Source organism: Lepidothrix coronata, unplaced genomic scaffold (genome assembly GCF_001604755.1).
Source record: "Lepidothrix coronata isolate B3197 unplaced genomic scaffold, Lepidothrix_coronata-1.0 Scaffold12, whole genome shotgun sequence".
Classification (NCBI taxonomy): Eukaryota; Metazoa; Chordata; class Aves; order Passeriformes; family Pipridae; genus Lepidothrix; species Lepidothrix coronata.
The window spans coordinates 9,846,588-9,973,159 of NW_016690192.1; the positions used below are offsets into that span (position 1 = coordinate 9,846,588).

Consider the following 126,572-nt stretch of genomic DNA (forward strand, 5'->3'; position numbering starts at 1 on the left):
TTGGTTGTAGGTCTGTGTCTCTCCCCTTATGAACATTTGTTTGCATCCTTAGTGTTCATTTAGCTAGCAGCTGTATTTTTGCCACCTTCATGGAGTTAAGTCCATGGCTTTTTTGACAGTTACATCCATAAGTCAGTGGGGAGGGAGTAGCATTTACCTGATTTTTTTTTTCTCAGGCAAAGTAATATGCTAAAAAATCAGAAGTTTTTTCAGTATAAGGTGAATATACTGATATTGAATCAGATTGCCATTGAAGCATGGAAAATGCAGCCTGTGCAGCTGGGTACCTGACACATTTGGATATGCCTAATCATGTCTTTGCCTTTCCCTCCCAAAATGATAATGTGTCCTGAGACCATCTCCAAGTAAGAGAGAGAGAATATATGCTGAGGAATTACTGCAGTCATTTACAAACAGTCACACAAATGTAAAAGGTATGTGTGCATGATAATTAAAGATTCAAAAATTAAGCTACTAACTAAGTCTTCAGAAATAATCAGCTATTAAGCTTAAGCGAGCATTTGTGAAGCTCCACAGTATTTTGTTTTTCATTTGTTTTATTTTTTTAATCTCCTCTTGGGATGCCAATTTATTTCAGCTTTTAAATGCTCCAAGACCTTGCATAAGGCATTTCTACCACATTCTCCTACTTGTGCTTTACACCGCCTCAGGCAACTGTACTCTCCATCTCCCCCTGACGGCGCTATTGCCTGATTCGGTGAGTGCCGTGACAGGATTTCAGGTACGGACATCTGCTTTGCAAAGACAGTTAAAAAAAAAAAAAAAAAAAGTCTAAATTAATTAAATACAAAAAATAAGTTAAGCTCTTTGAAGTTTGGTTGTAAACACACCCTTGAGTTCCAGTCTCTGCAGTATGGAGCAATGCCCTGGAAAGCAGGAATGGAAAGCTTATGGGGGGAGCAGTACCAGTTTATCTTTGCTGTGTACAAAGCAAATACACTACCCGAATAGCAAAACACGAAGTGATTTCCTTGTTTTAATTTATGTATTTGAATGCAAAATGTGCATTTTTAGCTTACTTTTTGCTGCTGGGGTGTCTGCCCAGTTTTGGTGCTAATCAGTCCAAGCTGACAAGTAAGCTGGGTTATTAAGATGGATGTTACCATTACAGAAGTTGTATTAAATGGAAAAAGTTAGGAAATGAGAAAAGTCATTTTCTATTGAGAAAGAACTCCCATTGCTTAGTTCTGGAGGAAATAGAAATTCTGTTCATTTTCTTCCCACTTCCAGTCCATGTCAGAATAGTTACCTGGAAGCATGCTCTGCTCCCCTAATTTCCCTTTTGCTGCTCTCTCCGTGTGGGGCACTATAGTCACTACATCGTTTGGGCTGTGTCACTAGACTGGAATTTACTCTCCTTCCCAATCCTCAAGTCATTTTTGTTGTTTAACCTTTTCTTGAATATCTGTTATTTTCTTCAGGTGCCTTGAGTGGCTCTGCTGAGAAGAGTTTTTTCTTAATTTCTTTTAAATAAGTAGGAAAATAAAACACTTGTTATTTTGGATCTGTGCATAAGTTCTGAATAACTTCCTAAGGCATCATGTATTGTCTTCTGGTTTTATTCTATGAACGTGCAACATAACATACTCTACATGATCTTCAAACATAATTGAAGAAATGTTTTCATTATGTAGAATGAATGAGACTTAAAAATCAAATGCATAACTTGCTGATGGCAAGCATTTAAGTGTCTAACAATATTTTCCATTACTAATAATCTGGCAAAATGTTGATTCTATCGGGTTATGTCAGCAAAGAAATAGACAGTGGGTTGCTTGGGGTGTTCCTTTGCTGTTTTCCTTATTTGCAATGAATCACAATTGTCTCCTCTTGCTTCATTTCTGTGTTTTGAGAAATCTATTTAATTCATTGCTTCCAGCTCAGGTCCTTCCCTACCTGACTCCTCATCCTCTGATTTTTTTTCCTGGATTATACCATGATGTCTACCTCCATGAGCTGCTTTGTCCAGTCCTTTCACTCTGGGTGCATTTTCTCTCTTGAGGTTGCAGTCACTGTGCACTGTGTCCTCTATTTAAATCTCTCTGCATGCATAATTTAGCCTTTTGGGGTCTTTGTTTCAGCTGGGTGTTTCTGTTCCATGAAAGGGATGTGTAACTGCATACCCCCATGGGGAGGGGGACTTCTCATGTGCCAGCTTCAGTGACATTTTTGGCTAGCTGTTTACAGGAACGTTTCACTGTGATCATGCCACCAGGTATCCCCAGACTAGTCACTAGAGGTCAACATCATCTTTTACTGGAGCACTAACTACCACATAATTATAGGATAGTCTCTTGCTTGTAGGAGACCATTACTGCAAACGCTTTGAATGTTCATGATGGGATGTTACTGATCCTGCCACTGTCCAAGGTTAAGAGGACAGAAGATGAAAGACAGGGCTTAGTACTTTCTCAGTGTGTGCTTTTTAAAGGTACCCGGAACAAGAAAATAAAAAATCTGAAGGCCTTTGCCTTTCTGTGCCTGAGGCAGCTTTTGGTGAGTGCCTTGGGGAAACAGTGGCAAAGCCAAGAGGGAAGAACAATAAAACCTTTCTGGAGCCATTGCCATATGTCAGCATTGTAGGTCTTCCAGCTAATGTGTGTAGCCAGGGACTCCTGTCAGTACAACATGTGCTTCATCAGCATCATAACACTTGGGGGTTCCTAGGATTTTCAAGACACACAGGTATTATCTTTACATTCCTACTTGGAGATAATTTTTACTGGTTTTAGCTTGGACAAGCATGCAGTCAATCTGAAGTCTCTGACAAACTGTTTCATAATTGGAAGCTGAGAAAACTGAAACCAGGGAAGAAAAGCCTACACTGCAACATTTCATAAGCAGCTGAAGAAATGAAGCCTGGCCTACAGATCAGTGTCCCTGAAGATTTCCTCATACTTGGGCTATTTAAAAGTAACCTCCCTTTTACAGATTTTCTGGTGTTTTAACTTAATCTTTGAGGCTTTCTCTTGGCTGAAACGCTTGCAATTACTATCTTCTTCCCCTAGGTAGCCATTTACCTCTTTTCATGCAACTGGAAGGAATTCTGTTTATCTGAGATTTCTATTCTTTTGTTACATTTGTTTGAAATCTACCAGCACATTCAGTATTTACTAGGAGAATGACGTATAACATCATTACTTTAATGTTTATTCTTTGCCTAATTTCCTGTGGGAATATGATGTAAGTATTCTTCATCCTAAGAAATATGCAGAAACCATATTTGTTACTGTGAATACAATATCCTCTGGGCTAATTCATCCACTCTACATTTAATAAACTTTGAAAGAGGTGAAGAAAGCAACACTTTCAGTGAGAGCAGGGGTCAGTTTCAAGTGTGCATCTATATATACACCAAATCTCCTTTCAGCTTTTAACTTTATCTGCTAGGTCTAAGAGGAACATTGAAGATGGGAGAGAGGAAGGGAAGATGGACCTATCCAAAGGCACAAAACAAGATTGCCTGGGTGACCCTGGGTGTAATTATCAAGGCTTTAACTAGTCAGGGTTTTCATTGTTGCTGTTGCTTCTGTTGGAAACTTCCTCATCATTTCCTGTCTTTCTGGTTCTTCATAATGACATAGTGTTCTTGTCAAATTCCTAGAATTTGAGCCAGTAGTACTGCTTTATTAGTTAGACTGGAAGGAAAACTGAAACAGTAATTTACAATATCTCTTTTTTTTTTTCCTCCCTGTAGGAGTTCTCAATTGCTGTCAAGATACTTGCCAGGAGAGGGAATGCAGACTACACTCTGTTCTGGCTGGGCTGCCATGCATTGCTGTCTCCTTTTCTGCTAATGCAGCTTCACTACTTCTGGGTTATAAGCTAAGGCCCGTGGGCTGTGCCAGGCAGCTCTCCCAGCTCATCTGGACTAGCTCAGGATCTCTGCATCATAGTGCCTTGTGTGGAGAAGTCATACTGTGATGCAGTGAGTAAAGCCCACACCACTGAGATGCTGTGAAGGCAAAATATAGGTGCAGGGCAAAACAATTCTGTTCTTGTGTTCTGTTCAAAGCTGGTGTATCACTTGTTGTAGCCTGACATTGCTGCCTGCTTTCCCAGTGTAAGCCTGGAGGAGCTCTGTCTATCTGGTATCCAGCGCTGTTGTCAGGGCTAAGCTGAAATTCCCTGAATAGCGTGAGCTGGCACAAGCTGATGGTGCTGCTGAGGGAGATGGCTCTGCTGCCCTCTCCTCCCTCCTTCCCCCGCGTGTGTGCAAATATTTCTGCAGCTGTGCAGAAAATGTCTGCACGGGTAAACTGAGCAGGCCTTGGGTGGAGACCCAGGCATGAGCCTGCTCTCTATGGATACTGCCTGTTGTGGTGGATCCATGGCACAGCTCTGAGGTGGTCAGCACCCTTCCTGCAGTGCTCTGGGTGACAGAGGCCAGTGACTGTTTCCAGCTGGCAGTTTGGATCAGCCCTGTTGGTGGCAAGGGAGTTCAGCTGTATGGATACAGGCTGTTCTTTGCAATAAGTAGATGTGAAAAGTAACTATAGTATTATATCACTGTTCTTTAAATTTTGATAAGCTGACCATGTCTAGTTGCTTATTCTTGGATGCACATAAGTGGGTTTTTCATATTTCTGCCTCTCTCTCTTTGCTGGACTAAAAAGTAAATAAGTAACAGAAATATGAAAGCATTTGAAAACCTGTTTCATGAAATGCTATACCTGGTTTTTGTGTTCCATTCAAGCATCTTTGTATATGGTGGAAAGACCACCTGAAATCGGAAGAATGCAGACACTGAACAGTAACTATGATATCACTTGAGTTTGAGACCTGATGTCTTATTAGGAGGTGCAGACTTTACTCACTTACAGCCAAAGCCAGGACCTGAGCTAATCTTGATAAAGCTGAAAAGCAAACACTTCCATGATGGAAACCATACCAGATTTTGCATCTCCAAGAATCCACTTATTTCTAAGTAAGCCTTCCTCCAGCATGTTGGAGCAGAGGCTCTCTGAAAGAAAAGAGCAGAATGCTTTCATTGCATGCAGAGGTCAAACTTTTATACATGCTATATAGTACTTTCCTTTGAAAGTGCTCTGCTTAACCTCTGCTCCAGAGTAGGTTCTAGTCAGCAGCACTGATTTCTTAATGCACATGAATGGTCAGGTTTCCTATTGCTTTTGAGCTCCCAAATACAATGCTCTCCTTTCCCCTCAGAACTGCAAAGTTCACCTCTTTCTATATAATTATTGCCTTTTACCTAGTCATTGCTTTATTCTTGCTAGATGGAAGTATGGGCATGGAGCTCTTAACCTCTCCATTAGCACTGCATTCAAGTTAAAAGTGGATTTGGCTTCGTAAGATAAAATCACGGAGAATTTTATTTTATGCTAAGATAATTTTGCACTGCTTTGTTTCAGGATTTGCTCTTGACATGTAGGCTTCCTGTTAGCCTAGCAAAGGTCTTACAGCATGTCTTGTTTTTTTCATTCTTCTTTTCACAAACTAAAATAGCCTAGTGGTGCCCAGACTGTCAGCATTACCTTTGTTCCTTCTTTATACTTGTATTTTACACAATAATCTCCAGGAAGCAATCCTATTCCTGGAAATTCATCGCATTCCATGCAGTTGTGTGGCCTCACTGATGGTGTTCTTCAGCTGCTTCAAGTGATTCAGTGGAACTTCCATTTGTGTTTGGGATTCCTGGAAGGTTTGTCATATACAATGCTCTAAAAATGCAATACAGCAGATGAAGCTAGGCATATAAAAATGCACAGTTCTGTCTCTTAAATTATTATTAGCCAGTCTAAAGGGGAAGTTTTCTGCTGCATCATTTGAGTCTTAAATGTCTCAAGTGTAAGCAAGAGTCTTTAGCCTCTTGCTGAACAAAGAGTCAATGTACCACATACAGTTCAACCAACAGCTAGACCAAACAGCTTGTTTCATCCCCTTAGGTTTTGCTATAATAAACAATCCTACCTCTAATCTCAGCTGCATGCAGGCATGTTTTAGTATGTAAGCATATGTGTATGTATACGGAAATATACACAGCCTGAATTCTAAATACTTTAGCCTGATAGTTGTTCATATTGATAGAAAGTTCTGGCAATGCAGCCTGGAATGCTTGGACAACTCTGCAAATCACATTCACCAGAAACTCCTACAGTTGTGAGAAGGGAAGATTAGAGCACTTGGACTATCATCCTATACCTGTGTGAATGGCTCAGAGCCAGAGCTTGGAGGACACAAAAGCATTTCTAGAAGACAGACCTTTAAACGTGGAATCACTGACCTAGCTGAATTTGATGTAGTCCCAGTGGAGAGCCAACCAGTGACAACCTAGGAGAGGGGAAAGTAAAAATGAAAATATCAGGTGTGTGTTATGTGTACGATGCCTGAATAGTTGGACTGGCAATTAGTGCAGGCCACAGATCGCTGTTATTTATGCCCCCTCATCACAAAAGACTGTTCCCAGCAGTCTTCCTTAACACTGCAGTGAGATACATGGTCTTTTGGACTGTTCCCTCACTGAAGAGGTGTGAAGTAGCCAGCCAGAGCTGAAATTGTAAACTATCCCTAAGGTTTTTTTGGTGAGATGTTTTTTCCAATAGTTGGATTCAAATTGATTTCCTAGTGAAGTGCAAGGTGCAAATACATGACTGAAAAACAACAGAGGAAAAAAACTCTTTTACCTGTGTGTACTGAAATGGGGGCAAGTCTGAACATAGCAGACATAATTGCCGTGGGGTCAGATACATTCCACACGAAGCGACGAATGAGCACAGTGCAGGATGTGTGCCGACTTCCGCTGTCGGAAGCAGAGCTGGCCTGGATCTGCGTCACGTATAAGCAGCAAAACATGCACCCATTCACCCTCTGCGTGGGCCTGGTGTAATGACACATGGAAATACTGAGAGCTGTCTCCTGCCATTACCCCACTGATCTAAAGGACTCCACCGGTACCAAACTAGAATGATGGTGTGATGTTCATGCCATCCCACCTGCACTGATGGCAGCAGCATGGCCTGTGAGCTGTGCCTGCACACCGGGCAGGAAAGCTTACACCTGGACATGCTTTTACTGCTGACTAGTTCAGTGAGGCTTAGCACTAAAAATCCAAAAATATTATTATTTTTATCTGACTAACTCTTCTGCGTTGAGAGTCCCACAACTCTTAAAGCTACTGAGCTCATAGAGAAGCCACCAAACAATACTTCACATTTTGCTCCTTATCAGCTATGTCTGTATCAGATCATCCCCTTTGCAGGTACATTATGGACTAGCTCATCCCCATCCCCCTGAGGCTTCCTCTCTCCTGCTAAGCAGCACATTTCAGAGAACCATTTAGGTGTGTGGGTTTTTTTCAGTGTTGATCTGTTCCAGCAATTAGCACAAAACATTGTTTAAGTTTAGGCGGCCAAGACTGCTGCTGTATTTTAGTGCTTTCTAATTTTGAGAATCTATTCTAATCCTGACCCTCTCCCAGCTAACAAGCATACCATATGTCTAATTACTCAGGTTCCCATGCAAAATAGGAAATTAAAAATTCCAGATGATTAACAAACATTTCTTTTTGTTTATTTTGAGATGACTGTTCTAAAATACCACAAAAAAACATAGGGACCGCTTTCTCAAACACTTACTTTATCATTTAGCTGTGCAAAAGGGTATTTCCATTAAGAATGTGCTGCTTGTGCTTTTTAGAATATGATTTATGGACACAGGTTTTCTAGCAGTAAAAGATCTGCAGCTAATTGTTTAAAGACAGTGGACAAAAAGGTGGGTAATTCAACAGTGGAATTTCATGGGGGGGGGGACCTAGGGAAAAACATTCCAAGCTGAGGTCTAATGACAGTGAAAGACTTGAATCCTCTTTGAAACATCCAAGCCCAAAGCATGATGCAAAGGGGACCACCAGCGACAGTCTGTTATCTCTTAGCAGGACGTCAGCCAGGGGAGCATGCCATGTAATCAGTGACTCAGTCCAGCACAGCATTGGAGCCAGGATACTGGTCGGGATAGGTCACTGTTCTGGCAAGTATAGACTTCCCTAAAAGTAGAGCTTCTTTGTATTCTATGCATGAATTTGGTTGTGGGCAGACTAACTTGGCGAGGAGCAGAGAGCTGTTGAGAAAACCAAGCGTGATAGAACACCGAACACTTGAATTAAGCCATCTCTCTGTGAGTGCTTGAATGAGGCTAAGAGATGGTGCCCCTGTAGAAGAAAGCCTATTTGTATGTCAGACCAGCTACACAGCATTTCAGTAGAGAACATCAGAGGGGGAAGGCTGGGAGGCAGGACTGGGGCAACCTCAGCTACCATGTGAGGACAGCAAACCTGCTGATTGACTCCTGTCCTAATATCCTGCCCAGAATTGTTTGTCCTTGCTACCACTTGTTTATTCAATCACACCCATAACTGTGCATTGGTAGTAATAAAAGCCTCTGTTGTATTGAAAGTAGCATTTAGTAATTGTAAAGTATTTGCTCTGAGCTCGAGCTGCTGCGCTCCATCCCTCCTGCCTCACATGAGCTACCCCCTCTCATTGCATCACATCTAAAATTAGATAAGATGCCGTATCCCATGAAGCACACGGCTCAGTGGCTCAGAGCTGCCAGAGCCACACCAAGCACAGCTGCGCAGCTTCTCAGTTAGGAAGATGTTTTCAGACAGGTCACTGAAGAAAACCTGATGATGATGATCAGAAGTGTAACAGAGGTAAAGCATCCTTCAAATCCAGGAGCTCCAGTTCAGCCAAAGGTCAGAAAAATGGGAGCTAGTCCTATTTCTTTTGTTATGTCTTTAGCTCTCTGTTTTCTCATCAGTATGTGGGGACAGCTGTCAATATCTTCTCTAGAGAGAACTAGTTGGCCCAAATTCTCCCCTGATGTAATTGCACTGCTTTCATTGTAATCATACCAGAATGTGGCTCCTCTTTATTAGGAACAAGAAAAGAGCTCATGAGATTAAACAACCTTTCAGTGTTTTCCTTCTGATTAAAGCAACTTTTAGTATTTAGAAAATGCTGCAGGCTTAAGAAATGACTATTCTTCACCCTGCTCTGAAGCTTTGCTTCTCCTTCCCAGAGTCAGTCCATAGCATCCATGCAATTTATTTCAAAAGTCTGTATTTCCAGCGTACTGCTATTATTTAAACATCTGGTGCAATTAAAATTTATATTTCAAAAACTAATCTAGGGGAGAGGGGTTAAAACGTAAAGCTAGAGAAAACCAAACTACGGAAAGTGATACATTCTGACAGAAACTTCAAGCAGATAAGAAGCACTAGAGCTGTCAAATCATTCATTTTGGATTTGAGCTGAAGCAAATCACAGAAGCAGTTTTTCGGTGCCTCGTCTGAAAGCAATTTAGCTTTTCTGTGTTAGCAGATTATGCTGTTTTCAACAGTTGTTGGAGAGATGACTGATGAAAAGCATTTTCACTGTGGGTGTGTTTCCAAGTATAGACAGAGCTCTGGCACTCAAACCCTGCGTTTGTTGCCCTGATCTCTCCTGAAGCTGAGGGTAAGTGGTCTGCCAAGCTCTGTGCAAACCATCCCCTCAGACCCAGCTTCAATGCCACTCTTAGGACCCCAGACCTCAGAGTATGGAATGGTTTTGAGTTTTTTCAGGGTGCATCCTCAAATTACGAAGGGATTAGAGACAAAAAAAATAAAGAAACAAAACTGAGCAGGAGTCAGTAGCAGGTGGGAGCTGTATTCTGGCAGGTGCTATGTTGGTGCTGAGTAAGGACTTCAGGATTAGGCATCTTGAACCTGGGTCACACTTGAGATTCAGCCCATGGCTACAGGAACAGAGGATAACTGCAACATAAGCACTGGCAGTGTGATCTGTTCCTGTGTCCAACTCAGTTTGGAGGCTGGTCTATGATACTTTTAACTCAGGTGTAAATCAAACCCTGCTCTTGGTTCTGTTGTAGTGTAAGTACTGCAAGGTAACGCTCAGTAGCAGCAATAACACTTGTAGAATTTGTAAGTTATGAATGACTAAACAGGCCAATTGACACTAAAGCAGATATCTTAAGTTTGTAGTAATGACAATTCTCATGTGACCTATCCCACATTCTTCTGGAGTCAGTGAAAAAGAGGCAACAACAAAATCAAAGGATGTCAAAAACTTGCAGTCAAACAAGTGGTTGAATCCAGTTGCTGTTGTCTACCATTTCAGTAAAGTAAACATCCCAAAATTACTTCAGATTTCACCTGCTTAGATGCTTCTTAAGAAAATAATGCTGAAATTCACAAATAAATTACAGTTTTCTGCAGAGAGCAGAATTTTTCCACTAGAGCAAAGGTGTTTACTATCAAACGTATTTTTGGGCCTTCTTCCACCAGAAGCTCACATACCAGAACTGCACTAAGCCTCCATCCCCAAACCCACCAGCTATAATTATCCATGGACCATATTTCCTACTGCAGTATCAGTGACCTTGCCTGTAATTATTCTTCACAGGGGAAGCTTAGCTCAGTCCTCCAACTCCTGCAGCAACTCTGAACAAAAATAACCCAAAAGTCCACAACAGGAAACGTTAACAATAGCAGGATTACTGGCCACTGTATCACCATAAAATAAACGAGAAACTGAGAGGGAGTTCAAGGAAAAGCAGCACCATGCTTAGGTAACGACTTATGAGAAAAGATTAAATGAGCTAAGCGATGACGAAAGGGTGAAAGGAACGACTGCCTCCAAATGACTGAAAGAAGAAACCATCCAGGACAGGGAGGGATTCTTTAAGCTGCAGCCAGGAGTTAAGAGTAATGGAAAGAAACCAATAAAATGAACACAGCAGTCACCATAACTATTTCTTTAGCTCAAAAAAAAAAAAAAAAGAAACTCAGTGCTTTTATCCATGTGGAAACCTTGCTTATTTATCCTGGTTTATTCTTTAGGCATATCCCAAAAAGCATGAGGCTAACACTTAAAATTACATAATGGTGCCATATTACTGAAATCTTTTAGGTTGGCAGCTCTGAAGGACTGTGAGGGAGCTATGCTGACAGCCCCTTCCAGCTCCTGTCAGACTCAGACCCTCACTTCCTCAGGTGCCTCAGAAAGCCTCGAGGCTTCAGCTGAGAAAAGCAGCTCTGCACAGCAAAGCACTTAAGCAAACACTTTAGGAAAACGATGAGCTGAACTCCCACAGTTATAAATCACATGCACGATTCCCAAATGAGGAACCTGAGTCTGCCCTCAGCAGTCCCTGAAGCAAATGGGTCAGAAAGCATATGAAGTCAGAATTACCCACAGCTATCCCTGGCAGACCTTCGGTTCACATCCCAACCCAGTTAATATTTTTGCAGCAAAACAGCTGTGATGCCTCATGTTGTGTTTGTTTTCATTAACTCCTCCCCAGTGGGCTTATGTATTTGTATTTCCTTGTTTACATACTTGTACTGTCCCTAAGGGGATACACATGCTACCCCTAAGGTTAGAGGCAAGTTATTGGAGGGCAAGTACCTCCATCTGAAGCAGAATTTGTCCTGTCTCTTCGTTCTGCCAGAGATGTAAATCTTTCTGGAAATGTTGGACAAAAGTCTCTTTAAACATGTGGTTTCTTTCAGCAGCAGTTTTCAGACTGTGCTTTTTGAATTGCTGGGCCAGAAGTTTGTGTTTCCAATTGTCACTCTCTGAGACACTTTTCCATTGTTAATGCAATCCCGGGCGCTTTACAGCCTGGTGTCTTTATAGTCGTTCCACGGCCCTGCGTGTTGAGGTCGAGATCTTTCCATCACAATTTCTGCTGTCACCGTCCCGACGCGGCGCGAAGCCGCCCGCGCGCGCGGGGACGGCGACTCGCGGCTCCCTCCCCGCGCCCGGCGCTGCTTCCCGCGGCACCACCCCCGGCCCAGCCTGTCCGTGCCAACGCTCCTCCGCCCGGGGATGCCGCGGGCGCTCCCCGAGGCCGCGGCTCCCGGGCAGCGCTAGCGGCGCCCCCAGGGGAGCGGGCGCGGGCGAAGTGCGACCGTCCCGCCCCCGGGGGCTGCCCGGCCCGGCCAGAGCCCCCCGGCACCGCCGCGTGCGTCAGACCGGAGACGTGGCCCCGCGGCGGCGGGGGCGGAGCGGCGGCGGGCGGAGCGCGACTGCGGGCGGGCGGCCTCTCCGCCCCGCCCGGCCCGGCCCGGCCCTGCCCGCCGCGCTCAGCCCCGCACGGCGCCGCGGGATGTTCGCGCTCCCGCCCGGCCGCCGCCCGTGACCCCGCGCCCCACGCCCGGCCGTGCACCAGGTAAGCGCTGCCGCGCCCCGCTGCCCCTCCCGGGGCGCTGCGCTGCCCGCCCGGGGACGGGGCATCGCTGCGGGGAGGGGGCCCCGGGGGCCGCGCAGGGACGGAGCCGCCCCGCAGGGCTCGGCGCTGCGCCCCTGCGGGGGAAAGAGAAGAGACCGACCCGGCCCGCGGCTGCCGGGACGCCGCTTTGCCCGCGGCGGCATCGGCGGTGCCGCCCCCATCCCCGGGCAGCGCCGGGGGAGCCAAACTTTATCTGGGATCGCCGCCGTCTCCTCCCCCGCGGAGGGGCGCCGGGAAGCGGTCACGGCAGCCCCACTCCCCATGCATCCCACCACATCCCTACTGGGCAGGGCCGCTCCGCTGCCGGGCGGCCCCGGGGGTGCCCCGCGGGGCGGCGGCCCGGGGCCGAGCGGGGCCGGCAAGGGGGCGGTGGCGAAGGGAAACAGTCGCCGTGGAGACGGGCGGCTCGGGGAAAGCCCTTGGCGATATCTTCCCCGAAAACAAGCCCCAGACGAACCCGCGTTACGGGGAGGATGCGAGCAGCGCTGTGAGGAGGCGGTCCGGCCGCGGGGACCGCGGGGGCTGCGCAGCGTCTCCGAGGGCAGAGGGTCCTGGCGGGTCCGGGAGCGGAGCGCAGCCCCGGTGGCACTGCGAGGCTCCGGCGTCCATGGCTCTGTTTGTGAAGAGATTTAAATAAATAAAAAAGTCCTGATTTTAAATCGGCTTGAAATCGGCTCTGCCTTGTCGCGGAGTGATGGGCAGTTTTGTTCATTATTCACGAAATGCGGTTTGTCCAGTTCACTGGAAAGAGTTGACCAAGCAAAATGAGGTTTATGAAAGACCGCTGAATGTATCCTGCCAGTATTTCATGCGGATGAAAGTCTTTAAAAATGAGGAATTTTGTTGCTCAGATAAGAATGTTAGTTATGGCTTGGCTTTTTAATTTTCTTTACTCTTGGAATAACTACTTCCAATTAGGAGAGACTCAGTATTATAAGCACCACTATTTGAAGACTCCCATGTACATGTTACCTCCCACAGAGCACTGTAGGCTCGAATGATGGTGTAAAAGATTGGACAGGCAGAAAGAAGGGTGCTTTGCAAGACAGTTAAGAAAAACATGGCAAAATTGGAAATAATAATAAAAAAATCTCCCTCCCCAATTCAGCTAAGTATATTTCCTCTCTCCCCCCGGCGATATTAGACCTGCTTTTACTTTTCTTTTTGGCATGATGAAAGCAATCAGGAGGGTAGCTCTCACTCCCCTGGGTTCACTCTTCGCCTGGAAAAACCTGTTTTCTCCTGTGGTGCAGATCAGCATGGAAAGCTGGGCTGAGCACAGTTCCGAGTTGATCCCTAATTTTAACCTGGCCTTGGATTCCTGCTGTCTCACAAGTGCCCGTGTCCCAGGGCTGCCAGCAAGGCGCAGCAGCCTGGTGCTTAGCACCTGTGGTTTCTGAATCATTTCCTTTTCCAGTTGCTTTATGAGTTTGCTAAATTTGTGGCAGCTGTGATGCTGTTTTCTTCCACTGTGAATACTAACAGGCCCTGCTAGAGGTTTTACCATAATATAACTTTGTGTGCTTTATTTGTTATTATTTACTCTTGTACGCATTTTTAGAAAGAAGCTTTCTGACGGAAAGCCTAAAAATCTAGTTGCTTTGTATGCCCAGTATTGGAAAAGGCTAGTGCTGGTTTTCAGCAAAAAAACAAAACCACAGACTGCTGAATTCTTCTCACAAGTTCCTTGCCTTGGTGCTTGGTGCTGTCTTGCAGTCAATTCCTGTACCAGTTCAAGCTGATTTCCTGAGGCAGCCTCATCCCACCTCTGGCTTTTGAGATCCACAATACGGAGCTCCAACCAAGAGGGGGGAGGTATCCAGGCTGGGCAGTACCGAAGGTTAAACAATACTCAGGTGGCCTTAGCGCCAGAGTGACAACACAGTGAGACCCAAAATAATGAACTGGGTCAGAGTGCTGGGAGGAGCAGTTCCCCTGATTGTCTGTTGACCTCAGTTGCAACTGGTTGAAGTGGCCCCTATTCACCATCAGAAAAGCACTTCCCAGCCCAAGGCTTTTTGAGCGCTGCGGGAAGTAAAAAAAAAAATTCTATTACCACCCAAACAATTCACAATAACAGGAGCTAGAGTTTAATTTTATAGTTTTTTCCTCTTGGAGAAAATTTATTGAAAAGATGCTGTCCTCATTGTCACAGAGTTGTGAAGGTCAGGGGAGAGGCTATATAGTAAAGAAAACACTGAAAATTAAACAATTGACCTCAGAAGAAAAAAAAACAACCTCAAAATGCTTTAAAACTTTACTTAGTAAAGCAAAGAAGCCATTCTCCTTCCAAAATGACTTGTCAGAAGAATCTTAACAAGTGTTGGATTTCACATGCTCAACATAATGGAAACTTTCCTCTCTTCTTCATCCTTTAGCTGTTTGCCCAGGGATTTTGTGCAACAAAACTCTGATGCAAATTCAAGCAATAGTGCAATGACTTTTGTTGGGGTTTGTGTTTCTAGGATCTCTTTTCCACTAGGAAGATACTAGGTTTGATTCAGCCTCTTAGCCATGTGTGAGTATGCTGTTCGTTCCATTACTTTCATTCATAACACAGGGCAGTCCCATCCCCGGGCAGGCAAAGTGTCTTAGAGCTGTCTTTAAACCTGGCAGACACTGGATCTGCTTTCCTCCACTGTATTCTTTTTACATCTTGGTGCCTGACACAAGTAGCTAATCAGACACAGCATTAACTTTACAACCATATCATCCAGAGAGTTGTAGGTTTGGATGAGGATGAGGCTTGTTTCAGAATTTTTTTCCAATATGGAGGTTGAATACACTGTCTCCTCCTCTCATGAAGAACTGATTTACAATCTTGTGTTTGATCTGCTCAGATCTTTAAAAGGCAGGATGATGCCATGCAGGTGCTTTGCATATTTTCCATTTGTTTGGGAGAATCCTGCCTTAAGATACAGTACATGTTTTTTCTTGGTTTTAAAGTAAAACAAAGGCCTCCCCTGAAGAGCAGGATGGCATGATTCTCCATGGAAATTTGCTAACACTGCTGTTATAGCAAGTGTATAAAGTTCCACTAAATTTGAACTGGAATATGTAAAAACATTTGGTCCTGTACAGTGCTATTAAAAATCCACTTTTCTCTCTGTCAAAGTAAACTTTAACTTTTCCATTGACTTCCGGCTGAGCAGAATCCAGCCTTTTATATCAATTTCAAATCTTGGCTTAACCTATGATCTGCTGAAAATGGAGGTGGCTAGCTCACATCTCCCTGCAATGGCAGTAGTGCACAGTGATTTTGTATTGATGGGAATACTAACTTCAACAAGCCAGCAATAAGACTGCTGAAGTGCTGAGAACATTTCTGATTTTATTTACTCATCACTGAAAGGAAGGTGGGAGTTTGGACTAATTGCTTGCTCTGGAGCACATGGTAAAGCAGAGCACAGGTCAAGCCCTGCCCTGAGCATGCAGCAGTGTAAGATCCTGATACACTTGTGATTTACAGCCGAATGCAACAGCTCAGAAGTGCAGGTTGCTGTCAGCAAGCAGACTGGGTGCTCTGAGCAGGGACCATTAGAGATCTCATTTTCCAGTTGATGTGAATGTTTGATGAGCTGTCTCAGAGCTAGATAGTTTTCACCAGTGTTCACAGACATTATTCTCGGAAAAACCCTTTGTTAAGTGTAATGTGATTAAAAAGAGTATTTGTTCTTTGCAGTCATTTACCCATGATCACATAATTTCAAAGATCTATACACCTGCGTTGTCAGAATCCCCCCCCAGCAACTGCTTTGATCTCACAAAGTTTAGGCTTGATGGAAACAGCCTTTCTTTCTGTTTTATTATGCATCAACAGATTCTTTGGTGGAACGAGGTTAGAGCTAATCCCTCTTTGGTGGTCCATGGCTGGACACTGTCCTGAAAACGTCCAGTACAGAATTTAGTTAGGTAGTTCTGGTTTTCCAGTCTATGATCTTTAAAGGTCATCTTATATGAAGAGCAGTTCTGTTTCTGTAGCTGTTAGTGTTTGAGTATGTGTATGTCACATCCAGTTTATTTACTTGAATTTATCTACGTTAGGCTTTCTTTTTCTTTCAGGAGTATGGGTGAGAACATGAGCTTTATTTTTATTGTCATGAAGGATGGTTTTGGGGGAAGAAAATCCATCAGCTGTTTCAGGCTGAGAATACCTGTATGTTTATCCAGGCGCTTTGGGAGGGAGACGTGTATTATGAGACTGTCATGAAGTTTAGAAAGCTCTTTTGTGTTGCATGCAAGTGGGAGCAGAAAAGATTCTTTATATGAAAAGTCTCACAAATCACAAAAACAGGCATTTCTTTAATATGTTTGGCTCAATCACTGCATAAAATGTTTTTAACTAACTTGTCAGATGGTTGAGCTGCTTAAGACTCAGAATGGAGCTTTTGTGCTTCCTGTCCCAATTAGGAATTAATTTTTAATTATATCAGCTAAACATTTTTTAATATGAGCACTTGTATTAGCCTGAGGTGGTTGACTATTCCTTTGATGAGGAATGGCACTGATTTGTGTAATAATGTCTGTCCTATGATATTTTATGGCATTGTTTCTGTCTTCATTATCTGAGTATGTTAAATACTGGAAAATTGCAGAAAACATGGTATAACTTTGATTAAAACATGATGTGAATTTACTTTTCTCAAACATTTAGACATACTTCAGGAGTACTAAAATATCACTTACTGGATAGTTTCTCGCTCAGTGCTTTGGTTTGCTGTTAGAGGTTTACACTCACGTTAAAACCATTTTGCAGCTCTGGAAAGAGGGCTGGCAGCTTGAGTGATAGCCCTGATAAACTAAGAATGTTACTCCCAGAGATGAAAAATGATTAGTGTTGCCTTTGAAGTAGTCTTTGACATAGAAATGCATGGAGTGTACTTTAGTTTTGGACGAATAGCTCAGCAAAGCCAAATCTCCACACAGGCCCATGTGCTTGGTACGGAAAGAATTCCTCTTGATTTCACTGAGATTTTATCTGGCAGAATCTAGCCCGGAATATTTTTTTATCTTCAGTCCAACCAAGTTGAAGTCAAAGAGCTGCTGACAATAGGAAGTCTTTTTGGTGTGTAATACATGAAAAAGTGCTATGACTCAGTTGGAACAAACAAGAAGGTTATTGTCTGGGATTCGTTGCCAAAGCAGCACTTACTGGATATGTAGGTGGAAATTGCAGTATATATTTTCAAATGCAGTTTATTAAAGGTACTTCCTCTTTATGTCCTTTATGTCTCCTCCTTGTGTCCCTTATGTCTCCTCTGAGTTCTGGATTCAGGTCTTTGAGCTTCCACTGCCACAGCAGATGGTACCAAGGGCAGAGCAGGGGGGATTCACTGCTGCCTCTGAATCCACTACACTCCCTCCTGGCTGTTAGGCAGAGGGGCAGCTGAAACCTAAATACACACTGGATGCTTGCATGTGTGCCTCAGTAACTCAGAGGGAAAAGAGTAGACTAGGTATTCAGCAAGTTTCTGGAAGTTACACCCTTTCCAGTTTCCTCAAGCACTAAATCCTCAGTGATTCGTTGACGTCTTGCCCACGGTTGTGGTCCTGTGGAGCTGGGGCTCTGGGGAAGCTTGGCTGTGGCAGTTGGCATAATGGAGGGCAGTTTTCCAGTAGAGGGGTTGTGACTCTGCTGGAGTTCAGGTGGCAATGAAACCCCGTTGCTACGCTGAGTGGCTGTCAAGCAGCGGACAGTCTGATCATGGCCAGCCTGCTTTCATCATCATTGGGGCATGTGCAGCCCTTGTGAACACTGCATGGGTTGCACAGGTTTTGCAGGACCACCAAATTGTGGGTACTGGAATAATGTCTTCTGTGGGCTAATTGTATTTGGTCTGTTCCCCAGATTGTAAACTAGTACGACTGGGACATGTAATTTTGGTAATGTGTAGTATGAAATCAAATTAACTTCAGTGGCTTCACAGGGAAGTTTTGACATGCTATCAATTTAGACTCAGCCACTGCAGAAAACTGGAAAAAAGCAGCATGTTATGATTTTATAGTACTATTCATTCATATTTCCCACCAAAGGTATTAAAGAAAGTAGATACCTTTCTGTTTTGCAGCTGGAGAATGATGGCATGGCTGGTTGATGTGGCGTGCACAGGCTGTCCATGGCCATGTCCCAGTGGGGACTCCTGACTCACGCTCTGTTGTTCCTCTAGGTCACATTTCCTCACCAGCTCAGCCTCAAGGAGATGAATTTGTTTGAAAATACAGTAAACACATAGACTTTTAAAAATAACTGCTTGGATGAAAATGGTTTGTTTTTAATGTTGTTCCAGTTCCTTAACATGGGATTTATGTTTAGGCAACAGCATCATTTGTTTGTATTTCTTACTTCAGAATGATGGTATTTCTTCCTATGAAAATCTTGGGTGCAGTCAACAGAACAAGAAGTAAGCCATCTTGTTTGAAATAGAGGCAACAGGAGCCAATGTTCAAAGTAGTTTTTCCAGGCAAAAAATGTTTACCTTTTTTAAATTATTTTTTAAATTAAATTTTGTATTGCAGGAAACACCAAAGGCAATAAAGCCTAGCAGGGAAATTGGTCTCCTGAAATGCTTCAAATACAGAGAGAAGTCAGTAGCAGAGGTATTATTGTATGTTACATGGGAACTGACCAAGCACCTACACTTACTAAAATGCTGGGTATTTTGGCCAGTACAACCATATAGCAAGATAATTACCAAAACTGAATGTCAGGGTAGTTCAGAAGTTATTTCACTGCGTGTACAATGTGTGTGAGAATACACAGATAAGGAAGGAACATCAACCTCTTGGGAATTAGGAGTTACTAATTCCAGCCCTTATCATCGTGTTTCCCCCTTAGTCTAATCTCAGTTTCCCAGACCTGGTGTCTTGTCCCTGGGTCCACTTTTAGTCCTCTTCTGGTTAGGTGATGAAGTGAAGCAGGTTTGCTGTCTGTCATCTATAGTGCCAGCATGGGCAGTGCCAGGAACTGTGAGGGGTCCTGGACATATGCTGAAGATGAAGTGTTCAGCTGCTAAGATCAAAGGACAGATGCAAACCCACAGTTTCCAAAGGTTTATAAATTATCCAGCTATAGGCAGCTGTTCACACAGCAGTAAAAACTGCATTCCTGGTACACAGGCCAAATTTTGGGGCCTGGGGGCCTGGGAAGTTTTAAATAAAGAGACCACGAGTTTTGTAGTGTGGACATCCAGTGTTGTTCCCCTAATCTTGTTTCTAGAGTGGTTTGAACAATTGCTGGCTAGATCTTCGTTCAGATTTTGTTTTAAAATTACACAGGTTTTTCTTTATGGTCATTTTGGGGACCCAGTCACACCTAAAAATACAAATTTGGCAAAGATATAATCAACAGAATATATGACTGATGATAGTAGCACCAAGCCATTTTCATGCCAGGTTGTGCCTATCAGCTCTGACTAGAGGAGACTGTGGCCCTAAGCTCTGGGGCTCTGCACTGACCAGTGATTTTGTTTAAATAGTCTATTTGAGAATACATCACCATGAACCTGACTGCAAAACTCCCTCACCCCTGCATATTTACCTATCTCAGTGTGCAGTTCCAAATCAGGTAAAATAGGAATGGAAAATTCTGTGTTTCAGTGCAGCCTCAGGCCCCGTGCTGAGAAGCACTCTAGCTTGATTTCACCTCCTGGCCCGTGACAGCCGAGGCCAAACAGCACAGGACACTTGAAAGGTAACTTCATGGTATTTGTGCAGAGTAACAAATGTTCACAACCAAGGACAGTGGGCTGTGGTGTTCAGGGTGTGCAGTGCCATGTCCTGTGTAAAACAACACCCACTGGCGTGCAGCCCCTGCACATGTGGCCTCAGTACTTGGGCTCTGCTGAGTCCCTGCTGCCAGGTCACAAGTTAGTTGTGTGTTAAATATGTGCTGTACTCTGTTCCTGTAATGAAGATGAATATGCAATAAATCATGTATGGGAACCAACTCAAAGACCTTCCTGTAGTGCTGTTCCCAAAAGGCATTTTATAATTTATCCTAGCATATGCAGTATGTTTAAAACAGCAGGAGGGCAGGGTTTGCCTAGCCTTTTCTCCTTTCAGTAGATCTCTGGTGTAGAAGACCAAGCAGCCCCAGTCTGAATTGGCTCTTGAGGACATTTCAGCCTTGACCCTTCCTGTTGTACTCAACTGGACTGTGATTGTGGTCCTGCAGCCAGCAGCTCAAAGCTCCTCATGCCAAGGGGAAAGTATCTTCCCTGGTGGTGATCAGGGCTGTGTCCATACCATCTGGGGCTTGACTGGACTCTGTGTTGCTCTTGAGATGGTGGTGCTGATCCTAGTGCATCTGAAGAGGATTGATCGGATGTCAGTCCGATGGCTAATAATTTAAACATCTTTTCTAGTCAGCTTTAGAAATCTCACCAACTTTTTGTGCTTCACAGTTGAAACATTGCTATTTCTCTCTCCTCCTCCTATATTCCTCCTCATTTTTCCCTCTGATGTGTAACAGAGAAGCAGTGACTGCTTCTCTGTGACATGAAGGTCAGCAAGGCACGGAGAGAGGCTCTTGGGCTTTGCTGGGCAAGGAGGCCGTAGCCAGGGCATTGTCTGGCTGCTGTACACGGGTGATGCCGAGGGTGGTGGGAGTCTGCCTCAGTGAGGAATGCACGCGGTGAGATGTGCCACAGGTGAGATAAAGGCAGAGCCTCCCAGTTACTCCCTTGTGTTTTGCTCAGTGTGGTTTTTTAATGCCATGTCTCTGCAGTCTATACCTTGAAAGCTGAGGTGGGGCAGAGTGGGAGAGGCACGGTGCTGTTCACCATTGACAGAGCGCTCCCAGCATCGTGTACCCTCTAATTCTGCTGGGGGCTGGTGCCAGTCCACACAGCTACGCTCCATAAAATGAATGAAGTTACTCTTTGAGAATCCACTTAAAAATAGTAACCGTTACCTAGCAATAGCTCAAGCCTGGGGCCTGGAAGGTGCTAGAAACCAGAAGTGGTTTTGTTCACAGTAGTACCACAGGGACACTTCTCTGAGCATTAATGTTTTTGTTTTGTGAAGTGTCTCCCAAGATGCAAGATGAATACAGCTTGATGAGGGGGTGTTTCACCTTTCATGTCCCCAAGTGTTTGCCCTCCTGGCAGAGTCGGCCCTGTCTCTGACTGGGGTCCCTTGTCCCCTGCTGCAAGGCAGGGCACAGAAGCTGGGCGGACACGGAGCCGCGGTGAGCAGCTCACAGTGCCTACCTGCGAAGCGTTAAGCCAAGGCCAGGGTTTGCCCCCGGGGCTTTGCTGGCTGTGCTGTGACAGCACTGCTGAGGAGCCCGGGCAGCGAGCAGTGCCAGCCTGGGCACACTGTGCCGTGGCGGGGCAGGGCCGGGCCCTTGGGTTGCTGTCGCTGGTGGCTGTGGGGCTGTTGGCACAGAGGCCCTGCTGACACAGCGCTGCCCCAGCCCCGCCGCTCGGCCCCTCTGGCACCAGCTCTGCAAAGGCGGTCCCTGCCCAGAAACCCCCCGGGCTCTGCGCCTGAGCACCCTCCGAGCTCCCACTGGGCAGGAAACTCATGAATCGATTTCCTTTCTATTCTGCAGTGCACATCATGTGGATTGCCTGGTGCCTCGTTTTTCTCTTTAGCTGCTCTGGCAAGAGCCGTCATTACTTCTGAGCTGTCCCCACTGCTTTCCTTTATTCCCTCTGATGTAAACCAATCGCTGAGAAGCTGGTTTGCTCCACAGTGCAGCCGTTTCACAATCATCCTTTGACTCCATCTCTTGATTTATTGTCTAATTTTTTTCCAATACTTTTCTCTTTCACTTGGATCTATTTATTCTCCTTAGCTCTTTTAGGTCACGTTAATTTGTTGTGTCTCACTCCTAATTGTTCATGCATTAGCTGCTTCCTACAGGATAGGTTTTCTGATGGAATAGGTATCACACTTGCACCTGCATTCAAATATTTCATCTTATTATGACATATTCATTTTCACTCATCAAGTTTTCTACATTTCATAGAAATTTTAAAATTACAGTAAAAAACCCTACTAATTTCTCTCAGATTTTTTTTGTTTGGGGGGTTTTGTTGGGGGTTTTTTGTTGTTGTTTCAGTGGGGTTTTGATCTGGCAAACTCACAGCTCTTTTCTGCAGCGTTGCTTAACAGCCAGTTCAACTGTTTTTTAATCCAAGTTCCTTTTTTATTTCCTTCTGGTAGCTGAATACCAGATGATTTATCTCATGTACTGTTTTGTTTCCTCTAGAGACTGAGAATTATTAGAAATGCAAGAGGAAAAAAAAATGTTCTGATTTTAATTGGAAAAAAATCCAATATTTAGAACTCTAGTAAAGACGGTTAGAATAATATTTAACAATAAGTCAGACTCCACATTTCATCTACAATGTATTGTGCAATTAAATAACATTTTGAATGTGACTGAACTGAAATTAGTAATGCTGTCTTAGTTTTCATCAGCTGAAATGTTGAGCTCCTTGTCTTCTATCTCCTTGTCACAAAAAGAGATAAGAAACCCCAGTAGATGGTGTGCTGTCCCAGAGATTGCTGTGACTTGGACTGCAGTGTGACTTTTTAGCACCCCTGTTTTGGTTTGCCGATATTGATGATTGACTGAACCACTTTATTTCATGCAGACAGGTTTGCGCGTGATTATAAATGAGTGTGGCAGTGATGCAGCTTTGGGTGCAGCAGTGAGGAAGAGCTGGACTCTGGACATGGCCGGGAGGGATTTTTTAGGATTGCTCTGAGCTATGTGGACCTGCTGTGTCTTTTCTGAGGCCTCAGAGATGCTGCTAATAGATGTCCTTTCAGTCACTGGACAGGCCAGAATGGAAAAGAAGCTAGAGGGAAGTGGGAGACAAATGAAAAGTGATTTGATGTCATTTCGTTCTGTATGCAGATGCCAGCAATGCTGGTAGGCCTAGACTGCTCTGCACTGCTTTCCAGCATTTTCTCTTGACTGTTAGTGCAGCAAGTGAAGCAATAGGGTTACTCCAGTGAGTGCTGGGAAATGGTTGTCCTACTTCTTCACATCCAATTTCTATTTAAAGCTTCTCGTGAATGTCTTTTTTCCCTGAAGCTAAAAAATATCATCTGTCATTAGACATTGTTGGTTTATTTACTGTTATTATGTGCAGTACTATTGCCATCATTCAGTAACATTTGTTTTCTTTCTTTAACAGTAGAGGAAGACATTAGTGGCAGACAGATTTTGATGTTTGGTGTTGAACTGCAAACCTTCTACCCTCAGATAGGTTTTCTAGGATAGATGTAGTTCTTCCTGTGCTTGGCCCATTAATCAGGGTAACAGTATGTGCACTCTACTAAAGAGGAGTCACATTATGCAGGGGATCAGGGCAGCATGTGTTTGTGCTACCAAAAACTATCTACCTTCATCTAAATTCCCCACATATCACTTAGAAGAAATAAAGCAAATATATAATACAACAACGACCCCTAAAAATACATAATAAAACCTATAAGAAAGCAACAGCCAAAATAATTTTTGGTCTTTAAAGTTGTCCCTGGACAGTAATTTGTAAGATAGTTTCCAGTCCCATCTGCTGTCAGGCGCTGCCCCTGTTTCAGTCTTGCCAACTTTCCTAACGCTGTGGCTCAGATCCGCAGCTGCTTAGATGTCTAACCAGCAAGGCCTGGGTCTCCACACGTTTTGGTGCATGTGAGCACTTGTGTTTTCTCAAGAATCTCCACTCTAGGAAACGTAATTTTGTCTTTACCTGACGCTCAAATTGTTTATACTTTTGCAAAAAATCTTACAAATAGGATGTCTAGAGGCTGTGGCAGCAGAATACAAAAGAGCACTCATAAACCATTATTGCAGGGGTGGAAAGAAAGTGTTGTGATTTTAAAGCAATCTGCTGATAGGTATTCTTGGGTGTACTGATGGCATTCCAGTCAGCCAGCTGGCCTCAAAACCCGAGCCAACAGTGATATATGTGTTACAAAACTTTGAGCAGGACTGTTGCATGGCAACTGCTTAGCTAACATTTGTATTAGTGTATTCCTTTGACAATTTTCTAAGTTTTTCAATACTTGATAGAAAAAAAGAAATTTAAAGCTTACCAGCAGCTATTCAGTCACCTGCATTTTATATGGAAATAAAAAAGAGAAGGGTAATTCCTTACTAGTGGCAGTTAAATGCATACAGGAATGGAAGAGAGATCATGCGTGATGTTCTTCAGCTCATGTGCCACTGGGAGCTGCCAGCAGAAGTTCAGCTGGGCATGTACTTAAAGCTACATGAGGCACCTCTAATTTATGGTATCCATTTTTTCCACCACTATTTCGAAAAGAAAAATGAAAGGCAACAAAGATTTGTCCCAGCAGCTACCCCAGCTGTTCTCTGCTGTAGAGGTATATCTTCCCTAATACATCTGCTAACATTTGCAAGACAAGCGCACAAAAAGCAGAATTGTGGCTCCTGGCTGCCTGCCATTTGATAACGAATGCTGCATTCCTCTGCCAGCACTGCAGCAATTCAGGCCTGTTGGCATGGATGCTGCCAAGCCCCTGACCTGGCCATGTGAAGTCAGGCCTGCATTGCCATCCTTTTCATTGATGGTCTATTAATTTGGAGGTACTGTGGAGGACTACCTGCTTTCCTTTTGAGGATTGCCAGTTGTGCAAGAGGTGTGTGCAATTCCCTGTGGCATTGTAGCATGCATTCTGGGGACAGCTTTTAGAAGGGCAGGAGGCTGAGAAATATTCTCCTATCTGACCAAGCAGTGCTTAAAGCAACATGAGAGGGGTGCAAGAGGAGAGGGGGGTAAGGAATAAAGGTTTTTATGCTGCTCACTCAGAGAGCTGCAAACCCAACCTTGATATTTCCCCAGGATATTTACAGATATCACCTTATGCCTTTGGGGACTGCAGTATCTCCAGAGGATCAGCTGGGCAAGAAGAGACACAGCAGTACCTGAGAAGGTGCCAAAGTGAGCATCCTTCCACACACATCCTTACACACCACAGTGTAGTGGTGGTCAGTTATTAATTCTTAGGATGGCTGTACACTTGAGATGAATTGCAGCCATTAGGGCTTGAATCCTTCCCTTCCCAATCCCTGGCTCTGAATGAACTGAATCCTCTAAGTCCCTCAGCAGTGTATCAGCAAGTGTGTGCTTATCACTAAGCATGTGCATGGATGGATGTCATCAAACCAACATTAATGGGTCCCAGTGTGCAGCTGAATCAGGATCATAGACTTCTAATATTACTGTGATATGAAGTGATTGTGGTGGGCATTTATGATGTTAGTTAATGGACAAATTTTGTAAATTGCCCTTGGGAGTATTTTTGTTACATTTCCATGTGAATTTATCTTTCCATTGTAACTTCCTAGGGAGTTTCAGTACTAGTTTGATCTCAGGGATTCAGTTACACAATATGCTGTAGGCTTTAAAATCAGTTGCTTTGCCTGTACATACTCATGTGCTAGCTGATTTTTCAGAGGAGGTGATGATGTAAGCCTAGACATCTGAGGCAAAGATAAAGGCCTTGATCTGCCTGTATTTTGGTTACCTAAAGCAGTTTAGAAACTTGCACTCAAAACACAGTAGATTTAAAATTGCAGTGAGTATGCCGAAAAATATTCCAAAACCTCCTTGAAACCACTATGAATAAAATGGAAGTGAATGAAACATGATAGCTAAAAGGGCCTGTGAAATTTGAGTGCAGGACAAGCACTTCAGCCAGACCTTTCAGATTAAGGCAAATGTGTACAAAGCTGAACATCTCTATCTACAGAATGGGCTGATTTTCAGGGATGCAGAAGGCCTGACCCATGAGAGATGGCTGAGTCAATGCAGAGAAGGAATTGCCTGCCTGCACCAGTCTTCTCCCTTCCTGACAGGAGCTGCACAGGGGCAGCATGAGCTCTTCTGAGGTGGGGTGTCCGGGGGACTGCTTGGACGGTAGCTGGAAACTTTTGTGCCAGCTCCTGGGACTTTCATTTACAGAGGGGGTTTTTTCAAACCTCAGAGAGTACTTGCTCTCACAGCATGAGGGGTACAAGCTGCAGGAGACTGAACTGCAGGAGACTGAGCGCTGGCCTTGCTCTTTTGCAGGACGATGATTCCTGTGACCGAGTTCCGTCAGTTCTCGGAGCAGCAGCCGGCGTTCAGGGTGCTGAAGCCCTGGTGGGATGTGTTCACGGACTATCTCTCTGTCGCCATGCTGATGATCGGTGTGTTTGGGTGCACATTACAGGTAAATCAAACGGGACGGAGGCGTGGTGGGTGCTCAGCAGTGGTGAAAGAACACCACAAATGAGGAAGGACCTTGTAAGGATGGTTTCCCATCCTGTTTGGTCTCTTGGGTTCACCATGAACAAAGAAAAAATTTGCTGGTCTCAGGATTAAAGCTGTTTAGGTAGCAACCTCAAATAACACAGACCAGACTTTTAGCAGCTGTAAATCAAGCAGAACTGCACTAGAGTGAATGGAACCACGCCAGTTAAGATAAGAGCTGTTGGTTGGGCTGGTGCCTAGATCAGTGTTTTCACCACAATTTGGCATAACAAAACATGGTCAACTTAAGTTCTTATTTGTTACCGTTTTGCTGTTTGAAAAATGTAATTTTGTAATTTCTATTTTTCTTTATTTGACAAATGTTAATATTCTTTCTGTCCTTATGCTTTGAAGCATCAGAATTGAAATGAATGTGCTTATTTTGTTAACACCACTCACTGCTGAATTTATATCTCTTCCATCCCAAAACATCTCTGAGGATGCTTACAAGTAAACAATTGACATTACTGTCAATCACTGTTAGTTACGTTTTGCTAAAAAGCCAAAAGCAGAAAAGAAATTAAAAGTACTCTTTGGGATGACTCCACAAAAATATAAAGTTACAAACTGGTTCAAACATGGATCTAACATTTCTTGGCATGACTTTGAAATGGAACTAAAGGGACACATTGACAGAGCTCTTATTTCAGAGGAATTTGCTTTCTTACATGGTCCAGGATTTTTCACATGAAATCAACTGTAGTTTTGCCTGTATTCTCCATTCACAAGTATTTTCAGTTTAAAGATACAATGTTCATGTTTAAAATTCTCTTTATAGGGCTGAGTTTTGCATTCGTTGCTACGTGTTTGCTTAACCACATGAAGTAAATCATCTGTTATTTTTAACTTTACCTGCTTGATTGGATAAAGCACACTGGAAAATAGTGTGTGGAAACACTGAAATAATAGAGGTTTTTTATTTCAACTTATTGCCAGATCCACAAATCCAAGGTGTAAGTAAGAGTGTGTATCACTATAGTGTTTACAGGGAAAGATAAACTACAGGAGTTTTTGATGTGTCAACAGTTACAGCACTGATATTGTTTAAAACACATGTGATCTTATCTCAGCATCTCTGTGCACCAGGGTGGATCATCAAGGAGGATCTGATTTTGGTAGCTCTTGTTGCACACCCTATATTTAGTGCTTTCAACAACTACGATGTCAAAGAATATATCTACACTACACACACATTCTTAGTTGGGCCAATCCCAGTTAATCATTCAAGGCAAGAAACAGAACTCGTTATCACATGGATTAGCACTGTAAATTCAGCCCTATAGAAAGCCTTGCATTGAACTCAGATCTGTTATCCCAAATGACACCAAAGGTGATTGGTCCCATAAGGCACTCTGACCTCCATTTGTCAACATGGATGACCAGCCCAAATTAGAAAATTTGCCTTTTTTTTTTGTTTATAGACAGACTCAAGGACAGAGCTACATTTTTCCCCCCAGGTGTGTAGTCCATCCTACAAAAGTCCCCCATAGAGAGGAATTTTTTACAAGGGCATATAGTGGTAGGACAAGGGGTAATGGCTATTAACTGAAAGAGGGTAGGTTTAGATTAGATACTAGGAAGAAATTCTTCACTGTGAGGGTGTTGAGGCACTGGAACAGGTTAAAGTTCCCAGAGAAGTTGGGGATACCCCATCCCTGGAAGTCTCCAAGGCCAGGTTGGATGGGGCTTTGAGCAGCCCAGTTGAGTGGAAGGTGTCCCTGCCCATGGCAGGGGGGTTGGAACAAGATGATCTTTACGTTCCCTTCCAACCCAGATCATTCTATGATTCTATGAGGGCTCTATTGTATTATGTATTAGAAACTGAATAAAATTTATGTCCATGCACATACAAATGACATCAAAGAACTATCCCTACCTGTCTTTATCAAGACTGAAGTTCCGTAATTGTCCAGCATAGATATGCCCACATTATCCCCTCATCAGCCATATTTTGGTATGATAAGACATTGCCATGTGAGAGTATGACCACATGAATACAGTTGTGCTGCTCTCAAGCCTAAGCTGTCTCAGAACATCGTGTAGCCAGGGTGGATACACGTGGCGATAACAGTCTGTCTCTAGGCAGAGCAATGCAGGAGATCTCTGGTCTTTTCTGGAATCATTACACACACTTGTCCTTTTTCTGGATTGTCTCAATGCGCTCTTATTCAAATTATGGAAAACTAACCGTAGATAAAAAGGGGTGACCTAGTTCTTGGCATATGGAACAAGAGTCTTGTTGGAAATAATAATAGCACAGCCTGTGGGGCCAAGTAGCAGACTGTAGGGAGGAATGCCTGACAGCTGGAGGAACTCCAAGGACAGCTACCCATTGGTGCTGCCACCACTGTTTGTACATCAGTTCAAAAGATACCTTTTTATGTGTTTCAGGTCATGCAAGACAAGATAATATGCCTTCCAAAGCGCCTACAGCCTTGCCAGAACCAATCTAATAGTTCAAATGTGTTTAACACAATCCCAGATACAACCCCCCTTCCACCACTGAAGCCATCCACCCCTCCAGCTACAGTTGAAATGAAAGGACTGAAGACTGATTTGGACCTTCAGCAATACAGCTTTATAAATCAGGTGTGTTATGAACGGGCTCTGCACTGGTATGCCAAGTACTTCCCTTACCTTGTCCTTATACACACACTGGTCTTCATGCTATGTAGTAACTTCTGGTTCAAATTCCCTGGATCAAGCTCCAAAATTGAACACTTCATTTCAATACTTGGGAAATGTTTTGATTCTCCCTGGACAACAAGAGCTTTATCTGAAGTGTCGGGGGAAGACTCTGAAGAGAAAGATAACAGGAAGAACAACATAAACAAGTCTAATACTACTCAGCCAAGCACTGAAGGCACTTTGGTCAAGACACAGTCTTTAAAATCAATCCCTGAGAAGTTAGTTGTGGATAAGGGAACACCTGGGGCATTAGATAAGAAAGAAGGTGAACAGGCCAAAGCACTGTTTGAAAAGGTGAAGAAATTTAGACTGCATGTCGAGGAGGGTGATATACTCTATGTCATGTACGTTCGCCAGACTGTGCTTAAGGTAATTAAATTCCTTATTATTATTGCTTACAACACAGCACTTGTCTCAGAAGTTAATTTTACAGTAGTCTGTAATGTTGATATTGAAGACATGACAGGATACAAGAATTTTTGCTGTAATCACACGATGGCACATCTGTTCTCTAAACTTTCTTACTGCTACCTGTGCTTTGTAAGCATCTATGGCCTCACATGCCTTTATACACTATACTGGTTGTTCTACCGTTCACTGAAAGAATACTCTTTTGAATATGTTCGGCAAGAGACGGGAATTGATGATATCCCAGATGTCAAGAATGACTTCGCTTTTATGCTTCATATGATTGATCAGTATGATCCTCTCTACTCCAAGCGGTTTGCTGTCTTCCTGTCTGAAGTCAGTGAAAATAAGCTGAAACAGCTGAACCTAAACAATGAGTGGACTGCAGATAAACTGCGACAGAGACTACAGACAAACTCCCATAGCCATTTGGAGCTACAGCTTTTCATGCTTTCTGGACTACCAGACACAGTTTTTGAAATCACTGAGCTGCAGTCATTAAAACTTGAAATAATTAATAATGTAATGATACCAGCAACCATTGCACAGCTGGACAATCTCCAGGAGCTCTCATTGCACCAGTGTTCCGTGAAGATCCACAGTGCCGCCTTGGCTTTTCTGAAGGAGAATCTCAAGATCTTGAGCGTCAAGTTTGATGACATCAGAGAGCTTCCACATTGGATGTATGGCCTCAGAAATTTGGAAGAGCTCCATTTAATTGGCTCCCTAAGTCACGATATTTCCAAAAACATTACACTGGAGTCTTTTCGGGAGCTTAAAAGCCTGAAAGTTCTTTACATAAAAAGTAATTTGTCCAAAATCCCACAATCTGCAGTCGATGTTTCAAGCCACCTGCAAAAATTGTGCATCCATAATGATGGCACGAAGTTAGTGATGCTCAACAACTTGAAGAAGATGGTCAATCTGACACAGCTGGAATTGGTTCATTGTGATTTAGAGCGCATACCTCATGCAGTCTTCAGCCTCCTCAGTCTTCAGGAATTGGATCTGAAGGAAAACAACCTCAAATCCATTGAAGAAATAGTAAGTTTTCAACATCTGCGAAAATTGACAATTCTAAAGCTGTGGTACAACAGTATAACGTACATCCCAGAGCATATAAAGAAACTCACTAGTCTAGAGCGGCTTTCCTTCAGCCATAACAAAATAGAGGTTCTTCCGTCCCACCTATTCCTATGCAACAAAATCAGATACTTGGATTTGTCTTACAATGACATTCGCTTTATCCCACCTGAAATAGGAGTTCTGCAGAGTTTACAATACTTTTCCATTACTTGCAACAAAGTGGAGAGCGTGCCAGATGAACTATACTTTTGCAAAAAACTTAAGACTCTGAAAATTGGGAAAAATAACTTGTCAGTCCTTTCACCTAAAATTGGTAATTTGGTATTCCTCTCCTACTTGGATATTAAAGGCAATCACTTTGAAATCCTCCCACCTGAGCTTGGTGAGTGTAGAGCTCTGAAGCGGACTGGTTTCACTGTAGAGGACACCTTGTTTGAAACGTTGCCTTCTGATGTCAGGGAGCAAATGAAAGCTGAATGACTTCTTCTCACTCAGTTTTACAGAAATAACACTTCTACCAAATATGCTCTAGAGAATGCATACTCCGAATATGCATTTAGTTTGTCATTATTTTTTTCTTTTTCAAATCCTTTCTGTACAAACAAATATGGAGTAAGGAGTACATATATTTTTAAATAAATTTTTCTCATATTTTTTCACTGTTTTAAGATATTTTTGTTTTGCCCTGAGAACAAGGGCATCTGTAACTTAATTTTTACTGGTAAAAGTAAATGGGTTTATCTGCTGATTTTTTTTTTTCCTTTTCCTAATCCCACCAGGGAAACTGTGTTTAAGCTGTATGCTTTGGGTTGCATAGTTAGTAATAGATGATTATATTGTCTTCCTGGTTATTGTTAATCCCTTAGGACATGGTCTTCAACAGGTGGTGCTGCAGGTGTTGAATGCCTCGTTTCTTCTTTTCTTCAGTGGCAGTAGAAGGTGTTCAGCATCTAACAAGATCAAATCTGGGTTGACAATCCTTTTTGTATTATTACATGGTTTTCTCAGATGATCAAAGCAAATAGAAAAGGTTCTTTATATATTTTAATAGGTGTGAGGGAGTGTGCAGAACTCCTTCAGAGCCTTTTGGCAAGTTCAGAAACACTGCGCTGAGCTGGAGGCACTGACTATGATTTCCTCTCTGGTGCAGGAAGAGTAAGGTCACAGTTCACAGAGGAATCAGCACCAAAATGACTCATGCTGAAGGTTTTCCAAACAGTGCAAAGGGATGCAGCTGCCTGATTCCTACTAACTTGAATGGAAGGGGTGGAACTAACTCACTGTGTTGGAAACATCAACCCAGCAAGATGAAACACTATCTTGAAAAACCCCATCCTCCCCTAAACACCCAGTCCTGCAAGAGAGAAAGTGCCCTCTGCCCCCCCTCAATTCACTTCTCTACCAGATTGCTTGGCACCTTGCAGGAATGGGATCCAGAAAAAGTGCAATCACGTTTAGTTTGTAAAGCTTCTGACAAGGAAATAGTATCTAATATGCTCCTTAATTGAACTTGGATATCATAAACCCAAGCTCAGCACAGGAACATTTGCAGATTTGCAAAAATGAGATTAAATGAACATATTAACTTCTCACAAGTCTCAGCCTACCCAAGGACAGTGATGAAGGCTACGTTTTCATCTTCCAGATAGTAATTAAACTGGAAATCATACAGTTGGAAGTATGCTTTTTAAAATTATATAATAACCTCTGATGATTATGCATCAAATTGGGAACTTTATCCTCTGAAGCCATGTTCAGCTGTTTATTTAATCCAGCCATTTGATTTCTTTTAGTCAGGTTTGACAGGGATGTGCTGCTTGCAAGCTAATTTAAGCTAGTCAAAAACAACCATATGATAGTAAAATATTTTCCTGGGAGGAGATCTCTTCATCCTATACAACAACACGTATTTGAGTCAGATGCAGGCAGTGCATAAATATTTCACAAGAATATCTAGGAATAAGTACTTGTTTCTCTAGGAGGCAGAGATTCTCTAAATCACAGAGGTTGAGTTGCTGATTGTTTAAAGTTATGTAAAATAATTGACAGTTGTCAGATTGGTTGCTCTTAATGTTTTCTAATTGCCATTGCATGTCTTGAGCTACAGTTAATCTGAGTTCTTGAGCTTGGTACAAAAGCATACTGTTGTTTTAAGAGTCTGACTTAAAAAGATGGGAAGACAAACTACAATGAGAATTTCCTCATTAATCCGGGGTGTGCTGTGCAATCTGGTATGTGGGCTTGCCACAGTACCAAGTCAGACTTACTTTTTGTGCTTGGATATGTTCTGGAGAAGATCCATGTGATTAATCAAAAATGGGTCAGGCATGAAGGAATCAAATCAAGCTTTTTTAAAGGGGTTGGATTTAGTTGGGTTGGAAGACCTATAATTGATGTAGCCATTGGAGAGCTACTCTTACTCGTGTGGAATGCACTTAATGGAACAGCTTGGCAGTATATATATTCTAAATGTATTTCACTTTGATGTAATGGGAGGGAGAGAAACGTTTCATTGCTCATATTAACCTAATTATGTAAACCAAAGTGCTGTTGTCCCTGATGAATGTAAACTGTTCAAAATGTCCAAGTAATTGGTGGAGCTGTATAATTCTCTTACTTACATTTGAAATATGGGATTACATTTAAAGTTTTTTAAAAAGTCTTTATATTCCTAGATGTAGCATTTTAAATCCTTAATTTATTTTGTGTCTAATGTTGTTTCATGTGTAGTTTGTGGTCTGTTTTCTGAATGGAAGTTATGCACACCTCATAACTGAAGGTTGGAGACTTGTTCTATGACATTGTTGTAAATATATCACTTAGGGGATATGGGAGTTTCGTTTATTACTGATTATATTTATACCAGTGCAACCCCTCATGTGGACACAGTTACATGAGTATAAAGTGCCTTGTGCTGGCATATCTTTATTCACTTTGATAGGAATAAACTATACCGGTCTAAGCACTTTCGCACTAATAACTGTATCTTCTCCAAGGATTTGGTCTGCTGAGACAGCTTCCTCAGTCTAACAGCTCACTGCCACAAAAAAGGGGCAGTTCCCTCCTCCTCCCATGTTCCCTTTTCCTGCCAACACATTCCTGCTGCTTCTCCTGTACTTTTACAGGTCTGGTGCTGGTCTGATCCCTCCACAGGACAAATCAACTTTTTAAACCGGCAGAAAACTATACCAGTTTAAAAAAGGGACTAATTTTCTGCTGGATCAGCTCTCCAAAGGATTGGATGGAGACTAGGGTGGGAGTAACAAGGACACAGGATTCTGCAGCTGGAGTCTGGGCAAGGAGAAAGTGGGATAAGTCACTTTGGAGGTGCTAGGTCAGTTCATCATCTTGCCGAGCCGCGTGCTTGGAGAGCTGTGCTGTTGTATCTATAGCAGCATTAGGCAGCTTGGCTTTTGTGAGTAGACAACCCTCAGGCTCGCAGTGAATGATAAAATATCACATTACTGTTAATTTCTTAATGAAACAAACTCAGGTAGCTGCATTGTTGACTTTTCTAAACTTCTTACTGTCTAATCTGGGGAGTATTTTCCAAACCCATATTACAGTATTTTAGAAACGTGTCAGCTGAGAGAAGATTGTTTCCTAATTCTGTATGACATCCAGGAAAATATGTAAAAGTGCCATATTTACTCAGTGAATCATGTACTGCTCATATGTATATTCACATACAATTCATACTAGACTTTTCTGTGACAGATAGTATTTGACTTAGAATGGATGGACATTTTGTGGCTAATACTTTAGGCATGGTTTGTATATATACAAAGAGTTTATATAACTACTTACTTTAATCAGGTGCCTAACAAGAATGACAATTCCAGAATTTAAGCAAAGTGTTTTTTCACTATTGCTCAAAAATAATAAAAATCTTCCTTGGTAATGGAAGCAGAGATGACAAAGATTGCATCAAAAGTAAGAAGACAACCTTAACAGTACATTAAGCCTGAAAAACAAATCTCCTTGGTGAGATGTGCATCTCCCCCTTTGTCAGAATTAGGATGGATATTTGTGCTGACCTCATGCATCCAGCCAGCCCAACAACTTCTGCAAATTCCAATTGGAAAGCGCTTGTTCCAAGTCTCATATCATTTCTGGTACTTCAGTAATTCATGTGCTTAAGTGGTGATGAGTCCTGTAAGAATGCCAAGGAAAAACTTTGAAATTTGACCAAATGGACAAACATCTTAATTCTGTAGCAAGAATCTTAGTATGATAATAGACCTGCATAGTGTTACATTGCAATATAGTACACCCAGAAAAAAATGGAAATAAAATGCTCTTTTGTAATAACAACCATGTCAGACTGCAATGTGATTATTTGTTTGGGAAACATTTTGTTTCTGGGTTACCTAAAGATCAGACTTTGGGTTTGGTCCCTTGGGAGGGAAATCAGGAAAATATGTTTGAAAAAACATCGTTATACTTGACAGGATTTACAGTCACACAGTCTCGCTTCCTGTGCACCTCCTTCCATCCCCTCACTCTGAAAGCCAGCAAAATGGCCAGGAAAGAAGCCATCGCCGCTGGAGCAGCTCCCCCGCTCCGGTCCCTGTGCTCTGCCAGGGCTTGAGGGGGATGCTGGGAGCCCTGCCAGCCTGCAGCCGGGGGTGCGGGGGCTCCTTCCTCCCCCCACTGCATGCCTGCACTGCCAAGGGAAATGATGCTGTTGGTCCTTGCATCTGACATACTCCCCTATAAATCTCCTGATGAGACTTGGAGATCACTCCAAAGGCAACTGGGCTGTCTGCATTTGGTATGGGGCATTTTCCTCATTTCTCTCTTTCTCAAGTTGTGAGCAATAATGTATTTCAATTTTCGGTTTTTATGCTGAGACAGCACTGTCCTGCCAAAATGGAGCAAGAAATACTCCTCTCTGGTCCTTGTCTCAGTGGAGGGACAGGAGACATAAGCATAGCAGGCTGAGTTGGCTTTGCCTTTGGATAAGCCCTGGCAGGGCAGCTCAGCACAGCAGCTCTCTGTAGGTCCAGCTCCACCCATGGGTGCTCGTGCACACCAGGCTCAGAGAGGCTCCTCAGGGTGCGGAGGACCTGCTGGACAAATCTGGGCTGGACCTGCCCTGTTCCTTCTGGGATCAAAAGGACTGGGGTGTCACAGGAGGACATAGCAGATGTGTGGTGGATGGCAATGGCCCCAGAGCTTCCACATAAGGAAGTCCAGACCAGCATGAGAACCTCACTTCCAGTCCTCTGGCTTCAGGCACACGTTTGAAGGAGCTTGTAGTGTCAGAGAAATTGTTTTTATCACTGTCTCGGTACAAATGAGGCTGTGTTGTGACTGGGATATGGCTGATAGCTTTGGCTCGGGCAAGTAAACTGTCAGGCTGCTCATGGTGGTCTGTGGGGTCACGCTGGGTCCTCACACGTGGGCTGTCTGCAGGTGGACAGCCCTCTGAAGGGGAGCTGGTTTTCAGAGCAGGGCTTCCCCCACCTGTCCCAGGCCAAGGAGAGACTGAGTGTGTCCAGAGATTGTGCTTTCAACGATACAAAGAGAGTAACAGTCATGGGTGGTGGGGTTTGGTGGCTTTTGTCCAGGGCCGGATTCCCAAGTACCACTATGGGCAGCACTGGCAAGATGTGTGATCCCAGGGTGTGGAATAAAACACCTATATTGCAGGCAAGCTTGAACCATTTACTATCAAGCATGATTTTGTCAGCCCATACTCTCCTCTACTGCCAGGGCTTGTGAAGATGCACCTAAAGCAGAGGGTATGGGAAACATCCAACAGCATCCTTTATATGGCAAGGTGGCAGTGGCATGGACATCGAGAACAGTAATAGCAAGATGGTGCTTCCTTCAAAACCTGTGTCAATGGGCCAAATGGGACAGGTCTGACCATGTCCCTTTACAGCGCTGCAATACACTAAAGTATATGTACTAAACTATAGTTTATACTAAAGACAGACCCTGAGCTACTTCAGATAACTGAAAGGTCCCCCAGGAACCAGACAGAGGTGTCAAGGGAACTTAGAACTTCCAAATGCACCGAGAGCCCCAGAGCGTACAGAGATTTCAGCTAGGAGTCACTTGCTAGTGCATGTGTTGCTACCAGCCTGGTGTGATGCTCCAGAACATGGCCTGACTTGATTTGTTGTGCTAAAGTAAGAAGGCTACTAATCTGCTTGTTGGAGGAATTTTGTCACATGAATTTTATGGACTGTGGTAAGTAAGTGTTGATATTTTTCTGAATTAAAACTGAATTTAAATATAACCCTTGTCTCTTGCCAGTTGGGGTCATGTGGCACTGTTAGACTGGCTTGTGGAGACTGCCTGCAGTTCTATTTATTTAGTAAAATATTTTGGCAAAGCTCTGGCATCCTGTTTCCTTGCTGTGAGCAGAGAGAAGAAAGTAGTTAAAGCAGTACAGAACTTCAGCACAGCCACAAGGTTACCCTTAGGAGCAAGTAGTCGAGTACAGCTAGTAGCTAGATGAGACTTTTACAAGTTCAGAACAAGTTGCAAACAAAACCACAGGGCAAAGTAATACCCTCAGCAAAGAGTAACTTTGGGAAGCTGAAATAGAGGAGCAAATACAGGCAGGATCAGTGCTGGGGAGATCTGCAACCTCATTTACGCCTGTCTGTCCCTCTCCCCAGGCATGTGATGCTCTGTAGTGCAGGGGTGGAAAGTGAGAGGGACAAGCTCACTGTGGTTGGATATAAGACAGCTGGAAGTAGCAGAGCTGCACCCCTTACCTGTGTTTTGAAGGTGATGCTACCCATAGGGGAGTTTATTTGCCCACTTGACTGCAGCATCTCTATGCTGGATGTGCTGAGTAGAACACTGGCCAGCCTCAAAGGGACAAAATCTATTATTTTCTTTAAATATAAGAAATCTATTGCTACATCCTTTCTGCAAGGTCTCAGTGGGCAAGCTGTGCAATATTGGGAACGCTGACCCATCTCACTGTTGCCACCAGCTCATCAGAACCCATACATGGACCCTGAGCAGGGTAAGACATAGTAAATTAATACCATTACAGTTGTGCTCCTAGCTGGTTAACAATGCTCCTTGAAAACACAGCCTAATGTTTGGGGGGTTTTACCCCTGTTGCTACAATGAGATGAAAAGCTTCTACAAAGCCAAGGACCTGGACATTTTTTTCAAATCGGAGAGCTTATCAGGGGCATGAATTAGTAGAATAGAAGAAAAAGGCTGGTAGAAATGGCTTTGCAAGGCCTGGCACTTTCCCAGTGGAAGAGCAACCAAGTGGTCCTGCTAGTTCAGCTCTGGATTGGCAAAGCAGGTTGTGCTAGTTCCTCCTGCCTGAGCAGCCCTTCCCAGGGGCTTGGCATGGTTGCCCTGATAAACTGCTGGAGGAACTGCTTTGCCTTTGCCAGCAAATATTTCTGCTGAGGTTGTGACAGCAGAGAGGTACTGCTTCCAAACTGCTGATTGTGCCCAGTATCAGAAACCAGCTGCACAAGGTGCTCATCCCAGCCAGCATCCAGGCACTTTGGGCATCAGTGGTCCAGCTCTGCCACAGTACTTGTGCTGTTCACAGCTCCTCCGGAGCTGTGGGACGCTTTTCCTAGTACTGTAATCCACACTCTCCTGGGAGCACCCAAGTACTTGTGGGTGTTTTCTTCAGGGAAGTGAAGCTGGGACCTGGTGAATGACCAACTTGTGCATCAAAAGGAGCTTGAGCTTGCACCCGCTGCAAGTGGAAATTTGCCATAAATTTCACAAAGATAAATGACCTGAAAGGAAAGTCGGTGCTTATCAAGCCTCTGAGGGGGGCAAATATAAGCTTTCAGGTCTAGAAAAAGGTGAGGTGATGAAGCAAAGGGCTACTGCATCCTGTGGGGTGTGACAATATCCAGGGCAGAGAGGGGTGCTGGGGTGCTGCTGGCCCTGATGCTGCAAGGGCTCAGGGGTTATGTTGCTTTTTCAAGAACAGGGCTGCAGTAGGAAGGCAAATCCTTTGTAAGAGAGTAAAGGTTTTTATAGTCATTGAAGAGGGGGCTGTGGCCTACAGAGCGAGGTTCCAGTGAAAAGGTGTTTTGTTGGAACTTGGATTTCTCCCGGGCTTGTGTTGATGCCAGCAGGGCCGGTGCTCTCCCTTGGCAGGAACGGGAAATGGAGGAAGCAGATGTGTTGCCATGGCAATGCAGGGAGCAGCCACCACCGGCACAAGCCTCCTTTTCTGCTGCATTCCCGCCCGCGCTCAGAGCCGCATCAGGGACCGTCTGCCACGAAGGCCATGGCCACCCTCTGACCCCACTGACCCCGGACAAGGGCGGGGCACAGGGTGACTGCAGCACCCTCACCAGCCCACTAGCACCAGGTTTGCCACTCGGACACTTGGGGCTTTCATTAAAAATAAAAAAAGCCTTTGTTTACTTAAACGTCTTTTTTTTTCCAGCTTCGCTGCTCCAATTCCCAGTAGGTAGGCTTCAGGAGTCCTCATTCATAAGGGGGCAGGAGGTAAATCACACTCTCTGGAGGAAGTTACACCTAAATACGAAAAATGTGGCTGCCCAAAATTTACAGATTCCAGACCTGATTATCTCTGTGTCCCAGGTCTTGCAAAATATTTATTGGGGTTTTTTTAACCAGGGGAAAAAAAAAAAAAAGGAAAAGATGCCTTTAGTGGGCCAGTAGGTGACTGAAGTGGTGAGTTTCCCAAAAATGATCTTCCCCTCAGGCTCCTGGGACCCCAAGACTGCAGCACAGGGCACCGAGGGTCCCCATGTGTCATCTCTTCCAGAGAGGGCAACAAGCCCTAAAAAAGCAGGAAGGAGAACATGTGGCAGAGGCAGGTGAGGCCAGTTGAGGTGCTCCCAGTGTCACTGGTAGCTTTTCTCTCCATGCTGCAGGTGTGCTCAGTCCTGCCAGAAACCACAGAATCACAGAATATTCTAAATTGGAAGGGACCCACAAGGATCATCGAGTCCAACTCTTAAGTGAATGGACCCATAAAAGGGATTGAACCCATGACTAACCAGTTCTGTCTGTCTTAGTCTTTGGCCCAGGATATTTTAAACAGGGATTAGAGGAAGAGGAATAATTCCTGATTGAACTAATCAGTAGGCTCCAGGGATAGGATGTTTAGTGGTACAATTAGGTATCTCTTCCTTAGACCCCTCAAGTAGCATAGGCTGCTTACTCCTTCTTCAGCTCCTTTCTGCATCCTTTGGCTGGAGGTGGAAGGTGAACAGTTACAACCATGTGATGCTCAATCCCCAGCAGCTAAAAGGAGGTGAGAAGATCCCTACCTGAATTACTTATGGTCAGATACCACCATCCCTGGATGTTCGAGGCTGCTTGATCCCAGCAATTGAGTGTAACCCTCTATACAGCACAGGCCAGCTGAAAAATTGTTGTCAGGATTTTGGTATGTGCTGAGACACTGTCCAAACAAAAGTGAGCAATGTCTCCCCAAGTCAATCATTAATAATATGTGTGTGGATGTTTTCCCTTGACAGCAGCACAGTCGAGCCTTAGCCTTATCTAAATCTCATTTAACCAGCTTTCCAAGAAAGTTTTAAGAAGTGGCTGGAAAACACATTGAAATGCATCCATTTGAGCTGTAGTTTCATCCAGTGCTTGTTTAGAAGAAGTTATGCCTGAGAGATCTGCCTAATGTATGAGCATGTTTTCCTTACACATTGCCTGCCTTGACATTTTTCTATTGGAGATCACTCAGCTGTTGGGGATCTGTGATAATGATGATTTAGAAACAAGGCCAACTAGGAATTCAGAGTACAAACAAATGGCCCAAAGCTGCCTCCACCCCAAATGTACTTCCATTTTTCACACCCTTTTTCTCTCCAGCATAGAAGGCCCATAACACTCTGTAAGTACATGTTTACAGTCACTTCAGGCCTCCAAGGGCATCGTACATGAGAACATCTCTCATTATATAAGAAATGTTACAAGTTTAGGAGCCTTTAAAGTGAATTCCATTAATGTCATGCTTCTACTAGGCCTGCAGCTCTCTCAGTGGGTTTTGATCCCATCTTTACATGTACCTTGGATGCTTTGGTTGCCTTCCAAGATAGCAAGACTTATTCTCTGTTTTTTAGTTACATGATGTCCCCAAGTACTTTGTTTTCAGGTCTTTAATGTATTATTTGCCGTGGATGTACAGATAATGCAATAGATGCCAGATTTATTACGTCTTCTGGAGATTCTGTGAATTTTTTCCCTATTGCAATCTTCATGAAGAAGTTTGTTTATTCTACAAAACTTCAAAGCATTCAGATTTAAACATTTTGCTTTCCCTTTTATGGCTGTGATTAAGAGAAGTGAGACCTCAGGGTGTGGGCCTCTTCCAGTGTCACTGACAGGCAACAGATATTACAGAGGCCAGCGGAAACCGGGAACACCCCAAACATCTTACAAGGGTGAAGGGCAGGGGCTGAGGCAAGGAGCACACTGAGCAGTGCTGCTGTTGGAGACAGCAGGAGCTGAGAGGCCTCAGCCCTCACACAGCACTGGCTTGTGCGGCAGGGGACGGGTAATGGTTCCTCTCCGGATTATGACCCTTTCTGCGGAGAAAAAGTAGAATTCACTAGAGATTCTTCTGGGGGCAGGGTTGGAGAAGCTTCTCTCTTTCCCTTGCTAATTAACTCACTAAGCACACACTGAGCATGATGCCAGCCATTGCCCCAGGAGAGGGGCTGTCTGGTCCCAAGTGTGGGACACTCAAGCCAGGAGGGCTTCCCAGGACAGCTCCTGCCAGGGCTCAAGCTATGCATGGAAGTCAGAGCTGGTACCCAGCCTCTCACTTGCTGCCCTGCAAACATCCACCCTGTGACTCGCTGCCATCTCCATCTCATCTTTGGCATGGGTGGAGCATTTAAACGAGTTTGTCAAGCTGACAAGAGATGATGTAAAATACTGGGAGATCCTCAAGTGAAATTCACTAATAAAATATCTTGTTAGTGCTTTGCATCTCAGCAAACTTCCCTGAAAATCTTTCTGACGGCTCTGTGTGAGTAATGCAGGGGTGTATGCAGCCAGCAGTGTTTGTAGGGGGGTTTTCCACTTTCCAGGTGACACAGATGCAGATTTGGCCCAGCCGACAGTTGCATATACACCAGATAGTAATTATTCTGACATGCCAAGTCTCTCCAGGGGTTTGCAGCTGAGTGAAGTTCTTGATCAGTGCAGTAAGTAAAGCCAGTAGGTGACACAGCACTGCAGAAGCCCTTGGCAGTGTAGATGCACTCTTTGTCAGCAATGCACCAGTTTGGTTTGCTTGGTTTTGGACTTGCTTCCCCTCCCCTCCTCTTCTGCTATTGAAATCCTGTCTGTGTCCAGCTCTTCACTGCCCCATGGAGCTATGGGGTTGTGGCTGGGTCCCATGGGGTATGAGAGCAGCAGCTGGTGGGGTCAGGGAAAGCAGAATAGGACATTGAATGGCTCCAAGGCAGCTCTTATCCTTGATATCATTCCTCTTTAATTTTTCTCTTTTTCCCCTCCATTTGCTTTGAAAGATTCTTTTGTTCCTTTGCCTCTTTCCCAAAGCTTTTCCCTCTCCTTGTTTCCCTATCACTGAGGGAAAAAAAGTTCCAAAACCAACAACAACAAATTAAATAAATAACCCAGACTTACAGGAAAAGGTCGTCTATTTTTGAACTTCCTCTGCCTAACTTTATTTCTGACTCCTTCATTTCCCAGTGTCTTCTGCCACCCACCTCTGGGCTTGGGCACATTCACAAGCAAGGCTAGAGGGGTGCAGAGTGGGAGCCTGCTGGGACCCTCCCAGGGCATGGTAACCTTGCTACCTCCAGTAAATGTACTTCCCCCAGGGAGTGGGGAAAGGGAGGTTTTTGCTGTTGTTAAAAAGCAAAGGAAGTACCTCAGCTAGCCAGGAAATTCTCTTAGGAGCAGGGTACAAAATCAGTAGCTCAAATTCTCACCAAATCAGAGTACCCAAAAAACTATGCCATAAAAGCAGCTTGATATCACATCACCTTAATGGGAATGCAGTATTCATGGGCTGATAACATAAAACTGAGCAACAGGTAAAATGAGGAAATACTGTATTTCTCTCTTTTTAAGTGCTTGCCTACGTAGTTCTTATTCCTGCTTTTGACTTCTATTTTCTGCAAAACCAGTTTTTTAGGCAGGACTATCATGGCTATTTGGTGAATGCCTCACTTCAATTTGCCTTCTGCAGCCCTTTCACATTTGGATCCTCTGTTAATAAACAGTCTCTACTGTTTACCTCCCTGGGGGACTATGAGAGAGCCTGCAGTCAAAGGGGATTGAAAGCATCATCTTTCCTCCGCCACTGAGCTGGAAAGAGAAGCCTCCTGCAAAGCCTGTGGGACAGAGTGTTTGTAGGAATCTCACCTCAGGTGAGGCCAGAAATAGGACAGCGATGAAATGATGCCTAGAGGGACCATGGACACAGGTGGCTGCAAGAGGAGGGGTTGGCCAGAGGGACGGCTTCTCCTCCAAAAGCTGCTGGAAACATATGCAATTCTCTTCCTTCATGCACAGAGAGGGAGAAATGTCTCTCAGTTGCCACAAGAGAGTTATGTAGAAGGAAGAAGGTGGAGAAGGTGGATCTAAAAAACAATCTACAAATCAGGACTAAAGGGTTGTACCTTCCTCCTCTGTTACTAGGCAGAAGAACATCAGAATTGAAAGCCAGATTATTTTCTGTGAAACAAATTGCAAACAACTGCAGGGCTTCAAGTGCCTGATCTATTTATAATAAAACCAGTGGGAGGTTTAATTTGCTTATTTTCCTAACACTTAATAAAATATCTGGCAAACAGAAGTGATAAAACCACTTATGTTAAAAATTTTGTATTTTCACTTCTTCAACAAGCATTTGACTGTAGGCTCTGCTTACCCTGGGAGACCATCAAGGGAGACTGAAAATTTGGAGACTTGAAAAATAAACACACAAGCTAAAACTCTGTGAACAAATATTTCATTACTTACTTCTTGTCATTAAAAGCCATACCCTCAGTTCTTCCAATATAATTTCACATCACTTTAACAAAGATTCAAAGACATAAAGAAAAGCAGAGGTCTTTAATCCTCTTCCACTGCAGTCAGCAGAGCTGGTGCCAGTGGAGCCATTCACTGTGGGAGTTTCTATGAGGAAGCCCTGAAACAAGCTGAAACTCTGCTTGGTGAAGGTGACATATTTGATGAACATCTACATTCACAGAAGCCTACCAACCATTTCACAGTGCCTTTGAACAAGGCTGGGAAGAGGAGGATGCAGGGAAGGTGTGGGCAGTACATTCCTCTTGACATTTATTCTCTAAGTCCTTCTATAATAATTTGAAAATGCGGTTGAGCGTATTGGAGAGGTCCAGGCAGGCTGGTGGCCTGGCAGTGCAGGACAGGGGTTTGGTTTACAGCCAGCAGGTGAACAGTGGGATGGCTGTCACCACCTGCTTGACTTTGGCAGCCCTGGGTTCCCCTCTGGGCAACACAAAGGCAACACCAAGGGAGCTGTGCCCACCCGAGCACTTGCCGCAGTACACAGCTCAGGGAAAACGGCACGTGGGAGAAAAATACATACAGTTATTTGTTTGCCTATATTTTAAATGTATGCAGGACCTTGAGCCTTAGAAGCAAGAAAGAGAATGAGAAGGATTTAAAGATCTATGTTTCTACCATGCATGTGATTTGTGCACACATTTTCCTTCCTGTATATTTTACAATAAGACTTATAAAGAATGAGGGACTTTGCACTAAAGGTGCTAAGGGCCATGGCGTTGCTTATTTGAGCAGGCTGTAGGACCAGCTGTGTTGGTGCAGATTAAATCAGAAAGCCAAAGGCAGGTGTAGGGCATTCACCTAGGATCTGTGCTGTGCTCAAATGGCTTCCTTGAAGCTGAGTACCCAGCTCTCTGCCCTGAATGGCATATGCAGTCCATGCAAACAGGACCCTTTGGGCCTGATGAATGTTTTTGTGGAGGATGTAGCTGTCATCTCAGGATAATCTCTGGGTCTCCATCCTACTCTGGAGGGATGTGTCCTATATTTCTGCTGCTGGGCACTCTCTTCCCCCATCTGTGGATCCCACCTCCCACTCACAGGTTCCTTCCCATAGCCTTGCATTAATCCCTGCAGCTCCAGAGTCCCTGCCACTGGCTACCTTCAGTATAAGGGCTCTGACCTTTGTTTGACTTTCTGTAGGAAGCTAGAGCAGAATATGGAGGATATAGTTACAAGTTTGTGGTGATGCTGATGGGGAAAGTTAATGTCTCCTGGGCACTGAATGCTCTGTGGTATGTGCTGCAGTGCTGGTAGCCACTAACTAATGAAGGTGCACGTAACTGAGAATGAGCAATCTCAAGGATGGGCAGGGTATCCTACTGAGGAGATGAAGGGAGACCTTGTGTGTGAGGAGTTTTGGTTATTTTTTCTGTTGTTCATGTGCCGTGCTCCCTTAGGATTGTCTTTTCTGCTGATCTGCTTTCAACCATTGGTTCCCACAGTATTCAACATTTTTCTAATGCAAATGAGCCCCTTCTCAATGTCTTCTTTGAACTGTACAATACTTGGGAAGTTCAGAGAAACACTGATGCCCTGAGGGCAGGGAATTTTCAAAACCCCTATGTAAGTAGCTGATGATCAAATCGTTGTCTATATCCTGGTTTCTCTCATTCACCTGACATTTACCCACACTCTATCAGTGTGTAAGTGGCTGAAAGAGGCATCTGGTCTGTGTCAGCTTTTATCTGCCTTTTTTCTACCTACTGTGCCTCATTACGTATGCTCACTAATTCAATTCAAATTTGAAAGGAAATACATGAGAAATTAACTGGCAAGACATCAGCAACTGCAGGAACTCCATGGGAGAAGAAAAAAAATCCATAAACTAATGGACTTAGTGGCAATGCAAAACCTAGACATGGCTGCAAATTACTTCAGCATGTGTGAGTCTGAAAACAGAGAGAGGATCCAAGAAACTGGAAAGGAGTTGTGAGAAAAATATCTGTCAAGTGGCATTTTTCTTGCTCCTCTCAAGGCTATAGCTGGACTCAGCACAGTAAGGCATCTTGCAGACTAGACACCACCAGGACAACACAGCAGGCACAGTACTCAGTAATGCTATGGTAAAGCACATCAGACTCGCCCACAGTGGAATGGAAGCTGCCACCAGGACCCAGGGAATGGTGCCAGCAATGTCCCCAACCCCTGGGAGCACCCAAGGCTGCATCCTGGGTGCCTGCATTCCCCACCTGCCTGTGCTGAAGAGAAGGTTGCCATGGCTGTCCTTTGCTTGGCACCTGTGGGATGGTTGAGTCTGAGTAATTACACACTTTGAGCAGCCTTACTACAGATATAGAGACAGCTCCAAAAAAGCACTCTGCCTAATTACAGATTTGAGTGGTTGATGTCAGGATTAAAACCATAGCTGCTTCCCCTGGAAGACCTGTGATGCCACCCAGTTAGCAAGAGTCCACCCCAGCCCTGGAGCACTAGGGTGTTGGGGTCATAGCACATGTTGTGTCGCAGCTGAGGGTTCCCTCTATCTATCTACCTTTCTTCCTATCTTTCTCTCTCTCTCTTTCTTTCTTTCTAATTTTCCTTTTGTTTTATTTTTGAGACAAGAGACATAAATATTCCCTACCACTCAGGAGCCATATCTTTTTCTTATAAGACCAAACCTTATATAACTAAACCTTAATGTTTAGGGCAGTTTCCTAAGAGACTTGTGCTTACACAGACCTCCTGTCTCTTGCTGGTAGCTGGTGCTACCAGTTGGGACTCCCAGACTGCCCTCAAGCCAGGGGATGGACTGGGGACATGCCACAAAAGGATGCCAGGCACAGCCCAGGTGACAACAGCCAACACACAGAAAGCCCATTTAAGGTTACGAGTTATGCGCTGCAGGTCTGCCATCAATGGGGAGAGCACTGCAGCCAGGAGAAAGACTTCCTTCTTTCACTGAGGTCTGTGTTTGGCCAAAACGGGTACTCACAGGCTATCAGGATGTAGTTCCACTGCCCAGAAGCACTGTACAAAGTGCTGGCAGCATGAGGTAAAGAGACTCCTTAAATAACTTGGCTGAAAAGTAGCCCTAAATCAGCAATTCTTACAGTAGCCATGAGATGTAAGGTCACTGTGAATTGTTCTTTTCATCTTGCTGATTATAATAGCAACAGCAACGTTTTTCTTGGTGTGTTGTGTTTGGTTTTGTTTCTTAGGAAAAAAAAAGATGGACCAGTGTTCTGCAGGCACTGTGGAGATAAGCAGGTGTCCTTGGCCACAAAATGAAATCTCGTTTTCTTTCTAGTCCCTCTTCCTGGGGTGCTTGCCCAGCTCAGCTGGTGAGGCTCAGCATGATGAGCTCCAGTCCTGTGTGTTAGGAGGAAAGGCAGTGAGGGCTGAGCAACTCTTCCTGACTGACATACTGGATCAGGAGTCCTGACATGGAAGCTATTGTGGCATGAGGATTACAGTTCCTGGAAACCAGCTGACCTCCAGAGCTGGGATGTAGAGCCACCAGCCGCAGAGCCCACAGGGCATTCCTGTGGTGTCAGCATGGTCCAGGACAGCCCTGCCATTCCCTCCTCTCCCTGCAGGTTCGTGACAAGTGCCTTGGGGCAATGGCAAACACAGAGGCAGCTGGAGCTCAGTCACAGGCTCTTTAATTGACCCAAGTGTCCAGAGCAATCCCAGAATTTAACAGCTTCTCTGTCTCACACTGGGAACTGGAATACAGGAAGCTGCAGAGGTTTTTAGACCTATATTGCCACCTTCACCCTTCCATTCACCCCTGCTACTGGATTTGCTCATGGCACAGCGAAGGGGTTGCTAGCAGTGCCAGCACTGTGCAGTTATCTACATCTATAAAAATCGGTCATATGCCTTGAATGTGATTAAAGAATGGAGGTCAGAACTATTTTACAGTGATTTGGGATTATCCAGAAAGAGAGAGACTTGGATTCCAGGCATCAATAAGGGGATACAGATAAGGCAGCAGAGGCAGAAGAGCTGTCCAGAAGTCTTTAAAGAATAGAAGACAGAATTTGTAACAGACTCCTTGGAATGTAACTTGAAGAACAAGTAAGTAGAAAAAAAGAAAACAAATAATTTCTGGTTTCCAGTTCTTTAAAAATTATAATGGTTCAGGTGTGTGATAAGCAGCTACTTTCTCTGAAAAGCAGGCAAAATATTAAATCAAAGGAAAAGGAGAATGTATGTATATATGTATGCACTTTGAAAGCTTCCTGCTGAATTATAAATACCTTCAAGTCATAAAATACAGAGCCTGTCAGTGGTTTCTATAGAAGTTTGAACATGCAATTTCACTTGTTCACAGTGCAGCCTGTGTGTGCTATCACATTAAAACCAGAGAGAAGTAAGAAATACACAGAAACATTCTGTAGGTAAAAAAGAATAACAACCCACAAACCTGACTGACAGACTGAGTAATTATTAATGGGAATCTCAGCATGGATAGGCATGGGGAGCAGACTTCTCTAGGAACTGGCTTTTATCACATAGCAGTTAATACATGAAGTGCCAGAGGTAAGGTTCTTCCTTGGAAATGTGGAGAGGGTAAAAATGAGAAGGTTCTTCTGTAGCAGCCAGCAGCTGCCCCGGTGCAGTGTAGATGCTGCAGGGGGACACTGCTGTCATGCTGACAGAGGCAGTGGCTTGCAAGGCTTTGCTGTGGGCACCACCAAAAGGAGAACTGCTGGGAATATTTGAAGCTGTCCTGTGGTGGAGGGCATGACCCTGGAGAACAGCATGTTAAGAACTGACAAAGCATTGAAAAGCTATGTGTTTGGGAGTAGGCAGCCCTTCCAGTGCTTCCTCCATTCCATGTGCCTGGGATTCTTTCTGTAGCTGGAGGAAGGATGTGCCAGGATGAGCTGTCACAGCTGTGGAGTTGGGGAGGTCTATGGAGTGAAAAATGTGGGCCTTGCAAGCAACTGGGTAACCACAGGCAGGAGAGCAAGGGGGCCTGAGGTGTCATGACACTTGCAGAGTAGAGCTAGGCTGGCAACGGGCAGGGCTTTGGGCAGCAGAAGGCTCTGCCTATCCTGGGCAGTCAGTCCTTGCTGGAGCCAGCGAGCCAGGACCAGCAGGGGACAAGCCTGGATGTGGCCCCACCTGCAGCAGCAACAGCTGCTGTTACTTTAGGGATCCAGGAAGGGTGCTGACGTTGCAGAAGCCTTCCTCCCACGGTGGAGGATGCAGGATGGGGAGTGGTCTCACTGGTTTACAAAGCCTCCACTTATGGCCCAGCTGTGGGCTGACATCCTGGCCCAGTCCCATTCCCATTCCCAAGAAGATGACTGACAATGGGGGCTGGGGCTGCCCCTGGCACCTCCTGGCCTGCCCTGCTCCCTGGCTGAGGTGATGGGATTGATCCTGCTTGCTGGGTTCCACTCTGTTGTCCCAAAGAGCCCACATGGCTCCCACCTCCCAGACAGCCCAGGGTCCCAGTGACCTGGAGGGCCATGGAAAATAAAATCTCATGAACTGCAGGCAGCAAAGAAAACTTTCTAGCAAGAATTATATGACTGAACCTCAGCTCATGACTGTTGTCTGTAACTCAGGGAGGGAAACTGTGACAGGAGGTGGAGACAGGGTGCACAGCGCAGGAGGAAGGTACTGCATCTGCAGGCACAGCATGAGGAACATAGAGGTCTGCCCAGGAAGGAAGAAGAGCTATGGGCAGCTCAGTGAATCTGGAGGAGGAAGCAGTTCTGACGGAAATAGTGACTTGGATTCCCAGACCACTGAATTGCAGGAAGGCTTGGAGTCTAATTGAGTAGCCAGGAAAAAACCCAAACCAAAACAACAAAAAAACCTGAGCAGAAACTCAAATTAGAGCCTGAGGAGAAACTGGAGGTCCTTCAATCCAGGAGAAAAGCTTTCTGAATGGAGAAAAAGGGTGGCACTGAGAAAACAACTTGGAGCTCAAGCTGCACAACAGTAGAGGCTTTCCAAAGCACTGGAAAGGAATTTAGTTGAACCAGGAGGAAGTTCCTCAGTTGGACAATATACAGGAGCAGACCTAGGAGGCAAACCTCAACATGTGGCCAAGGCAGGTGGAGACAGTTACACTGCCCTGAAATCATAGAATGATTTGGGTTGGAGGGCCCCTTAAGATCAACTTAACTCTATGGACACTCCTCTTCCATTACCAAGGCTGTGCAGCCTCAGCAACTGGGAACTGGGTTTTTCAGTAATTATACATCATTATTACATATAATCATATCATATTATTGATTTTCTTTGCTGCTAAAAAGGAAGTAGTTTGAAAAGAAGCCATTAATACAAGGAGATATATGGATTTCTAGCAGCAATGTGTGGAAATATGAATAGAATTCTACAAAGGAAAAAACCTTCCTCCTCGGTAGAGTGTTCATGATGCCCAGAAAGGCCTTAAGACAAGGTGTCTCAATGACTAGAAAGCACACGCTGGAGCGCACGGACAGAACTCTACAGTTTATTGATTCAAACCCTCATGTGGATGCACCTGCATTGACTAGAGTGACTAGAGAGATTTCCATGCGTCTAGCTTGCCTTTATGGATATAAAGAGCAAGTTAAACCTGAATAATACTATCTGGATTCAATACACATTAGAGTCAGCTGGTTTAAAGCAGTGCCCTGAGGCCAGATCTCTTGCCTCTCCTGCTAGCAGGATGTACAGCTCAGAGCAAAGTCCTTCGATGCAGCCGTGCTGCCACCAGCCCCTCTGGGGGTTAGCCTGCAAGCTTCCTTCTTTCTACCACCCACACTTCTGGCAGAGAGGTAATTCCTGTCACCCAGTCCTGTGCCCAGGGCAAACTATGCTTGCAAACTGTAGCTGGCCCAGCACCCGTGTGGGATGGACACGTTCCTGCTCCATCCTTGCTCAGCATGTTCTCTTTCACACCTGCCTATGCACAGCTGACAAGCTGATGGGAATTTGGGCTGGGGTGAGTGTTCATTTCCCCAGGCTGGGCGCCAGAGCAGCAAACAATAGTGCTGGGGAGGGGTGAAGAGGGCTCTTACTTATGTGTGTTCAGAGAAGGCTGCTTGTGCTGTTCCCTTTCAGAAAACACTTGGAGATAAGGAAGCTGGAGCTTTGTGTGACCCCAAGGAAACGTCCAGAAGTGCTGAGGGATCCATCAGCTGTCATCAACAGACAGACATAGCTGAGGTGGGTGACCATCACAGGCAGAGTAATGCAACTTGCAGAGACCTGGCCAGCAGCACAGTGCTGGTAATAAAACACCTTAGTGAAAAATTACTGGTAGGTAGCACTTCACCATTAAATGCTTTCGCTAAATGGGGGTGAGTGCTGTCTCTCAGATCCCTAACACAGCACCAGAGGGGGTAATGCTGCTCTGCTCAGTCACAGTAAAGCTGCCTTTGACAGCATGGAGTAGCACCCAGTTTTAACTCGTCACTGTGGAAGTATGGAGAGATCCTTTCCTTTGATGGATCTCTGAACTAGCATATCTTGCTCTCCACTCCCACCTCTCAAGCTGCAGGTCTCCGGTATATCCTTGAATGCCTCTCTGATCTCCAGCTGCTGTTTCTGCAAGGACCAGTCTCCTGAGGCTCTACACTATGTCTGGCAGCTCACGGCAGAAAGAATCTCATGTGTTTGTGGGTTCAGATGCCCAGCACAAGCAATATTCATTAGCCCTGGCAGGTAAGGGCACAGCATAGTGTCACTTCTTTGTTTCTGCTGGTTATCCAGCCCCATCAGGTAAGTGAGGCCAAGGATCTGAATAGGGTAGGTCTAATGGAGAATCTCCCTTGACAGAAGGACTCCTGTGAGCTAAAAAGTCCTTGCAATTTCCTTCATCCCTAATTTTATGATAAATTAATTAGCTGTATTCAGCTTTGGGGTTTTTTTTGTTTTTTGTTTATTTTTTCCTCATGCCTTTTCTTTTACCTTCTCTCCCTGTTAGTCTCTTTAAATATTCAGGTGTGTAATGCCTTTCTGACCACAAACGTCATTCAGAAGGGAAACAGAAGTTAAAAACCTGACATCACTCTGAAGTTCATTCGTGGTGTGGGTATAAACCAGACCGAACTTTAACAACACAACATACTTTCTCCTGTGGCTACCTCTCTTCCTGGTAGTGGAAAGAGGACATTATCTTTTTAATGAAAGCAGTGCCCTGATGCCCTAATCATCATTATCTTTTTGATGATGAGAGCATCATCATCATGAATCCTTGTGAGTAGCAGTGATGGTCCTGGAGTGCAGTGCCAGGGTGATCTTTAAAGGTGTAAAGCCGTGCCTGCCCGTGAAGAAAGGAGGCTGCACTCTGACCTCTGGCGATGGCAGGGACCAATCCCAAGGTGAAGCCCGAGCTCTCTGCCATGAGCCAGCTCGCCGGCACTGCACGGCACGGCCCCTCCGAGAGCTCCGCGTTCGCCCCGCACCGAGCCAGCCCGGGGCAGAGCGGGCTCGGCGGAGCGCCAGCGCTGCCCTTTCCCCGCCACTCCCCTCGCACAGCACCCGGGTGCCTCCTGCCGACCGGCCGCTCCCAGGGCCTTTCCCAAGGGTCCATCCCCACGCGCGACCTGGTGGCCGTGGCCTCCCAGCGCCCGCTCGGGTCGTGTCCCCGCAGTGCGCTCCGCCGGGGCCGGGCGGTGGCCGGGCGGTATCTGGAGGGTGTCCAGGCGGTGTCCGGGCAGTGTCCGGAGGGTGTCCGGGCAGTGTCCGGGCGGTGTCCAGGCGGTGTCCAGGCGGTGGCCGGGCAGTGTCCGGAGGGTGTCCGGGCAGTGTTCGGGCGGTGTCCCGCCGTCCCGCAGTGGCACCTGCTGCCAGGGCCGGGCAGCGCTGCCGCCCCGGGCAGTCCGTGGTTTAAACGCCGTTTGCCAGCGACGGGGACCCGCTGGTGGAATCAGGCTTGCGATCCTGATGCCTTCGTTCCAGCGGGATTCTGCCTGCCTGAGGACCTGGCCCGTTAAGCGAAAGGACGAACGCCTGCAGAAACACCTTCCTGCAGGCACAGCAGGCGGCTGTGCAGCACTCACTGGGGTGGTGTGCATGGAGCCCTGACCCAGGTCAGAGAACAGCCGTAGCCTGAGGAGAGTTCACTTCCCAAGCCTGATCATCTTCAAAGTATCTTTGCAGTAATAGAGAGGAAATATTTCTCCTTTGCAGTTTTTACTTCACTCATGATGCAAGAGTGACCTCATGAAAAAAAGAATACTTTCTTAGGTCTAGGTAGCAGTCATTTTATAAAAAGAATTGGAAGACACCAGTGAAAGGCTGCAGTCATCTCTGGCGGATTTCAGAGCATGACAGAAAGTCTGTTACTAGTTCCCTTTGTTCTTCCAGATAAGTTATTCATAACCACGGCTCCCATGGCAGGTCCTGAGCCCATTTCGGCCGGGCTGCTCCCTGTGGTGGTGGCCAGCCCCAGCTGTTGTGTTACCATGAGGCCGTGACTGCACTGTTTAATAATTTTGCTTTTGTCTTCTTTTGCAGAGCTGTTAAAACCAGCAGTCAGTCAAGCGAGCAGAACAAGACTGGGAATGCTAAACATGGCACCCTCAAAATCATATGAGCAAAGCGCTTGTTTATCCTCACACCTTGGGAACAGCCTACTAGCGCAGGTGATGGATGATGAAGGATGGGGTGCAGGGCCTTTGCTGGGGAGTCTGGGAAGGACCAAGGTTCCCTGGCTGGATGAGCTCCCTGCCTCATGTGTGCTGCAGGGGGTGGCCTCCTTCCTTCCCCATTTCCTGCAAGAGAAGGTAGGATGCTGGGTAAGGATGTAAGGGGGGGGGGGAAGGAACATGTTAGTGAGCATCTTCCAAAGACATATTTCATTTGCTTTGAAGATCTGTTCTCCCTTTTCTGTTAAGGCATATGGATATTGGATGTATTGTGGGCTGCAGTCATGTGGATGTTGGGTTTTCTGTTATGACTAAGGATTCAATACTGTGTAGCACCCTGTAATGTGGTCTGATAGGACATCTTCAGTTTACCACTGTAGACAAGTTTCTTTGATTGCTTTGTGACTGGTGCAATTGGAAACATATTCCAAACACAATGATGGGAAGAAAAGGAGGCCTATATTTCCCTTCAGTGCTCTCCTTCTGTGATCTATCTGGATCATGTACCCATGCAGTTTTCTGTGGTTCTTTTGCATACAGCTACCCCCTGAGTGAAGTAAAAATCTCTCTGCTTTCTTGACATAATAGAAGCTATTCCTTCAAGGCATGGGGCTTTTCAGGTTAGTAATAAAAGTATCATTGTGTTTCTTAAAGGTAGAGCTTCTGCAAGAGTAGTTCATAAACAACAGTGTCATGGGATGTTTTCAGAACAACTGAAGGTCTGCTCTACTTCCACAGAGATTATGAAAGTCTTGCTGTTGACAATACCCTGCTTCACCTCCAATTGTTATTCCAGCAGAAGAGATGTGTCTCGTGGTCCTGTGTCACATCTGCAAGCCCTTTGGGCTGTTGATCCTTGTCCTTTGTGAAGCTGTGCCAGGCACTGATTTATCAGTGATCCGGTAAAATGCTGCATCCTACCTTAAAACTCCTGAAGATAGAAAACAAATTCATAAGCTTTGGTCTGCAGGTGTCAACACACAAACCTGCCTGCACAGGTGGGAGAGTTCAATCCTGTCCATTGGTTGCATTCCGTGCTTTCAAAGACCTGCGTCAGCATTTTTCAAGCCTGTACACACTTGAATTGGAACAGGAAGAAAACATCCACAAAACTCAAGTGAATGAACTGGTCAAAAAGTCTTGAAAGAGCGAAGTGGAGATCCAGCAAATGTGTATGTCTGATCCAGTCTACCCTTTCCGTACAATACTGATACCATGTTCTAAAAATTTTTGTACCACTCTGAGCAAAGATCCAGCTGTGGTGTCCAAACCAGGTGAGATCTGGCACGTTGGCATCCCAGGGGCCCACGTACCACACCACTGTAACGTGCACTGCACTTCAACAGCAGATTTTGTATTAGCTTTGAGACAAACTGCAAACTACAGTATGGCCATGGATTTGCTCCTGAGAACAGAACAAGCTTGTCCATGGGTATAGTGACTTGTAGCTCTTTTCCAAATGATCCAGCTCTAGGAAAGGAAAATATAAGGGTCTTGCACTGATGTGAGCTTAATGATTTGGGGATTTGACTGTACTTAATGGCTCTGCTAACTGAGTGGAAAGAGCACCTCTGCTCTGCTTCTGGTCCTCCTGTTCTTTCTAGGACCAAAAAGGAGGAGGTGAGGGCACAGCCTACTTCCTGTATGCAGGCAAGTGAAAGGGGAGGAGAGCATCCTGTTTTGCTTGTGTCTGCCACAGCCTGGAAACCAGCAGTGTGGAGCTCATCTTGTCCTTCCCCCTCCCCAAACCCAGCAAACCAGGCAATATTTCTCAGACACTTTCTACTCACCTAGATTTAGGAAATTTACAGAGGAATAAGTAACACAAAAAGAGCACAACGGGTCTGAATTTAAGGGATCTTCACCTTTTCCCATCCTCAGTTTTTCAAGTTGAGACTTCATCTCAGTTCATTACATGCTTAAAGCAGAGTTCAGCTCTTCCTTCTTGTTCATGCAGTGCTGGGAAAACTGGTTGTACTTTTGTTCAGAGAAGAATAAACAGCAACCACTGACATGGTCAGCTTGTTTCTACCATCATCACTGATCTCGGTCTGTCAACTGCTTTTGCTGCTTATTTGTTGGCAAAGACACTCAAACCAAAGGTCCTTTGGGAGACACAAAGACAATAGAAGGAAACATTTGCCTGATGTCTGATGTTACCGCAAAGAGCTGGCCAATGCACATAAGAATATTGGACTTATGATGGAAAATTTAATGGGAAAATGGAATAGGACTTGTGCTTCTCAGTGCCTATCTGTTCCCTGACATATGGTCCAACTCTGGCTGAAATCAGCCTTTTTCAGCACAGTGGTACCTCTACAGCTGAAAGGCTTTGGGGCTCAGCTAGGCCAGGGTACTAGTCACAGCACCTCCCCTAGTCATTCCTTGTTTTCTATTCCCAATCCCATCGTGCCATCCAGACTTCCAGAAATAGACAGCTGTTCCCATTTGAGTAGTCCTGATGTGGAGTGCAATTTAAACCCAAGACACCAACCTTCTAATCCTTCAGGGAGTTTTTCCTTAGGTGCATTTTGGGTCTTCCCTCTTGCACCAGAAACATCCTAGTCCAGACACAAGCTGCAACTATTCTCTGCAGCTGCTTCTTGTTATCAAAAGAGTTCCTGTCTATGTGTGAAATGAAAGCTAGTTATAAAAGAAGAGAAAAATCTATGCCAAGTGGATTCCCTGGGGTTGGGCATGAGGCTGTGGGACTGTCTTAAACCTGAGGAAGTTAATTTTTGTTTATGCAAACAAGCTCTGGATGGAAAATGTTGCTACTCTCACCACAACTAATGTGTAGAAATTTGGTGTATGTGGAGGTTGTGTCTCTGGCAAGTATTGTGATGGACCACTGTCAGTGCAGGAAACCTACAAAAAGTGGCATGGTCAGTGGTCTGTCAGGCTGTTTTCAGTGGATTTATTATAGATTTAGTAACATTTTATTGTTATTTTATATATATTCAGCTTTACTAGTTAGTCATCCAAGCAAAGGGGTTTGCAATGGAAGCTACTGCAGCTCAGGAGGACAATGTATATGAGTACCAGCAGAGCTCATGCCACAACAGCTCCAAGCATAGGGTTGTGTAATTTGAAAGGGAGGGTACCTGTCTCTCACCCTCTGTTGCACTAACTTGAACTTGTTTTGCAGTGGAACTCATACAAAAAAGATACGTATGGTTGTTTTTGAAGTGTAAAGACAAAAGAACTTGTTGATAGCACAAGGACAAAGGCACAAACACACTAGAAAGGGTGGGCAAGAAGAGTTTAAGGACAGGTTCAACAACACATATTCAGATGGGAAGAAGACACTCTGCAGTAAACACAGGCAAGACAAGCTGTTCTGTATAGGGGGAGTGGGGGAAAGTGTGGGGGGGTGGGGAGTCAAGGGTAACAGCACAGAGACAAGGTTTTTTTCCTGAGGTTTGGAACTAAAGGAGAGAAATTTGGTATAGGGAAAACCAATAATATAGAGCTGCCAGTCTCCTCTAGGCCAGTATTGCCACAAAATGCTGTTTGGAAACTAGATAGATATGAGAAGCTTTCTCAAATACTGGGAATCAGGAAAGAGATGGTCACAAAGCTAGCTTCAAATGTATTCAGGATGCTGTTCAAATAGACAGGAGGTTACAGAGCTGGAAATCTGGAGTCCAAATGTATGGATAACAGGATAGCACAGTGTGCAAAAAGCACATGAAAAAACACTGCAAACAAGCTTAAAAAAGACTTGGTAATGTACTGATCTCCGAGTCCAGAGGTGTCACTACAAAATAACAAAGTGTCACCTCACTTCTCCTAACTTGAGAACACACATGCAAATTACTCCAGGCTGCATTAACAAGCACGTGTGGACCTGAGACTATAGAAATGTATAACACATGCCAACCTAGCAGCCAAATGTGGGCTCAAAAGTCACAGAGGGTAGGGGAAGACTCCATTAAGCTATGAGACCTTCTTGTTAAGAGATGAGCAAAATCGGGAAGCACAAGAAAACTGTTAACGTTTTGCTGAGTTCTGAGATCTGAGTCTGTTACATTAATGTTTGAAGTAAAATAACATGATTTTATAATATGTTTCCAACTAGTCATTTGACAGCTTTCCACAGATGGTCTGCAGTATGCATAAAAATATAATACAAGTGGAAAATTCCTTGCCTTTATAGCATCCTTATGTGCTCTCTCATGTGCACACCTCCTGCATTCCTGCAGTAACAGTTTTAAATGTTACAATTTTGTGACCACGAGTGATTTTGTTGTGGTGAGCCAAGGCTGGAGAAGTGGAGGCAGAAGAAACGGAGCAAGAAAGAGTGATGTTCCCAAAAGGAAAACAGAGTCCCTTGGACACGCAAGGGACTTGCAAGGAAAAGCAAGGGGGTCAGTGAAGATGGTGTTAGCAGTTTATATAGGAAAGGGTAGGAGCTGGCTGAGATGCAAGGTGGAGAAACACCCATCAGGAGTGGGGACCAGCACAGCTGTAGATGTGAAGCCTTTTGGCAGAGAACATGGTCTCCAGAAGGTCGCCCAGGAGACATTGTGTCCTTCACATGGGAGGAAGGAGTAGACAGAGGTGCTGGAGACTCCCATGTGGAGAGGGCTGGCCACAGATGTAGCAAAGAAGGATGAACAGTGTGCCTGGGATGGGCACACTGGGACACCAGCATCCTGCTCCATGGGTATGTGTGGAAAGAAAAGTGGCGGCAGAGAGGAAAAGCAATTCCGTGAGACAGGAAGGAATACGACTTCAAAGGGAATTTGCAGCAAATGGCATCAGAAGTAGCAAGACAGCCAGGAGGATAGGGATGGAGAAGTGAGAGGCTGTGAAACTTACTGGTGCAAGCACTGGGATAAAGGTAGAGACCAGGGTTGTTAGGCTGAGGGTGGTTAGCTGTGGTGCTGGCTGGAATCTCCCATTCAGAGGACAAGAAGAAAGGTGGGGAAAGGTGAGATTTGGGGACAAGGATTGGTTATAATGTGCTTACCTCGGAGGGCTTGATGAAGGGGCCTGAATGAAAGTGAGATTTTGGAGAGGTAAAGGATTGAGTATGGCTAAAGGAACAAACTATTAGGAGGTAGGAGGAGACACAGTTTCTAGGGTATTTGGATAATCAAGAGCAGAGAATGGGAAATGCTGTTGACTGTGTAAGAGCCAGGGAGGGTGCAGGAGAGGGGCAAGACTGGCTCAGACACAGGAGAAGGAGAACTGGGAGAGAAGATGGAGCAAGAGGCGCTAGGGAAGAGCACAGAAGATGTCACTGGTAGGAAGATAGAGGAGGGAAAGGATATAGCAGTGCAACAAAGCTTTGTGTGGCTGAGGAGTGCAAGAGAAAAGTGGGTGGGAGTCAGAAAGCAGAGTTAGTGTGAAGGTGGAAAGGATGGAGAGATGGAATTATTCCAAGGTGGGAGGGAAGGGGAGAGACAAATGAATAGGCAAATTATAACTAATGCAAGAATTAGCTGCTACAGCAGTAACTGAATTGTCACCCAAAGAAAGAGGATGAGGCAGGGAGTCTGTGAGCGAGAGGGTGGTATGATCAGGCTGGCAGAGGAGCAGAGAGGGGCTGAGCCCAGTGGGGGGGCAGAGGCAGCTGGCAGGGAGCAGCAGGAACAGATGCTGGAGCTGCTGTTCCTATGGCAACACACGAAGTTTAATGCAACAAGTGTAGCAAAGTGGCAGGTTAGCAGGGGAATGCTCAGTTCATTTCCATGTCATGCTCCTCAGGGTGGGAGTGGAGCCATGCACCTTCCCCGGGTACCAAGGCAGCAGAGCTCAGCCTTCAGCCCCTGCACAAACCAGCACAAGTTACTGTCATGTTTTGAGGCCAGGCCCCCTCACTGCTGAGAAATGGATGTCTTGTGCTCTGTTTCCTCAATCCTAGGCATCTCAAAGCCCAGCAGAGCGAGAGCTGCTGAGCATATTGCCAGCAGCAGGGTGTGTGCATGCTATGAGGGGGCAGCTCTGCAGCATGTGGCCTCTGCAGGGGGTGATGGAGGAGCGGGCATCCCCCCTCCCATCCCTTGTGCCCATGTGCCACGGGGCTGGGGGCTTAAATCGCCCATGCCCTGGCTCACCGTGGCCTGGGGCAACTGGCACATAACCTCCAGGCACCTGCAGTGTGTGGGGCTGTCATAGCACGAGGCCAGCCTCCTTACGCCAGGCAGAAAAAGCGTGTTTTTTTCATAGGCTGGGGCCTTATCATTGTGTGTCATTAATTTTTGGCAGAATTTTCCCTTCCTCTCCTATAGTATCTCCTGTATTTAATTGCTTTGGGTCTGCAGCTACTCTGCAGCATTATGCTCATGTGCTACGGTAAACAGCTGGAGACGGAGTACAAAGGCCAATTCTTCTGTTCAAAGAAGTCGTCTCCTAACGCGCTGACAGAGAGAACATCCCTGCAGTGTGTCGAGCAAGGACGCTTCTCCTTTTCCCTTTACGAGGAGACGGCTGGCAGGAGGAGGCTGACCCTGACAGGCCATGCTGTCCGGGCTGCTCCCACTCCAGGAGCCGCCTGTCTGCGCAGGAGATCTGCCAGCCGCGCTTGGCAGTGCAGCTGCATCCGACAGCAGAGGGAGCTCCGGGAAAGGAAGAGGAGCAGGCTAAGCCCGGCAGGAGCAGCCCCGGGAAGGAGGGAGACGGGCAGGGCTTGAGCAGAGGTAACTGCAGACGGCTTTGCTGCACTAGGTAAGGAGCTTTTAACAGCATAAAGGGATGAGGGGGAACGGGGCCTGAGAGAGGGAGTAGTTGGAAAGCAGCCACCATGGAAACGAAATGCCAGAAAATCTGTAGGTATAAGAAGACAAGAAGGAGACACGAAAAAGAAGTGTCTGGGTGCTCTTTCTCTTGTAAGATTTAAGACTTAGGCTAACTTCAGGGTATCTGGTGCTAAATAGCTGTTAGAAGGAGGAGCGTATCTTAGTTACTTGGAGAGTGTTTTCAGTGTATCTAAATGCTAAAAAGGTCTGGCTCCATTTTTTTCCCGAGGAGAATGCCCCGTGTTGAACACAGTTCTCAAGTCGAATTAATTTCAGAAAATTTCAGTGACATTTTGAGAAACTCTAGTGCCATGAATTCACACCAGCATCAAAGCAAAGCATTGAATATGCCTTTGTGGCATTGTAAATGCACCCGTTGGAAGTTGCTGGCCATTTCTGTCACACTGGGGATGACAGCAATACCAACCAGCCACATCACAGCCCCTACAAAGCCAGAGTGTGGATATGATTCTCTAGCCACAGAATCTGAGCAAGAAAATAAATATTCTGGTCTTCTCATCCCTTGTTCCCCGTGGTCCTGGGTGCAGCACAAGAATGGGCATGATTCATTCTACAGTCTCCGGGCAACCCAAGGGAAAACTGCCTGCTAATTTCAGTTTTTGATGTCAGAACGTATAATTAACTTGACAAAGCAAAATGTTATTTTGGGTTAAGGCGTGATCAGACCTTCCTTCTCCCTCTACCTATTTCCAAATGGTGATAAAAAAACTTGAAGGTATTTGAGGCTGGGGGAGATATATGTTTTGTGGTGGCTATACAATTTTGGCAGTGTCCTGTAAATAAAAATATTACCGGTGCTTTCCCCAATTAATTTGTATTCAAGGTAAACACAGAGAAACAGAATGATTTGGACATCACAGTAACCTTCTTCCCTGTCACTGCATGTGTCCAATACTCTTCCCTTATATAAGTCTTTGGAACAGGAGATGAGGCAGGTTTTAAATAAGTGTGCTGACTGCCACAGTGGCTGTGGATAGGAATCACAGGAATACTTGGAATCTTTAAGGTGTGTAATGTTAGAGTGGATAGTGTGATGCTAGATTGACAGTGGATATTTAATTGTAGAAGCTTTAGTGACTGGAATACTTTGGTTTACTGTCATTGTATTTGGAAAAGTATTGAGGATTTCAGAGGTGAAGTTATATCATGATGTTGTTATGTTTTCCCTTGGGTAGAATCTCTAGAATGGAGCGATTGATTTTGTTTGATCTATAATTTGTACACATAACTAGCAGAATATGCTGCAGTTAATGTGAAAAGATTAATATCATTTCAAGCAAAATCAACTTCTTTTAGTGCTGTGCTGGCAAGCCTGGGTTCTGTAGGCTCCCAGGCACAAAAAAAAGCAGCCCTTTTGCAGTTCTTGAGGTGAGAAAAGAGCTCCAAGTCCCTCTGGGTCCCTGATTAAGGAGCTCCATTTTAAAATAAGAGTTCTATGCTCTTCTTCTACAGAGTGAATGGTGGTTTCTTTGCTCCATGGCAAAACAGAAAGGCCGAGAGAAGATTCAGCATGTAAGAAATTAATAATATATTATTCCCTTATCCCTTTTTTTCTGCTGTTTTTGCCTAGTCTTCCTCAACTTTTGGTGGAGTTTTTCTATGATCTAGCTGGGTGAGTCCTTAATCTTCAGCCATTTGAACGACTGGAGATCAGTCATTTGCAGGCTCTGAGCATTTTGGTCCCACGTACGTTCCTTCTTTTTCCTCCTGCTGCTCAGAAATCTTTGTCCAGCTGTGCACCTCATTACGCCCTTGTGGCTAGGCTATTTTAAGAAAACTTCTTCTAAAGGAGTAACAAAATCAGCAAGCTCTAAGTATTGTACCTGTGTGATTGAGAAGTAAAGGTTAAGTGCTAGCACAGGTATAGCTCAGCACTCTGAAGATAACTGTTTTGCCATTTCTTTAAAGACCACCATTGTCCTAGATCCAGGTAGGGCACTTAGGGTTTGTGTCAAGCCATTTGCACATAGAGCCACAGCCATTTCACTGAGAAAAAACCACTTGAGATCTGAAGGGGGAAGAATAGCTTTCAGGTATGATTTGAAGAAAGAAATAACAGACTGATATGTCCCAGGTGGAGGCAGGGAAATTGTTCTGGTGAGCAGGGCTGGACAAACTGACAGCTGAAAGCTTCTTTTGGTCTTACCATGCTAATTCTGATTATGACAGGTTTTTAATTTTTATTTCCTATTCAGTCTTCATGCTTTTTTAGTGTTTGTGGAAACCATGATGAGCAGAAGAGGTAGAGATAACAGAAGTAGTAAAGTGCAAAATTAGGAAAATAGGAAGAGCTAAGTAGATTAAGTGGACTAACACAAACTAACCCCCCCTCCCAACCCACTGGCTCTAAAGATCTGAAGGTACTCAACACCTCAGTGGTGGTTCTTACCTGGTGCACTACTGAGCTGGGATCTGAGTATGAAGATGTTGTGTTAGCAGGCATTACATTTGACTGACACAGGCTCTATTTGGGTTGATCAAGCAATGCACAATCTTATTCCTGCTTCTGCCAAATTAAAGTCCTGCTTAGGCAAGCTGCAGGGGTGAAGGGCAGGTTTGCCTGCAGCACAGCTTCCTGCCTTCCTGCCATGCCTCCCTTCCATCTCTATCTTCCATCTCTATCTTCCATATGATGCTGTGTGTTTTGTGAATTTATAGTCCTTTATTGATAAGTACAGAATGAAACAGATTTGCCATCTGTTGATATATCCACTGGATGAAATGTGAGAACTCGTGAAAACTAGGTCTTCTGTGTAATCAGAAGCAGCCAGCATGTGTTGTTCCTTTGGTGAGCTGCAGCGTGATGACACGTGCTGCTTACCATGAACATCATCACGGCTGCTGCTCTCATTTAAAAATACAAAGGTACTTGCTAAGAATAAGGCCTCATCCCCCAAATCTCTGTTCCATGTTCAGACAGCCATATTGCACATTGGTGAGTGCATTTGTATCATCACAAATTAAACAGAACTCATGAGCACATTGTGGAGTTCTGGACATAATTAGAAGGGGGAAGAAACTGCTGTTTATCTAAAACAGCCATTCTGATGATGATTAAGATATAGAGACCCCTTCTCTTTTCAGCACAAAGACAAGGTAAGGAGTGACTTTTTTCCAGCCAGGAAGTTCAGAAGCTGGGAGAGTCCCAGCTCTGGAGCAGAACACGCTGGCTCGCAAGGCCTCCAAAGGTCACTGTGCTTGTAACACAGAGGCTGCTGTGCCAGATGTTTGAAAATAAGCATAACAGCGAAGTGTCTTCAGGAAAAGTGATAACACAGCATGGTAGGGACAAAGTTTTGCAATGCTTTTTATAGTAGAAAAACATGCTTTTTTTGCTTCAGTATCTTTATTAGTAAAATGGTAGTTAAAGGAGGATTGTCTGACATAACTTAGTTGGACTTTTGAAAGCTTTGACATTGTATCCTGGTGATGGGGCAGACTGAGCTGCAGCAGTCTTGCAGTGCAGCATCACAGCCCTCAGGTGACAGGCTTTCTTCTCCTCTCTGGAAGAGCAGGAGAACCCTGAACCCCTCACCCCATGGTTGACTCTCCATGCAACAGGCTCTCCACAGCCAGCTATGGGCAAACACAAAGAAGGCCCTTGCCAGCATCATCTGACTGCAGGGCAATGAAACAGCTGCCAACACATTGCCTAATTTTGCCTGGAAAGTCAGCCTCAGTGCTGCTGTGGCAGGGTGCGTAGTGCAGAGGGGGCACTAATGGGTGGGTGAGTGAATGGGAAGTGGCAGATCAGGGCTGACAAGTCTGACTGCAGCCCCAACCCCATCTCCCTGCCCATGTCCTAGATGAACACCACAGGTTGAACTGTTCAGCACTTAGAAACCCTTTTCTTGAGAACAGGTGGCCAGTAGCCAAGTGAAATGACTCATGCATCCTCCTCCTCATTTAAACTGGAGTCTTCCCTTCAAGCTTTGCCCATTGCATGAAGCCAAATTGCCCTGTTTCTGGAGAGGGGAAAGCCGGTTCCCTGACTGTCTCTCTCTTCTATGTAGCCATCCACACTTCTTCCCAAGTAACTACCTCATTTACTTCTTAATCATAGAATAGTTTGGGTTGGAAGGGACCTTTAAAGGTCATCTTGTCCAATCTACAATTTTTAGATTCCCCTCATCTTAAATTTGCTTGGGAGAAAAATCTATCAGCCCACTTGAAGCCAGGACTGAAATACTTCCTAGTGTGGAATTTCCGCACTGTTTTCCGAGAAACCGCTGGCACTCTCTATTTTTGGCACTATCTCTTCCTTATGTTCACCTTCTGCTGGTGTCCCTTTTACACCTGGCTCCCTTGGACTGAACTTGGACACCCACTGGACAACGTCAAGCAGGCATATCTGAGATGCAAAGGACAGCTGTTTGAGTGAAAAAGGAAAGAAGTGGAAATCATGTCAGAATAAATTATCAGCTTTCAGCCTGGCCAAAGCTGTAACTCTGTTGGAGGGCTAATTTTTCTGAAATTTTTTAATTATATGCAAATGGGGACAATAATAAGGTTGAAAAATATGACATATTTGGCTAGTCAAGGTTATGGAATTTAAAAAATTGAAACTAAAATGCAGTTGTAAAAACAAACAGGATTAATTTATCCTGTGAGGCATATGGCTGCATTGCTATTGCTTCTTAATGTAATCACTAATTCAGTCCTCTGAGCCATAGATCAAAATAACAATATTAGTTTATTTTAATTGTAAAGGGCCAACGTCAAAACCGTGCAAGCAGAAAGAAGCCATTTCCCCCCCACTGCCTCTGTTTTTCTGGCATCTTTTTTATCACATGAAGTAACTTGGAGCTGGGTGATTTGTACTTCTGCTGAAACAACTCAATAGACTATAGCAGGATAACAGAACAGCTGGGATGTGTATTTGTCCCAAGTGGAGCTCTTTCAGGTTTTTAACTCCCCTCCTCTCTCTTCTGTCCCACCTCAGCATGTCTGAGGTGATCAGAGCCAGAAACAGCAATCGAGAAAGAGCTGCCCAAAAGCACTCAGGCTTGAGCCCGGAGAAGACCAAACCCGAGACATTGGGAGAGATCTTTGCTAGAGAAGTTTGAAAGGGAGGAATGTAAAGAGTTTTAAATTAAAACTCCTTTGCATTACCTTTAAATACATATCAAAACAAGTAAAAAGAAACCAAAACAAACAAGTAACCCAGCATATGTTCTGTAGGAGGTAAGTTCTTCACACTTGTGTTTGCCCAGTCAGAAAGGGAATCTTAATTGGATCTGTATCTGCCCAGTTCCAGGTGTCTTCTCTCTCAACTCCCCAGAGTTATTTGTTTGTTTTGCTGGTGTGCCTCAGCTTGGCAAAGTGTCTTGATTGCTAAGTGAATGTAGATTCAGCCAGCTCTGACCAGCTCTGGCATCTGAAAAAATCCTTTTTCTTCCGCTTGAATTTCTCTGCCAGCTGCCTTTGAGTCAGGATTTCCCAGCCAGCAGCTCTTGTTATTATCTGTTTTCACTTGCCTTGATGTTTACCAGATTGGACTGCTTTTATCTCTGTAAACCCTCCCTCACTGTGGAGCCCCAGGATTACACACCCTATGTGGCCTGGCCACTGGGTCAGAGCAGAAGTAAATAAATAGATAATAAATTCACCTTATTGAAGAAACAGTGAGGTCTAAAATGCTGGCCAAAAATAACGTAAGTGATGATGATCTCAGGGAAGAAAATAACCAAAAGGCCAAATGAAGATATTAAAAATCAAAGCTGAAAATAATTGACAGCTCATTAGACTAAATTTGAGCTCTGCTAAAATTCTTCACCAGATGAAAACTCTGGTATGAAAATAGTGCTGAACAGCTGAGAGCAGGACAAGCTGGCCTGATTTTCTCTGGTCTCAGAAGTGAATTGCTGCTAAGAAGTGCTTTTATTTGTAACCTTAGATACGTCTAACAGTCATTTAGACTGGAAGGTCTGATTAAAAATGCATCTAAAATTATAAAGAGGAGATTCTCAATCTTTAAAGGGCCATAAAACTATTCTGAACAAGCACCAAAGGATCAGTTCTCATCTCCTCCAGTTCCTAGAAATCATGGTAAGGAAATAAAATTTGGAAAAGATGAGTTTTAGTTGGTTTTTTTTTTAAATTCCATTCTTGGTCAAGACCAATGTAGTTTCAAACATAATAGATTACATCCAGTTCTAGTTAAAAAGACATGCATGTCCGGTCAGTTGTCGGGTCAGTGTTCCGCAAGTATTTCAGAATATCGGTGGTTTTTTTTCAGTTAAAGGAGGAAAAAAGTTTCTAATGGATTTTGAGGTGAGGATCAGGGGCAGTTCGGCTTCTTCCTCAGCCCGCTGTGTTCAGCCTCTGGAGCCGCCGGGGAGGAATCCGTCCCTGCAATCCCAGCGGTGCCGCCCCCCGCCCGGGCTAACACCGCCTTCGACTTTCTGGTTCCCTCAAGGGCTCAAGGCAGACACAAGAAAATTAACTTTTTTCTCCCCTCAGGTAATATTTTAGTAATTAAACCACGCAATTTCAACTTGTCGCCTGTTTTATTCACCTCACGCACTAGGTTTCATTTACCTGCACAACGAAAACAAACGCCTGGCTTTGCCACCAGGCGTTTTCGCTCCCGTTGCGCCCCGCGGACACCTCCCGGCGTCCCCACACGGAGACTCACCCCCCGCTCGCCCCGTCCCTGGGGGCGCGGGGCCCGCGGCCACCTGAGCGCGGCGGCTGCGCGGGGGGCGAGGGGCGGGCGGGGCCGGCCCGGCCCGGCCCTCACATGCGCGGCGCCGCGGGAGCCATTGGCCGCCGCCCGCCCGCCCGGCCCCGCCGCCGCCGGCAGCCGGTGCTGTCCGCTCGCCGAGCCATGCGGGTGCGCGTTGCAGGGCGCTGGTAGGAGCTGCCCGGAGCCCAGCCCGCCCCGCTGCCCCCTGCTCTGCCCGCCCGCCGCCGCCCGCATGGCAGCGCCGCGGCAGTGACCGCGCGGAGAAGGTCTGCGCGCCCGCCGTGCGCACGGCTCGGCTCGGCCGGGCGGCTCTCGGGGTCCGCAGCCCGCGGAGCCGTCCCTGAGGTGAGGCGGGCGCGGGGGGCGGGCGGGCAGGCGGTGGAGGGGCCGCGGGGAGGCGGCGGCATCGGCACCCGCACCGCTCCCTCCCCGCGCTTTCCGTCACGCTTCTCTTTTCCTTTTTTCCTTTTTTTTTTTTTTCCTGCGTGCAGACCGGCCTGGGCTGGTTCGCTGGTGTTGCTGCCAGCGCCGGTGTAGCTCAGGGGCGCAGCTGCCGGTGGGACGCCGAGGGGCGGCTGCGGCTCGTCGCGGTGCTTCCCGCGGGATGCGCATCCACGCAGGACGTGCCCGCATGTGCGGGGGGCGAGTGGCGACAGCGGGGCCGGCCCGGCTGCGGGTCTGGGAGTACAGCGTGCTGCTGGGGAATGTGGCTGGAACAGCGAGCCCCTTTCGAGACCACTGGGGTGGGATCCGACCCGTGTGGGGGCCGCCAGCTGTGCGGCTTTTGTGTGGGGTCAGCTGTGCTTGGTGTTGCAGCACACGCAGATTAAACGGCCCAAGCCAGTCAATAAAGCACATCTTCAGGACAAAACTAGCCCTTGTCAGATAGCCATCTCTGTTTCGTCGAGGCGCGTCTCCTCCCTTCCCCCTGCTCCCCAGTACGTGGCAATACCGACTCCTGTTCCTTTAGGATTCCTGAGCCTGGCACAACAGCTCCTGTCTTGCAGCCTCCATTTCTCCCCCGTCCCCGTTACAAGTGCTGCCAGTGCTCTGAAACAAATACGAATTCAGGCGCAGGCGGCTTGTGACTTGCCCAGCATCTTTTAGGGAAGCTGGTCTGCGGTCACTGGGGGGATGCAGGCTCTATGTGTACTGTGCGCCAGCAGCCCGTGGCAGTTTCTCATCTGGACGCTCCCAGTGTGTAAGAGCCATGAGGTAGGTTACTCAGACTTGAAAATGGAGGACGATAGTGGTAACCAGCCTGTTGTTTGGTGGAATAAGTCTTAGCAGTACTTCCTGTAATGGTGGTGCTGAAAGTGATGTTTACTTGACTTAGCTGCTGGTGCAGAGAGCACTTTGGGGTACCTGCTACTTATAAGTCAGTTACAGCTTTACAAACCCCCCAAAACTAGAGAAGCATGTTGGTTTTTTTCAGCATTATGTCTGTCAGCCATGATAGGAAAAGATCATCTTTTCTGCCTCTAAAACTGAAGGTGGGGAATGGCTGTGCCCCCTTGTTCGTGAGAGAGGGCTTAATTTGCAGAAACAGTGCTGAGATTTTAAACCCACAGCTCTGAGCTATCAAAAAAGCACTCTCTTCCCAGATGGTGTAGCTAAGTACCTTTCTCTGTGTTGGTTTATTTTCTTCCTTTTTTTTATTTCTGTTTTGTTTTGTTTGTTGTTTTTATTGGTGGTAGTGGTTTTTTTTCCCCTCCCCTCTTCCTGCAGGCAAAGGAAACCCCCTTTCTTCAAACTTAGGGTAAAGATTGGTATTATAGGTTAGTGTTGTGTTATTGGCTCTCGATTGTCAAATTAATTCACCAAGTCTTACTCAGAGGCACATTCTTTGTGCCTTACAAATGTCCTATAAGCCTTTTATTGTTAGTTGAAACTGATTTATGAGGTCCTGACCCAGGAATATGCTACCATGGCTATATTTTCTTTACTATACACAATTTTCTTCTGTGTCTCTAGGCAAGCATTGCATTTATAGTATACTCATGCTTCTTATAGTAAACCTGTATCTTGCCTAGTGTGAAAAAACACTTGTCTGTTTTTTGCTGTGTGTTGCACATAATAGCAGGGAATAATAACTAGATGCTGTTATTTGCAATTGTGATTACTTTGATGCAAAGATTCAAAGTTTACGATGGCTAGGTGAGATAATGTGAGGAGAGGAGCAGCATTAAGCTGTCATTTGTTTTGTAAGATCCAGGTATGCACAACAGATATCCATCCCAGTCCTGACATCCTTGAGGGGACAGTAGTCTGTCCAGTGTGTTCAGACCTGGAGAAAGAATTCTAAAGCAGCAGTACCAGCAACGGAGAAAGTCTGCACGCTGCCGTCACAGGAAGGTAATTATTAATAGGACCCAACCTGTATAATAACAATGCAAAGAGAGTGAAAGCACTCGGGAAAGATTAACTAGTGTACATTGCACTGACGCATAGCTATATACATGAAATATTGTTCTTGTAATCCATTTTTTTCTTAGCCCTGTGTGCCTGTTGCCTCAGACAAGCCTCCTTCTCTTGTGTAGCAATACGTAAGTGGTGCTACAGGGGTATGACAACTGTGCCTCCTATGTATGGACACTTTTCACGACTGCATGCTTGGATAGGGAGGAAGCGCTTGCAGCTGTGTGTGTTGTGGCTTGGTGCAGTTTATTAGAAGTGACTGTATTGAAATTTCCTACATTGAAGTTGGTTTTTTTAAATTCTCTAGGTCTTCCCATTCCTTCTGTGTATTGAGGTCCCATTCAAAGTCTGCTAAAGCCAGTGGGAGTAAGTGGCTTTTGAATCAGGCCCTGTATGACTGCCTGAGTTTCTTTCCCCCGGTGTGTTTTCTTATAGCACCAGCTGCTGTGTCAGGTCCTGCTTTTGTGGTGTACTTGTGAGTTGGCTTGGGATGCCTTACCGGCAGAGTGCTGACTCAGCACATCAGCCCAGGGTCTCCCTTTGCACCTCTAAGAGCTAGAGAAGTGTTTTGGTACAGGTGCATGGATACTGTGATCACTGAGAATGAATTTGCGTTCTGAGGCTTAAAGTATTTTATCAGTGTGTAGCTATTCACGGCTGTTTTGCTGAGAAGTAGCTTGAGTCACAAATGGAGGAACATGATAGAACTCAGTAAACAAGTTTCTCAACTGAGTGGAAAAAAAAAGGGTGTTTCAGAGTATTTTACAAAATAATGAACTCTGAAGGTTTTTAATTTCCTTTCAAAAAAGCAGTCTTTATCTTCCAATTAATTCATAAAGTTGCTGTAGATCCCTAAATATTCATAAAACACAGTTAACAGTGTTTATGTTATACTGAAATGTTACATATAATAACATAAAGTGTAAAGAACAAAACATTTCAGTTTCTGCTGCTTAAATTTCTCCATTTCTTGCTAGCATTGAAATGAGGCTGCACAGTTCTCCTTTTGTTTTCTTTTTTTTTCTTTCTGTTTTATTTATTAATTTACGTCTCTTGGTGGTGGGAAGATTATATCCTAGCCAACATAAAAATAAAAAGCTATTGATGATTTAAGAAACACGGAAATGTTTTTCCACAGAAACCTTACATTTATATAAAGACTTGTCTGTGCTTTTGCATAACTGACATTTTAAACATTTTTTTTTCATAATGAGCGGTGAAAAGTCTGTGGACTTCACCATGCAGAGACTTATGTCCATGCTTAATTTTCCACATATGTATAATGTCATGGGTACACACACATGCATAAAGTTGCAGTAAAGTTGTTTGATCTTGAAAGTGTTTATTGTTGGCCGTGATGTTGAGGTGCTGTGGGCCTACACAGGGCTGAGATATGAAGAAGGTTGTTTGTGAAATACAGTTTTCTAGCAGTTAGCAGCATTATATTTTGTAGAAGAGATTGTAATTAGTATTTCAAAGTTATTCTGTACCTCTCACCTTGAGAACACTTTGAGCTATATTTTTTAAAAGTTTGCCTTGCTTGCATTGGGGATGGGTTTGGCTCAAGATCTTTTGGTCTGAGCGAATTGAATGCAATTTTCTTTTAACTGTATAATAAAGAATAGGTACTGATTGCTTGCCAAATGATTTTTCCCCTCAGAGATTCCAAACAAATTTAGGACATAACAAAGCCAGTATTTCTAGTGTTTAACTTCTTGAGAATCATCTTGGGTTTGGCATGTTAAAAAGAAAAGTGCGTCACAAGTCAAGTTGGCACTCACTAATACCATCAGTAGTACTAATTTCCACATTGTTAATTTGAACTGACACTGCTTCAATCTTTCCCTCACCGCAAATTTATTTAATTAAAAGAATTGAAGCTCTTTTCACTTATTTCTATGTTGCTTTCAGTTGTATTTTTCCAGTCTTGCAAGAACAGGTTCCTCTCCTCCTTCAGGAGATGGATAGGAAGAGAAGCTAAAAGACATTCATGTAGCAGCTGCCAGAGTGTTCAGGGAGATATCTTTGGAAGGAGAAAGTTTGTTTTCTTGGAATCAAGCCAGCAAAATGCCACTTTTGCCCAACACTTGGAAGAAAGCAGTAGCATGGGAAAAAAGTATGGCTGCACCAAGGAGTCATTTGTTGGAACCATTTAAGAAGAAACACCTTCATTTTTCTTCTTCCTCCTCTTCAAGTATAAATCAGGATACAAAAACACATTGTTCATGTAGCCTCAAAACCAATTTTCCTTCTTTCCCTTTGAGCTCTTTCCTCGGAAGTGATTTGTCCTGAGGTTGAAGTAGTTGTGATATTCAAGACTTGAGAAGCAATCATGGTGTAAAATACAACCACCCTTAGAGGCAGAGGAAAGATAGTTGTTGCTGAGATTTTTTCTTTTCAGAGAGTCTTTTTTAGTTGAAGGTAACTTGGATTAAGAAGCAGAAAAAAATAACCCGACTGAAAGCATGCGGCAGTCAGTAGTGGGTGAGGATAGTATTTGCCTTTATTCATCGTGGTCTTCCATTTTGTATTGTGTGATCAATAGAAGAAGAAGTGATCTGGTTCTTGTGATCTGCCTTGCTTCTTGTTAGTGTTAAAAAAAACACCCTCTGTGTATATGGTCTTTTTGTCAAAAGTTAGTCATCTCAGGTGTTCTGTCTTATGAAGGTCTCCTTTGAAGAACAGAAAGTTGCAATGGAAGATTTCTCAGACCCAAGGGGTGGGCATAACAGATCATCAGATGCTGTTGTTACCTTTTTCCAATCAAATATCTCTTCAAACTGTTTGCTGTGCATATAAATGTGAAAAAAAAAATTGCACAGTTCCTAACTGGAGTTTTAAAATCTCTCTGTTCACTTGCTCAGGATTTTTCTGTCTAAGTCACATCTCCTGATGATTTCCACTGAATGATTAGACTGTGGATGAGGCCGACTAAATACAGATGTCTGTTGCTTTATTAGGTGTCTCACCTGTGACACTCACGTGGAGCTTATAAATACAATGAGACCATCTACTGGAGACCAGTGATACTCTAGATGAACCCTGTCCCTGGATTCATTATGTAAAGATACACAGAGAAAGGAGAAAGCCAAACATGAAGGCTCTTTGTAGCCCTTGTGATAAAGCAGGCTCCTACCCGTCCCCATGTAACCTGATGGCTACAAAGCCTCAGCCAAGATGTAGGGTTGTCTTTTTTCCTCCTTTGAACTTCATTCTTTACAAGTCAGCACTGAGATAAGTTTCTTTATAAAAGGTATTCCTGATTGCCCTCGAGTCCTACAGAAGCCAGGGCTGCCACACCTCTAGTGTATTCAGGTCTGGCCAATGCCACAGATACCAACATGATTGCTAAAAACAATGGGATTTTTTATGTGGACTTCGTTTGAAGCACTTTAGTCTTGCTGTTGTGATTTTTCCAACCTGGGATTATAGCTCTAAGAAGACAATTGTGTATGCGTATATGAATATGAGTTTGAATATTTGTTCTTCAGCTGTTGCAGGATAGGAAGGAAAGGAAACTTACACCCTTTCAGCTGGTGTGACAAGTCGTATAAAAAACACTGATGCCTGCAATTGCTCTAGTACAGGCTTGCTGAAGCTGTGTGTGCTAGAGATGGATATATTTTGATATGTGCACATAGAAAGTTGATTTTGTCATATTTTGTCAATAAAATGTATGGTTCGTTGTTTGTCTCAAATACACTGATTAAATAATCAAGCTTATACGACACTGATTTGTTAATCATTTAAAATGACCTTTCAGTTCAAAAGCTTCCTCTGCTAATATTAATATTTTATACAGAAGTGTTATGTAATAGACATTTTGTTGCCTTTGCAGTCCTGCACAGAGGAACACATTGTTAAGCTGATGTCATTTGGATTGTTCAGTATAAATTTGTTCACTAAACCAATGCAAATGTCAGTGAATAATTAAAAAAGAAGTCCATATTGAATATTTGTAAATGGTAGTTTGTGTACAGATCATGGAAAGGGAGGGTAGGAATTACTTTGGTGTGACAGTGTTTGCATTGAAACTTGAGTGAGAAGTGTTAGAGGTAGTGCAGTAGCTTGCTTTGTTTCCAAGCACCACTATGGTTACACACTTTCCACATGCATTAGCAATTGCCTTCATCAAAGATGCTCAGAGGAACCAGACTTCACGGTTAATCTGACTGGTGTTCAAAAATACAAACTGAGAAGTCTACGTACAGGGTTCCTCTCAATGGCTGCCATCCAGAAACTTTTATGTACTTGCTTTCTGACTAATTAAATTAAGAAATAAAGCCTAATGTACCTAACTTAGAAGAGGAACTAACAAAAGGGAAATGAAACTTTGCACTTGAGTTTTTAAAGTAATGTTTGCCATTTTATAACCCTTAGTAAATTTCTTCACAGTTTTACCTTCTTGGCAAGGGAAGACTGGCTTGATAGTTCTGCTCCTCTCCTTTCCTATCCTGACAACAAATCTGTAGGCTCTGCAAAAAAGGAAGTAGAGGAATGCGGAGACATAAATGCTTGTTGGTGCTGCAGAAAATGTGAGTTTAATCAGTGCTGGTGTTCCAATGGAAAGTAGATAAGAAAGTATCTAACAGAAGAATAATAAAGGAAAAGTGGCTCTTGGAAAAGGGAGTGGACTGAGTGAGAGACAAAATAGTATAAATAATAAATCAGGAAGATGAAAAATACACTGGTATGGATAAGATTCTATTTCCAGTGTTTAAAATCTGTGTTTACACTATGTTTATTTTTAATGTAAGTTGATTTAGGATGTACCTAGATTTAAAGGTGAATTTAAGAGTGTCTTTATTGTCATTGATCAGTTTAACCCAACCAGATTTTAAAGAAAGAAACACTAGGGCCAGAGTTACAGGAGAACAAAGATAGTAAAGCCTGAAAATAAAAACATGAGAGGCATGCAAAAATACTAAAGAAAATAGTAACAGTGTGGCAAAGAAAAGGAGATAATAAAATTGTTGAGGTAAGTGTGAGAAAATATTAAAATCATAAAGCATGAGGTTCTGTATACTGTTCTGCGTGTGGAACGTGTATGAACTCTGTTTGTTTGAGAGCGTCTTATCCTAGAAACGCCGCTTTCATGCTCAGAGTGGAATGGCCAAGTTCTCCCAGTTTGCACTCAGTTTGAAAGCCCGTTGCAAAATAATGCAGACCCCTGTGTTCATTACAGCAAATGTGATGGGTACCTAAAGCTTATGGGTTGAATTGGTATAAGCCTGGTTTTGACTTTCGGTGCCTGATTTGTATTGTAAAATTGTGGTCTGTCCATGTGACAGTGGCCCGGAGCAGCCTGGGCACAAATGGTGTGCACCTGGTCAGTGCAAGGAGCAGAGTGCTGCTCCTCTGCTCTTTTGTGAATGAAGAGAGGATGATGGCCTTCTACACTCTGATAGCTGCTGATTTCTGTCACTTCATCCGTGTTCAGACCTCTTCAGTGTCTGATTATTTACCTGCCTGCTGTCTGAACTTGTAAGATCTTAGATCTGGCTTGCTATCTGCTAAAGAATGTAATACCAGAGCTACCAGCAGCAGCCCTTTCTCTTATTGCCTGTGGGTCAAACACCAAGTTACGTGTAGAAGTTTTGCTTCCTTGACCAGCAAGGTTTGATTTGTTGATGTCTTGGTTATATTCCTGCCTTCTGCAGCAGAAGAGAGGAAGCAGGGAGAAGTTTGCACGCAGCTCCTGAAGAGGAGGTGGCTACAAAGAGAAGGAAAGAATTACGGGGAGCTCCTGAAATAGAGGGGGTGTTGGGTGTCATGTGAAAAGCTGCAGTGAGGCCGTAGAGTGGGCAATGAACTTGGCAGATCCTGTAGGCTCCTCTGGAGTAGGAGCAATGCCTAAGGTGCTTTACAAAGGGACTGTAGTTTCAAGACCAGCTGGAGCAAATTTGAGCTTGTGGTACTGTTGAAAGTGGAAGTTCAGCTTTGGGCAAGACACCTCTCGCAGGCACACACCAGGGGAGAGAGTGGGAATGTTAAGTACCAGGGTGGCCACAGATCAGCTTCAGCTGACTGCAAAACTTCACTCAGAGATAGCAACAAAATCTGACATTTTTCTGGTTAGGTTACTTTTGACAATACTTCTACAGTAGATTTCTGTGCTGGGGTTTTTCTTCTCTCTTGATGGCATGACACTTTTCCTGTGTGGTGGTTTGTTGTTTTTCTTATGGAGTAGCAAAGGAGGAAGATGGTGTTTTAACTGAAGTGATTGTCAAATGTCTGCTGTTGTCTAGGTATTTGGAGATACATGTAGAATACTCAGTTGTGCTGAAATTAAACCTCTAATGACTGGAACTGCTTCACTTATTTAATTAGCTGAGGTTGTTTTTGTTTTTTCCCCCCAAATCTCTACTTCTCCAAAATGCTGTGATTTCCCTTCTTCTTTCTTTACAGAATTCATAATAATTTGCTCTAAGTGCATGGTTTGTTTTTTTCACTCTGTTAGCAATGATTGTTTCTCTGTTAAATGCAATCCCTGTTAAATGCATCAGAAGTATTGTTTTCCTTAGTGGAAAAGATGTTTGATCAAGTGACTGTGCAAATGAAGGCAGCCTCATGTAGGCTACAGTATATAGGACGTGGCATTTGGAGGTTGCACGTGTCATGCCTGAAGTGCCAAGTGCCTGGCCGTGATTCAGATAAAACTGGCACTGGCTGATGCCAACACCCCAGTGTGAATGGGGTTTAAGTCTTTCCCTATACTGTAGGGCCCTGAAAGAAAAGTATTGAAGGGAACGAGTGCCAAAGGGTACTAGGTTTAAATAAGGAGCACATGTACCACTTCTCTTTTATCTCCTTCATACCCACTGTTCCACATACTGACTAGACCAGTGTGTTTTTGTGTGTATTCTTGTATCAGAGCAGAGGTTCCTGTAAGAAAGGTATTGCTTTGTTTTAGTAAATTGAGGGAGAGGGAGGTGAAAGAAGTAGCATAAAGTGAGAATATGTCAAATGGGATTGGGAACAAAATCCATGAGAATTTTTGTGGCAAGAATTCCGGGGGAGACTCCCTCACTGGTCTTGGCTATGATTTATGTAAGAATTTCTGCTTTAGGCTGGTTTTTGGTTTGGTTTTTGGTTTGTTTTGTTTTAGACCAAAATTTTATAAGTGTTTTGTCATTTATTTCCGTCCATCTCCACCAGGTGTGATCCATCCCATGTGCTCAGCCTACTCTAGGAGGGGGAGGGTGGTGGTGTTGGACCTCAGCAGTCTTTCAGATTGTGACTCCTCTTGAAGACAAGCTCTCCTGTTCGTCCATGCCTTACCAAGTGTGATGGTGGTGCTGTTTAGCCTCTCCTGACACCTTTTCTTAATGCTGATACATTGTCAAAAAACACAGCCCTCCTACTTTGGAAGTGGGAATGCCTTTGACTTGTTTTCAGAAACTGTTTTGTTGCCTTTGGGGGGTGGCTGCTGAGGAGGGACTGGAAGGTGTGGTCAGCTTTGTTTAGGCCCTTACTAGGTAGGTCTCTGACCTTGGGAAAAAAAAAGCTGTAGGAACAGGCAAGGTGAATGGCCCTGTGGCTATGAGAGCATTTTCTGTTAGACCTCAAGTAACATCCAGAGGTCTGTTCTGAAGCCGACTTGCAATAGACTGGAAATTACCTAGTCACAGCTGTTTTCCTCCAAGTATTTAAAAACCAACGGTCTCTGAAAACTCCAGTTTTGGTCATGAATGCTGCATAAAGGTATTTACTTCTCCTGAGACCACTTGACCACCCCGACCCTTTTGAAGAAGAAAATTCTATAAGAGGCATATTTTATTTGAGGATTTGACAGTATCTTCCCCATCCTGGGTCTCCACTGCTAAGAAGAAACCTGGAACAGCAGGTTCCTGCTGACCTTTAAAATGCTCTCAGTGGAAAGCCTGACACGGGGTTTGTTCCTGTGCGCTTCTAAGTGCCAATGGGTGCCAGCCCTGAAAAAGCTTCAGAAAAAATTTAAGAGTGAGATGTGTGTGGAGGAGGTTGGTGTTCGTTATTTGCTGCAGTGATTAGGGAGCAGCTCGGGTGGGTGAGTGCACTGCACTTGGTGCTGGGCGCAGACCCACGCTCTGCTGAGGCTGCTGCTGGGCTGGGGGCTGAAGCAGGGGATGCAGCTGGTCGTCCCTGCCTTTGAGCCTTGGCTGTGGAGCATCCTCCACACTGGGGGCTGCCTCCGTACCTGTACTGTGTACCTGGGGCTTGCTAGCCTTGCAGTGAGCACCTGCTGTGCTTGTGTTTGCACCCTGGCACAGCGTGCTGTGATTGGCGGTGCTCGGAAGGCCTTGGGGTGCAGCCAGGGCAGGAGAGACACAAGAAGGGCAGCAAGGCAGCCGGCTGTGCACCGAGAGTCCTGTAGCATCCTGCCTGTTGCTAGGGGACTTGTTTTGGATATGGAGCAGATTTGGTTTACATAGCAGCTTTCCCTGTGTTTGTTGATTGGAGGCAATTACTGTAAAATACTTGATTTATAACAAGGTGTACTTAATAAGCAACAAACTAAAATAAATATTCATGAATTACCTGCTGGAGGCTGGCTGTTTGTTTTGCTGAGTTGTCGCTTTCCATCTGTGGGCTCTGCAGAGCTCTGGAGCCTCTGGATGTCTGGAGGTGGAGGCAGCCGTGCTGGGTCTTGGCTGGTGGAAGTTTTGGGCTGAAGAGGGAGGGGCAGAATTCCATTCCTTTTCTGTTTTGTTCGTCCTGGAGGATAGAGGTGTTTTCCTGAGGTTTTTCCAAGCAGCTCATTGACTCAAGATGGTCTGCTTGCCTGACATGCTGCTGTAATGCAGCACTTCAAGTGTGATCGAAGTGGTTGTGTGTAGCACATACAGGGTGCAGCTACCACATTGTTGGGTTCGGGTCTGGCTTTTGTGGTGATATAGGAAAGTGATGATGTAGAAATAGCAGTGTTTTTGGTTAAGTTAGGATAAGCCGATATGTTTAAGAAAATATGTGGGAAATGACAAATTGCTGGTTTGGGATCTATGCTCTTCAAGAACAGGACAACTCATTTAAAGTAGTTCTGAAATTATTAAAATAAGGATGTGTTAAGTCTTCCCCAGAGATGAAGTGCTGTCAGCAGAAGTATGACTAACATTCGCTTCTGTGTTGCAGAGTGGCATTCTTCTGACACCCTGCTACCATAAACACTTTATTTGGCCAGTTTTACTAACAGCAGTTTGTTTTTATACAGGAAGAGTCTCTGGCGCTTGTCAAAATGAGAGAGTGACCTTCAGAGCCTGGCTTAGTATTCCTGTCACTGGAGCCTTCAGGAGCCAGCACTCAGCCCAGCTGAAGCCAGAGGAGGAAGGTAGAGAAGCACAGCCTGATCAGGTACTGAGCTAGTAATGGCAAAAGTTGTCTGATGCCAAGCCGAAGTTATGGATGATCATTAGTTATAAAAATAGTTCCTTAAAGGTCTTGCTAACATGTGATGCAATAGTGGCCCAGTAAGGACAACCATATCATCTGTGGGCCTAGCATGGGTGCATATTATACGTCCGAGTTCTGTAACAGATCTGAGGTAAACATAAAGAAATGTTTTCTGGCGTATTTGATTTACACATCTAATGTGCAGTACACCTCAGTACGTGTTTGCAAACACCTGTTTTTAGGCTTCATGTGAGTTGGAATGAATGGACTAGGAATGCTCTTAAAAAATGTTTGAATGTTGAAGAGCAATTGAGGGGGAAGAGTTTTTTTCCTCAGCTTTATTCTTTCTTCTAGTAGGGAGACTTAAGCGCCAGCTTTTGAGGAGCACAATGTTATGTGGGAACCATGGAGCACAGAGAGATATCAGCTCTGATGGGTTTTAGACAAAACTGACTCTCAGCTTGCTAACAGTGTTTTTATTTGTTGAGATTTCCATAACTGTCCATGGAAATTGGTATTTATTCTTGCATTCATATCTTTCATATTGTCATACTTAAGAAGATTTAGTTTGGCTCATCTTGTATGAAGACAGAGAAGTTAAAGGTTTTGATTTATTGTATTTGGTTTGTTTTTGTGTTTTTTTCTTATGTAACTTTATCTTCCAGTTTATATGGAACTTCTGCTCTGAGGACCATGTTCTGAAGATATTTTGCATATTTTTATGTACCCTTAGAAATCCCTTAAGAATTGGGCTACTGCTTATGTGGACTTGGGTTGGCAGTGGCATGCAATTCACTTTTAGAGGGAAGAATTCTTTGAAGAGTTCGTATTTCTTTACCTTGAGTGATACTTTCTCTCCAGAAATACCAGCATCTGTGCTTAGACTGTCTGAATTTATTAGTCACATTTTTGTTATTTTTTTATTTACTGGCCCAAGTGGAAGCAGTGAGGATTTGTTTAAATAATCTGTTAAGAAAATTATTACTAATGTTCTAGCGGTAATTTCCATCTCTATCTGACTGTATCTTTCTTTGTGTGGTTAAAAAAAGGGAGTCTTTTTCTAGCAGGCATTGGGAATACTTCACTTTTTTTTTTTTTTGTCTTGGGAAATAAGAACCAGCATTTATTTGATTCAACAACCAGCTTCCTGCTTCCCAAGGAAGAGATAGTGGCTCATTTGCCTGCAAACATCCCTCCTGTGGAGAGTCTTTGTTGGGGAGTTAGAGGAAAGCTAGCAGCTACTAGTGAAATAGCTGCATAGCAGGATGAAGAGGGATTATTGAAGCATTACTAGGAAATTCATGGCTGTGTGCAAGACCTTATGTACTCTACAGACAAGCTGACCTAAATTCTGCAGCCAGGCCTTACTGGTTTCTGTGTTGATGTGATGTGGCAGGCTGGATAACCTGCAGCAGATCTGGGGTTTAAAAAAACAAAGGGAGGGAGTACAAAAAAGACTTATATTTGAGTGGAAACACAGACAAGCACATCTTTAGAAGTGTACTGAATCTGTCTTAAATTTTCTTGTTGTTTTCTAACCCCTACTTCTCTATTCTTAGTATTGAGTACTTCTCATGTAGTCAGGATGAGTCTGTATTATAAGGATGCTCATTAGGAAGAGTGGAAAAGTTGTTTACTGGATGGAGAATACATGGATGATTTTGCTTATAAGAGGCTTTTACAGATGGTTTGGAGTTGAGGTAGGTTTTAGCAAAGAAATGGTGCTAAGCATCTTATCGGTAGTGAAATAGTTAACACAACTGACACTTTATCTCTTGGGGGGAATAGCATTAGTATCTACTTGACATAAATGGAATGGCTTACACTTATGTTTTCAGGCAACATTTGTTTCTCACGATTATACATTACACAAAACATGAGACAAAAATCCAAATAGAAAACAAAATGTCACCTCTATCAAAGTAAAGTTGGTCAATGTGACCTGCTGCAGTGTTTTCTTGCTGTTACTTCTTGTAGAAGTGTTGTGACTTTGCAGTTTAGTTTCTGCTGGCACTAACGTGGTGTGATGGCAGTTACTGCTCCCTCCCTTCTTCTGCAGATGTAAGCTTGATTGATGCAATGCTCTCCTTTGCTTTCACACTTCCCACCTGCATGCTTTCATTACCTGATCTCACCACTTCCTCCAGAGGTGCCTCAATGGGTACAAGAGGAATTTTTTAGCTGGTGCTGCTTAAACCAGGTCCTGTGAAAGAACATTACACAGGCAGAAAAATTTTGCAGCCACTAGAAGGGCTTCTGCAGTAGGGTTTTTGCTGGCGTAGTTGGGAAGCACGAAAAAAATATTGGCTGATACAGTTAAATGAACAAAATGTTAAAGTGTGGCTAGGGGCTTTCCTGTGCTAGTGTTCTGATCTGGTTACTGTGATGGAGTGTGTGTGTGTATATTTGTGTCTGAAAACCTCTTTTTGTGGGAGCATAAGCTTTAAGCTCTTTTGAATTTTTTTAGAGGAATTTCTGCAGCTGCAGCATCCTCAAGTGCCAGGGGAAACAGTGATATCCTAAAACATTGCTGACTTATTTTAGATCATGTTTCACTTGATGTGCTTTTGATTTGTTTTAAGAACAACTTGTCTGTATAAGCTATTTGTTTACTATATGCACATAATAAGCAGCAGTGCCGACCCTTCTTCTGGAAGCAGGAATGAAGGGACCCAAGGAAGGGTGGATTTGCTTAGTTATTTTGTGTCCTGCCTTAATGGCATTCTGGCATGTAATTCCTCCGTGCAATATAAGAGGTAGGCAAATCTGATGGATTTAATTGCTGTATATCAGCTCTCCATGAGTTAATTTCAGAAATATATTGTTACCAAACTCAATATTAGGAGGTAACCTGTCAGCTTGCTCTGATCTGTTCATGGAGTGAGTGCCAGGTGTGGCTTGTGCTGATGGTCCTTTGTATTTTGTGTGTTTAAGCTGTGTGAGCTTGTGGCACAGGGTGAGACCTGGTGTAGCTCACTTATGAAAATCAATTTTTGACAGTGGCTACCAAAGGGCAGACAAAAGGTGGATATCCTGAAGAGCCGTGTGTTTTAAAGTGTCCCCCAGCTCCTGGGCTGGGGTGTGAAGGTTCCAGATGTGTTCAAAGGGTAGACTTTCCTGGGTGTTTACGTACAGATAACTTCTAATCCAATACTGAGGCATGCTTCTGCCATGTTTAGGGGCTCCCTGCAGCTCTGCCTGCTCACGTATCGACTTGTGCTGATGCTGCTGTCGGCCGTGATTGGCAAAGGGCTCGCAAGGGCTGAGGGAGGGAGGGCAGGGCTGCCCCTCACAGGCTCCATCCATCTCCCCAACCAACACAATGTCTGCTGTGTGCCATAAGGGAGCCAGAAGACTCTCCAGGGACTGTGACCAGCAGAGGAAGCACCAAGTGCTGTCCCTGTTGCCCCACTTCCAGGAGCAGGTATGGTGAGGGGAGTGGAGGGCAAGGGCTGTTTCCCCTCTGTGTGTCTTCAAAATCAGAAGCAGAAATTAGAAGTTTATTAACTGACAAATAAATTAAATTGATTTGAATTTCCTCCAAAATGATAAACTGCTTTTTGCTTGCAACAGTGTATTGCCAAGGCCACCTCAAGGCAAAAGCAACATTTTCCTTAGGTGTAGATATAGATGTCATTTTGACTGCTTCTTTGCAATGAAAAGAACTTTTGTGTATCTTGCTCCAGTGTTACAATTTTCATGTCAGGTTATCTTTTCTTTCTTCCTGTCCTCCCAGTAGAATTTTCAATGTTATCCTTAGTTGCAGAAACTGGAAAATAGCCCTACTTTGATGTCCTTTTCAGTGTTTTTGCTCTCATATTTCTTTGCCTAGACAGGAGAGTTGTCCGTTACTGATAGCAAAAGACAGTCCCCCCAGCCATGTGTCAGTGAGCTGAGCTGCTTCCAGCCGGCTTGTCCTTCTGCGAGCCTGAACCCCGCCTGGCCGCGGGCGGCGGCACCAGCGCGGGGGAGGAAGGAGATGGCACTCACGGGTGTTTGTCGGCGAACTTGCTATTGCAGAGAAAAATCTGAGCAGGGTCAAAATGCAACAGTGCTCTCTTTAAACCTTCAGTGGAGTAATGCCTTGTTGCCTGTTTTCATGTGTATAGACCTGTTTCCTACTGGATGTGTATCAAGTTCGGTAGGCAGCAGTAATCTTAGCCGTGTGTTTTGACACAATATGATGTTGTTTTGAAATATCTGCCTGCTCTCAGTTATTGTCTGGAATCTGAGGAGGTGTCTTTTGGATAGATGGGAAGAGATTCATCACATTGCTCCCTCAAGCTTCATCCATTGTCTTTGGTAGGTGATATTCTCTTGGATAAGGGAGCACCATCACAGAGTGCATGCTCTCTTGGAGGCTGACTGTGAACACTGGAGCCCTAAATCAGCATGGTGAGGTTCAGCATCAAAGAGTAAGGTCTGTCTGTCCTTCTCTGTACCTAATTTGTTTTCAGAGAGAGGTGAAACACTTCCAGCAACTGAGAAACCACACAAGAGATTGGGCTGGGGAAAAGTTGGCCTTTCCAACACCTAACAAGTTGTCTAGTAATGCTGTATTTGCACTTGATGGTAAAAAGGACATACTGTAAGATATTGGTGACATTATTGCCTGGCACCTCAGACAGTAACGATGGGGGAGAGAGATTTGCAAGGGAAAAAAATGAACAAACTGTTCTTTGTTGCTCAATTATTTTAGTGCTGCTGTGGTTTGGCTGTAGTATTGTGTTACTCTGTCCACAGCTTTTCATGGGCCTCTTTTAGAAAAATTTTAAATTTAAATAAATAATACATTTCTCTAGTTTTATTTATTATTTCACGTCCTAGAATATGCTTGCAGTTATAATAACATTCCACCGCCTCCAGTGATTGGATATATAAAATTCTGGCATTTGTTGCAGCAATGTTGAGCAATGAACTCCAAACTTTGTGCTTATCTGACTGTGCATTTCATGCATTTTGGTCAGTGTATTATTGGAAACATGGAATGGTCTTCTGTGCATAATTAGAATTGTTTTAATCAATAAGGCATAAGTCTCTTTTCCATTCCATTAACTCTTATGTTCTGCAGGAGCCAGGAAAAAAAAAGTGATTTTTTTTCTGCTTATAAACCGATTCTGCTACCTTTTGAAATAAAATGTTTTTTTCAGGCAGACTGCAAAATAATTTTTATGGGCAGTTCAAGTAATTATGTAAGGAATTTAGTGATTGTTAACATTACTGATGTTTGAAACACTGGGGGGGGAATAAAATTCCATGAGAAGAAATTTTGTAAAAAAGGAAAACCCTGTGCAGCCCCTTCCCTCCTATCCCATCATGTTCTGTTTTGAAGTTTTGCGGTAGTTAAGGAGAGCACTGCCCAGGTTTGGGGTTTTTCTGTTTCACTCTTTCCTATGGAGGAAGCATTGTGGTTTGAGGCTTTAGAGGCAAAGCTCAACTGCCATCCCACCCCCCCAGCCAGATTGCTGTTGGCACCAGAGCTGCACTCTGGGGTCCAGCTGTTCAGTTTGCAGTTGGCTGTGGCAGCCCCACATGCTTTGCCTTTCTGGCAGGTTGTATGTTGTGGTGACTTGCTGCCTCCCATGATGCTGGGCTGGGATGCTGGTAGTGCTGCCAAAGGTTAGAAGCAAGCAGGCATTCCTGTGGCATGGATGAGATGGAGAGGGCTGTTGAAATAAGGGTGTTAGATGGGTTTTTCTTTAGATGCAAGAAGGAATGGGCTGTGATAGAACTAGGCAATCAAGACACCACCTTTTGGTTAATGAGTAATGGCTGTTTTTTCCCCAAGTCTCTGTGCTCCCTAGTCCCTGGGCAGCAGCTAATTGGTGGTGACTTGCAGTCAAGTCCACAGCAATGCCAGTTTTTCCCTTTCAGCTGAGGGAATGGGATGGGAAGCTGCAGGTAAGCTCTGCAGGATCTGGATGAATATTTGGGAAGACAGAGGTGGGCGGTGATGAAGCAGGGAGGTATGAGAAGGGAGAGCATGGAGCATAAAGCACAACTTAATCTTATAGGAGTATATTGGCCTACTCCTCTGGATTGTGCTGTCCTGGTATGTGTGTTTAGACTGAAACAGTCTGTGATAACTGGCTGTTAACTTGTTAAAATAATCAGGTTGCCAAGAACTCCATTATCTTGTTAAGCTTCATTTCAGATTTATTGCATATTTTTTCATCTTTAATGGAGCTAATTCAAGGTATGCAAACCCTGCTGTAGTTCCACTCCCTGCAGCTTATGTAAATTTTCTTTGCATTTGGTTTTGCACCCCTGCTCTGTCTCAATCAGGATTCAGTCTGAAGGCAACAACTGGGAAACTTTCACTAGAAGAGTATGTCTAGGATATAGGGGATGGGAAAAGGAGAATTGGAGCTCTCATCCATAAATATTTACCAAATTTTGTTTCAATATCCACTTCTGTCTTTCTTAGAATAGTTGGAGCTATGCCAACCTAAAAAGCCCCAAACCTGCTTTGCTTTGACTTTTAGCTAGATCCTTATGTGTAATACTCTAATGAGGGGCAGAGCTACATCTGTTTTCCTTTTCTGTTGGATAGCACTTACATACATTGGTGGTGGAACTTGGGTGATTTTTTTTTTTTTTGCAGTGTCATTGAGTTTCTTTTGCTTGTGTGGGTTGTTCAGATAGCTGTGGGAAGATGAATGCTTGAAATAGAAAAATATGATGAGGCAAGGGCTGTCAAGTATTATGCATCAGTTCTGTACTTTGCATGCTGAGACCCTGACCTACTTGAGGCCTCTAGGTACTTCTGCAGTGTAAGTGTTTAGCAATGATAAACTGCAATGTCTGGCAGAGGGATTCAGTGTGCAAGAAGGACACTTGAAAAAACAACCTTTAATCCTTTCCCTGAAATGAGCTGGTTTCAAGGTTTCTGTTCTTTCAGAGGAGTTGGACAGGGTGCTTCCATTCAGAGTATGCTGGTATGATATTCAATGGTCAGCACCTTAATACTTGTCAACAAAGTAATACTGATAGAGCTGAGTTACTGGACTTTTTTTTTCTGTGCATGTGTGCTGCATTAATTCTTTGACTGTATATTTTTTTTTCCTCCCAGAAGTAATCAATATACCATGAAAAGCCCCAGTCACCAATAACATCTGTAAACAGCAAAAAAGGGCAGACAACCAGAAAGCCCCCAGATAGTCCCTAAACAATAACAACGAAATGAGCTATAATGTGGTCGAGGAGAGAGCTGCTTGTAGCCAAGGGCACTTGCTAAGAGAAATGGGTTATGAAAGCCCACAATTTATCTTTGATTTTTGAGTGAAAGCAAATATAGTTGTGTTCTCCAAATAAATGCTTGGTGTAGTCATAGTACTTATTGTTCCATATGATATTAAATGGCTTATTAATAGTAATAGCTTCACAGCTTGTCACAAAGCCTTGAATTTTATTCTTGGCTTTCTAGATAGTCTGATTACAGATGATGGAACTTGACAGGCTAAAGGGTCATGGCATTTTAGAAAAAGTTTCTGTAAGAAAATATCTCAAGGACCTTATAGAATTGGAGGTGTCCCCAAGATAAGCTGATACGGATTGATCTGAGGCCAGGGAAATGAGTGTTTCGTGCTTATTAAATGCACCAAGCATGAATAGGTGTGTGTAGGGTTAAAAGGCTGTGTGGATTAGCACTGGTTGAAAATGTTTTCTGAAGTTCCAGTGGGTTAAGTGGTGTTACTGATGTTTCTTGACATCTTTTCTGCAATGTCATCTACCATATTAACAGCATATTTAGGGGATGGGCTCGTTTTCATTCAGTGCAACTGGAGGGCACGTAAGGAGTGTGCCTCTTGTTTTCAAAGCAGTCATAGGCCAGTCCTCAGGAGCTGACTCACTGCTATTTTGTAAGCAGGGTTTGCCTTCCTTTCATGTGGTTCTGCATTTTTCCATTTCATAGTCCATGGTAATTTAGATCTTAAGTGTGCTGGTGTCTAAAAGCCTGCTTCCTAGAGTAGTACCTTATCCCCATGTATGTGGGGTGTACTTGGCCTAATTTAATACTAACAAAAATAATTTTTGGTCGTTTCATTTATTTCCAGTTGGGTCTTCATCAAATTATGTTACAAAGGCACTTTTCCTGCAGCTAACATGTTAATTAATAAACGTGTGTTAATGATTTTGGGGTTATTGTATTTACTCTTAGTTATTGTTACACTATCTCACTTGTATGGGCTCATTTTCAAATTTTCCTGCACAATATTTAAGACTTCCCTGAGTTTCAGATTGTCTTGTTCTACTTGCATTTTAACTGAGCTTTGCTATTGGGATGTCATGGTAGGGTAAGACTGGTAAAAATGGGCCACCGGAAAGAATCAAAGGGAAGACCATGGCTCCGTACAATTTGAGCATTAGAATTTCTAGTGTGTAGCACACCTTGTGGATAACATTGGATTCTGTTATTGACTTCTAAAATCTCTAAAATTCTTTCTCATACCTTAGTAACACTTTATTCATGGCAGATCAGGTATTTTCCTGTGATTGATAGTAATTTTCTATTACTTCCTTTTACTTGGCTCAATGAAATTTTTTAAATTTTTTTTTTTATACTGGCATCTTATGAGGAAGTAAGGTGCCAGAAATCTTCAGTGCTGTCAGTGTTTTTATTTTTTAACAAAAAACTTTTCTGAAAATAATGGTGCACCAATGTGTCCAAAAGGTCTGTGATTTTTTTTTTTTTTTAATAGCTTTGCTAGGTAAAAGCTGGAAGATCAGATTGTTTTAATTGATGTTTTTGCAAAACTTGTGTGGCTGGAAAACTGACAATAGTCATGTGAATTTCATGTTACTTCTGCATGATTAAAATCAACAGCAACACTGTGGACTGCCACTAGAAATACTTCCAGAAAAACCATACAAGAGAGACCAGGGGAGATGACCCAGCAGAGGCTTCTTTTTTCTCCTCCTCCTATTCCATGGTAGCTCCAAGGCTGAACATGTGAAGGGGAAAAATGTTCCATTCTTATGGAAAAAGGGTGGAGTGATACCAGTTTTTCTGATAGTAGCCAGGAGGCTGTGTAGAGGAGAGAAACAGTAGGAAGCTTTTTGTTTCCTGGGTGGAGTTTCACATTTGACACTGGTAAGTGGGAGCATGATACGAAGGCAGCACCTTCCCTGTGAGCTGCTGGACTTCAGCCTGGGTGTTCCTGCAGGAAACTCCATCCTCTCCTATCTCTGTCTGGTACGTTTTCTGAGTCTTGATGTCGTCTTGTTACTGCTGGCAAAAAGTTACATGTGGGAGGTATGCAAATGTGTTGCAATGTTCTGATATAATTTTAGCACAGGAAAAGAGCAAGCTCTGTACATAGGTATCACCCACTGAGCTCAGTCTTGCAGCTTAGTTTATTTAGTAGAGCTTTTAAACTTTGAAAAGAGGTTTTCATGGATGTGGGGTGTAGGATCAAGTTCATAATTTTGTAAGCTTAAAAGATAACTCCTATCAAGCCATGATTCTATAAAACTAAATTCTTTTGCCGACGGTAGGAACTATCTGAATGAGCGTAAAAGAATTGTATTGTTTAATGGCATGATTATTGAGAATTTCTGATGATGTAAATTCTCTTATTGCTTGCAGCATATACTGTCACTGGAAGAATACTGGCTTTGAAATGAATAACTGAGAGGGACTTTAACTTCTCTTGTTCCTCTCAATGTAAAATTCTACATACTGTTTTGCCTTTTCTCTCTTCTTTTTTGTGCGTGTGTGTGATCTTTCTTTCCAGGTTTAATGGAAATTTGATCTTTTTGTGGGAGAGAGGAATGAATCTACTAAAATCCTTTTTCATATGCAGGGTTAAGTATTGCACTCAGGAGGGTAATGTTCCGGTGGAATTTCAGTCTTTCCATAACAATTTAGACTTTGGTAAAGCAAGTGGATGAGTCATTGCAGGGATTTGATGGCTGAAAAGATTGATTAATAATTAATTGAAAAACAAGATGCCCTCTCCTCTGTCCTAGCTTTCAGCCATTCAAAAGATCATCAGATTCCCACATGTAGTTTAACATTTGAGTACTATGGACATGTTTGTTTTGATGTCTTTCCCTGAACTGCAAATGTTGTTTTTTCTTTGCTTTTGCTTACAGATTGTTTATAGAGATATAAATGTCAAATTAGGTTCGAGTGTTTTGATGAGGTTACAGCACTTTGAAGGAGCCAAATGTTCCCATTATTTTGATGTCTTAGGGTTATACTTGCTTCATAACCTTTTTGAGGTGCACTGGTATACTAGCTGCTTCATGGGTAATGCCATTCCTCATTTTCAGTGTTTCAGTGCTCTTGCATAAAGGTTTGTTTGCTTTTCTTCAATAGGCGTTTGTCAGTCAAGGACTTGTATTTCTGCATGTTTGCCTTTGAGCTGGGTGTCGAATGGGAAGCCCTAGGTCCACGGTGCTTTTCTGCCTTTATGCTGGGATAGTGGTAAAAGTGAAGAATGCTGCAGACTGCAGTGTGACCCTGAAGGGATGACTCCAAATGGGCCCTTTGAATCCAGTTAAATTAGCATAAATATTCTCTGTTTGAGGGGTGTTTCAACAGCAGTAGGTCAGAGATGCAGGGTCAATCAAAACCAATTCATGAAAGGCACAGAAGCTTCAGCAGCCTTTTGAAATCCTTTAAGGTGTAAATTGATACTGGCCGAGTGCTCCTGACTGGGGCAGATCTTTGAGACAAGGTAGATCTTGCCATTCTGATCCTAGAAGAGGTAATAAACTGAGTTTGTCTTTTTTGTTAATTAAAAACAGCTATGTGCAGTCCTGGGCATTTTTGGTACTGAATCTCGACTGTTTAGTGCACGATGAACATGCATCAAGGCATTTGTTAGCTGACAGTGTACAAAAAGCCACTCTCCAACTTTACTTTCTTTTTTATTTATTTATAAGCCTGAAAGGTGAATGAAAACATGTAATAATTTTAACTCGAGCTGTCACTATCATTCATAATTTAAACCTGAAACGCTTCACATTTTCAGTGCAATGGTCATGCCCTTAATCATTAAATCGTGAACTATGGCTCGGCTATAGCCTCTGATCAGGCTTCTCTAGAAGGGAGAAGGCTGCCAGATATTTGGCACTGAGAAGTAGCTACAACCTTCTGGTGTTAGTTTGTGACGTTGCATTTTGTAAGATATGCAGGGTGCTGCAGCTGCTGAGCCTTGCACTCTTCAAGGCTTGAGTCTGGAGATCTGTCCAGATTTTCCACCTTGCGGATAGCGATACACTTTGGCCTCCTTTAATTGTGAACCTTAATTTACTGTAGTCAAAAGTTAAGATTTAGTTGCACTGCTTTATGAATTCTGTATAACATTTACTGTGTAGTGCAAGAGTTGCTGTGAGTAGGGTTTTTAGGCTTTGAAAGGATAGCATTAAACTTCAGTTAGTTTTGTAAAACGAGATTGTTTGACCTTTGTAATAAACCCACAATTTACCTGGGCACAAAATATGGAAGGAGAAGGCCTTTTTTTTAATTTAATTTGTGTCAAAAGGACTGAAAATGGAAAATATGGAGATGATGAGATTTTGGCTGCAGGGAAGGGTATGCAATTTTATTTATAAAACTAGACCTCCTTGAGTGCTTGTTTTACTCCAGTAAAACCTCCTTTGGTAAATGTGCAGGAGTGAGTGGGTGTTCACCTGCTGGGTTGTAGAGAGAGGAGGACAGGAAAGCAGTTTGCTCTTGAAGGGTGCTGGGAAGAAGTGGATGATATCACAGCTTGAAGTAGACAAACTTACTCTGGTGTCAGTATGGGCAGTGAAATTTGACAAGAAGTGGGAGGGGAGAAGGATATGTGAGAAGGGTGATACTTTATGTTGTGGAAGGAGGAAGCAGGGTCTGGAATTCATAGTTTAACATTTTTGAATGTGTGAAATAAGCCCAAGGAAGCTAGTGGGTGTTGGGACATGACTGATTTGCGCCAGTTTGCAGAGTAGGTGTGGACAGAAGGACAGCAAGAAATCACCAGGTTTTGTTTCAGCCAAAGAGGCAAAAAACTGTGCAAATGCAATGGTCACCCAAGGCACCATGGCCTGCTCTAGATCCTGATCTTGGAGCCTGGCAATGCAGCTGTATTCAGTTCACAGCTCCAGAGCCGCTTTGCTCTGGATTCTTGCCATTGGAAACCTTCTAATGCAGATAGGTCCCTGAAGAGAAGTAGTTGCAGTTACATTTGCTTTTCCTGTGGGATCACTGCAGAACTCCTGGACGGATGAGATAGTGGTCAGAGATGGCCTGTGTTTCCTCCAGACCATAGCAGACTTGCCGGAGGAGAGAGATTTGCGGGTTGAGCAATGGTGCTGTAAGAGGCTTCCATGGCAGAGCGGATGAATCTGGCTGTTGAAACTTGCCCCAGGGCAGCTCGCCTGAGTCTCTTGGTCCAGAGCCTGTAAAGCGAGAGTTAAGATACACTGTTACAAAAGTTACCAAAGTTAAATGCAGAAGGATTGCTTAAATACATATTTTGTGTGTCTCCTGCTAATTACCTCACAGTTGAATAGGTAAGAAGTGAGATTGTTTGGGTTTTTTTTCTTTTCTTAAGCTGAAATGGATATAGTCCCTGTGGGTTTTGAGGCTTGGCCACAAGAACGTTACTTATCATGTGGTGTCACATCAACTGAAATCCTCAGACAGTAAGCCTGCTGGATTTCCTGACACTTGCCTTTCTCCTATTCTGTCACAATTCTTCCATCATTCAGGCTGACTCTTCATGTTTTTTTGGGTTATGGGGGTAACAAAGCCTGTGAAACATGACCATGAAAAATAAGTCTGTAATAATTCTTTCAGCTTTTCTAATGGGACAGTTTTTCACATGTACAATTGAATTAATAGCATTTGGCTTCTAGTTAATAAATACAGTGCCCTGTGAAATTAATGGATTATTAAGATTGGATGGGTTCCTATGGTGCCTACTTAGTCCTGCAGCTTTCACTAACTAGCTGTGCCTTTGCTTGTGTGCACAGCAGAGTTGTTTACATGTTAGGAATATGCTAGAGGCAAGGAGAAAGGAACAGCTTTAATGTGATGCAGCTTAGATGCTCTGTGGGGGAGGCCTTAGAGTTGTTCATAACAGGATCAAATGTCAATCAATGTTTCAAGAAGAATAAAGTTACTGTTTATGAGAAATTTGAAGAATAGTATATTACATATTTTCCAGCCATCTATTTTTGATCCTGTCTAGGAAAATGTCCCTCTTCTGTGGTTTTTTTTGAACCCTGTAGAGTATCAGTGTGCCTAGGAGAAGCATCTATCTGGACCTCTCCAGCCATTTCTCTGCCCTGCCTTTGGTAAGGAAACAAGTAATGTACCAGCCAGCTTCTTTCAGCTCTTCCATGAAAAGTGTGGTGATTGTGTTGCTGAGGGTGCTGCCTTGTGGCTACTGTTAAATTTCTTTTACAGGCACATTTGGAGATTTACTGGCTCCGTAGAGTAACAAAACAGTTACTCTGACACCAGGCCATGAACATAAGAAAATGGCTTCTCCCTCATTGCAAGGGAGGCTAGAGAGGACTGGAGAAGAAAACAGCTGAAAACCTCTTCCTCCTCCCTCTAGAGCTATTTTTTGTCAGTGACTGAGAATGGTGGGATGAGCAAAGCTGATCTATATCTGCAGCAGGCTGTGGCTCCGATCTGAAAATGTATCCCCAGGAAAAAAACAATGAGAGCCTAGCTGTGGGGGAGGGAGCCTCTGAAGTCAAGGCACTTCTCTGCTGGATCTGAACCTGCAATTTCTGTTCCAAGCTGCTTTGCATTGTATTCAGGTGATGCTTGAAATCTTTCAACAAGGGGCTGTTTTGTGTTAGATTGTGCCCCATGTGTCAGCTGTCGGGGCAACAGGCTGGGGTTTGGGAAAGAGCAGCTGGGGGATGCAGCTTGTGGAGAAAGGGGAGGGAAGGGATGGAGTCATGGATAATTGTGTCAGAATAAGAGACTTTTCAAACTAAAGCTAGGTGCTTGCTGGAAATGCTTTTCTAAAACAAACCTGGCAAATACAGAGTCAGAAATTCATTTACCAGAATTCAAGCTCTTCTGATTGTGTGTGGCTTCTTGCATTCTTTTTAGAATGGTTTGGTGTTGAACCAGCATCCTTATGTGTTGTGTTGTCTGGGCCTGTCTCCCAGGGGAGATATTTTGGACAATTACTCCCAAGTAAATTCTGTGTGTGGTTCTGAAGTTAAGGGCTTGTCTTCACATGCCATTAAGAAATTATTCAACTGAGCCAAAGGTGTGAATTTGAAGTGAATCGCTTCAACTGCCCTACATGTTTGAGGCAGAATAATTGAGAATCACTCTGATCTGGAAAGGAGCATTTGAAGAGGTTCTCAAGCAGTTTGATCAATCAGTTTTTTAATTTGCATGGTTTTTGTCTTAAGTAATCCGAAGTGCCTTACGCAGACAAAGCCTCAAAGTGGATTATGTTATATGGGAAGGCTCTTCTTAAGGATTTGCGAGGGTTTATGTGGATGCAGATGTGTTACTTGTCAGGAATAGCACTTGTATTTTAAAGTCATTCTGTACTTTCATTTGAATTTAATATTCAGGTAAGTCCTTCAGACTCTGCTAACCTTAAGCAGAAATTATGACAGGATGTGAACTGACTTCAGCCTTTGCAGTAGGCCTTTGAAATGCTGTTAATGGCATCTTAAAGCTGTCATTAACTGTGTGATGACTGAAAGTTACAGTAGAAACTTCTAGTTCACATATTTAATCTTTTATAATGAATGGAATGCACTTCTTAAATGGATAAAGCTGCTGATTGACTCTGAGATTTTCTAAGCTCATGGCAGGAGGATAAAGGAAGTTAGAGGAACACAAGCCCTCCCAGCAAATTGTGGACTTCCACCCCAAACTGCAATTCTTCCCATCCCATACAAAATTTTTTTTAGATATAAGTATGTAGCAGGGAACTTCAGCGAAATCTGGGTAGTAGAAAAAAGCTGAATGTTTTGTTATCTGATGCTTTTGGCAACCTGCATAGTTATGTTTACCTCAAACCTGAGAGGAGGGGACAGAGGAATCCAGCACAGGGATTGTGCATTTCAGGCTGAACTGTCTCTGCAGCCTGTCGGTTTTGAATATTTGCTGCATAATTCAGGAGGAATTTGTTGGAGAAGGTATGGGCACAGCTCTCCATTTTGCTTTTTAATGGACTGTTACACTGTTTTAATGACTGAACCACTGTAGGTGTTTTTCCTTAGTCATTTTCAGTTGTGCAAAATAAGTTGCAGTGGCTGATGTACAGCCAGAACCCAGGTTATTTCCTTTTCAGCTACTGAATTTAGACTTGTGAAACATCATAAGGAATTTCTACTTTAACTAAATGCATGCAAGTATGTACTTCAGCAGCCATGTGGGATTATGTGGAAAAGTCCATCATGTATGTTGAGCTGCGGAATTCCATCTGCAGACTCTGCTGCTGCTGTGCTTCTAGAACATCTAACAGATTGCTGTGTATGAATAGTTAGCATATTATTTTAATGACGTTGTGAAAATGAAAGGTTCCAAATATTTTTCTTACTGTTCAGGCAATTACAAAGCCAAATGCTGTGGTCTTCTTGCTGCATACTTTGATTTACTGCCCTGTGAAAGACTTGCTCCTGGAGGCTAAGGACTGATTCTGTACTAAAGTTTAATTGACTGCAGTGCAAATCTAGGTAGAGCATAGATGCTTTCATCTTGGCCACATAAGGGATGTTGTATCTACACTCCAGGTGCACGTGCTTTGCACTGCCTTTCTTTGCCAAGGAGCAGTGCAGTTTCTGTGGCAGTGTCCCACTGGGATTGGACTGAGGTTGGTTCATTTTGCCTTGTTCCTCAAACAAACAGCAGATGGCTGAAGTATGCAGAAGCAGTTAACCTGAGTGAGGATCAGGCTGATGAGGAGGAGCCTGAATGTGTATGTTGTCCAGTCTGGTTGACTTACCAAGTTGGTTACTTGGTACATACCTTACCTTTACAGTCAAAGGAATAGAAGAAATTAATATACGTCTTTTTTTAAATGCTTTTTTGGAGATGTCCGAAATGGCTGATCAGCAAACCTACAGGTTTGTTTCCCTTTATGCACTCTGTTTAGTTTTGTTGATTCCAAAGTGCTGAACATCCTGTTGGCATCACAAGAAGGTGTTCAGTGCCTTGGAAATTCAGCCCATTGCAGGTCAGTTCTTGTTTCAGCTCTTCAGCTGAGACAGCTACTGTGGACTTTGGTATCACACAGCTGGAAGTTGGTGGTTGCCATGGGACCATCGAGTGTGACCCAGTTATGTAAAGGATAGACAAACAGAGAACAGCCCCAAAGAAATTATACTTAATGCTTCAAAAGAGCATCTTTTGTCATCACAGAGAACTTGATGTTATTGTAGGAAAAAAATGTGAATGGAAAACAGTGATCTCTGTAAGAAGATACTAAATATACCAAAGGCTGAAATTCTGGTTTAAAGAAAAAAGACATCTACACTAACAGCCATCTGGCTTCAGGACACATCTAGAAATTTCAAAGTAAAAACAGTAATTAAGGGGACAATGGATACATGAAAATTACCGCAAGTTAGAAGTTAGGAAGTAAGTTAGAGAATTAACTGCATGTTTTATGCAGTTGAAGTATGCTAGAAATAGTTCCAGTTACTAGACAGAAATAATAAATGTAGATTGTGCAAGAAAAGTAGAAATATTTGTTAATACTGTTCTGTATTTGGGAAGGTGTAGAATGTGATGCCATCAATGCAATTCCAGCAGAGAATTAAATCTGTCTTAATGAATAAAGATTCCTTCTAGGGATGCACATATGTGAATTAGCAGCGCTGTGACTTGATTGTTTTAAAGACCTTGCTGAAAATTCTGTAGACCTGGAAACAATTTTTAATAACTGTTGGTATTGAGGTTCCTAAAATTAACTGTATCAGAGTAAACAAGGAAAGGGTGGATGACTGACTTAATCATATTCCAGCTAGCTTGACTCTAATAGTCATCAAAATATAGGAAAAGTTAAAGCAACCAGGACTGCAGGTGATGTAGTAAAGCTGTGTCTTCAAAAGTCATCTGATGCAAGGGCAGGGAGGCAGTCCAACCCCTGCAGTCCTCTGCCACTCCCCAGCTCCTCCTCAGTCCTATCTATGGTTTGCTTTCTCAGCAACAGCAGAGGCAGTCAGTTAGGACTGCTATGCCCCTTTGGAACTCCTGTCCTGACACGTTCCTGCTATGTGATATTGCAAAAGTAAGTGAATTAAGAGCTGACTAACTGATGTTTAGAAGTTAGTCATTTACGGTGAATCATTATCAAATGGGAATGCTTCTGGAAATCTTGTTTTAAGGGTTGAGGTGAGCCCAGGTTCCATTGAACCTTTTCATCAAGTACCTAGAGACAAGGACAGAATCTGTACTGATACAGGCCATATCATGCTAGGCAGCGTGGTAAATGAGGACGAGGCAGCTTGCACGGAGTAATATGGGCAGCCTGGTGAGCTGTATCAATCAAGATTACAATAATCTGTAATATCATGGGGCCTGCAGGTGTTTTACTTCAGCGTAGTGACAGACTAGGCGTTTGAGAAGAAGACTCCTTGGGGGTACAGTGAGTGAACAACTGGATGTCACTGCCCTCTTGCAGGGCAGCAAGGGGGTATAACTTTGGGTGTAGGAGGGACAATGGGCAAACGAAGGTGAATCGTGTGTGATTCTGGGGTCATGGGCAGCTTGTTGAAAACGAAAGTGCGTTCAGATAAGAATCAGAGGAGATACTTGAAAGCTGATTGGTGTTCTAGTACCACAAGGAGAGCTTGAAAAGCTCCTTCTGTGTCTGGATCTCTTGTTTCTTGATAGATAAAAATGGAGTGAGTTGATAATTGGTGGAGAGCACCTTCTGAGGGAGAGCGTGCTGGAGGCAAAAACGCTCACAGAAACAGGCATGACACAGAAGTGATGGCTGGGAGCTGCAGTCGGGCAATTGGAAATAAGACACACATTTGTAATGGTGAGAGAGCCATTTCAAGAGCAGTGGAAGAAACTGGAGTTTACAAGTGGTGGTCAAGAGTTTCCTAACCATGCATACGGTTCCTCATGGACTCAAACTGGGAAACATGGGTACATTTCCACTCTGCTTGTGCTAGGAAGCCATTCCTCTCTGCAGCGTAGATTAGCTTGTGTGTAATGCTGTCCGAACTCTGCTCTCCTTTTTCTGGAACTGATCTTTCTTGCATATAACCAGTTTTGGAGTCTTTGTGCTGCTCTTCTCTTGCGAAGTAGCAGCACAGAGTTTTCTGTTCTTCTAAAGAAGAAGTCAAGAAGTGCATCTAAAGAAGTGTCAAGGAAAAGTAGGATGGAATGGAGTAAGTGCAGCACGAGGCTCACAAGCAATGAGTTTATAAGCAATATTTTTGAGTGTTTTTTGGGAGGGTTTTTTTTCTGTGTTATAGTGGACAGTTAATCTCTTGTTGCTGCACGGTACTGTTATGCGTAAGAATTGATAGGATTCTAGGAAGAATTAGACACCCAGGAAATGAAATTATTTAGTTTCATATAAATCTATGCAGCCTCTTGTTCTAGGCTTATAAAGCACTTTGTAACAATGAGGTGGGCAGGTTATTCTATAACTATTTACTAGGAAACTTCTTTTGCTTCATCTCTTTCTAGCTACTTGCAACAACAGGAACTGGTGATTCAGAGTTCTGTTTCTAAATTTAATATGAGAAGGAGCGTAGTTTGGGCTGAAGGAACACTGAGGGTGTGTGTATGAAGGGGAGGTGATGATAAAGGGAGGACCCACCCTGCATGCTAAAATGTGTCGTTGTGCCTCTGATTGCAGGGCATACATGCTGATCTACAAACAGAATATACACGGATCAGAGTAACAAACTGGTTTTGAGCATTCAGCTTTTCGGCAATGATACTTACACAGTATTCCTCTGTTGTATTTAAAGTAATTGATCTACAGGGAAAGTGCACAGTCTTTATTTTAAGATTGATACCATCAGAAGAGGAGAGAGAAATAGAACAGAGCAAGGAGATTTAAGTTGTGGAAAGAAGCCTGCTTCTTTCAAGAGAAAGTCTTGAATTTCATTTACAACTACCTCTTGACGCTTGTTTTGGATAAAGCTGCTCTTTGTTCTTAAATTGAGAGTTACAAATGTTGCAGTTTTCATTACTTTTTTTCTTTTTCCTTTTTTCTGCTCCCAAGGTTGCATGTAGGCCCAGCAGGCACCCCCACAACTGTATTTGTGTGTGACAATTGCATCTGGTGGACAGGAAGTATTGATGGGGAAGTGTAGGTACAGGCATAATGGCTGTGAGGATTGTTTCACTGCTGCTTTCCTTTCATGATCTCCTCAGTATGTCTACCTCAGGATGCTCCTGAGATGTCAGGTGAAGAGCAGAGAGCTCTTCTGTGTTTGTTACTGTGTCCACACTGAAACACATGTACATGCTGGAACCAGTCATCTCGCAGATGTGTCTTGTGACCCACATCTGTGCACTGCCCGAGTCTAGGTGTAAAGGAATCTGCAGAATTGCGAGGACAGGGAAGTCTTAGAACAAGAACATCAGAAAAATGGTGATGCAATATAAAAGTTTCAAAACTTCAGCAGGTGCAAAAAAAATGAAGCATTTTAGCATCTCTGCCCTTGTAGGTAGGAATGGTTATTTTGTTGTCATGCCATTTGTGGTCCAAAGGTGGAGTCTTTCTTTGAAGCTCTGCACGGCTGTCAAAAGAACAGATTGGTCCTACCTCCCTGGGCTGCCTTCCTAGCTTAATCTAGCACTAATCTGGCAAAGCATCACGTAGGGATACTGGACTCTGAACAGAGGAAAATACGATGTTCGTAGATGCTATGAATTAGCTCCTAAGAGCTGCATGAAGAAACACAGTAAAGTGTGATATTTTGTGGCTTTTGTATGAATGCCATATTTTTCCCTGCATGTAGTCATTCCAACACAAGTTAAATTCTTTGTTGTAGAAAAAGCTAAATATTTTGGAATGTTGAGTCTGAAACACAGATGATATACTGCAGCGAAAGACTCCCATGGGATTTTTTTACGAGATGAGTTTTATTTGTTAAATGAGTTTCAGTAGTTCTTCAGTACATGCTATTGTATTGCTTGTGTGATGTCTTACAGTGTCACTGGTCTGATCTGGACTGTGATGACTGAATAAATTGCATCATTTGCTAACTGTGGAAAGATGGCTTGATCTGTAAGACACATTTGTGTGTATGTGCATCTTGTAATGTGATTGTAAATCATAAATTAAAGATGTTCAGTGAATGCCAAAGTGCATTCATAACTCGTGGTGTTCTTGTCTGCCCACAGGAGTTCCAAGAGTCAGAGCGGATCGTAGAGGAAACTGAAGCTGCTTTTGTACTCTGTTTGAGGTGGGATAAAGTAATGAAATAAGTTATGTAGTCTAAAACATCTTGAAAATGGAGACTTTTAAGTGGTCTTTGGGTTTCTACCAAGGAGCATGCTGCTGGCATTTTGGTTTTGTGCATTAGAGGAAACAAAACACTAGAAATCCCTTAGCTTTCATCTCTAGAGAAATAGCTGCACTTTGCTGCTATGTTTTGGCTGTGCTGGGTTTTGGCATGGTTGTGGTAACTTATAATTTTATGTCCTGTGGGTTTTCAGTGACTTAAAATTACTAAGAAGAAATAGTTTGTCATGCAGTGGTTGGTGAGATGGTGTTACAGTTGTCAGGGAGACCTTGTCTAGGAGTTCGAGGATCAGACCTGTAGTCTGTTGTGGCTTTGACAGTGAAAAATGTCACAGAGGAGGACTGCAGAAGACTATAGTAGCTGTCTGTGGTGACATTACCTGGTTGATAATTTCTTACTGACCCTTGCCTTGGATGATAGAGTTGTAGATCTCGTAAATAAAAAGCTCAAAGTGCAAGTCTCACTGGGCAAATTTGAATACTCTAGGTTATAATCTGATTATACTTTTACTCATTGCTAAAAAACTTAAGTTTTGAGTCCATGTTACAGTGAGGGATTGAATAGAAGGATCTTTATTCGTGTTTCTGTTCAAATTGCACCTATTCACAAACAGCAACACAGAGGCAAGAAATCATTTTATGTAACTTGATAATTTCAAGTGTGCCATCATCACATTATTTTTTTGTTAACTGAAGGCAGTAAAGATTTCCTAATAAATGAGTCACACTAGCATTATTGCTCTTATTTATATAACTGGAGATCTTGTAGTCTAATTCTGTTGGCCTTTACCTCCATGACTGTTTGAATTTTTGGTGGGGACTTTGTTTCTGTTTTAAAGCCACTTCATGATTACTCATTTTGTTTGTTTCCTGTACATATACAGCCAGTCGTTCCTTCTTTCTTTAGGAGTGGAAGTAAAGCTTTATTACAACTTGCTTCTCTTAATTTGACAAAGCAAGTTTCAGTGAATATGGCCAGTTTCAACAAGTAAGTCTGTGCAAAGCACTAAGTACTGTATCCAGATTGACTATATGTTGAAAACTCAGGTACACTCCCTGAGGAAGATATAATTATTAAATCAGTTTTCAGAATAGTCACATATTAAGGAATAATTTCAATACACTGTTAATACTTGCAAACTCTTTTTAGTATGACTTTCTTTTGTGATTTCTCCTGTGGTCAAAGTTTAGCTAATGTAGAAGATAAAACATTTATTCCAGTTTCTAGCCCACAGCAGAGACTTAAAGGTTCTTCCATTTTGTAACTGGTCAGACTTGAAACTTTGCCTTCCTCAAACACTGCTGTGTTATACAGTATGAAATCTGATGCAATTCAACTGAATTTTTGGCCCATAATCCTTTTGAGACAGGATTACACAATGTATAATGCAGTAAGGCTTTGATATAGAGTAGGAAATTGAACCTTTTATGCAATATAAGTCTCAAGTGCTAGCAGAGTCTAGTTCTTTGTTCAAAAATAACTTTTTTGTTTCAATGTGAAGAAACTCTGACCAAGATCCAGGAGCTGGAGACGCAAGGAGCATAGAGCATAGAATTCAAGTATTGTGGAAGGTGGTAGCATCTGATACATGGCATGATGAGACAGAGACAGGATGCCCCTACTGAATCAGGAGCAGGATTGCCATAATGGTCTGTCATGTACAGAATGTTTTAACCGAACAGTAGCTCTACCACTTGTAACAGAACAAGCAGCACAATAAACCATTACCCATGTTTCGGGAGAAGGCTGCAACTTTCCATCAAGCCTAAAGAATGCTGTCTGTCTGCCTGCCAGCTGGCTGTTGTACTGGCTCTACTCTTTCTTGCCTTCAAATCCTAGATAACAACCATCTCATGCGTGCTTATGTGTGGTGAGCAAGGATTCAACTTTGGTATTTCTGTAAAGGCCTTCTGAGCCGGGGCTTCTTCACAGTCAACACTGAGATGGCTGTGTCCTTTTGCAAGAATTGAGAGCTTACAGCAGTAGCACATCACCTGCTTTCTTAAGGTCACCATTTCGGGTCTTTCTTGCTGAGTCAGTTGGTGCTGTGTGTGGATGTCCCAAGCTTTGTGATGGGGGTACAGAACAGTCCTTCACTTTGGCTTCCTAAAGCAAGTCTGTTCTTGGGAAACTGAAACCCGTGAAGGCTTAAAGGAATAATTTACTTAAACTCTGTTAATCCAAAGTCGCTTGGTGGTTTTATATCTAAGAGAAAGGGTTTTTGTTTTAGCCTTTGAGGAACTTGAAACAGAGATTAGAATTGCTGTTTAGTCTAAAAGGGAACAAAAACTATTATAGAGTTCTAGACCTTGATAAAATTTTTCTTATTTAGAAAAAATGTACTTGAGGCACAATTTGGCAGGCAAAATTATTAGTGAAAGACAGGCTGTTACAAAACTTTATCTTAAATTAAGTGGATGGTTGTGTTCATGTTTTGGTCTGGCCATGACAAATCCTAAACTCTTGACTGATGGCTTATGGGTATGTAGTCATATGTATATTATTGCTGTACACCCCCACACACAGGCAGTAACCCAAGTATGCAGATGAGATAACAGGAACATATAAATAAAGTGGTTGGGTAGTTGTCCTAATGTTCTTGAGTAAAACCTTGTTAAAATAATGCCGGTCAAACTTATGAATAGATCTGCTGTATCACTGATGACTTGCATTCAGCTGTGACGCGATACAGGTCACTGTGTAGGAAATTTGTGGCTGTGTTGTGTTTTGTTTTGTGTTGAGTCAACAACTTGAAATGCAAACCGAAAGCTCAAGTAAACGCTACTGTCCCCTGATAGTTGTAGGATGCTTCCAGACTACCCTGTTCTAGGAGAAGGTGTTTGAGGCCTGTAGGGCTGTGCCACCTGATCACTGGGGAGTGCACAGAGGTCTCTTCATGCCTATGGGAGGGGAACATTGTAGTTGTCTGGTCTCTCAGCAGCACCACTGCACTGGAACTGCTGTTTTCTGGTGGTGTTACAAGATAAAAGCAGCATTTTCTCCGTTGTTCCTGCTTTGTGTCTGAAATAGGTGTTCCTGTCTGAGTAGGTGATGCCCTGTGCATCACACATGCCTATATAAATACTGCCAGAAGTGATGTTAAAGAAGAAATTGCCTTAGGACAAGTCCTGAGTCAGGACACCAGGGCAGCAAGGGAGGCTGGATTGCACCTCTTTCTGAAGGCCTTGCCTTGTGCTTGATGGAAATCACAGTGAGAGCCAAGGTGCTGAAATCAGTGGTGGTGTACTTGCACAAGCTCAGACTTCTCATATCCCCTGTTTTTTGATATCTTAGCATGCTGATGGAAGGGCTAGAAGGTGATTTAGAAGAAGGCAAGGACCCTTCTTCTACCAGGTCTTTATGATGTTAGTGCTGTGTCCTGAACTTGCCTTGCTGGTTCCTCACTCCTGTACAGAGTCCTGGGGACCTGCCTGGGGCCTGCTGAAGGATGTGAAAATTACCTGATTTGGCTGCGTACTTGAACAATGGCAACAACAAAACCTCTTTTGTTTTCTTCCAGTTAGAGGACAACTCTGCATTTATTTCTGTAGCAGCTGGGGAGCGGCTATTGTGCTACCCTTAATTGATGTGAAACTTGCTAAAACAAGTTCAAATGGCAAGCACTTGCAGTAAGGGGAAGCTGCCTCTGCACTGATTTCCTGATTTGGCCATTCAAGCAGATAGCACATTGGCTGTAAAAGTCAGACAGACATGGTACATGGCTGCATGTCTGTGAAGGTGGCTGCCAAAAACTTTATTGTGGGTGTGTGGGGAAGGCTATAGTAATCATGGAAAGGTCGTAAGTGCTGAAGCAGGAGTGGTATCTGTCTGTAGATGAGATTGAGTGAAATGTATGCTTTTCTGTATTTTTATTTTGTTTGAGATGAAGCGTATACTCGAAAGCTTCATTATCTGTTTTAAAACAGATTTGACTGGAAGGGAAAGCTTCACTATCTGTTTCACTGGAAAGGTACATTTCAAGATCTGCTGTGTTTAGTGCCTTATTTTTGAGATAGCACCATCCTCAAACCAGTGGGAAGGAGTAAGGCTAAGTATATAGCAATGCTGTAACTGTAAATGGATTTATCTGGACATAATGTTAAGCCTTCTCAAAGATAGTAGTGCATTAAAATGTTAAATTTGATTATACTTGAATCATGCTGTTATCCCCCTTGTTTCTGTCTTCTTCTGGAAGCCTGGGGGATTTTGGCTTCTTGCTTTGAATTTTACAGCCACAAACATGCTTATCATTGCCTAACAAATAATCACTTTTAGATTGTGAGCCTTCAGGGGCAAGGGTTGTCTGCCCACTCCCTGCTGGAGAGCCCTCAGTGCAGAGGTTAAATTGCAACTGGAGCATTTGGGTCAAATAGTAATATAAATTTACTAATAGTAAATATTTAAATTAGAGGCTGTATGGATCTGTCAGTGCTGGTGAATGGCAGCAAGCAACACAACAGAGCCTTACTGAACCTTTTTGCAGAGCTGAAAGTTTTCTTGTTAGAGCAGGAATGCTGCAATCTCAGTGAGGACAGCAAGTCTTTTGGAACATTCTTTCTATCCTTAAGGCAACATTTTGAATGGGGTTTTGAGAAAATAAAGCATAAAAATGGAGGTGACCTGAACTCATCAGCAAAATTTCAAAACAACAGCCTCCAAAATGTGTTGTAGTGCAATTCCTTTTTATGTTTAAGTACTGAAGTACACACCCTGAACCAATTATGGGACTAGATGGACTAAGCAAATAGCTTACCTCTTACAGAAAGCAGCTTAAGTTTAGAAGAGGAAAAAGAAGTATAGTAAACTTAAATAAATCCCTTTGAGGATAAATGCTTCAGCTGCAGGCATTTTTCCTGGCATGAAACCACTGGAGATTCAGCTACTGAAAGCTTGGCAGGAGTGCGGTAACATTAATAAGTCATCCTTCATCTGCTGATCAGAGTTTTACATGAGAAGTCATCGTTGTTACCCATCTGGCAGGATGTCTGAAGCGTAGGAGATCTCTGCTTGATAAAGAGCAGGTAGGGTTGGGAGCAGGCTCTCAGTAGTGCGGTGTGTGCCCAGGGTGGGGGGAGACAGAAGGGGGGGATGTCAGAGGCTGCTTAGCTGTTACCTCGAGTAGTGTCTGTGACGTGGCTTGACAGCTAGCCCTTGGCTTGAGTGAGGAAGTATCCCCTTCTCTCTGGGGAGAAAAGAAGCTGCGTGACATTTAAGTAGGAACACAGTTTGACTGTTGTCCCATAAAGAGTTGGAGAGAGTGTGTATTTGAAAAACTGAGGGTGCAGCCTATTTATTGAGCTAGAAGCTAACCTTTTAATTTTTTTATCAAACCAGCATAGTGGGTAAAAGGAAAGGTGGAATTAAAGCATATTTTTTCATATCCTGATTCTCAGCCGCACTTGATGCACCTTCCCACTGCTCTTGCTACAGAAAAGGTCTTGGCAGAAGCAGAGGAACTCTGATGTGCGAGTAGGAGGCTCCTGTTTACATGTTGCTTGTTGTGTCACTGAGGGCTTTTTTTGTGTGTATATACTTGTTTAATTTGCTTTTGTTGTTTTAATTTTTTAATTTATGTGACCTTTCCTAGGTTGCTTTTAACTAGTGGATGTAGTCAGTGTCACTGCAGATACTGGAAAATACAGTAACTCCTATGTGTGCAAATCTTGTATGAAACTTCTGTTCAGTGTGTAACCCAGTGCAAGTCACCGTGTTTGCTGGCTGAAGAGATGAACCAGCTCACACAGGGAACAATAGAGTCTGTTCTTTAGTTAAAGGAACTTTTTGTCTACTTTTGGCTCTAGATCTCCATGAGGATGCTGTAAATGTTCCAGTGCAAGGTTGCTGACAATGTCCATTCAAAATAAAAAGAAGGGGAAAGTATTAATTGAAAATAATTTACTTTAGTTACCTGGTAAACCTGCTTCCATTCAGATGGGAATGCAGTTTAGAAATTAAGTAAACCTAGACTTCTGGTGGAGAGGTCATTTTGCCCTTAAGAGGGGCTATGAAAATCTACAGCAAAGTGGACTTCAGCAACACATTTCTTTCTCTGTGACAGGCACTCCTTCCTATTCTTTAAGTATGTTTAGGGTGTGTGGTTAGAGCTACAAATATATCCTGTAATAAGATTTGTATCTTTACATTCTGTGGCTTAAAATCACCAAACTATCAGCTCTGTGTATGCCAAGTTCAATTTCTTACCACTTTGAAGTTGCTCTGGTTCCAAGTGAATCCAGAACAAGATGAGACAGAGACTGGCAGTGTGCGTGGCTGTGGATCAGAAAGGAGAATTTTTCAGAGGAATTGCATGAGTCGCTGAGTATCATCTCTATCTGAGATAAAACAATTGCATGTAACAAGCTTTATAGCCGTGTGGACTTACTATTTAAATTTGCTTTTACATAAATAGCTCAGGATCTAAACCATTTTTAACTGTTCTGTTTTTCAGATTTCTAAACTAAAATGGAAATAAGTTTGTTATATTTTTTGCCTTTTTCTCTTCCACTCCTTTTAATTTATTTTTTTAATTGTATTGCTAGAGTTTTTTAGTGATAAAAAGCAGCCTCTAGGGACTAGAGTTACCAGATGTGCTTTTATTTTGGTGCAGCTTGCTTTTGCAACTGGATAAATTCCCAAAGTGCTCTGGTTAGAAGTGCCAGATGTTTACTGTGTGTTCTTGTACTTCTGATAGTGGTCGTGAAAACACTGCAGAAACCTCACTGCCTAAAAGATAGGGGAACAGCAGATTTAGAAATGGCAAAGAGATTAAATGTTTACACTTGAGCGCAAGCAACTGTACGGTGTAACTTTTAATTGCATTGTACGTCCATGTCAACACAGGTTGAATCAACTGCAGTAGCTTTCAGCTGTGTCTACACTTGAATAGAAATTCTTGGCGTTAAACTGTGAGTCTTACACACACAGGTTAGACTGTCTTTTCAGTATTCCTGGTCTGGGTGTTTTGGGAATTTTGTGCAATGAGATACAAAATGTCCTCTCACTGTTCTTGCTCTAGGTAAAACAGAAAATGCTGTTGGAAATTTGATCACTCAGCCTTGGTGGTGTGACTTTGGTTGCTGGGGATGTGCTGCCTCAGATAAAAGAAGGATAAATTGGCATTGCATAAGTAACAGTGGTTGTAACAGCAGTGTAAGGTTGGGAGCGCATGTGCCGGGGTACACTGAGGTGTGTTCTTTGCCTTCATCTGCAAGGTCCTTGCTACTCTGCTGGAGGATTTCTGTTCTGGCAGTTGTGCCCCTCAAATGCCTGGGGGTTCGTGGGTGGTTACTTACAGATATGAAAAGCATCTAAGTTCAGTATTTACCCTGCTGGGGTTTAGCCTCATTAACCATCTCTTTTGGTTTCTTGCGTGTTGCCTTACTGGGAGGTTTGTTTTATAACTATAAATCACATGTGATTAACTGACTTCAATTGTAACACATATAATACTGATCTCTTTACCAGCTATAGGGACCCATGAGAAGGGATGCTCATGGACCTCCCTCCAGACTTATTTCCTTCTCCCATCTCTTCTTTCACGCTCTTTCTGGTCTCTGCTGCTAACCTGTAAGAAGTAAAGATGGAGAAGTGTTGCTGAATGTTCAGCTTAGGGCCTCTCTGAGGTTTTCAAGGTCAAAACCCAACAAGTTGTATTCTGGAAGATCCTTGGTGCCTTCACTGCACTCTGAAGCCTGGGAATAAATGTCAGTGAAAACTGAAGCTTGGACTTCTGGTCAAAGCAGCTGTCTTGTAAGAGCATCTCAGGAGTACTGCAGTAGGCAGAGTGGGAAATTGCTAATTTTCTATGCTCTGTAGACACAGAGTTTAATGTGGCAAATACACAGTTAATTGTGTTAATAATCTTCGGGGGGATTTGGGGAGTTTTAATAGTGTTAATAATCCTTAAGTATTTTGGGGAGCTACTCAGAAATAGAACATTGGCCTCCTGTTTGGGAAATCATCCTTAAACAGACCTATCTGGTCATTTACAGCAAGGCAAGAATGAGGTAAGATTTGACAGTTTATTGTTAGGGAAATAATGGCTGCTAATACTGCTTTTTAAATATCACATTGATTACAAAACCATCTGTGTAGGAGTGATGTGTAGCACTAGACCTTCAAAGAGCTGGTAAACAAGGAAGATTCAATGTAAACACTTAAATAGCAGCATCCAAAAGTTAGAGTGTTATACAACCTGAAAAAGCCCAGCTTTGAAGGGCAGAATTTTTGAAGATTTTAAAAAAAGAAAAAAGTTTTTTTGTAGATTTCATTTTTGTAAGTGGTACCAATTTGACATTGATCAGGTAAAGAAACTTATTTTTTGTCTCCAACTTACTGAAGCCTAATATTTCTGTATGCAGTCTGAGAGAAATTAGATTTTGATAATTTTTCATTTAGCAAGTTACTGTCAGAGAGGTTTGTGTTGCTCATAAAGGTGTTGATTCTTTAATTGGAGAATGTATTTGCAGACTATATCAGAGATTATATGTTCCCTTTAAGGGAAAGTCCAAAATTATAGCTGTGCAATTTGGGCATTGGGGTGGGGGAACTGGGGATATGGATGATGTGGGAGTTTTTTGTTACATTGATTTTGTTTCTCAAATGATGAGTGTATGAGTAGTGCTAATGATTCCTCCTTAATCATTTAAGTGTGTTATCAAATAACAGCATCATATGTTTCCATATATATTTATCTAATGAGATTTAATTATAAATAAAAGCTATTGGAGAACTTACTTGAAATGTTTTTCTATAGGAAATCTCCTTTCAGCTTTGTGTTCGTTCCTTTTTCCTTGTTCAGTTATCATCCATTATGGGATAGCCAAACAAAAATAAATCAACCTAGATATTTCAGATTGATTTTAAAATGAGTAGATTTGGTTGTGGTCAGATGTTTAGGGAAGAAACAGTGAGAGGGAATTCTTATTCTAATTTGGTGGAAAAATATAATGAAAATCTTTTCCTATGAAGCTTTTTATGTTAAATCTATTTCTGATTTTTCAGAGGCAAAAGCACCAATCAGGAAGTATCTGATAACATAAGCCACTCTCAGCCTTGCTTTCTGGTGTTAATGTTCTGCAGTACTTTTCCTCACTGAAGAAGTAGCAAAACACTTCATATGGTAGAGAAACACTATAAAAATGGATGTGTCAGCATGCTCAGAATGCATAAATTCATTCGTAGGCTTTTCTGTATGTCTTTATGCATAATTTCACAAGGGTTCTGGGGCTCCTCACACTTGATTCTTTGGAGAAGAAAAGAAAAAAAAGATAATGCCATCATTTTGACCTGTGCAGATTGTGTGTGGAACAACTGATATTTGCAGGGTGCTGGCTAACAGGAATCTTATAATCCATTCTTATCTCATTAATGTCTAATAGTCTGCCTTCAGAGGTAGAAAAGGGAAATAGAAACGGTTGGTGGAAAGAGACAACAAAATATACAGTGAAAATAAATTTAAACCTATGGTCACATGATCAAAAGCAAGCTAGCACAGCCTTTTAGTTATGGGAAAACTTAATTTCCTGTGGGAAGGGAGAAAACAATTTTGTTCATGGTAGCACTTTTTGTTTTCAGCTAGAAATGTTGAGGTTTTTTTAGGAAATTCTTTACCAGTTGCAGTGACAAGGCGAATTCAGGAATCTTTTTGTTTCCTGAAACAAAGTGGACTTGTTTGGAGTCTTGGGAACCTGAGAGTAAATTGAGTGGATCATATGCTGCAGTTCTTGTTTTATTTGTTTGTTTTGACTTTGAATTTGCTTTAACTTTAAATATGCTTTCAAGACAGGAGGACCAGTGACTTACAGGACAGGCAGTTTTTATCTGTGAGTACAGGAAGAAGTAGGATGTAAATAAACATTAGTGACATACCAGTCTGCTGCTTCCTTTTCCGCCAACTTCTGTATCTAAGCTAGAACAGTTTTTTAGGAAATATCCCCAATATGTTCATTTTGTATTTCAGCATTTATAGCCTGAAATATGTCAGAAATTCACCAAGCTAATCACATTCTGAGCTCTTTCTATTGTAATTTTTCTTTCAAACGAATGAAATTATTACAATTTTTAGGAATGATTTATGAAATTAGTTGCTACCCTTGCTGATTTAACATGAGCATGTAACAATTTTATTGTCATTGTTAATTTTTTCCTCTTGACATTCCATTCCCACTGTAACTTGTATAACTGCAAAATGAACAAAGTGGGTTTAATTCTACAGGTCCAGGTCAAACTACCACACTGCTTTTAGAATTTCAAGTTTTTCCACCTGAAATCTTAGAAGGTAGCAAGAAACAGCTGTGCTTAGAACAGTTGCATTTATTTAGGCTAGAGATTTTTTTTTTTCTTTTTGTTCAGGAGAGAGCATACATACACCCAAGTAGATAGAAAGTTAATGGATGGAGCTTGGAGAAGTTAATGTTATGCTAGAACATCATCCAAGTTACAGAACTGGAGACAAAGGGGTTGGGAGGAAAAGATTATTTGTTAAAATTAAAAGTCCTTGTGTAGCTGTGCAGCCCTAAGGATCATAGGCTGCAATAGGCTTGAATTAAAATCTGTGCTTATTAAAACTAAACTAAATATGGTATTTTAAAAAGGAGGCTATCCTTAAAGTCCATGTTGGGAATTAAAAAATATTTCTCTTCAAGAACCACAGTTTTCTAGTTTGAGTCTCTTGGGATCTTGGTTTGTCAAGACCCCATGTTCTGCTGAGCCTCAGGGTCCATTTGGTGCCTTGCAAGCCCTGAAAAGGGCTGAAATAAATGCATGTTTTCACCGTGAGACATCAGAAATTTTAACATTTCAGTTTGAGCTACCTGCTTACAGAGTTCTTCTGTATCAGGGTTGGGAGTAGACCATGCACTAGTCTTGGGGGGGCCACCTGTGGCAGGGTGTTGCAGGCTCTGCCTGCCAGACACAGACTGGCATTTGCATCCTTTTTTCTTTCTTTTTTCCTTACTTCTGTGTTATCATTGCAGCTTATAATGAAACCCAAACCCCAGTCTGGCACTTCTAAAATAAGAGTTGAAAATTTGTGATGAAAATACGATCTACCTACTCCAAGGAATATTCCGGACATCAGGGTTTAAAAGCAGGTTTAAAAAGCTTTGAATAGTTTAAATTCAGCTGTGGAATAAAGAAAACCCAAACCTATTATGATACAGTACAGACCCGTTGTTCTGAGTACCTCTTAATAGTTTGATTTTTAAGCATGTGCAGAAATATAATAAAAGTTAACTTATATGGTTATTATTTTAATAAAATCAAACACCACTACATGTAATGATGGATTTAAGAGAGAAGATATCAGATTTATTTGCAGCTCGTCAGAATGTGTCTTATACTGTGTGTAGGTTTATAGTTTTTCATTTTGGTTTTAAAGACTCAGAGCATTTAAACATTTTAGACATGTGAAGACAGAAACCTGTTTTCAGCTCTTGGAATTGATTTTTGCCAGCTAGAGAAAGGTCTGCCTGTCTTTTATGAAACACAGTGTTAGTAATGCCACAGAGGAGGTTTTTGTGTTTTATAATTGCTAATCTCTGCCAAAACAGCAGCTCTTCTGTGAGTATCAGTAACTTGAAAGAAAAGGCATGTTGAGAACATTGAATGTGGTACTTCTTGGTGTAAAGCTCCTGTTACACCATGCTGCCTACTGCCTTACAAAGAGGATCACACAGGCTCTGTTGTGTCTCCTAACGTTTTTGGAAATCATTTTGTTTGTGCAAGACAGAGGTCTGGTAGAGGCGATTTTTAGCTTTAGATTTTTTTTTTTTTTTATTGTTCTTTCTAAGTCTTTAGCTGGAACTACTTTGTGCTTTGTTATTTCTGTCCATTATTTCACTTGTTTAGAGCGGCTATGTCTGCACTGCTTGGGTTTCAGTGCTTTATCCATGTGTTCTCATGGCAGAAGCAAAAAAATCACCTTTATTCTGTGAAAGGAATTCTGTAGGCTGTGCCCCAAACCGCAAAGTAACTTCCCACGTAATTAGCTAGTGCAAAGTTGAGGGAAAGGCTAGCCCCAGAGGAACATGCAGTAGCAGCTACCCATGTTTGTTAGAGCAGTCAACTCATTCCTCCTTCCCATCCTGCTTGCCCTCCTCTCCCTGGACATGGCATAGCTGTGTGAGCAGCTGGGTGCGTGCAGGACTTGCCCTTGTTATGCGTTTGGCTTTTTGCTCTCCTGCTGAACTACTGCACTAGCAACCAGTGGGTGAGAAGTTCTTGTGGCAGCCAGTGTAGGTGAGACCACAGTGAAAACAGTCTGGAGACTGAGACTATCCCTTCCAAAGAGCTTCCTAGGAGAAAAAATCCATGCAGGGAAAAAAGTCACCTCTGCTGCTGTTTTGTGGTTCTCCTGTCCTGAGCAGGTGACAGCTGGGCCTTAGGAGTTTGGAGGATCCTTTATATCTATCTGTTCACACTAGCACAAATGACTAATGCTGTTCATTTGCACACTGTTATTTAAATGTTGAAGATAACAATTCTAGGGCAAGCAGTCATGCTGTGACTCAGTGTAGGTAAGCACTGGGAGACATTAAAGGAGTTGGGAGTTTGTAGCTAACTCCCAAGTAAGGCACTGCAAGGCTTTGATAGCTGTAGGGTGTGTAACTGGTCTGTGCTTCAGCACTTTCTACAGCAACTACAGCCCTGGGGAGGTGTGTGGGAAAAGGCTCAGGAACCATGCTGCTGGGAGGAGGCTCTTGTGGAGCTGGGAGAACTGTAAGACCTTGACAGCTTGTATTACTGATGAGGGAGGAGTATTTGCCATTCATTTCCCCACTGGAAAGTAAAGTGAGAGCTGGAAGCTCCTTCTGCTGGTTCCCTGAGAAACTGAGCCCTAACTTCTAAGTTTTGGCAACTACGCCAAGAGCACCAACGGAGATGAGTGCTGCAGTGAGATAAAGTCCTCTCCTATCTGGCTGCTTTCACCAGATCCCAGGCTTGGTATGCAAAAGTGGTAAAAGCTTCTGGGAGCAGAGTGTGGGAGGCTGGGTCCAGGATCCCTCTCTGTGTTGGAGGAGATGCTTTCATCGTGAGCTCCATGCCAGTAAAGAGGACCGCTGGCCTTTCCCACAGACGAGGACATGGGAGCTGCTTGCACTGGTGTGGGAAGGAGGGGTGTTCATGCATGCCTTTGGCCATATAGGCGGAGGCTGATATTTGGGTTCTGCATATAGAAATGTCTGGTTTCTAGAAATAATTATCATGTTGTATGTACATTGCCTGTGACACTGTCTTTTAGGGTGTGTAAGGTGCAGCTCTGTATGAACTGGTATGCTACAAGTTAAAAATAATAAATCTAATGTATCTTAGTACTGCCTGCTTTGATCTCCTTGTGCTCTGCTAAGCCCTTTTTCTCCCAAGCAAAGGGGGCTGGACTCTTCGATAATGTACATCCTGTCTTCTTCCCTGTTGCATGTGTGTACATAAGCTAGATATGTTTCTTTAGAAGTGACAAATTTGAGTCATAAGTTCAGCAGTTAAAATGACGATTTTACCACATCCTGCTTGCACAGGAAGCTTATTTTTTTAAAAAGCTGATAAGTTGAGTCCTCTATATTTTGTCAAAACAAAAAGCAAAGCAATCAATTTAAAGCTGCAAAGATGTTTGGATTCTCACATGATCAGTTTGCTGCTTTGACTCACAGTGCATATGTTTAACATAAAGTGAAAGCCTTGCAGTCTGCTCCTGTGCTACCTGCACTAACCAGCTTCTTATGATCACTGGGCTGTGATGATAATCTGAAAAAATGTTTTCCCCGTTATGTTAAGAGAAAGTTGTGGGTTTTTTTTTCCTGGTTAACTGGGTTGAATTTAATTGGAGGAGAAAAATGCATACAGTACCATTTGATGCAATCATAGAATGGTTTGGATTGGAAGGGACCTTAAGATGATCTAGTTTCAATGCTCCAGGCATGGGCAGGGATGTCACTCACTAGATCAGGTTGTTCAGGACTCCATCCAACTCAAGTATGCTACTCAAGTAGCCATTTTTACAGAACCGAATTTTGTGCAGCATAGTCTGTCATTGCATTTCTTGTTATTAATACATATCAGCTACAGCATTTTACTTTTCACATACTATAATCTCACCAGTCGACAATGCTGATTTTGTCTTTGTTCTCTTGTAGGAATGTTTACCCTTGCAGAAGTTGCATCGCTCAATGACATCCAGCCAACTTACCGTATCTTGAAACCATGGTGGGATGTATTTATGGATTATCTTGCTGTTGTTATGTTAATGGTTGCCATTTTTGCTGGAACCATGCAGCTGACAAAAGACCAGGTGGTCTGCTTGCCAGTTTTGCAGTCTACTGTAAATTCAAAAGTGCAGCCTGATACATCAGGAAAGGCTGACTTTACCACTGTTGAAACAACCACTGGTCAAGGAGAAGAAGCATCAATGAGAACTGTTTCCTTTGAAAGTACTACTGTAAGACCTGACATTTTTCTGAGTGGAGCTACCTCTTCTCAGTATCAATCCACTGAATCAGGTCAGGAGCTGAAGAAGGAGCAGAAAGATTCCTCAGGCCGTAAAACAAATTTGGATTTTCAGCAGTACATATTTATTAACCAGATGTGCTATCATTTGGCTCTTCCGTGGTACTCAAAGTATTTTCCCTATCTTGTTCTCATCCATACTATCATTTTGATAGTCAGTAGCAATTTTTGGTTCAAGTATCCCAAGACTTGCTCAAAAATTGAGCATTTTGTGTCTATATTGGGGAAGTGTTTTGAGTCCCCTTGGACTACAAAAGCATTGTCCGAAACGGCATGTGAGGACTCCGAGGAGAACAAACAGAGGTTAACTGGTGCCCAGTCCCTGCCCAAGTATGTTTCCACTAGCAGTGATGAAGGAAGCCCAAGTGCTAGCACTCCCATGATAACCAAATCTGGCTTCAAATTTTCAGCTGACAAGCCGATGATTGAGATTCCCAGCGTCACGATTTTAGATAAGAAAGATGGAGAACAAGCCAAAGCACTGTTTGAGAAAGTCCGTAAGTTCCGGGCTCATGTGGAAGACAGTGATCTGATTTATAAGCTGTATGTTGGCCAGACTGTCATCAAGACTGTCAAGTTCATATTTATACTCTGCTATACTGCGAACTTTGTCAACACCATTAGTTTTGAACACATTTGCAACCCGAAAGTGGAACATCTGATTGGCTACACACAGTTTGAATGTACACACAATATGGCTTATATGTTGAAGAAGCTGCTTATCAGCTATATTTCCCTCATTTGTGTGTATGGTTTTATCTGCCTCTACACGCTTTTCTGGCTGGTCCGAATACCTTTAAAAGAATATTCTTTTGAAAAGGTCAGAGAAGAGAGTAGCTTCAGTGATATCCCTGATGTCAAAAATGATTTTGCATTTCTCTTGCATATGGTAGATCAGTATGACCAGCTGTATTCTAAGCGATTTGGTGTCTTTTTGTCAGAGGTGAGCGAGAACAAACTACGCGGCATTAGTTTAAACCATGAATGGACTTATGAAAAGCTTCGGCAACATGTTTCCCGCAATGCCCAGGACAAGCAGGAGCTGCACCTCTTCATGCTGTCGGGGGTCCCGGATGCAGTGTTTGATCTGACGGATCTGGATGTGTTGAAACTGGAGCTGATTCCTGAAGCAAAAATTACAGCCAAAATTTCCCAGATGACAAATCTTCAGGAGCTTCATCTGTACCACTGCCCTGCAAAGGTCGAGCAGACGGCCTTCAGCTTCCTCCGGGACCACTTGAGATGCCTTCATGTGAAATTCACAGATGTTGCAGAAATTCCTGCGTGGGTGTATTTGCTCAAAACCCTCCGTGAATTGTACTTGATAGGCAACTTGAACTCTGAAAACAATAAAATGATAGGGCTTGAATCTCTTAGAGAGTTGAGACACCTTAAAATTCTCCACGTGAAGAGCAATTTGACCAAAATTCCCCCCAATATCACAGATGTAGCACCACATCTGACAAAACTAGTCATTCATAATGATGGCACTAAGCTTGTGGTACTCAATAGCCTTAAGAAAATGACTAATGTTGCGGAGTTGGAACTGCAGAACTGTGAACTGGAGAGAATTCCCCATGCCATCTTCAGTCTTTCTAACTTACAGGAACTGGATTTAAAGTCAAATAGCATACGCACAATTGAAGAAATCATCAGTTTCCAGCATTTAAAAAGACTGACTTGTTTAAAGCTGTGGCACAATAAAATAGTTAGCATTCCTTCCTCCATTACCCACATAAAGAATTTGGAGTCTCTTTATCTCTCAAATAACAAACTCGAAACCTTACCTGCCGCAGTGTTCAGTTTACAGAAACTTAGGTGTTTAGATGTAAGCTTCAACTCAATTGCGGTGATTCCAGTGGAAATAGGTTTGCTTCAAAATCTTCAGCATTTTCACATCACAGGAAACAAAGTCGACGTTTTGCCAAAACAGTTGTTTAAATGTGTTAAATTGAGGACTTTGAGTCTGGGACAAAACTGTATTACCTCAATCCCAGATAAAGTAAGTCAGCTGTTGCAGCTGACTTACCTGGAACTGAAGGGAAACTGCTTGGACCGTCTGCCAGTTACGCTGGGGCAGTGTCAGCTTCTCAGGAAAAGTGGGCTCGTAGTGGAAGATCACCTCTTTGATGCTTTGCCCTCAGAAGTTAAGGAGGTGTTGAATCAAGACACAAGCATTCCCTTTGCTAATGGGATTTAGACGGAGATGAAATGCTCTGATAGCTGACTTCCAAATGGCAGATGCTATAAAGTACAGCAATTGTGAGACATGTGTTTTAGAAAGCAGAATTCGTTGGAAGGCAGGACTGCTAGCAGGATTAGAAGAGGTATAACTGAGTGTTCAATGTTTGCAGTGTTTCAAAAGATCATTTCCAAAATTTTTGAGAGGATAAAGAACCTTAATAATCTCAATTCTTTTTTCCTTAAATTGTTTGTAACTTGGATGCTGCCGCTTTTGAATGTTTACAAATTTGCTTGCCTGCTTAAAGTTAATGATTAAATTGATGACCTTTTCTTACTATGCAAGTTATTCCTTAAGGTCTGGTTTTATTTTAGTGCATTATGGGGAGGAAAACCAAGGCTAAATGTTGTATATGGTATGTATCTAACAGCACTTGAAGCACACACTGAATTGTGTTGTTAGTGTTTAGCCATCCTTGGCAAATAAAAACAGTTTGGCTGTGATTTGAACTGCACCGGAATCACCATTTCCCTGCATTAAGGTATGTGGTTTCATAGAATTATAGAATTGTTTAGGTTGGCAAAGACTTTTAAGTTCATCAGGTTCAACCATTAACCTAACACTGCCAAATCCACCACTGAACCATGTCCGTAAAACCCACGTCTGTGCTTTTTTTGAATGCTTCTGGGGCTGGTGATTCCACCTCTTCTCTGGGCAGCCTGTTCCAATGCTTGACCACTCTTTCAGTGAAGAAATTTTTCCTAATCTAAACCTTCCCTGGCACAACTTGAGCCTGTGTCCTCCTGGCCTGTTGCTTCTGGGAGAAAAGACTGACCCCCACCTCACTCCAACCTCCTTTCAGGTAGTTGTAGGGAGCAATAAAATCCCTTCCAAGCCTCATTTTCTCCAGACTAAATACCCCAGCTCCCTTGGCTGCTCCTCATAAGACCTGTGCTCCAGACCCTTCAGCAGCTCCATGGCCCTTCTCTGGACATGCTCCTGTACCTCAATGGTTTGTGTCATTCTTCATCCTCAAGGCCTCATGTTGTTGAGTGAGATTCCTTCTGTGGTCTGGTGTGTTGCTCCTTTACTCTAGCAAAGCCTGGTCACCTTCCTGCAGCTGATCTCCCCCTCAGATTCCATAACTCCTCTGTCCTATGCAGCAGTGGGTGGTAAAAGGGAGAATACAGCCACTTGGCATTCAAGTTGTGGATAGTTTTGAGAGTTGAACTGTTTTTTGCAAGGTGACTTGGAAAGTCATTAAACACCAAGTGACTTTGGTGCTCATATTTTGCTCTTCTGAGTTTTCATCTGGGAAACTCGAGGTGTTTTATGAGTTGATTGGTTTTTTTTCATAGCCCTTGATTAGGACCTGGGGTGTCTGTTTCATTTACTGGACTAATGACAGACATAAGATTTTTGATTTACTCAAACATGATTAAGTTTTATCACCTGTTGTGGTGTCTTCCACACCTGGACTTTACCATAAGAGCACCCTTCTCCCCACCCCAGCCCAAGTAATTTGATGTCTTTGAACACTTACACACTGTTAGCAAACCCTAACTGTGTGCCAGATCAGTCATCAAATAAAGAAAAAAACAGACAGCAGTGAGTGTGGGATTTTTGTTGTTGGTTTTTTTTTTGTTTTTTTTTTTTTAATGTTGTTTTTTTAACTTGAGTTTGCATTGCTAGAACCATTAGAGAAATATAATCCATTAAATCTGCAAAATCATCAGTTGTAAATCTCGGTCATTTACATTCCATGTGTGCAGAAAAGAAGTACTATGCTGGGAGATGATTGCATGATTACTCATGGTTTAAACACAATTCCCTATTGTAGTGTGGTCAGGACTGAACTAGTCTGTAGTTTAAGGGACTGTTCTTCTCACAGAAATCCTCATGCACAGTGATTTCTACTGTAACTTCACCAGAGCTGCCCTGACTCACACCACTATTAATGAGGGGATAGTTTAGGCCTAGAGGCATTGAGCAGGCAGGAACATTTCAAATACTGCTCTTAGGAGTCTTGCACATTTTATTGTTAATAATTTACTGTTAGTCATGCTGGGAGGACTGTTCTCAGCTGTAGGTAGCAGTCTCTGAGTACATACCTGCACCGTATGTTTATGTATATCAGACGACCAGTTTATGAATAGTGGTTTTCCTACTTCTCATGGGGATATGGTCTGTTTTCCACTTGCCAGCAGGTAGTAAACTTGGGATGTTGACAGTTTTACAACACCAAGTCACAGGTTAGGCAGAATACTTGCAGTTACTGATCTGTCCTCCACTGAGAAACTTAGTGCTAATCCTCATATATTTTTTTTAAGTAGAAGTTAAGGCTGCAATGGGTTATTTTTTTTTAAGAAACTCTTTAATTTGTTTATTTTTTGCACATAGATCACTTTAAAATTGCTGGACTATTGACTCTTTAGAAAAACTGTGGAATATACTATTGGTGTATGCTTTGTATTTGTTGTTGAGTGTAATTTCAGCTTCCAAGAAATTGTGTGTAGGAGGGAGGAAGAGTTGGAGGATGGCAAAATAATTAAAATATTTAGAAAAATAGTTCTATTTATCATCCGTTTTTCCTTTTCTGAAATAGAAGAGTCACGCAGAATGTGGCTGTGTATCGATCTAGCTTTAAAAAGCTTTTTTTGGTGTTTCTGATTCTCCTACTGACCCTATTGATGTTCAGAAAATAAACCTGTGTCTTTCATATGAGTATGGTATACTCAAAAAATAAACCTGTGTCCACTTAATGAATATGTTATACATAATTTAGACCATTGTTTTGACTAGTTATTAGCCAACTGTACTTCTTTAGACAAGTTCCTCCAAAATAAGTGTATGTTAAAGTTAATTTCAGGCTTCTAATGCTTGCTCAGCATAAACTCCATTATTGTTTTTAGGAAATCTTTCTCAGAGTGGGGAGGAACTGCCCATAATCCCCATGTCACCTCCCCCCAGTCCTTCCTCCTCTCTGTGACTGTTTATAATGTTCCTATTTCCTGCGTGTCAACTGACACAGTCTTGCTTTTACAGTCTTGGAAGTTCATCTCTTTTCCATGTAAGGCATGTAAAATATATTTTGCATTTCTATTTGATTTAATAAATAAGATGTTTATATCTTCCTCTAATCTATTTTTTTAATGGGTGAGAAGTGTGTTTGCATAGTAAAAGCTCTGTACCTTATGATGAATTCGTTCTGTGGTGCCTGTAATCTAAGAAGGAAAAGGTATGAGTTACTGCTCCTAGTAAATCCTGCAGGTATGGTTTCTAACTAAGATACAGTACTTCAGCATAATTTTTCTCTTTTTTTCCCATATGTACAATCTACATGACCTACCACTGTTTTAATTTGGCTAATGGAGTTTTCAGAACGTATGTATGGCCCCGGAAGAAAGACTTCCGTGTTTGTTCAAACAAGAGGAAGTAAGAAATTGCCCATTTTGTTTGCTCCTGCCACTGTAACTCCTTTCTCTGAAGATCCTTTAGTTTTCCAATAAATTGACCTTTTGGAAGCTGCTTCCAATGATGCAACAGAGCTGTGACTGTCCTGAGCAGGTATCAGACCTCTTGGTATAAGGCAGGATGCTGACACTTGTGAAAGGATTTCTGCTGCTAAATAAATGGCTTTGCAGTCCTGAGCTGCCCCCTCTGGTAGCAAAGCAGGATGCCCAGACACTGCCAGTCATGTCTGAGAATGGGGCATCTGCTTTGTGGACTGTATTTTTAATAAAAATCTTATAGAAATAACTGTTCTGTATATTGTATTTCCAGGGAATATTGTGCACAGCAATTGGTGGTGTATGGTTATGTGAAGGCAATGGGCTAGACTGTGATTCCTGCACTTGAAGTCAAGTTGAACAAACGAGGTGCTCCTACAGCTGTGATGTTGACTGTCATTCTCATTGCTTGCAGGAACAGGTTTTGGCTTTCAGACTTCTTGGTTCTTAAGACTGGGAGTTGGGCAGGAAACCTCACAGTCCCAAGTATAACTCTTCTGCAGCTTATTGTGAACATGAAAAATGAGGCTTCTGTTGGGTCTTTGGGTTGGGAACCCATGAGGGTGCTAAAGATGAGAACAAAAACCTCGAATTTGCTGAGGGATCCCAGTGTTGCTGGCAGAGCCATAGGGCACAGTGGCAGTGGGCTGAGGGTCGCTTATCTGGGCAGCTGTCTGTGATGGGATCATTGTCTGTGCAACAACTGGCCTCGAAGATATCGTGGAGTGGGGCACTGCTCTTCAGTCCAAAGCAAGGAGGGAGGCTAAGCCTGGTGACTTGAGACCTATTTTTGGGTTTGGTACAGCCTTCTCACCTGGGGTAAAGGATATTAAAAAAATTTCAATTTCCTGTCTGTAAGCTGTGGATTCTTTAATGGAGGCAAAATGCCTTCATGATTGTGAAATACACAAATCATGCAGAAATTATGTCATGTAGAAAGATTCAGGGGGCTTAGGCAGTCTTGTCATTAGCTGCATGGCAGAGCCCTATCAATGCGTTTCTAATGTGTGATCCCAGAACAGTTTGATTTAGACAGCAAACTATCAGAGGCAGGACTAGAAGATACCTCAAGATGTGTTTAAGCCTGCCACCCTGGCTCATGGAAAAGTAAGGTTCCCTAACTCATTCCTGCCAGATGTTTGGCAAGATGTAGGAATGGGTTAGACAGTGATGGAAATTCCAGCCTCTCTAGGCAAACTGTTTACTTAATGATCTTCCTGTTGAAGAAACACAGCTAGACAAAAACTGCTGATACTCTCTTTAGGCCAAACCAAATGATTGGAAATGTATTAACCCGTTTGCTTGCAGAAGTACAGACTGAGATAGACTGGTATATGGATATGTTGCATTCCAAGCACCTTGGGAGGACCAAATTTTGGGATTCCTTTGAAAAAAAACCCCGAGGAACAGCTTGCATCAGTTTGGTTGCACTGTATCTGTAAACAGTTGCATTCCCCAGTGATGGCAAGGCTATCTGCAACCACTGTGCAATGCATTTATGACTGGTCTGCCCCATCTTAGGCTGGTGGCTGACATCCTTGCCCTTGCAAAGCCTATATGGTTGGTTTGTTCACAAAGACATTTTGCAAAGGCATTTAAATAAGATGTTTCTTGAGCAAGTTTGCTGTAGGAACATGCAAGTCAATCCTTAAGATTGCCAGAACTGAAAGAATTGAGATGAATTCTGTAGTGTTTTTGACCTTGCCATTAACCTCTTGCCTCCCACTGTGAATTGATAAAATTACTGCACGAACTACTGATTAGAGTACAGGGTTATCCAAATGGTTGGCATTTTAGCACTGTAGAAGACTTCCCAGTTCAGGCTGCCTATTTGTGCTTGTACAGTGTGTTCAGCACTTAAACCAAAGGCATCAAACAGTGAGGTTGCAAAACCCTGTGGGCTTATGCTGTGACCAATTTTCCAGGACAGCAAATCATTCCCCATGCTTCTGAAGGGCGGGAAGCCTGTGTTACCGAGTACAGTTGTTTCTGTTAGCAAAGATGAAGCTTTAGAATTAAGCTCAGAAACAGATTTTCCAAGCTGATTACAAACACGCACCCATTCCATGATAAAAGTCATGAGAGATGTCGTTTCTGGCAGAGATGCTGAAAATAGTTCCTGTAACTCAGCCAGGCATGGGTGCAGAAGTGGCAGCTCTTAAACGCTGTACATCAACACAATACAACTTAAGTGAGGATCTTTAAAACCACACACTCTGGAGTTGGGCCAGGCTGCATCTCCCTCTGTTCCCTGAAGAGAACAGCCCCTAAGCCCTTTTGCAATTACTATCGCTAGGACCTTTGTTCTGTCTTGCCTCCAACAGCACATTGCCCCTTGATGCTGGAGGTAATATAGGGTTATTGGTTTAATAATGACTGCTTGGGAAGAATGCCATCTTCTAAATTAACACCACAGTTGCTTGCAGGAAGTCTCCCAGCACAGAGCAGGTCTGTTCCCATAAAATGAACATGTTGTGCCCATAAACAATAAAATCTCAAGTTGGGACTGGGTTGCGTAGACCATTAGTAATAAATGCACAAAATGTTGCTGTTCAGCTAACCAGTAGTTTTGCTGGGTAGTTTTGCTGCTTTACATGGTTTGTAAAAATGGATTTTAAGACCCTTTTCCCTGACACCATCCTGCATCATCTCTGGACCCAATGTTGCGGGCCTGGGGCAGGCTTGGCTTACCTCAGAGGGTGTTGCTGGAGCTGTCCTGGCAAAGCTGGGGTGAGAGAAGGTCTGGCAGCTATGCCAGCACCTCACGGAGGCTGGAGGCTCCCCTCTGCTGAGGAAGCCAGAATTATCTCGCTCCTCCTGAGGCATCATCTATGGGAGACGCCATACAAGAGTGTGCCCTGGACCACAAAATAAAGGTAATACTGTTGAATGAAACCTATTGCCATGTCATGTGTCTGAAAGGCGGGGATCATGATAATAGGAGGAAATGCAGAATCAGAGAAAAAAAAGGTAATAAATGGACCTGAGGGGAGGTAGAAATTTCAGAAGTTTTAGGACAATAGTGTAAAACCTGGAGTGTAAGTTATGTGTGCTTCTGGCTAGAGCCAAGTTCAAACCTTCAGGTTTGAACCTTGGCCTTTTGAACTCGGCTTTTCCTTTTCTTTTTTTTTTTTTCTTTACTTTTGTCCCCTTTGCTTCTCAGAGAGGGCCTTAGGGTGCCTGTGCAACTGCTGCTTAGATGCTCTCCTTCCCCTCTTGCTCCTGTGCAAGTATCCATGGTAGCTCATCCCTGCAGAACTATTAACACTTATCCCAGCACAGCCATACCTGGAACTGCACCCCTGCTCTGGCTGCATGCCCGACAGTGCTCTGCAGGGAAAGCCTGGGCACTGTCGAGGGCTGGAGTCTAATCTTGGAACTGCAGCTTCCCCTTGTGAAGGGATTCTCCCTCCTCTGGCTGGTAGGTGATACCCAAGTGGGTATCAGCCAGCACAGGGAGGCTTGAAGTTCCCTTCCAGCTGCCTGAAAATGCTGGGGCTAGTGGGGTCCTGCCCACTTTCAGCTCTCAAACATCCTGATGAAACCACATTTTTCCTGCAGCCCTCCAAGGAAAGGGTTTCCATAACGTCCTTAAGTTGTAATTTCCATAGGCATCCTCATGGCTCCTGTAGTTTTGTGTCCTAAGAGCCTTCACTATCTTTGTTGATAATTGGGTTGTGTGTTTTTTACCTTGTTCACAGAGGATGCAGAGAACACCTGATGATTGTCACAGCTGCCTTCTGCAGTGAGTGCTGCTTCTCCACCCCTTTCATTTTTTTCTCTGCCTTGGGTTAAACCCCTTCCTTCAGCCTTTCACCACGTGTTGTTTGGGTGTGTTTATTATCCCCGTAACTCTTGTTACTCTCTTCTCAGTCCTTTCAGTTTACCAAGTTTGGCGATTGGTCTCCAAGCCCTCCAGTCTCTTAGCTATCCTGAGAGTTTTATTCTGGACTTCTGCACTGCTGCAAGGGTGTCTTGTGGATGTAAAATGCTAGGCAAGTGGAGACTCTGAGTATGTACCCAGGTCTGTAGGGCTGTAATGCATGACAGAGCTGGAAACCGAATGCCTTTCAGGACCTCGGGTTTTAACCTATCGAAATTGTGAAATGTGTTTAACAAAAGGGAAAGACCAGCTGGATTGTAAATTGATCACTGTCAATACTGGTTTGTGTATTTGAGACCTAAGAAAATGCCAGCATGATCTGACCCAGGAGAATGAAATAGGTTTCTAGCTGTCTTTGTATTAAAATCTTGTTAAGTAAATTGGCTTTAAAATTGTGTGTGGAAGCGCTGTCCCTGCAAGTCAGCACTAGTGTGGTTGAATAATTCACTGAGTACTTGGGAATATTCCTCAGACCTTCAGAGCTGTTTATGGCTGAGGACATGTCCCTCTCACCACAAATTTCAGCCTTCACCCAGAGCATGGGTGTTTACCCCAGGTACTGGTGATCTGAAATCACAGTGATCTAGTGCCATCTCTGCAAGACAGAGGTCAGCTCCAGGAGTCCACACAGGCACTGCACAAAGAAGCCTTAGCATGTCCTCTCACAGGGACCTTCTCTTCTTTCAGTTTAGGACCAGTAAAGCTGACAGGCTGCAATTTTGAACTAGAACTCTACAGAAGAGGCCTTAATTAAGTAATTTTTCTGAAGTAATTAAATGACTGTAAAATGATCACATAGATAGCAGTGCTGCACCATAGTTTGAAACCTGACTTTCTCCTCCCCATCAGGAAATCAAGAGAATCTTGGCCACCCCTATCCCAGCACAGCAGTTATGTTCCTAGCCAGGATGTCTCTGTAGGAGTTGCCCCACTGAAGATTTACACCCGCTGCGCAAGGTAATCATATCTTCAGAGGAAGGCAGTCAGGGTTACTGTCCCAGGTAAAGGTCCTTGTGCCTCTGGAGCTTTGTTTATGTTTGTTCTTGCACTGATCATCCCTAGCAACATGTTTAACTCTGAATATATTTGTTTAATTAAATGCTTTTAACATTTTTTACGGGGCCTCTAGTTGTTGAGTCCCCCAGAGGAGCTCGGCAGCAGACAGCATGGGTTGTGAAACACTGGTGAACAGCTTGGATGGGACACAGAGGGTCTGAAAATGAGCATTTTAGCTTTACATTCTGCTGCTCTCTCCTCACCAGACTGAGAAAGGGCTGGCATGGAGGAGACCTTAGAGATCTAGTATCACTGTGGTTTTGTTATGTGGCAATCAATGCTCCTGACAGACTGAATGGCTGCTGCTATTATTAGCACAGTGTTGGTGGGGTGATTAGCTCTATGCAAGACTTGAGTTCAAAGAAGCTTAAAGGATGAATAGACAGATGCAAACTGGACTAGGCACTGGATATTATAAAACTATACCAGTTCTATGTGATGTGGAAAAAGGTGTGTAGATGCTGATTCTCCACTTGTTATCCTGCTGGCCACAGCATTTCCAGTGCTTAACAGCTAATGGGCCTCAGTGTGAGCTGCTGCTCCTCAGTGTATGAAGGTGGAGCAGGCTGGGTGCCCAGGAGGGGTTCCCCATCCTGGGATGTGCAGTGGGGTGGGCAGGTTTACAAGGACTTGGGGTAAAGAAGTCACTGCCTGCAGGGCTGGCTCTGTTCCTGTCAGTAGCTGTGAAGGACAATTTTGCAGGAGAAAAACAACTCTAAACACTCGTTTCAGTCCAAAAGTATTTTGGTGTGGTGCAGTTGAGGAAGTTTGCAGCTGTGAAACTCCTTGCTACAGGATATTGGGGATGCTGTTAGTTTTCATAATCTGAAGAGGATGCAAAGGAAGTTCATGGGAGAGAAGTTCAGGGAGAATTAGCAAATACAAGGAAACTACCTCTCCTGTGGTATGGCCCTGGCTTTTGTCCTGATTTTCCTATCAGGAAAATAGGAAGCTGCAGCACCTCCTTTGGCTGCCGTGAAGAAGGAATGTTCTCCCACAAAATGCCCTGGTGGAGAGCAAACGGCCGCTATGTGCTGTGCAAGCCTCCCTCCTCCCCTCAGGAGGCACCACAACCACAGCACCTGCTGACGCCCCAGAGCACACAGCATGGCTGCTAGCCTTGGGCATGGCTTCACTTCCTCCATCATGGCACCTTTATTACAGACTGCTTGGGATAACTTTCTGTGACAGAAAAACCAAATTCTCTGTCCTTCTCTGCCTTGTTTTTATCCATCCTTCAGAGCACATGCCCACTTTGTTTTTCCAGGCAGACCTGCATTGTTGTCTGGGCACAGAGGCACCATCTGCTCAAAGGGGAAAGGCATTACTCCTTGGTGTAAGCTACAGCCTTTGATAGATATTTCTTTGATTGTGTCACACAAACAGACCCAAATCATGGTATGTGCCCCAGCCACTCATCTTTGCCCTCTTTAGGGGCTTCTCACTGGCAGCAACCCCTCTCCTTCCTGCCACGTGCAGGATGCCCCATTGTTTGCTAGTTCCTGAGTGGTCTGAGCTTGTACAGCCTTGTGGCTCCTTGTACAGCCCTTGTGCAGAAGAGAAGGATGGGGCTTCAGGCACTGCTGGCAGAGGATACTTGAGTCCCACTCCTGCTCACACAGGGGGAGAAGGGACTGCCAGATACCACCATCCTCCCTGATTTGTGCTAAAGACAGGCATGTACCTCTGGTCTGACACATGGAGGAGAGGAAGGGATGGATGACTGGTGCTTGGCTTTTGCTGATTTTGTGTCTCTCCAAAGCACTGTCCAAAAGAGGACCCTGATGGGGCTCTTCCACTTCCTCTGCATGCTAGGAGTTGCTGGGGGATGTGCTGATTTTGGGGCAGGGCAAGCCAAGTGTTTTGGAGCTCTTTGGAGCTGACTTATAAATGCAAAGCTTTTTTTCAGACTGAGTACATAGAGCAAGACCCTTGCTGTCTCCTGGAGCAGTCACCACATTTGGAAATGCAGGTTTGATTCCTTCTATGAGGTCTCACACAAAAACAGTCACTAAGTGGCTGTCAAAGGCCGAGGTGGTGGAAATTTCCTGCTTCTAGTATTGCAGAGTCGAAGTGAGGCACAGCTTGGGAGATTAATGCGATGATTATGAGGAGTTTGGAACGGGTCCTAACGCATCACAAAAAGCAAAGAAATCCTGCAGTTCAATGTGCTGACTGTTCACAGGGCTGTTCTGCCTCTTCACCGCTCACCTCCTGAAGCTCTGTCGTTAAAAAGAGTATGGTTAAATGAGCTCCAGTGAAACAATCCTCTAAAAAACCTGGTTGTTGCTCAGAGCTTGATCACTAGCTGGGGTAGAGATGAACTGCTCCTGCCCTAATCCCCCTTAAAGAATGTTTTTCTGTTACCAAAATGTTTGTTCTGAATTCTTTTGACTTCACATCCAAAATGATTAAAAACTTGTTTTTTCCAGATGCTTCTTTTGAAAACTGCTCACTCCATTTGGAGTGGTCTTTTATACATTT

The 126,572-nt window shown here is 43.3% G+C and overlaps 2 protein-coding genes across 11 annotated transcripts; both read left to right on the plus strand.

The window, feature by feature from the left end:
* Positions 1–8,656: 8,656 nt before the first annotated feature.
* LRRC8C (leucine rich repeat containing 8 family member C) lies at positions 8,657–35,048 on the plus strand. 3 transcript variants are annotated; one of them, XM_017805519.1, is made up of 3 exons: positions 8,657–8,734; positions 26,331–26,472; positions 28,944–35,048. In XM_017805519.1, the coding sequence occupies exons 2-3, from the start codon at positions 26,335–26,337 to the stop codon at positions 31,212–31,214; spliced, it is 2,409 nt and encodes an 802-aa protein (XP_017661008.1). In that variant the 5' UTR covers positions 8,657–8,734; positions 26,331–26,334; the 3' UTR covers positions 31,215–35,048. The 3 variants fall into 3 exon arrangements, with proteins under 3 accessions (XP_017661008.1, XP_017661007.1, XP_017661006.1); XM_017805518.1 differs by lacking the exon at positions 8,657–8,734 and adding an exon at positions 12,185–12,216; XM_017805517.1 differs by lacking the exon at positions 8,657–8,734 and adding an exon at positions 20,399–20,924.
* Positions 35,049–59,951: 24,903 nt separating this feature from the next.
* LRRC8D (leucine rich repeat containing 8 family member D) lies at positions 59,952–119,187 on the plus strand. 8 transcript variants are annotated; one of them, XM_017805563.1, is made up of 4 exons: positions 59,952–59,968; positions 78,357–78,496; positions 98,835–98,896; positions 113,089–119,187. In XM_017805563.1, exon 4 carries the CDS (start codon positions 113,091–113,093, stop codon positions 115,656–115,658), a length of 2,568 nt encoding a protein of 855 aa, XP_017661052.1. In that variant the 5' UTR covers positions 59,952–59,968; positions 78,357–78,496; positions 98,835–98,896; positions 113,089–113,090; the 3' UTR covers positions 115,659–119,187. The 8 variants fall into 8 exon arrangements, with proteins under 8 accessions (XP_017661052.1, XP_017661050.1, XP_017661051.1 ...); XM_017805561.1 differs by lacking the exon at positions 59,952–59,968 and adding an exon at positions 67,003–67,093; XM_017805562.1 differs by lacking the exons at positions 59,952–59,968; positions 98,835–98,896 and adding an exon at positions 67,003–67,093.
* The last annotated feature ends 7,385 nt before the right edge of the window (positions 119,188–126,572 follow it).

Excerpts from the sequence above, each read along its gene's own strand:
- LRRC8C (XM_017805517.1), top strand. Across the intron at positions 26,473-28,943 it reads TGTTTGGGTGCACATTACAG|GTCATGCAAGACAAGATAAT; the intron begins GTAAATCAAACG and ends TATGTGTTTCAG.